The sequence below is a fragment of the Sylvia atricapilla genome, chromosome 2, assembly GCF_009819655.1.
Source record: "Sylvia atricapilla isolate bSylAtr1 chromosome 2, bSylAtr1.pri, whole genome shotgun sequence".
Taxonomy (NCBI): domain Eukaryota; kingdom Metazoa; phylum Chordata; class Aves; order Passeriformes; family Sylviidae; genus Sylvia; species Sylvia atricapilla.
Genome location: NC_089141.1, coordinates 101392854 through 101537032, shown reverse-complemented (window position 1 = coordinate 101537032; position 144179 = coordinate 101392854). Strand labels below are relative to the sequence as shown.

At 40.0% G+C, this 144179-nt stretch overlaps 1 protein-coding gene across 1 annotated transcript; it reads right to left on the bottom strand.

The window, feature by feature from the left end:
* Positions 1 to 35737: 35737 nt before the first annotated feature.
* Positions 35738 to 132615, bottom strand: PHEX (phosphate regulating endopeptidase X-linked). Its single transcript, XM_066313967.1, has 22 exons — positions 132201 to 132615; positions 127968 to 128036; positions 126686 to 126847; positions 110887 to 110973; positions 109616 to 109842; positions 106361 to 106429; positions 105684 to 105800; positions 102611 to 102694; positions 102154 to 102299; positions 95828 to 95921; positions 90742 to 90870; positions 87113 to 87214; positions 71076 to 71153; positions 69379 to 69482; positions 61940 to 61998; positions 50265 to 50319; positions 47106 to 47173; positions 45257 to 45387; positions 42216 to 42281; positions 41998 to 42102; positions 40205 to 40281; positions 35738 to 36996 (listed from the first exon to the last, which is right to left on the bottom strand). The coding sequence occupies exons 1-22, from the start codon at positions 132310 to 132312 to the stop codon at positions 36894 to 36896; spliced, it is 2244 nt and encodes a 747-aa protein (XP_066170064.1). The 5' UTR covers positions 132313 to 132615; the 3' UTR covers positions 35738 to 36893.
* Positions 132616 to 144179: the final 11564 nt, after the last annotated feature.

The window sequence follows — 144179 nt, the reverse complement described above, 5'->3', positions numbered from 1 at the left end:
GGAAAAACTCCCTCCTCTCCACGCTCCTGGAGGGCTGATGCAGGTCACACATGAATGAAGGCAGCTATTTCACACTTGGCTTGCGGAGGGCACAGCGTGAGTGTCTGGGGAGCAGGGAGAGGAGGGAATGGGGGAAGGGGGAGAAGAAAAGAAAACTGGGCAATGGAATTTGAAGCTGTCCTTAAATCATTCACAACACCAGCTGGATGTAAATGCAATTCACTTAAGAGAATTTGTTTTTTAATGTTTGTTTGGTTTTTCTCTTTATAACTTGTCAAAGGAAGCTTTTACTATTCTGTTTTTGGTTTTGTTTTTGTTTTTGTTTTCGGAGTACTTAAGTCCTCTTTTGTCCTCTCTCTTCACCTCAGTGTAGTTAGAGACTGCCCAGTTTATCTCCAAGTCCCAGGAAACCCCAGGGGCTGCCCTCCCAAAGCCTTTTAAAGTTTTGAGTTCACTCACTGGGTACATTGGAAACAAAAACTACATTACTTTAGCGATGACCTCCCAAGGCATACCTGACAGATCAAACCCAGTGTGAATTTTGAAAAGATGCATCTAATTCAGCTCATGCATGTTATCCATGATTCTGCTGTACGGATCTTGATGACAGTAAAAACCTAAAATTTATTCCAAGATCATGTTAGCTAACATGGAAGTGATGGGTATAATTGTTCATTCCTCCTGGAAAGCATGATTACAGGCCATGACACTTCCTTGCATGAAACCAAAGCAAACTGAGTTAGTGAAACCTGCCTGTTAGAGGTGTTCTATTTAGAGACAATTGTGATTCAGGATCTTAAAACATTTCAAGGAGAAACAGAAAAAATATACAAAAATATACAAGTCTTGCTGAGGAAGCAAGTTTTTAACCACATAATCTAAAAATATTTTCAAATTTTTTTTTTTAGTTTTTTGGGGTTTTTTGGGGGGGGTTGTTTTTGTTTTTGTTTTGGGCGGGTTGTTTTTTTTTTTTATAGGAAACATATTTGCAGAGGGCACAGGGAAAATAGCTTGGAGGTGATAAAGTTATTGGCACATATTTGACATGGATGGTACTAGGAAGGCTGACAGGTTTCTTCTTTTCAGGAACCATCTTGCACTCTTGCAGAGCCAAGAATTCCTCTTGGATCCGGCACACCCTGACTGGGATGTGTCTCTGTCTCTGCAATGCTGCACTTACAGATTAATGTATCGAAGCTAGTGCACATTAATTTTAATTCCTATGACTATGCCATGCTGCAAATTGAGGTGATTCATGAATCATTCAGCTGGAGAGGCAGCTTCCAGGAGAGAGGCGAGGCAGATGGTTGTGACAGCTAAACCCCCCCAGCTATCCCAAGTTTAACTTACCCATCTAGGGCAGTATTCTCATTTACTTTCCTACTGAAGTCCTGTGAAGACAAAATACCCCTCCTCTCCTGCAGCTCATTCAGCTTTCCTTCTCCCAGGAGCTACTCAGAGCTGTCACCTCACCCTTATTTGTCTCTAACCAGGTCCAGATAAAATGAGAAAGGAAAGCCACACAACTTCAGCTGTAGCTTGCTGGTAAGAAACTCCTTTTGTGGACTACAAGGGAGCTTGTCCCAGCACCTCAGGCAATAATTCAGAGGAATAGGGGCATGCAAGGGCAGGGCAGGAGAAGCTGAGTTTTCTCTGGTATCAGCAATAAATGATCCTAGAAGCCAGGGAGGAAGGTGTTGTGTCTCTCTTTCTCAGTCAATGAGCAATGTATAGAAGAACTAGAATGCTTCTGGAGGCAGGAGAGAATGGGGGCTGAACATGGGGTGTTGTGTTATCATCATGTTGTGAGGCTCACAGGCTAGCTCCTTATCTCTGCAAAGGAGCAGTCTTGATCTGCCTGGTAAAGATTTTATCATGAAAGAAATGTCCCCTGTGAAGTCACACTTCCTCAATTCTCTGTCTCCAAAATAAAAGGCTCTCCATGTCCCTCTGTATCTGAGAGGAGAGCAACTTCTCCCCAGGCTGTGGTGCGCAATGCATGACAATTCAGGCAGGGCTCTCTGGGAGCTTTCCTATCCCAGGGTAATTTAGCCCTTGCCCATATTCTAATCCCTGAGATGTTAAGAACAGACACCCACACAGCTCCAGCTCTGGGAAATGCTTTCATCATGAGGGATCTGAGAGCTCATCAGTGGTATCAGGGTCCAGCTCTTCGGCAGATCTCTGAAGTTCAGTAGTCTGGAGTTGTCCTTGGGCCCTCCCTGCTCTCCTAAGGTTCAAGCAAATTGTCAGGCATAGATATGGTCCCAAGAAGTGCCCCAAGCCCAGTGCCACAAAAGGATTTCCTACTTCCAAACCAGCACTGCAATATAACTGGAGACTTTAAAACCAGAGAGCTGAAAAGCTGAGGGAAGCCTCAGAATCTGCCTAATTTGCATTGTATCAATTTTGTAAACACCTCAGAAGGGATATAGCCAGAAAACTTGTTTCTACCATCAGATAGCACCTGCTTTGAATAGTAATGGACAAAAAGTGAAGAAAAGGAGAAAACAATGTTCTACAGTTGTATTATGTCTCCTGCAGTTCAATGAAACAGCTCCCTGGTTTGAGCTCATGAACATTTACTGTACGTTCATTTTATGGGCTCTGAGTAACTCTTCTCAGTTAAAGGGCTTTTTTCAGCACATATGGGCTTCCAAATATAGTGAAACCAATTTGCTTTGAAAAGCAATATATCTGCTAAAGGGCAGTTTTATTTTCCTTTAGGTAAAGCAGAACTTTTATGCATAGCAGAATCCCAAAATACAAAGCCCACTAATTGGGGGCAGGGAGAGACAGCACACTAAGACTAGTTAAAAACCTGGTGAAATATTTCAAAATCTCAAAAGATCCTGACCTCAAACTCGTTATAGCAGCTATTCCCAACTACTCAAGCTCCCTCCAGTACTTAAACAGGAATGAGCAATCACTGTTTTACTACCTATGTGTCTATTAAACAACAACAAAAAATTGTTTATACTTTTGAAGCATCATTTGTAGACATAACACTGAGAATACACTCAACAGTGATTAAAGAAAAGCGGGTGTGCCAAGAGACCTGATATGTAAAGCAATGAGACCTTGCTGCCACACCTTGTGCACTTCCCTGTTCATCCCTGCTCTCCCCCACCTCAGGCTCTATTCTCATAGGGAGTTGAAACTTGTTCTTTTTCCTCTTGCTGCTGTAACTCCATAAATCTGCAAACCAAAGCTAAAACCTGGAGTTCAGAGACTTGGAGGGTCTGGGTGATACATTTGCCAGCTGAGGACACCAGGAGCAAAAAACCTACAGTCTGAGAGGGGAATTTCCAAGAGTTTGCCAGTGAGAAACACTGAGACCGTGCTGGCAGGGTGTGACACTTAAGGTTGATCATGGTCTGTGAAGTGCCAAGATGTGAACAATGTGCCCAGACCCTGACTGTAAGCTGTGGGAAGTCAGCTTCCAGTTCAGGTCCTCAGAGTCACGTCCTGGTGCCACTTGAGACACCAAAGGACACCCACACAGGGCTGGCTGTGGTGATGTGGAGCTTAGGGAAGACCTCAGCCTCCTGGCGGGAGAAAGGACAAAACACACAGAATAATGTAATAATAATAATAATAATGTAATATAGTTTGCTGCATTCAAGTACATGAACCTTGACTCTGTCTAGTCAGAAAGAGGGTTCACCTGTAACACATACCAACATTTGGCCTGGTCAAGAGCCCTCCCACGTGAATTAACTATATTGACAGTATGGTTGTATTGAAATTATTAGGAAAAATTTCTACACTGATAGGGTAGACAAGCATTGGAACAGGCTGCCCAAAAAGGTGGTGTAGATGTGGTGTTGGAGACATGGCTTAGTGGTGGACTTGGCAGTGCTGGGTTAATGGTTACAGTCAATGATCTTAAAGATGTTTTCCAACCTAAATGATTGGGTTAATTGCACTCTAACTTGTAGTTTCACACCCGAATTCCTATCTGTCTCTGGAGTATACATGCCTCCATTCACATGGGAATAGAGCTGTTCATTTGGCAGAGAAAGGGGGAACAGTTTGTTTGTGGGTTGCAAATATATATCATCAGTCCCTGTAACTGGGAACAACCTCAGACCATTTTTCTTCTCGAGTGACTGAGTAAATCACAGGACTAGAGAGCTCAGTTCCGCCTTTCCTGCTCTTACCCTGTGTGTTACCCTGCTTTCATCATGTTGCAGCAGAAAAAGAAGTTTCGGGCGTTGCTCCTTACCTGGCCTCTCTGGAGCCTGGTCTCAGGTGTCTCACATTGAAAATTACACAGTGAGGAGGAAAAACTGAGAACTTTGGCTGCATAAGCATCCCTCTTGGAAGAGACTTCCAGGACAGAGAAGGCACATGTTTGCTGGTGAAGGGATTCCCTGACCAAGAAGCCTGAGCAGTGCCCTGCACCACAAGAGGACACAACAGTTGAGATACAGCACAACACACAAACAGGGTCCACAGAGTTATACTACATCAAAATAATATCCTGTGGGGGTGTTATAGTTTTTCGATCATTATATTCTGAGAACCTCTCTGTAGGATCTGGAAAAGCTTCTTCTCCCAACAGAGAGACATTCTGGACCTCAAATGTGCATCAGGTGTTGACAAAATAACACCATCCCCTCTGCAATGGCTCAACAGCTAGGACTTGTACCACCTCCAGTCAGGACATCAGAAAGCTCTTACATTTCAGCAGCAGTTCTTGTCTTCCACAGCAGTTTCACCAATTGTCTTAGTGCGAGGATTATTTTACTATTCAATACCTGTCACAAAAATCAAACTCCATATATTAACAAGAAGCTCAGAGTAAGGTAAATATAAATGGATTAATTAAATATGATGGATAATGATTGCCAGCTAACATAGGCATTTGCAATGTTATTACATGTTTCAATAAACAGTCCTTAAATTAATTTGTGAGGATGGTTCCTATTCTGAATACATTCTTCGTGCCTTGCCTCCCCTGCCCCACTTGTTCAAAGAACATTATCTGCTGCTGTTGTGTGGTGGCAAGCTCCTCTGCATATGGAAGCAGGTGCTCCCCAGTTATCACAGGCTGACATTCAGCACCCTCACTGATATGTAGATAATGTCAGCCTGGAAAGGTGGCAGGCAGCATCTTGTCCAGCCTTCCCTGTAGTATAGAAAGATAAGCATCTCCAGCTGTCAAAATCCTTCTCCTTTCTTCTGTATGCAAAACTTACATCCCATTTGTGGCAGCTGAGGATGAGAGATATGCCCTTGGTTAAACATGCTTTGCAGTTAATCCTCTCCAAGTGTATTTAAAGCCAACAGCAGTAACTCAGTATATTAAGGGATTTGGTCAGTGACCATATTTTAATGGCCATCAGATTGACGGTGCCCCCCTTCATATTGTAATTCTCTTGTGATACTTATGTATGCATTGCATGTACAGGCTAAAGGACATGAGGGAGTTTTATAAATCCTGGGGCCTCAGAGAAATGCAACCCTGGCCAGGAACAAAATGTGTGCCATTTCATCAGGTTTTTTGTATCATTACCTATCTCAATTTGCAGAAACAAGCTGCTTATAATTACAGTGAAGAGGCTGATGCCTGATGGTTAATATTTTAAGCACTTTAAATAGCACTTGAATAAGCTGGAACTATTGTGCTTGCTCTAAGCAGTGGCCTGTGATGACACAATGTGATGATGTGGACTGTTGCAAATCTGACAAAAACCACCTCTAGGCATAGGTGCTAGGCAATAGTAATATAATATGGATAACTGGTACTGTAGCAGCATAAAGAAACTATTTTGATACTACAAGGAAATATTTTTAATCCTGGTTTCTTGATGTTAATGTGGTTGCACTGTGACTGTATTTGAAAACTGTTGAGTCAGTAGCTGATTTCAATCAGCTTTGACAGGGCTTCCAAGGGTATCCTGCTTTTGCCAGCTCTGTGAACATTGGATATCTGAATAGAGTTAAAAGGGACAGATTTAACACCTTGATGAGAGAAGAGGGGGAGATAAGAAAAGAAAGGAAAGATCAAAAAGAGAAAAGGAGACAGAGAAAAGCTCTTGTGTCAGAACATCAGCACATTTGCTGCCAGATGCAGACCTTGGTGTATCCACTTGCCTTGTCCCCACTCCTAGCATCAGGTAACCCAACCTACACACAGCAGCTAAAAAGCAGCACCGGGACTTTACACCCTGCCAAGCACAGTTACAATCAACAGCACAAAGACTCCTGAAATTACTGCTCTGGGGTTCCCTGTGCTCCACTCCAGTGCGTGGACCTCCATGGGGTGGGGGGAAAAAAAAAGTTGGAAAAACAGGAAGCTGGAAGAAAACACATTTGACTTCTTCAGGTAGGAGCTGCTTACTTTTGGCCACTACAACAGCTTGGCCCTGGTGTCTCCTGAGTATTTGAGTGCAATTGGGCTTCAACCAGGAGGACTCTGAGCAGCCCTCAGTCATGCCCCAAGGCTATAAATTTCTGGGAGCAGGGGAAGAGACAGATCCAAATCTCCCACAGCCTGGTGGAGACCTTTAACTGGTGATTTACTGCACAGCAGGACAAGCATCTGGCTATTTTACCGATAGGAAGCTGCACAAATCCAGAGCATGTGTTGCATTCCTCTTGGAGGCAGATATTTGACTGAAAAGCAGACTACCTTTGGTAACTATGCTCTTGGCACGTCAGGTCCCACAGATCCACTCTGTCACACCTTACCTCATCTGTTCACTGAGGAAAGGATCCACAGAGGATCCGCTCTGATGGATTCTTGCAGCAAGCAGTGCCTGGCACCCACTGCCCTGTGCTGACTCCGTTCTGTTCAGCAGGTGTAGAGTCATGGAAAGGCTGGTGTGGGAAAGGGGCCTTAAAGATCAAGGTAGTGATTCTGCAGCTGAGGAACAACCTTCCCAGGCCTGCAGACAAGCTGAGCTGGGAGAACCCTTCTAGACACGGTCAAGTTCAACTCCCATCTGTCCAGGTGTGTCTCACCAGGGCTGAGCCACTTTTCCCAATGCAGCTCAGGGTGCTGTTGTCCTTTTTTACACGTAGGGACATTGCTGGTTCCTGTCAAAGCTGGTGTCCACCAGGACCCCCTCATCCTTCCCTGCAAAGGTGCTTGTGAGTCAGACAGCCTCTGGCATGTTCTCGTGCCTGGAGTTTTTCCTCCCCAGACTTTTTTGGTTAAAATTCACAAGGTTTCTGACAGCCTGTTTCTCCTGCCTGTTGAGGGCCCTTGGGATGTCAGCACGACTTTCTGGTGCACCTGACACTCCTTCCAGTTTTGTGCCAGCTCCAAGCCTTACACTTTTGCACAGTCAGAGCCTACTGTGGAATGAGACCATGCCTTGGTGTGGGCTAATTGCAGCAGTGAGATTATTGCTACAGCAGTTCCAGCCAGGGCTGAGCTTTCTCTTTGGGATGTTGTTGGCAACAAGAGGCCAAGGCAGGAATCTGGCATATTTATTAGTCCAGAGGTAAAATTTCAGTTCTAGAAAACTTACAAATGAACATCCAAGGTCAGATGTGCAAACAGGGAGATCATGCCCGGAGCCTTCTTTGTAAGTCACCTTAAATTGTTAATATCTGCTTTGCAACTATTTGTCTGAAAATGTATTTTGTCTGAACTAACTGCTGTGCAGGACTGAACCAGTGTTTTGTTGTGAGACATGCTAGATACAGCAAAAACCACATTTCTGCCTCCAACACAAATGCTTGACTCCCCCATCCTTATGTTTGCTCAGGTCCAAGAAAAAGTCATGTTTCTCATTGCTTTTTCTACTCATAGCCACTAGAAATCAGTATAAAGAAAAAAGAGGAAAAACTCAGATCTGAAAATTTTAGTGCAGTGCTACTAGAAATATGGGTGGGTTTTTAAGGCTGGTCGATTTCACTAGTTTCATGCAATTGAAAAGGAAGATAAAGGAAAATGTAGGGGGCTTTGGGTTTGGGGTTTTTTATATATTGTGGCACTGTTTTACCTTTCCACAAGTAATCAAAGGTTCTAAAACATTGGTTTGGGTTTGTTTTTTGGTTGGTTTTTGTTTTGTTTTGGTTTGGTGTTTTTTTTTTTTTTTTTTTTTTTTTTTTTTGTTTTTGGGTTTTTTTGTCTGAACAGAGAATTTTACATGTAGTTTTACTGCAGCTGAAGTAAACACAAACAATGGCAATGCAAAATTGCAACTGTGTGTGTGGGAAAGGTAGGGAAGATGACGAATCTATAATCACACCTCTGTCAGCCTGGCTGCTCTCAGCTCAGATGGCAGGATGGTGCTCTCTAGGTATAATGGAGATCTATAAATAGCTGAATCACTATATAACCCAGCAGCAGTCTCATTCCCTTTCTAAATATAGGCTGTGCAGCAAAGGACAGTCTGGTGGTGTGTTGCTCCTGATACCGATTAATAGCATGACTCACACTGCCCAGCTAATAAAAATGAAATGTGGGCCTTGGAAGCACTGCTCTGGAGAGGGTGAATTTACATGAGGAAAAAAATGTATATATATTTGATTTTTGTGACCAGTGAAGGAGAAATCTAAGCAATTTCATAATGCAGGGCAATATTACATTATGTGTCTCTAATTATAATGACTTCAAAAAAATGTGAAGACATCATCAATGAAATGTTTAATGTCTTGTGTTCTGTTCATAAAAAAATAGTTTATTACCTTTGAGTAATTACTGCAAACTCATTTGGGGGGTTATAATAATCACACATTTCCTAGGTCATCATGGCTGTCACACTTGGGATGACATTCAAAGGTGGGCTGTGTTCACCCAGGATTCATGTGCAGAGCTCCCACTATCAACCAGGCTGCACATGCAGAATGGAGGGGAAGTTTTGTGTGAAGTATAAATATGCTTTATGTAAAGAGCTTTGAGATCAATGAAGCAAATTGCATCTAAGGCACACTTTGACCTTCAAACTTTAATTATCATAAATAGCGAGGCATGTACACCCTTGTTCAGTCATACTGCCTGTGCGCTCCCTCACATCCAGGCTGCAATCAATATTGCCATTTCACACACAAGGATTTTGTATCCACCTTTTTGTCTTTACAGTTAGGCTGCTGTCTCTGCTGAAGCCCTTGCTCATGTCTTTATTTAATTACATGGTGAAGGTGAATGTCTAATTCTAAATTGTGGCTTTAACTTTGATGAAAAGTGCTGCAGTGAATTCCCCTTATAGCTCAGGACACTGGTCTTTGATCAGGAAGGAAAAGAGCCTTTTGCAGTGAATTGCAGCATCATTTTGTACCATCTTCACCAATTTGTCCAGACTTTCATGTCTTTCATTAAAAACACTTCAGTGGTCTTTCAGGAGCCTGCTTATGCAGTAAAGCAGTTCTCAGAAGGACTAAAGGTCCCTTGGACAAGTGAGGCAGTTCTTGCTCACCACCGAAACACGTGCTGCTGTGTGAGGCTGAGGTTTCCTGGCTGGGGGGGGCACACACATTGGATCACACAATCTGAAACTTCAGCCTCCACTTCCTTCTCTGTTACATTTTATCCACTGCTTCTTCAAACTCCAGCCCTATAGTTCAACAGTAAATCAACCATTTCCTCACCATACAATAGCCTATGGTGTTTCGCTGAGAAAAACCTTAGGTTAACAAGCGCCAGAGAAGAGGGAATGTTATACAACAACTTCTTTTTTGCACAACCTCTCTGACTTTTCCCAGACTCTTGTTTCAAGCAGTTAGGTGTTCCATTTGCACCTCCAGCAGCCACAGTGTCAGTAATTCTTAATTTAAACGATTTATCTGAGTTTCCCATCAAAACAATATTTTTCCTTCTTTCCCCTCAGGATGTAGAGCTCTGCTCCAGCTGCTTGCCTTTGACAGATTTACGGTAATAAAAAATAAAGTAAGAAAACTGTTATTTTGCTTTCAAACACAAATCTTTTGTGACAGATTAGACATGGAGGGATAACCTACCCGGCTGGAGGAGTCAGGTATTTATCTGCAGGACTGCACAGCTATATTCAACAAAGACATGGCACCAGCAGCTTGATCTTGGTCATGTGAATAACCTTAAAACCTTTTAAAACCCAGGGCAATGCTAGAGAGACACTTAAAGCAAACTTGCACAGAAATGACAATCCTTATCAATCAGGAAGGTTCCTCAGCTCTGCCACACAGCCCTTATGATGGTCCCCACCAGTTCCAAGGGTCCACACTCACCTAAGGCTGAGGAACCAGGTACCAGCAGCCAGCCCACAGCTGCCTCATGTCATGTGGGATAGCTCAAATCCTAAAATACAGCTCTTGGGGGCTTCCAAACCTGACAGCTATCATGAACCCTAAACCCGCTGTGTGGTGAGGAAGAGCCGTACCCAAAGAGGAGAGTTACCATTTTGATGAAAAGTCACATACATAAAGATTTGTGTGTTCCTAGGTGCTTCTATCTGGCTTGAATGGACCTGAAGAAAGGCTGAACATGGACAGTGAGGCAGAAGATGACTTTCCACCAAAGCCCCCTGTAAGTATTGGTCTGTAAGGCATTTTTAGAGCAAATATAAACTGAATGGACACTTTTGTGTTTATGTTAAAGTGCTGCTTGCATTTAAAATGAAATGAGGCAGAGGAACACATTTCAGATACTCTTGTGGATCATGAGCTTCCCAGGGAAAACCAGACTGCTTCTTTGGGAGCCTGCAGATCTCATGGGAAGGCTCTTGCACAGGTGTTCCCCCTGAGTATATCAAACCCCATGCAGCATGGAAATTCAGAGTAATTAGGTGTGCAGGCACATGCAAAAGGTAGTCTGATGGTAACACAATAATTAAGTCCCCAAGCAAGTACTGGGAGAGCAGGGATGCTGTTCTCTGCTCTACTCTCTACCAGAAAGCACTGGCAGGGTCTCTGACACTGGACACATGGTCAGGCTACACCATTGCCCCAGGCAGACAGCCTTGCAGGCAGGATTTTAAATTCATGTGGCTGGCATTTCCCCAGGGGCCAGCGCCTGGAAGCACCCTGCCACAGCTGCCCACTTGATGCTCCTGAAGGCTCTTGGACTAGCCTCGCCCTGTCTGTAAAATTTCCAGCCATCACCATCCATTCCTGCTCAGTGAATACCCTGTGACTCCTTTATAGTTTCTTCCCTGACTGATTAATTTGGAATGAGAGACAAATCATGAAACTCCAGGCATTTTATTGATAATTTGCAAATGGGGAAAATGGTTCAATTCTTGGTATTGATCATTAGTTACATCCACTTCCCCACAATTGTACAAAACATGGCATTTATTGCTTGGATTGTGCAGGTTAAAGCCACATCTAAGGAGGAAAATATGCCTCTCTGCAAAGCATCTTGTCTTCTACAAAACAACTGCAGGAGCAGGAAAGAAAAAGAAGCAATGTGCTACCTTTAAAAACATGCTTGTGGACAGCAGAAAATCTTCATTTATTAGCTGCAAGAAAAAAGTTTTAAGGTCCAGAGGAGCATGGTGATTCAAGCCTTACAAGCATAGACTGGAATTTGTTGAATCTTCCAAGTTAATACACAAGCAGCCATGCCACAGTAAAAAGATTTATAAAGCTTAAAAGCATTTCTGGCTTAATCAAAGCTAGTTAATAAAGTTTGGAACTGAGTATCCATCCTGCCCATCCCTCTGTCTGAAAGAACCACATAGGCTCTGTCTGTGTCCATGCATTTCTCCAGGGCCCCTCCAGGTGTGAAAGCCTCTCCCATCTCCCCCACTGCCTTTGGCATGATGTGCCATGTGCCTGACCCAAAAAATCCCCTGCACCCTCCATGCTTTGCTTATCCAAAATTAATGCAGCAGGAACTATATGCTAAAACATTCTAACCAGACAAGAAAACTTACAAAGGTAAAACTTGAAGATTTTATCCTTTATTAACGCCATCCCAGTTTGTTCAAAAACTGGAATGATTTAAAACCTGACGTATATTAATCCAAAAGTAATTCTAAATGGATGGCTTGCTTAGCAGCTGCTTTCTGTGATGAAGCCCGTGCTAAATGTAAAATAGCCTTTATTTTATTCTAGCAGGAGCAACCAAACCAGATACTTCAGCCTACATTTCATATTTGAAGGTACTACTGAGATAAAAATAATGCCCTGTAGGACGGTCCTACATGGTGCAGTCTATGCCTTGAAGAGACAAGAAAAAAAAAGAATAGCCTGGGAAAGAATTATCACCTTTATTCTATAGCTAAGGAACCAAGGCACTGAGTGATTAGCTGTCTTGCTCATAATACCATTGGAAGGCTATAGCCAGACCTAATAGGGTCTGGTTGTGCCAGACAATATGTTCTCACTACACTGCCATCTTTCTTCACTGATGTAAATGGCTTATTTTAAAAGTAGACTTTCATTGGCATCAGCTTGGTTAAAGACACCCAATTTCTCATGGCTGAATCACACATTAAAGCTGAATAACCCTTATTCTTCTGCTGCAGATGAATGCTGGGGACAGCTGTAGTTATAGGCACTCAAATGCTACCAAAGAAGTAACATTAATTTTAGTAAAAAAAAAAAATCACTAAAATTTCAGGACCTGAAAAGAACATTAAGGAAAGATCTTATTATCCTTAAGTCTGTCTTACACTGTCAAGTGACAGGTGTGTGATTTTGTACAATATTGCTATAAAAAGCCCAAGATTTAAAGCACCAGTAATATCCCTGACATACTCTGGAGGTGTAATAACCTGAGGCACAATGTTCAAAATCCCTCTGATCTCAGGTGACCACAGCCAGAAGCATGCACTGTGTAGGGAGGTTGCTGTATGTTGCATCTATCGGTGTTTCCCTTTGCTGAGGAATTTTTGTTGATGTTGTAATTTCTCTCACTGCATGCTCAATTTGATGGAGCAAAATCCCTATGATAACAAAGTACAACGAGGTAAACCTTCCTCTGGGCCAGCTCCTTTGTTTACACAACATACTAACTTTTGTAGCACTTAAGTGTTTTATAAGAATATGTAATTGTAAGTGTAACACTGGCTGCAGGGACTGCAAATAAAGTGATGCTGTATTAATTACTTTCTTTTTGCCTTAGTTTCACCTGGGCTTCTAAATTTTGATGGAACTATATAGAAAGCAAGACAAGAAAATGTGAGTCACTTGACACTTCTGAGCAGTTGTTAAGGGAAGGAGTGATGACTAAAAATAAAGCAGTGGAAGAGCAGACCTGATGCTCCAGGTGGTCTGTGTTCCTACAAAGCACCATAAAGGGTAAAGCAGCCGTGTCCCTGCAGTCCCTGTTGGAACTGATCTGGAAATACACATAATCAGGCCTGATTGTGGGTTGCAGACTGAGCTTTTCTGCCTGGAGAATGGCTCTCACAGGGATTTCCAACTCTCTAAAGCCCTTCCACACAAGACCATTAATTATTGTTGCTCTCCTGAGGACTCAGAGCCAAACCATTGATGGCACTAAAGATAGTTTCAAGACTCTGCTGCTTTTCCTTGGCACCAAATTTTCCTCCTGTGCTTCTGCTTTTGGCCTCAATGTGCTCACAAGCTGCAGGAACTCTATTTAGGGTTGATGCTTCCCAGTTGACTGGCAGCAGGTGAGCACAGTAATGGTCTCTTCTCTTCCTATTTTTACTCAACCTTAATTTTCTCAGATTTGTGAGCCACTTTTTTTTTTAAATAAAATTAGTGGCCCAGGTGCAATCTATTCCAAGTTTTTTCCCAGACAGCAAATTTTGCCAGCCCCTAGTCTGAATGTCAGGGGTTCTGCTAACCCCTGCTAACTAGAAGTTTTCAGCTTCTAGTCCTCACCAGGAGGACATGAGGCACCCCTGCCTTATAATACAGAGCATATGCTTCCATATTCACTAGAGAGCCCAGACAAGCAAAAAGGCACTTCTTTATCTCAGGGAGAATACATCTGTGGATTCACCAAAAAGACACAAATGGGAGATAAAGCAAATGTGGAGAGGACAAAGACAAGGGAAGATGACAGAAGAATTCATAATTTCTTCCACTTTCCAAGCAGCTTTGAGAGCCAGCTGTGGCCTCTTTGCAGCACTCATCACACGGCAAGCAGTGATGTGTTTTAAAATATTATTCAGGCAAGAAAAGGTGTTCTATTATTGCCCGAACTTCCCCAGCTCAATCTACCTTTTGTAGCAGACATCTATGTTTTCATAAAACTGCCTTTCTTCTTCCTCTCTTACTGGTCATAATTATGAATAAATCTTTATCACAGAAGTTTGCTACTCTAGTGAGACCACTTGCTGCAATTTAAAGAGCTGAGAAACACATTACATTGTTAGTCAAAAGGGCAGGAGATAAAAGGCTTGAGATTTCTAACTTAATTTGAGATATTCTGTGCTTGTGTTGTGCAATAATGTTAAAAGTAAAGTTTGGGTGGACATTGCTTTTATGGTGTCTGAACTTCTCAGGGGCACTTTCCAACATCACTGCAAATAATTCACTTACTATACAAGCTACCGTGCAGAGAATGACATTATGTTCCAAACCCGTGGAAGAAAACCATGACAACTAGTAAGGAAATGTTTTCTTCTGAGTGTCTCAAGGATTGAAGGCCAATTGATTTTTCGGAGGAGTCAAAAGAAAATGTATCTCCTCAGTATCTTGAAATCCAGGTTGTATTATACTTTTTCTTTGTAACTGTGGCAAACAGCCTGCTTTCCTGGTTTCCAGAGCATTATTCTCCTATTGCAAGTCACCTTACTTCATTATTTCTAGTGGGAAAAAATATTTTGTGGGGAGTCAGACAACTGGAGAAAGATCAGAGGGCAGCACTTCTTTAAGTAGGTACAACATAAAAAACAACATAAGTGTTTACATTTACAGAAGGATGGACTTTTAGACTATTATCCACATTTGAAAAGGAACACAGTGATCAGTGATCTTGTAGTAGGACGATACTGCAGCCTCTTACAAGGTAATGAAGTAGAAACAAAAATTTCATACCAAGGTTTCTTTTCTTCAGATTTAATTTGTGTTCCCCGTGGTACTTGGGTCCTTCCTTTTGTGATACTCCATAATACTTGTGCCAAAGCTGTGGTGTCTGGATCTCTGCTGGGATAAAGATAAGGCAGCTTTTCAAGCTAGAGTTTCCTCCATGGGTAGTTTGCCATATGCCTTTGCTGCCTGATGCCATTTCAGATCAGACTAAAAAAAGAGAGTGTGTGTGAATTTTAATTCTAGCTAAAGCAGGAAATCAACTCTTCATTCCTTCAGTGGCCATGTGTGCTGGATGAGTGCACTCTGCATTTCAGTGCCTTCTGAAAGGGTGCAAGTTCAAGGTTATACTTTCTGTCATCCATTTGTTCTTTCAATATTTTCCTCTTTTCCAGCTAGATGGCATGCCAGAGCCCATAAACCTCTTAACATTCTAGCTTCAGCACACAGCTTTTACAAACAAGGTCATAGAGAACAGAAGGAAAACATATAATTAATAATTATCAAGACTTACTGCTGTGTGGGCTTCAAGTCCCTGCTCAGAAATTAGAACCAAATTATTCCAGGCTTTAAAAAAGGCAGTTAAGATATCCAGCATACCTAAATTATCTCCTCTGAGAGACTACACCAGCTCCATTAGCTCCCTGCAGGTATTTTGCTCCATGCTAACACGTGCCACATGCTTTAAATCACAGCAGCTGGTTCCTTCCCATTGCACTTGCCTCACTCCCCACACTCCCTGAAACACTTTTCCAGTTCCCCTTGCCTTGTCTCCTTCACCCCAGCCCCCTGTTAATGCCCGTTGATCTGGAACAGCCACACAGATTATTTAGCAAAGCAGGGAACAAAAGGGAAAACATTTCAAATATTTTTGAAATAGCTGCAAAAGTAAGTAGTGCAATCCTTGTCCCTTTAGGAATCCTCCAGGTTTGTCTCAGCCAGCGAAATGAGAGGGAACTACCAAGGAAGGCAAACCCTTGTCCATGGTATTTCTAAGCAATTTGATTTAAACAGGGTATGGTGGCACTCCTTACCAAAATCTGAAAGTTATCCAGGGAATTATTAAGGATGCAAAGATTTTAAGACAGGGAGGCACAAGTATGTTACCTAACCTGACTACATAATCCTGGATATTGAATTTGCCTCATATTCCCCCAGGTTATCCAGCAGTTTATTACTATGTAAAGAAATATTTTCTAGGCGAAAGTGTTTATATAACAATCTACGACTTGTTCATTTACCAGTGGATTTCCAGAAGGAAATTTATTTTGGGTTTGGAAACTTGAAGAGTTGAGTATACATCCCCATAAGGGACATTTGTAAGGGATGGGCCAACACTCCCCTAGAAAAGCTCTCCCTGAGAAGTCTGTCATCTTCTTGGAAAGTAGCCCCTCTGCTTCAGATTTTATATACTCCCTCATCAAACATTGTGCATGTCCTTTGCCCAGAGAAAAGGTCTGTGGTTTGTGAAACAGTACTTCAAAGGCATCTATTTTCTCTTAGTAAAGTAATAAATTATTGACTCTTAGACTGTGATATAGACATCTTCACCTAGAAAATACTTACTTATGTTCTTCTGACAAATAATAAAAGGAAATCTTATTAAGAGCATTTATTCCATAAATAAAAAGTAAGATTGTATCCAAATATCTATCACCAAACAAAACATTTCTGGAACCCAAATCCATTTGTTAATTGTCTCCTCTCTGCCTGGAATGCAGCTGTTTAAGTAATTTCTGAAGTAGCATCTATGCCATTGACAGACATCTGTGCAGAATCGGTGATGTGCAGAGAATACTCTATTTATAGAGAGGCAATCAGGCCTTTTTCTCCTTCCCTCCCACTCACAGCTCTCTGCAGTCATATCAGGGGAGTCCCAATCATGGTATTAATTTCTTTTCAGCTGAAACGTACCCATAAAGTTTAGTCAAGAACAAATGAGTAAAGGAAAGTGAAGATCATTTTTCTTGTGCTGAAAACTATTTTTAGATACCAACCATAGAGATTTCTTAATATTAGAAAAGGGCAGGACTTGCTGAAATAGAAAGAACATAAAAATAGCATTTTACAAATAGTATAGCATCTATTATTTATCATAGCAGTTTTTGGGTAAAGGCCCAAACCAAAATATTTGACGTTGGAGATGAAACAAAAAGTGGCAGCAACTATCACAAAACCTTTTTTTTTTTCTTTATTATTTTTTTGTTGAAATATAGCCTCTACCTAAAACAATATTGCTGAAGAAAAAGAAAATAAGAGTTTTAGTTCTTTTCAAATGCTCATAGAAGAAAGGAGAAACTTCTTTACAATGTTTCATAGATGAAAAACATTTTACGAAGAGACCATTTCTATTTAATTATCTATGGCTTTCCATGGAGTTAGGAGGCTCCAATTCCACAGCAAGCACACTGCATTATAAACTTATCACAGTAGTTCTCATGTTCCAGCCCCAGAATAACTGAACTTGATTGAATGCTTCTTAGGAAGAGGAACAGGAAGGTTCTTGAGACACTTTGTAGTGAAACACATACTAATTATAGTATTATTTAAGAGTAAAACATTTCAAAAAGTGCTTTATTTTACAATGTGAGGCACTATTCCATTATTAAAGATCATATATTATTCATCTACAAAGAAAATTAGTTGTTACTCTAAAACAGAACACACACAGTGGGGTAGAAAACTCTAACAGAGTTAGAGTTTTCATAAAAACATGACAGAGTTGTGAATGTGGAAGCATTCTAGCTAGAAATTGTTGTTTCCAGTAATCCTGTGCTTGACAGCAGGCTCTATATGGCCATGCACAGTTTAAGTAAAATAAAACCAAGTAAAAACTCCTATGAAATGCCTTCAACACCAAAGAAATGACTACACAGGTGCAATGGGAAGGGAATGTATAGATTTTGTGATTACTTTTGTCTTCAGAATTTTATTTTTACTTATTGTCTTCATTACATAAGAATAAGAAAATTCCATATGCTGGCTTGTGTGTCTGCTCAAAATAGCAAAGGATCTTATGATGACTTGGAGTAAGTCAGGGTAACCTGGGGTTCTCATGGCTTTGCTGAGCCTCAGAAAAGAACATTGCACAAAATTAGCCAATCGTTTCACTATTCAACAGTTCAATTTATGTCAGTGTTGTTATTTGTAATTTTTTCATAGGCACAATCTATACAAACAGCTCCAACTTCTATTAGAAATACTTCTAAATAAAAGGAGATTATTGCAAAGATCAAGAGATAAAACTGTTATTTGTGAATACCTCTTCTGCTACTAAGTATCTTAGTTCAATTCCTGTTAAGGTTAGAATTAGCTGTAGGCATTATAAAGCCTGCTAATTGGAATGAGGGTCTTCCATAATCAGCTGAAAATTTTTCTGCAGCACGTGTGGGGTGATCTCCTGGGTTTTCCTGGCCTAAGAGAGATATCAAAACATATAAAATTACCCCACATTGCCATTCAAGCTCTGCTGAAAGGCAGTACTGCAGCTGCCTGTTCTGTAGACTCATTTCGTGTTATTCATGTCAAATGTTTTCGCATCTCATCTAGTCAGGCTCAGTTCTGCTTCTGACTGAGGCCAGGCTGCAGAGGGCTCTGGGCAGCCTGACCTAGTGGGGCATCCCTGGGGAGGGGGTGTGGGACTAGGTGACCTTGAAGGTCCCTTCCAACCCAAACCAATCTAGGATTCCATGATCAGCAAAACTAGGCTTGCACTGCTAATGCCACCAAGGTCCTGTATAAACCCTCAAAAGGAGAACAATTCATTTTTTCAAACCTGATAAACCATCCAGCAGACTGATCTGTTTTCCTCCAAGCTAAACTATCCATGAGCCCAGTGTGACTTGACTTCTTTGACATGTTACAATCTACATGCTAGGACAAATCTAGGCACAACTTTTGAAAGTCTGAAAAGAGACCCTGGCAAAAATTCACAACTACTGGTGCTTATGGGAGAGAAAACAAGAGTCTGACTAGATATCAGCTTATTTAAAAGCCCACATGGCAGAGCACATCACAGAGACAGTCCTGAGTCCCAAAGCAGCACTGCCCCAGCAGAAAGAATGCCAGGAAAACATTTAGCAGAGAACAGCTTGAGGCTAAACTTTGTGTTAATTTGCTTGCCTACTTCAATCTTTTACTGAAGGCTTTTACAACCACTGCATTTGTCAATGTCAGACACAGATAAAATGCACAGCAGTCAGGACAGAGATTAGCGGAAAACTGGCCAAGGGTTGCTCCCTCCATTCAGTCAAGTCCTTGTGTCTTGGAGTATGACAGCTTAAATTTTTTAAAGCACTTATGTAAAATTGAGACTGCATTTGTGTCCCCTGCAGCAGCAGGTCACTCTGCCCTCTGCCCTGGCCAGGAAGGCTCATCTTCCTGGCAGGGAGCAGAGAGAACATCACTTAAATTAACTCCTTGGCTGCCCATGAAGAACTATTCCACAGCAGGCTGGGAAACTGCCACACCACTTCTGAAGGCAAAACCACCTGCTCATGATGAAGGACAAAATGTCCATTTTAACGCCCTGTCCACATGTGTGGTGCTCCCTGGGATCCATGTCTTTCCTTCTAAATGATGAGGCCACAGGTATACTTGAAAGCCAGAGGGCAGATAGATGAATTTGCTGTCATCCTTCTTTTTTTTTTTAGTTTGTGTCAATTTTACTTTATTTTGCCAACAACCCCAAGAAGGAGTTTACTTGCTGACCTTTCTTAGATGTGTTGTTACATGTCTGAAAATCAATTTCTAGAGTTATCTGTTGTCTTTTTCTTTTTCTCCCTCCCCTGTGGCACTTTGAAATGTGTAGGCTGGGGAGAGATAAGTGATATAGGTTTGCTGGACTGACACAAATGTAACAGGGACACAATTTATGACTCAGCTCATTCATGGTAGATTATATGCTCTTGAGATACTTGATGATTTATAGCTGATGTAAATTGTGATACTTACTGTGCCATTAGCAAAGCCATTATCTTTGTCGTGAAAACTTAGAATCAATATATGTCAGCAGAGACAGAAGCAGTATTGTGAGCTTGCTGATAAAAATGGGTTTGCGAAGAAGCGTTCTAGGATTCCATTTGACATGGGCCTTTCAGAATTCTGAGGATAGCAATTTTACTAATGAAAATCCTGAATTCAGGTAGTTATGTCCTTTGCAATTATTAGGTATGTGGTAATGGCCAGAGTGCATTAGCAGCTCCTCTCAAAAAAGAATTTTGCAAGTCACAACTAGGAAGAATTAGCCGGTAGCATGATGCTGCCAGCCATTTTCCAGATAATAACAAATAATATGTTGAAATATTAGTTTTTATCCTGAAAATGAATTCCCAGAATTAATTATTCTTTTCTGTAATTGAAGAAAATGCATTTTTGGAGAAATGCAGTACTAATTAGAGCCAAAGAAGAGGATCAGCACCATATATTTAGGCCACTGAGAACAGGCTGGGTGTCATACTGGACATACAAGACAAACATTTGAGCTAGAGCTCTAGTGAGCAAGCCACTGACTAAAATCAGTTCACAAAAAATAGTCACACAAACTATTTGTTCAAAGTCAGTTTAAAAATCGTGGTTCTTCAAGTGACAGCTATAAAGATTTACTTCACCAAACAAGCCATCTTTTAAGACTGTTAATTTTGTGGGTTTTTTAAAGGAACTACTATTTGTACAGGAGAACAGCTGTAAGAACCACCTGCCCTTTCTCAAAGATATTGCTGAGGTCTCAGGCTGAGCTGCTTTCAGAGCTCTCAAGCATTGGATGTAGCACTCTAGTCCAGCTCACTCTGGAAACGGTTATCAACCATGAAATGCTGATCTCTCTCACAAAAGGTGCTCACATTTCTCACTTGTAATTTGATATGAACAGCATTTACCATGCAATGACTCAGGATTTTCCATAAGACTCTTAACAGCTTCACAGTCATTATGTTTGGCCTCTGCATCAGTTTCTTCCCCCTGGCTCACCACATCAAACAAATCCCAAAGTGCTCTTGTGTCTACCCTTGCATCTCAAATGTTCTCTACATCCCCATACCTCAACTAGCCAACCAAAACAGTTGCTTTTATCATTGTGTCTAATCCACTATCCTATAGTTTGACGCAGTGTTGCTGTTACAGGATTAACACTGCCAGAGAATTGCAGAGTATTCCAGATTTGAAGTGAACTCTGCCAGCCTCTGGTCACTTCCCACTAAAAGCAGGACCAGCTAAAGCAGGTTGCCTAGGTTGCCTCTGGTTGAATTTGAGTGTTTCCTAGGATGGAGGCTGCACAATTTCCATAGGCATTTGTGCCATTGTTTGACATTCCTCACACAGAAGATAATTTTCCTACTATTTTTTTATGATTTTCCTTATCCCTATTTCTGTCTGTTGTCTCTTTTCACTGCACCCCTATGACCAGAGTTTGGGTCTGTCCTCTCTACACCCTCACATTAAACAGCTGTGGACCGCAATAACCTTTCCCCTTTGCCTTGCCTTCTGCTGAAAGAAACAGGCCCCATGGTCTTTCCTTTACATCCTGTACTCCAGCCCCATGAACATGTTGGGGACTGGAGCCAAACTTGCCCCAGAAGGTTCATATCTTTCTTGTAGAGAGGAGCCCAAACCTGGATGCAGAACTTTCAGCACAACTTCATAAATGCCAAATATACGGGAATAGTAATTTCCTCAGACTCCCCGGGTCTGGTTTTGTTAAAACTGTGCAGGAGGTGATTGGCTGCCTTTGGCACAGGGATTCACTGCTCACTGATATTTAACTTGTAGCACCAAATTGATAGAGCTCTCTTTTTGCAAGGTTGCCTGCTAATCACTTAGTCCTTGGCCCAGATGGTTACAGGGATTCTCCTTTCCCAGGTGCAGGATTTTGCACTTGCCTTTGCTGAACTGCATGAGGGTCCAACCAATGCATTGCTGCAGTGTAGCAAGATCTTCCTCTACACAACTTGGCATCAGCTGTGAATTTTCTCAGTAGTGCACACTGTCCAGGTAATTTAAAGACATAAAACAGTCCTGTACTGAATAAGAATCCCCTGAAGACTACCACAGTGACCATCAACTAGAGGCACATTGTACTATTGATTAAAATCCTTGAAGACACATAGTCCAGGCAATTGTCCATTCATCTTATTGCTTATTTTCTGCTTAGCCAAGCATATCTCACCAATATGGCTATCAAGATACTGTCAAAGACCACACTGAAGGCTTTGCTAAAGCCAAAATATCCAGCACCCACCACTCTCTCCTCACTGTGAGTCGTCTGGCTCATCACAGAAGGCAATTAGTTTCATCAGGCACAGTCTGCTGCTGGTAACTCCGTGCTGGCTGTTTTCAGTCACCCCTTTGATATTCAAGCACGGGACAGGACCTCCAACAGGACTTGCTCCATAAACTTTGTCATGCCCTTGCAAAGCTGCTATAGAGCAGCCACATGGTGATGTTGGCCCACTCCTCTGGTGCTCCTAGAGACATCGCATTGGGACCATCTGGCTTCTATATGCCAAATTTGCTTGAGTGCTCCCTTACTCTGTCATCCTGTCCTCTGGGTATTGCCACAGAGGAGACTGCAACCAGCCTCAAGAGCAGGAGAGTCGGGAGGCAGTCTTGCACAGCAAAAAAAGGCAAAAAGGCACTGACCACCTCCACCTTTTCCATGTCCTTTGTCCCTCAATCTCTAGCTATTCTTAGCAGCAGGCTCACAATTTCTTTAGTTCTCCTTTTTCAATTCTGTTATAGAAGCCCTTCTTCTTGTCCTTCGCTTCCCTTGCTAATTTAAACTCCAGATGCTTTTCTGGTATCTCTCTGTGTTTTATATTACAGTAAATTAAATAAATTCATCCTATTGGTAGTAAGAAAAACTCTGAGGAAGAACTCACTGGAGCCATTCACACAAGGGAAATAGCCAAATGCATCTAAATATTTCAAGACTTGGAAGCAGAAACCAGATGGAAAGAGACAATTTCCAGATGTCAACCCTCCATGGAAGATTTCAAATCCTCAAAGAAAACAGCTCATAGAAAATTCATCTTATAAGAGACATCAGAGAAAGAAAAAATCATTGTTCTCTTCTGTTAGTGTGCAGCTCAAGTGCTTTCCCAAACTCTGACTTTTGCACTATATTTTTAACTCTCAATGTACACTAATTACCAATTTTATTTTAACATTCTGTCAGCACATTATATCTATTTTCACTAAGAAAACTTTTGGGTTTTTTTTCCCATGGGACATTAAGATAAGCATTTAATTAATTAGGCTGCCCAGAATTGAATGCAGATGATTGGGAGCGCTACCACTTCTGTCAAGTATGAAACATCATTGTTTGGAAAAATGTAAGACAGCTCCCAAAGAAAAAAAATTCCATGGTTGAGCACATACTCAAGGGACAAAGCACTGTTTCCTTCAAATCCTCACTCTTTCAGGACTTACTAGGAGAATCTTGACGAAAACAAAAATTTGGAAAACAGTTGGTGTGTCCTCTTAGTCTTCACAATGAAAAACTACAGTATTTTCAATATGCAAAAATAAAACCCTAGAAGAAGTGTGTTTTCAATCTTTTCTTTAAAGATCTTAGTTTGCTGCCAGGTATTAATTTTCATATTCCATGGGAACTACGCTGTTACTCATAGAGGGTTCAACACATTCACTGTCTTTGCTATGAGTAATTTTTGACATTTTCTCATTAATTATATATCTGGTAGGAAAATAGCAGAAAGAGAAAACTATCAGTAACTATTAGAGGAGGACTGACCTCTTGCCTTTTTTTCAAGTAACTTTCCAGACTGAGGTTGTCACTGTAGAGCTAAGAGTAGAGTTCATATCAGTTGTCTTGCCAAAATTATCCCCTCTTCCCTTTGATGGAAAATGTTTTATCTCTTTTTCTTTTGAACTTTTTGCAATGATGCATAAGGAAAGTGTTCCAGTTTCGCTTCATTTTCCACCAAACAAAACACACGCCTAGTCACACTTCTGCTGCTTGGTACATTGATGCCCAGACTGAGCCTGGCTCCTCCTTCAGTCACTGCCTTCAGGCACATTTCTCTTTCCATGGCAAGGATCTGAGGCAGCAGGTCTTCAGCCATGTTACAGCTTAAAATGGGAAATGGTACATTGCCTAGAAGCTGTCCATTTTTACATCCCCTCTTGCACTGCTGCACATTGCCCCCGTGAAATGCTCCTCTGGGATAATGTGACTATTACCTTCTTGATTGCCTACATCATGCATGTTTTCCTAGCTCCTGAAGCTCCTTCCCACATCAGCTTGTGAATCACCTTTCTGTTTCTCATTCCATGTGGTATTTTGGTATTGAATTTCATGAAAAGCCAGGTGCAATTAGCTCTGTGAGGGTTCAATACCTCTGAGGGTGCCCAGCACCTCACAGAAAATGGCTTAAAGAATTAGCATGATGGTAGGTCAAGTATGTCTTGAAACAGCAAAAAGGTTTTAATAAAAGAAGAAAACAATGCAAAAATAGAAGAACAAAGCTGAACACAGCATAGGGACAGGTCCCGACACCTGCTACAGCACCTCAAGAATGCACTGAGAAGTCTCGTGCTCTCCCTCAAGTATTGAACAATTTACATGAGTTTTCTGGCAAACAGCCTGATAGAGAGTAGCTACGTTTCTGAGGAACAGGTAAAGGGTACCTATCAGGTAAAGGGACCTATCAGTGTTTTTGTCTTGGCACTAAGCCAATTACTGCTAGGAGAGCAAAGAAACTTCTAGGGTTCTTCCTTTAAAAGGTCTTGGGGTGAGTCTTAAACCTTTCCCTATATGGAAACACCTGCTTGGGTGTGGGGTGCTTTACTACATTTTGGCTTATCCCCTCTTGCATTAAACATTCAAGAGCTCGCTCACAGTTTCACATCTCTGTTTTATGACACTTGAATCCCACTTCTTATATGTTGTCTGGACACAGCGAGCAGGGCTCTTCCAGTTCCTGCACTACATAATTATAGTTAATTCATTCCTGCAAGAATTATCTGGAAATTATTTTTATATTCATATATACCAAAGCCAGCTCTTTTTGGGAATAAATGTTCCTTCTAAATAGTTGTGTTTGTTGGCGGCATCCACCCTCTGCACCAGAAGAACCAAGGAAGTCTTAGGCAGTCTTCATGTGTCCTTTGAAATCCTTGGAAATTTAACTCTGATGAGGAGACATTCAGTGTTCTTGTTCTTTCTTTTGGAGCCTCCCCCACTGTCCTCTTGACACCAAGGACATTTCACTCAATCACCCCAAGAGAAGGACCTGTCATCTTCAATTCCACCTGATCTGTCTTTGTTTCCTGAGCTGTCACCTAATATAACACAAGCCAAACAACCTGATCTGGAAATGCCTTAAAATGAAACTTTTCCACAGCAGGCATCAAACCCACATCAGCCATTATGGAAACCAATATTTTCATGTGTGAAATCATCTCTCTCCACCTAAAACATCCCTTGGGCACTTCTTTGTCCTGGAAGCTGGTCAGGGCTTTGGTGCTTTGGTGCTGGCACATCTGCTGCTGGTGACCTGGATGTGGTACAGGGCTGGGACAAGGGGAACAGTGTGCCTGTGAACAGTCTCCACACTGATGTAGGTCTTCCCTCACCCAAGTGAAGCATTCCTCTTTTGGACTTCCTTTGCTTTTGGCAATGTAAACACTTGAATAACTTCACAAACACCAGTCAGCTAAAAGTTAGGCTCTGAAAAGTTTTGACAATGAGAGAGGGTTGAAAAAACTAGTTAGGGAATCATTACTATTGACAGAAAAGACAAAGGTAAATTTTGACCTAAATTTGTCAATCTAACACGTAACAGCAAAAATGGTGTGTACAGGGACAGCTCTGGGTTCTGGAGAGAAGGCACCAAATACTCTTTCACCTATAAAAGGAGGCAGAGAGCAAGGCAGCACATGAAGTCTCACATCTTTCAAGGTTTTTGTGGTCATTTCCTCACAGGGGTGTGCCTGAAGGCCCTTTGATCCTCTGGTGACCATGGGGTGTCTGTGTCTGCACCATGGTGAGAGGCCCTGTGGGAGTGGGCTGTGCTGCTGTGTGAGCATGAGGCAGGGTAAGGGCAGACAAGCCTCAGGCCTCCAGGTGGGATATGCAGAATGTGGCTGCTGGGGCAGGGAAAACGTTGCTGGTGCTTTGCTTAAGGGTCCTGATGTACACACCACTGGGAGAGGATGTAGGTAGGAGGAGGTTGCTGGAAAAATCCATCCAAAAGCCTTTAGGAGTGATAAGCAACAAACTCCCTCTACACAGATACAGTTCTCTTTCATGAGGAATGGTGTAGGGTCACCCCCAGTTTTAACCAGACACCAATTGCTTCTAGTGGCACAGAAAGGTGGCATTTGAAGGAGTGCAACTCTACACTCCTTCCCTTGGCTGTGCCTGCACAATTCTAAAGATGGTACTGGAGGGTTGCTTTGCAGCAGTAAGTACAGAAGGAACAATAAAAGAACATCAGACCCTGAAATTTAGGGGAAGACTGCAGCAAAGCAGCTAATCCCACTTGAAAGGATGGGCTCATGTCCAATTACACATTTTTTTTTCAATCCACTGGGAAAGCCATTATACTGATGGCAATGAGATAGGTGCAGCCACTGCAATGTTGAAAGCATTTAGGATATCTTTGATTAAATGATCTAGTGGACAAAGGCTGAAATTGCTTCGCTAGGAAAACCCTGGCATGGATAGTTTTTTAATTAAAATGAGCTAATATGAGATTTTTACTTGTAATATCACATGAAAGGGAGAAAACAAAAGTAAGTGATACAAGAAAGGGAAAACACCCCTTTGTTTTCTCCACTGACTGATTATAACCATACTGTTTTTAAAATCCCTTTGCTTCCCTGTGTAATCATGTTGATGAAAATCCTCTAAAGAAATAAAACAGCTGCACAGACCTCCAAAATCACATTCTTCTCTACTGCCTGTGCATTGTATTCTTTTCAACAGCTTTGTTTCCAAATTATTCCTTTCCCTTCATTGCCTCTGAAAGTCTGTTACTGGGTTTATTAAAAGAAAGCTGAATAAGCATGCTGAATACAGCCACAGTGATTGCCTCAACACATGTTGTTTGTGCAAGGACTTCTGTGCAGGCAGGTTTGAGCTGCCGGCTGTCACTGAACTGAGGCAGAACAAAGGAAAACCCAGCTGAAAGAATTAAATTGTTCACTAAAGGAAGGTTCCATATTTTGCCCTTCTATCATACACTGAAGAGCTGAAATAATTATTAAGCTGAAGTCAGACCATGACATTTTACTTCAACCCAGGCTAGGAGGAGAAATGCTCCCATCTTGTCTCTAAAATGACCTGACACCTTTCCACTGTCTGAGGCTGGGATGAGTTTGTGCTGCCACACAGCTGCTGCTGCAAGCTCTGCCTTCCAGGGAATTAGCTCATCTGGGGTGACTTGGGAAGGGGGCACCCTGCTTGCTTCCCACTCCTGCTTGGTGGGGATTCGCCTGGCTGTGGGAGGGAGCAGGAATAAGGAGAGGCTGGTGTAGAGCACACCTCACACATTCACTCACCACATGTACACACAGCACACACGGGCAAAAGCAAGGGAGGGAGGAGAGGGCATGAACCCTGGCAGGAGCCCTGCAGGAATGCAGGAACCCTGGCAGCTGGGGAGGTGCTTACACAGACCAAGGCGTGCCCAGGGCTTTAACAGACCTCTCTGGGCCAGGTCCCTTCCTCCTCCCCATCCCGTCAGGGTTTTAACAGTAGGCTTCCCTAAGGAGGCAGGAGGTTTAACTGAATGGGGACACTGTAAGAAGGTGCATTGTGCCCACTGCTATAGTGGGAACTGGTGGTGGAGCCCCTGGTGTCTCCCCAGGGAAGGGGTTGAGTCACCACCACTGGAGGTATTTATAAGATATGTGGATGTACCATTTAGGAACATGGTTTAGTGGTGGATGGCAGTGTAGGTTAACCATCTTTTGCAGCCTACAGGATTCCATGATTCCTCTCCGGGCAGCAGTGGGGTGCCCTGTTTCCTTCCAAGCCCTCCTTCTGTGCTGCACTCCCCATAGTGGTGAGTTTTGTTCCTTGCTCAGCCATCCAGCAATTTGAGTCATCTCAAAACAAAGGCAAAGACACTGCAGAAGCTGCAGACAGAGACAGCTCTGCAGGACTGTAACATTGCTGGAGTTTGCACAAGCAAGATGCAAGATGCTTTTATTACTGGCCTCAGTCAGCATGATGGCTCAAGTCTTCCCATCTTTTTGATATGTCCAAGAAATGTACTTTAAATTCTTGGTCAGGATATAGATCTGTTTGTTTTGTCAGGCTGCACCATTTTAATGCAAGTTACACAGACGAGCAGACCTTTTCTTGCTGGGCAGCTTCCAGTGCCCATGGTGAACCACCCACCTCCTCCCCAGCCACCCTGCAGCCCAAAGCACTGACCTTGCCACGGGCACCAACAGCTTCCCCTGTCACTCCAGTGACACAAAACTTTTCTGCCACATCATGGAGACCAAGACATTTAGGAGAGACAAAAAAACCATTTGTGGAGACAAAAATATTTATGATCTCAGTGTCATAAATAAGCCTACACTTAGTTAGATGGAACATATCAAGTTTATTTTAATGATTAATAGAACCATATCTGGAAAGGGCAAGTTGAAAAAGCTACTTTGCAATTCTGAAAAAGTGATAAAGTCACTCTTGCAATGTTTAAAAATATGAAAATTAAGTATCTGCTAAACAAGAGCAAATAGAGTAAGTCCTATGCAAATGACTGAGGACAGGGCAGATTCGGAAAATACCAGAGGCTAGAAATTTCTTTTGGTCTAGAAAAAAATGTGTCCCAAATAGTTTTAAATCAGTAAACTTTATGTGCTATTATCCAGATGGAGTAAAATGCTGGTCCCACAGACATTAATCACTCAATGAACTCACTGAGGTCAGAGTTTTACCCTGAGACTCTATTTTTTAAAAAATAATTCATGTTTCTGACATTTTGACATACACTCACATAGCACAGACTTACAGACTTCCTGCACAGTGCCCACATATATATAAAATCATTTATAGCAGTGATTGTACTAATGCTTTATAGAATCTTTTACTGATTTACAACACTAAAGAGTTTCTAATTTCTCTTTGTCATCCAGACCTTACTCCCATTTTGCTCTCTTCTCTCCAATGCAAACCACCCAAGACCCATTCTAGCAGAATAAGATGAAAGCATATGTTGTCTGATGAAGAGCAGCCCTATTTCACAAAGCACACAGATGGTTTTGAGATGCAGCAGCACTGCATTATTTTGCAGCACAGACCTACAAAAGCACCTCTACTCATTCCAAGTGCCACGATATGGAGAGTGGCTGATTCATATGACGTGTTCCTTGATGACAAGAACAAAAAAGATATATAAAACGATAAATCAGTGGCAGAATTGCAGCCTTTTTGGGTGCTCTAGACACTGAAGAAAAAGCAAATATCCCCTCATGCCCCAAGGCTGATTGGGGTGAACTCTCAGAAGGCACAGCACTGTGACCTCCACCAAAGGACTGAGCTGTAACACACACGTGCCCCAGGAAGTTACAAAGCCAGACAGGTCCTGCACTCAGGTTTTTCTCCCAGCAGAAATAATCTGTCAAGTTGTAAACCATTCCCCTGACTCAGTCTGGCAACTTCCTATTCTACAATAGATTTTATTTCTAATTGCATAGCATGGCATAAACTCAGATGTTTATGTTTCCCTAATTCTTGTATTTGAGAATGTAATTTTTTTTCTTGGTTTTACCTAAATACTCTCTTAGCATGAAGAGGATGTGACACCATATTTTTTTTTATATTTCAATACTTAAATATCTGCTACTCACATTTCAGAAGAGAACTATGCATCCTCCATATAAAACAACCTAATTGGTCATTGCTCACAGCAGCACTGGTATGTTAAATAAATTTCAGTAAATTTTTTGGTAGAAAAAGTTTCAGATCCCTTTTGAAGCCTTTTCCCAAGCTTTGTTTACCAGTTTGGACAGTAGATATGGATGTGATAAAATTTTTAGAGACATGTATTATAATGTGCATCTGAGTTCACAACCACAGTTAATATATGCAGCTGTGTATGTGTCTAACCTCATACATAAAAATGTTCCAACTTTGGTCCTTAGGAATTATTAAAGTTATATCATTATATCTTTTTCTTTGATCACAATTTAGTGTAACACATTATCTTGATTCTCAGGAACTTCTAACTTTGATGTTATATTTAATAAAATATAATACAGTGCTGAAGAATCCCTTGGGTATCTTTAATTTCTTTTCTTTTTTATTAATATATATTACACTGCAAATGGGATTAAATTGTCTGATTAGTGAAGCAGGCTCTTGCTGCAGCAGTTAAACCCTGAATTCATTCCTCAGGGCGTTCTATAGACATTGTTAAAGCATCTTTCCAAGGTGCTGATAAACCCGTGAGAATTAAGTCTAAGATTTCTCTTGGGCTGAGGCTGGTTTCACAGTCTGACTCCAACCCCTGATATTGCTTAATTCATCTTCCTGCACAGGAACCTTTGCTTTTGCCATTAGAAATGTTGTAAGGCTGCACTGTGAAGTAGGAGACAGAACTGATGCAGGTTTTTGAAGACACTCTGCCAAGCCAAACCCAAGAGCTGTGAGGAAAGTGGCCTGCAAGGGGCTGCATCACCACAGAACATCATCCAAAAGATGCAGCAAGACAAACATCACCCATTGCCCCCATGAGCAGAAATTGCTCCTTGATGCTCGCAGGCATGGTGCTGCCTTGAACTGGGCCAGTACCATTGCCTATGGCCACCCAAGCTGTGTGAGGAATCTTGGTCAGGGCATGTTGTGGTGCATTTTGGACTTTACCAAGTTTCTGCATGCTTTTGTTCTTGGTTTTATAATGGTTTGTTCCATGTACCCCATGTTTTTCCCCATTATGGTTTACCCCAGTTATTGTTATTAATCAATCATCATTTATGTGACACCTGAGTCCTGCCTGTCACTTTGAAGCCTCACCCTGATCTCTAGAAAATTCCGGTGAGGATGTCGAGTGGTTGGTGGGGTCCAAGTCCCCCTTTCCTCTTTGTCCCTTGATTTGTCCTGTAAGTTGTCATTTATGTACAGAGTCACTCCCTTCCCATTCTGGATTGGTTCCAAATTGTATCCTCCCCACTCTCCCACCCCATATTTAAGGTAAAAACCTGTGAGTTTGGTTGGCTTCTGTGGGCTGACTCCTGGGTGAAAGGGAATCATGAGAATTGAATAAAACCCAGTTGAAGTCCCCCACCAGAGTTCCGTCCCTTTACTTCTCACATTGTTCACGCTGCTGCTGAGGCAAGAACCTACAGGATGGGAACTGTATTCTAGAATACAGGACCATTCCTGCAATGCTGGTGCCAGAGCTGGCCAGGGAAGAGGCCGAAAGCCCCTAGAGAAGCACCACACCACCACAAGGGCAGAGCCCAGAAAATGGAGCATTTAGCCCAGAAATCCCAGCTGGTGATGGATAAAGCCCCAGCACAGCCCCTGTGCCCAAACAGCCCTTGAACAAGTGCTTGGTCACACTCGTGAAGTGCACTGTGTACTGAGCTGAAATTCAAACTCAGCCATGGCACGAGGACTATCCTATCAAAAACTCCTCTGGAAAATGCTTTAAAGCAGTTGAAAAGCTGAGAGAGGCATGGACTCGGGGAAGAGGGGAAGAGGGGGGCTCACAGGAAGGCAGATCTTTTCTCACTCTCTTTCAGTGGCTTTTGGTTGAGACAGCTCTGCTCTCTGCCCTTCTGCAGCTTTTACAGCAACCAGCCCTCATTCCCAACAGCTCACCAGATGTTAATTTCAATTGCCTTCAGCAGGGTAAGGAAGGCAAGTGGAGCCTATACTCTGGCTGACTGTGCCTACACAGCTCTCTGAGAGAGGAGAGCTCTCACCCCTTCTTAGCCTGTCTAGCAGTAAAAGTAGTCTTGAGAACCTGGGGCCATGTCATTATGCTCTTTATTACATCTCATTAAAACTATGTATTATAGAAGTAATATTGTAGAGTTGGACAGGGCCAAGCCAAGCAGGTTTTGCCATACTGCAAGCATAGGAAAATTATTCATCACTTTGGCTTTATTTGCTAACACAATTGGCTTTAAAACACTCAATCCATGTACTATGCAAGTAGAAAAATTCAAATGTACAATAGACTGACCAGTAAATAAAAATCAGATTAAAAAGATTTAAACACAAACAGCCTTTTAAATCACTATACTTCTGCCTCCTGAGTTGTCAGGCTTTTAACATTTCACTGACAAATACATGTATACTGATATGTGTGTATATATATATATATATATATATATATATATATATATAAATATATAAACATTATGAGATACTTCCAAGTATATATAACTTCCATACTTCCAAGCCTGTAATTGACTAATACTCAATAAAAAGTTATATGCAGACCCACCTGATTATTTTACAAATTATTCAATCAATTAGTGACATGATATTTATCCTGCCTAAAGAATAGTGAAGTGCCCCTGCACAGTGCATGAGGCAGAGTTTTATAACTCAGTGGAGTTTTTTTGGTCCTTCAGTGTCCAGACCCAGCTTGGACATCATTTATTTACCTAAGCAGTTTACACAGGTGAATAGCATAGCTGCCTTTTTAGAGAGCTAAGTCTTCCACAATACAGAAATATTCACAGTGTATAAACTGGTGTTTAGCATTTCAGGCTAAAAAAACCAAAAAAACCCACCACAATCCCTCCCAACAAAAACAAAACCAACAACAAAACCAAACCAAAACAAAAATAAAACAATGACAACAACAAAAAGCCACCTAGATTCATTAGAATAGAACAGGTTTCCATATTTCTAGGACCGGAAGGAGACCCGGGACAGGAGTAGAGGCTGTTTCTTTATCTCTACACAGTAGAAAAGTATTTCCTCAGATTTAGAAAGGAAAAAATGTTTCATTCATAGGTGACCCTTCTCCTCCTGGTCACTGAAAAAGAAGTAGATTACAGAGCCAACAGGAAGAAATATTTCATAATATTACAGAAAATTAAGCAAAACAACAATTTTAAACCTCTGGGAAAAGGATACATATGGTGAAGGATTTGTTTGCATAGATGCAATAAGTGAACCCGAGAGCAATGCAGGAAGGCACAGACCCAGGAGGCACAATACAAAACCAAAGCACAGCCAGGTGGTGTGATAAAACAGAGGCAATGGGCAGAGCCTTCACAAACCATCATTAATATCTTGACTGTCTTTGCTGACAAAATTTTAAAGAATTTTTTTAATTGCCTTCTGTGTTGCTTTCCTAATGGTACCTAAGCAGCTTATCCAAAGTGAACTGTAAATTGCATGATCAACTCTTTGGTTTGAGGTAAAAAAGCAGCAGGTGAGGCAGGCCAATGTCATTGTGTGGACACTGGCAAGACCTAAACCCCAGACATTGAGAACCTGAGTCAACAGCAAGAATTTCCTGAATTAGGATACTACTGATGGACAGTCAGCAGCAAGGATTTCTGGCTTCCTCCTGGCAGAGTATGGGTATCCTCTCAGCTGTCAAAATCAAGGTACAAAATCTGGTCATGCCATCTCTTTCTCTCTCTTAGTGTATTGCCCCCAAAACATCCAGCTCCCTACTCTCCCCCTGCCTGCTGCAGGAGATGCCCCAGCAAGGATGAAAGAGTTTGCAGTGGTTTTAGTGCCATTGGAAATATGCAGAAATCCCTGGTATTAAACATGAAAGACCTGAACCTAACAAGGAGCAGGAAGAGTAACATTTACGGCAATAAACATCAGACATTTTAGAAAAATTCCTGTCCAGTACAGAGAAACAACTTCATAAATCACACAATGACAGAATCTGTCCCACTGGAAAATAACCATGAGAGAGGAATTCTTGCAAATGCATCTCTGATTTGAGAGATAAAATTAGAAAACCCAGAGTTGACTGTTGTGAAATCCTCCTTTTATATTCCAGTAATTTAGAAAATTCAGATAAGTGCCTGAGTTGATGTCCTTATTTTTCTGAGAACAGCAACCGTATTGGTACTACCTTTAATTGGGCCAGCATGTCAACCCTGAACTTTGTGCTGTTGATCCAAAGCAGCCAACATCAAGCCATGTCAGTGCTTGTACGAGCACAGAATTGAAGTCAGTACATACATAATTTGCTAAGGAACTTTCCCATTAGCCAGCAAACAATTTCCCTTTGCTGAAGAACCATACCTGCTTGTTTGAGGAAAAGCTCTATGAAAATACTGTCACCACTATTCATATGAACAACACCTCCAGGAAAAAAGATATAGTAGTGGCAATTTGAATGATAATCTGTAGTCCATGGAACTCAGGAATTGAGCTGGCATGAAGGAAGGGAAAATGCTTTCCTCTTAAGAAAACTTTAACATTTTCAGGGAAAAATTGATAAAAGAATGTTCTAGTCCCAAATGACAATTATTTTGTTTTGTAAAATTGGTAACACAGCCTTGAGGACAGGAATGTCTGCTTCCTGGAAGGTACTTCGAGATCCTGTCATTTTCCATAAATTATGCTTGCATTATGTCCCCCTCCTTTCTAAACACATTCAGGAAAATAACCCAATTTGTTTCACTTAGTAGGCTTCAGTAAACCTTCCTCCACCATGGCTGTTGGACAGTCATAGAGTCAGAATCATAGAATGATTTGGGTTGTAAGGGGCCTTAAGGATCATCAAATTCTAGCCCCCAGCCAGGAGCAAGGACACCTCCTTGCACTTCCACCTGGTGGTTCAGAGCCCCATCCAACATGGCCTTGAACATGCCTCAGCACGCTTACAGTAAAGAACTTCCTCCTAGCATCTCATCCAAAACTACTCTCAGTTTACAGCCATTCCCCCTTGTCCTGTCACTACATGCCCTTGTGAAAAGTCCCTCTCTGTCTTTCTTGTTGACTCCTTTCACATGCTGGAGGCTGAAATTTAGGTCACACCAAAGTCTTCTCTTCTCCGGGCTGACCAATCCAAATCCTCACAACCTTTCCTCATAGGAGGGGTGCTCCATCCCTCGAATCATCTTGGTGGCCTCTTCTCCCTTCCCTTGACCTGCTGTCCTCAGTACTTTGGGTGCAGCCCAGGACACTGTTGTGGTTTTTGGGCTGCAAATGCCTCTTGCTGGGTCATGTCCAGCCTCTCACCCACCAGCACCCCCAAGGCCTTCTAGGCAGGCTACTCTTGACCTGTTCATCCCCAGACTTTGTTGATACAAGGAGTTTCCCAGGCCTGGGTGCAGCCCCTTGCACTTGGTCTTGTTAAACCTCATGGGATTCCCAAGGGCCGGTTCTCATTATCCAAGTCCCCTTGGATGCCATCCCATCCTTCAGGTGAGGCAACCACACGACTCAGCTTGGTGTCATCTTCAAACTTGTGGAGGGTGCACTTGATCTATGTCATTAATGAAGATATTAAACGACACTGGTGCCAGTATGGACCCCTGAGAAGCACCACTTTTCACTGATGTCCATTAGGACTCTGAGCCATTGACCATCACCCTCTGGATGTGACCATCCAACCAAGTCCTTACCCAACAGATTTGACCAATCCTTGTAAAAAAAGTTTATCTTACTAACATTTCTATACTTATAAAATAAAGTTAAAGCATATAAAAATTATATTTTGTATAAATGTATATATACACAGGGACCAATATGGATTTGCATTATTTAAATCAGCCTAAAGAAATTCCTTTTGAAAAAAAATCCACCTTGTAAAAATGAAATAATGCAGAAGATATAAACATATACCACCTATATAGGTACATTTCTGTTAGGAAAAAAAGAGCTGTATGTGTATCCTGCCTCACCTTCCATTCCACCCCTCACAGTAATAGTATGTGTCCAAGTTTTTCTGGTGTAATAAAATATCTTTTCATGAATATTCTTAAAAAACAAACTGAAAACTCCACTTGTCTGTATTTTTACTGTATTTTGAAGTCCTCTGCTCCTAAATTGCTCATTTTGTCCAGACAAGTCAAATGATGCTGGTATTCTGTTTTTCTGTCACATATTCTTACCTTAAAATCACAAGTCATCTGCCTCATCCAGAACATGAGGGCAAACATGCACACTCCTTACAAGACCATGTAAGACCCAGACACTATAAAATCTGTCATTTAAAAGTGATATAGTATTTCTGGCTGAAAAAAATGAATGCCAATGAAGCTATCTTCAGCACAAAGTAAAAACCATCCCCAGGGGAAAAAACTGCCTACAGTGTAATCCGGGGTAAATGCTGCAATATTTATGAGTATTGTGGTGCTGGGAATCCCCTCTGAGAGCCTCTGATTTCCACCATGCATTGATTTTTATCATAAGCTGTTCTAAAATTAGAAAAGGCCACGATCTGACAAGTATCCTTTATGATTTAGTCCTACACATGGATACCATGAGGTACTTTCTCAGCTTGAAACTGTTCCAAAACCAGAGGCACTAATCTGAAATATTAAACTGAACTTATATAAAGTCTTGTGTCTTTACATCATGCAACATCATTTATGGCATGCTGGGTTATGACAGCTGAAGTTATGAAAATGCAGTATCACGCAGCAGATCAGAGCTGGCTTTATAGCAGGTCATGAATTTCTTCATCCAGAAAGAATAAATTTTGTGTGGGAGCATTCTGCATAGAACCCCTGCAGAGCAATAGATTAAAACTGGATTTTAGCATTTACATCTTGCTCAACTATAAATCAGGAATTAGAATTGATAATGGCAGTTATCTATCAACAGCAGTGCAACTGCAGATGAGCCAGAGTAGTTTTATGGTTAAAAGGAGTTAGTTTTTATTATTACACTTAAGAAAAGCTCTTCTATTTGGAATGTTTCTAGGCTCTAAATAGGGACTGATCAGATCGGCACAGACCATCAGCATGGACGAGGAAGATGCATTTGAAGTAATAACACCTCTCCAGATTTCAGACCATCACTCTGAACGTCTGGCAATGAGCAGTTCACATTGCAGCCTGCTGCTTGCAGAAAAGCTGGAAGGGACCAGAAGCTACCAGAGCCGGCAGGACTCTGCCCCGCGGTTCATCGTCGTGTTCGCCCTGCAGTTGAAAGCTTTTCGGAACTCCTCAAAGTTGCTCATGGCCCCAATTACCCTGCAAAGAGAAAAGTGATTGACATGCAGGTTGCCTTTTGTCAAACACCACAGGTCTGCAAGTGTTTCAGTGTTTTCACCTTCAGGCTGAATTTTCAGGCTTTCATATAATTTTTTTCCACAAATAAAACTAAAAGGTCCACGAGAAGGACTCCCAGGAAAAGTTAATATGAAGCAAATATTGTTTCATGCTTTGAGAAACATCTTGCTTTGCTAGAAACTCGATAAAAAAACAAATGCCTTTTGTGATACTGTGTCTTTTAGAACCATTTTCTATGGAAACCCTTGATATAATTCCTGGCAGCAGAGGTAGGAGATCAGCAGTAGCTGTGCAGGATGGGTTCCTTCTTCCAGCCCTGCCAGACAGCAGCAGTGCAGCAGGCAGGAGGGTGTAAGCACACACTGGGGTTGTGCTGGCAGTGGATTCATGTGGCTCCAGATTCTCCTAACAACACTCTCTGCCCACCCACACACACGGGGTGCCTGGGGATTTGCAGGTTCAGAGGGCAATTACAGCCTCTTGTTGGGCAGCTCAGCCTTGCACCTGTGAGTGTCTCAACTCCTCAGGTATTTTGGAAATATATTTTCTGAGCCTTCTGCCCTGACCAGCTCCCAAGGTCTCTTGCTTCTACCACAGGTGGTGTGATACTGAAAGGGCAGCACATCCCTGCCTGACACAAGCTGGACAATGTGTCTGCATTCCTGCCTGGCACCTTCAGGCATAGGGGAAGAGCTTGGTCTTTCCATGCTGTCATCTTTGGCTAGTGCTTCCATGTCTGCATTATTTGATGAAGTCAGAAACCATTATTTTACATTTGCTAGATTGCAGTTGTGTTGTTTGCTGCTTTTTCCTATGTTTTTAACCATCTTGGGATTCACTAACCTGAAACTTGAAATGGTATTAAAGAGTTTTCTGAGTTAAAAGCAGAAAAATATCTACTGTGTAATTGTACACCTTTCCTTTGTTATGCAGTAGGGAGGCATTTTTCTATATTGCAGACAATCAGCTTCTCAGTGTAGCTCAGCATGGTAGAAAATATTCTTATTACATTGATTAGACTTTATGTGAGTAAGAAAATTTGCAGTCATCTGGCACAAAAATGCCTAAAGGTCAGTTTTGTAGGGAAGATTACCAAATTAGGTTATGCTTCAAATAAGATATGCAGCTTTACTGTAAAAAAAATTGCAGATACATATTCAGGGACTGGAACAACAAGAGCTGGTCATGCAGAACTGCTGCTGACGTTGGTAGGAGTTCTGCCTGCCATGCCAGGGATTTCAATCTGAATTGCCATTCAAAAATATCAAAGACACATGCTAATACTGAAAATCTGCCAATTAAAAACAAATAAACCCAGAATTTATCCAGTGGAAAAATCTTTATGTGTGCATGCATGCCACTTTTCTACCCATGGTTTGGTATTGCCACACATTAACTGAAATCAGAATGGAGTGTCTGGATTTCATCCCATTGAATTATAGTAGCGACACCTTTCCTTGAGCAGGTCACGCTGGCCTCCCTTGGTAATCAATAGAAAGATGTACTTGCACAGTCTAAGTAATTTAAATTTATTACCTGCTGAAAGATTATTTTTATATATGTAAACTTCTAAAATACCATTTCCTTTTTGACTGTGAAAAGAAACTGGTGTGAGTAGTTTAGATGCACACACCTGTGTTCAAGACACGTGTTGTTCATTTCTATATTTTTTATTGTTACCTTTTATAATTGCTTTTAGAAGAGCTGTTTGAGATTTTTTGGACAGAAAGAGCTGTCAGTGTTGGAGCTAGCTGTATTACAGTATTACAGTTTATTACTGTACTATTACAGTTATGCTTATAATGGTCTTGGGACATAAATGTAACCAAGTTGGGAGAAATAGATAATTTGTTAGCCCAGCTGATATGATTTGCAAGAGGAGGAAAGCACCAGTGCTTTTTCTTCAGTTCTGAAGCAGAAGCCAGTTCTCAGTATCCCGCACAAAAACTAAGAAAAAGTTTTGTCTTTATTTTCTAGATCTCAAATTAATCTAAACTTCTCCGAAATTTTCTTTCATAGCCTGAAGCCTTCAGGAGTTTTCCTAATAAATTCTTTATCCTTAGAGTTCCGTGTATATCACAGTTTCATGGGAATGTATCTATGTAACAATTCAGAATATAAATACACCTATAGGTAAATAAATCTGAGGACTTTAAAAGACAATAGATGGTTACTTTACCAAAGTCTTAACAAGGGTAGGAATTATGAAAAGAATATCCTGTAGGCTGAAGATCAGCCTGATGCTCCTGTTCTCATTTTCATGGTGTATTTTCAATGTTAAAAGGCATACAGATTTGCATATGAACCACTTTTACCCTCACTAGCTGGTATAACACTCTTTTAGGCAACAGAGAGTGGTAGGATTCTCTAGGAGGCAAATAATCCACCGTATTGTGTGAATTTTGTTGTGGAGTTAACATCCTCTGTCCAAATAAAGAGGTAATGTAGTACCTGACCAAGGGCAAACACAAAATTCTTAGTTAAGTAAATGCAACCAACATGAAGCCCAACAAAACCAATATGTTCTTGGTGAAGAAGCAGAAAAATAAGCCCTGACTTCCTAACTCCTATGTAATCTCTAAAACTTCCCCCCTTCCCATGGCAGGGAGTTCATGGGTGGAGGAGCCTGTGGGAGGCCCTTGGGCAAGGACAGACTCTCTGCTATGGCTGGACAGCCACAGCTCCTTCAAGCCAAATGTCACTTGGAGGCCAAAGGAAGAGTTTGAACTGAACTCACAGGGCCTGTTTTGCTTTACATTGTCAATGTAATTCAAGGTCGAGAATTAGGAGCTTTTAATGAACTCAGACAGGTTAAATCAAGGACCCTACTTATATTTACTGCTTTCTAAACTAGAATTGCTTAGGGAAAGAAAGTGATAGATGAGGCATTTTGGGTACTCAAGCCATGATTACAGGACATCACAGAGATCAGAATGTGTTCTGGTTCAAATGCTTTTGAAGGTAGATGCAAGCTCCTCAATTTTACAAAAGAGCATTTGTAACAGTGAAAGATAAGCTAATAAAACCAGTTCAATTTCCATGTAAACCAAGAGCACAGTCCAATTTTGTGTTTGCTCTTAACCCCCTCTTAAAATGCTATATTTCTGCACTTCTGTTCTGCAGTGATTGATTCTGTGTGTACACTGAGGAAATACCACATTTGCACTACCTGAACTGAGGAGGGCTGTGAGCTCCGGTATATATCTGCTCCCTTGCAGATTCCGGTCTAAAGGAGTTGCATCTTACCTAAAAAATAAAAAAAAAAAATTAAAAACTCCAGAAACAGGCACATTATCTAGGATGACTTTTTATGTAAAGCAAAATGTAATGTCACTGTTCTTAAGATGCCTATTACTTATAGAATGTATAAAATGGAAATACACCATAAATTCCTACTTTGTTTCACCTTTGTCAATCTGCAGTTTTCTCTTGGTATGTTCTTGTTTTTCAAATCCCCTAACAGATCCAGTGTCCACCCACTGTTTTTCTCTACACACTCTTTCCCATCATCTAATCACAGTCAATTTAGTAATTCTTTTTTTTTTTTTTTGAATTCTCTATAATGGTAGCTTGTCTTTCAGCTTGTGCTGCAGCATCTAACACCGTAATAATTATCAAACATCCTTCTTGGTCTCAAAACTATATAATGTGTATAAAAGGTACACATAATGATGCTTATCATCTCTAGAATTGCTGCTCTATTACCTATTTATACCATGTTGGAATAATTCAGTTTCTTTTGAAATTACACATTTTTCACATTTCCATCAGTGGTCCCCAGTTCCCTGTTCCTGATAGATACTTAACCCAATCATAACTGACCAAACAACAGAGTAGATAGAATATTTGCACAACTGAATAATTCTTCTTACGCTGTATCCACTGCATGAAAAATCTTCTTTAAACTGTCCCTACCATACCTAAGTCTCTACATTAAATGTTCCTATCAACAAAATCTTTTAAGCCAGATTTCCCACAGGATTTCAGTGGACTTCAGTGCAATTTTTTTCTGGCTCAACACAGTTCTGACATTTTAAATAAGCCTGTTCAGTGTCTTGAGTTTTGTGGAAATAGACTGAGCTTGAGGCTACCTTGCACACACTGCTTTCACTGTGCATGTATCCTCCCTGTGAGAGACCACTGGACATATCATTCCTGCAGTGATCTTGTAAGACCCCCAGATGTTCGCTATTGTTTCAAAATTTTTTTTGGAGAAAAACTGACATGAGATGAAACTTAATCCAGCATAAAATATGAGAATGGAATATTTTGTTTGTTCAATATGGTCAAACTGAAACAGCCATAGGCCCACAGACTTCTACACTGACTCTCAGCAGAGAAATCATTTTCAGCCAGGACTGATTGCAATGGGTCCTGTTTCTTCAGTTGGGGATGATTCATTCCTTCAGCAGGTGGTGAAGTTTCATAGCCTTTTACCCCTCATTTAGGGAGTTTGCCCCAATTTGTTTACCCAAACAAATAATTTCTGATCCTCTCCCTTGGTCTGTTTTTTCTAAAAAACTCACATCCCATATCAAAGTTTTGTTACAGCATATTTAGCATACAGATGGGAAAAAAATAAATGAAGACTTTCTTCACTGCTGCTTAGTGTCCTTGAACAGAGTACACAGTAACAAATGGTGTTAGTTAAAACTGAAAGAGGCTGAGGAGTCAATACATGCAGGAAGACCCTTTTAGTGCAGGGAAGTCAAAAGAAGAAAGCAAGTTGCTGTGACAACACTGTGCAAAACCAAGAATCATTTCAGCAGGTGTGGCACCATGGGTAGTTGAGGACAAAAAAGGAAAGAGAAAGAAATAATAATTGTGGGAGAAATCTCTGCTTATACTCTCAAAAGTTTGTGTTCAGATGATGCAGGTTGTTGAAACCAAGCAAGCTCATCTCTGCACTGCATATTGTTCAGGTTAATAGATGTGGATATGCAACACATTTGCATTACTCACATGGGCATAACTCAGAAAGAAAAGCTGGTTATGTGTGAAGTCAAGGCCTGGCAGTAAAGGCTCTTCTTCTCCTCCCCTCTTTTCTGTAATCCATTTCCTGTATGCCTGATAAGAAAGAGATACTAAGTGCCTTTCAGCAACATGAAGATAACCACAGCTATTTTTTCTTATATTTTTTTTTAATAATATGATGTCTCAGATATTTTTCATCTACTTACCCTGAAAGCTTCTCGCAAACCTCCATTATCTGCAATGTTTTCTGCCAAAGTTCTCTTCCCTTTCACCTTGGCAGAATGAAAGAACATCAGTCATTTGACCCATTTCTGAACTTCCTACTTGATCAGCTTCGAAAAGGGAGGGGAAATTAAAACAAGGCAAGAACAACCTCAGTGAATTTCAAGCAACTTTTGTTAGGAAAACGGGGTTTCCAAGTGAAAACTGCCACTAAACTATTTTCTGTGATGAGTTATCCTGGCTCTGGTCATAGATCTCTGTAGCACAAAAATATAGTAGATAGAATGCACTTGAGAATTCAGTCCCTGATCTTTGAGCTGAGTGTCAGTAATTTTCCCCAAAGGACTGTTTATATCTGGTGGCATGTGATATCCAGTAGCCTCTTAAACTTTTATCCAAAAGGTTATATTTATTTCTCTACATAAATCTCAATATACTACTGGGATGCTAGAATAACTTCTAAGTCATAACATAAATAAGCAGAATTAAAAATAACTGTCAGAGACAGAATCAAAATTGGTAGTATACTCAGTGCTCTAAAAATATCTGCTAAGGAGATTCCTGTTGCTTCTCCTGTGTATTGATTCCAAGAGCAGGAGCAATAGAAACAAGAATGTATTGTGGGAAACTGCACTATATAAACTTTGTGAGGAAACTGGTCTCCTGGCATTACTAAGTGCAGTATCATTACAAAGAAATCTTAACTTTTGATGGAGTAGCATTATCTCTACTCACCCAGCCTACTGAGGTCCTTGTGTTACCAACTGTATTTGTAATTAAGCAGTTTTCCTCTCTCCTGTGCCTCAAATAAGCAAGATAATTGAGCACAGTTTTGAGCAGGGCTCTGAAGGTCAAAGCTGGCTGCAGCCATCAGCTCTCCCATGCCACAGAGATCAGTACAGTGGGGCTGGCAACAAGACTCAGTTTCAGGATGGCAAAAGAGGGAAAAATGCAGAAGAAGAGGTAAAAACACCAAGGGAATGGCCAGGTACTTGTGCACAGCCCCACACTCAGGGCAGAGGAGCACCCGGATTGGACTCAGGACATCTTTCTTGATGCCTTGGGTGCAATGTTATGGGAAAAATGGGAGCCACAGAGGAAAGTGCAACCCTTTCCTGCCAGCTCTTGCCTGGCCTCAGGAGGATGGAGATGGAGGTGAGAGAGAAGCTTTTAGGACAAAAGGGGCTGGGGACACCAGGGAACAGGCATGCACACCAGCTGCCTTTTTCGCTGGCCTTCCTGCTCACACGATTTACTTGCACTGGGCTTGTGAAGGAGACTGACTTAGAGCATAAGATCAGAGTAACCAAACAGTGGCACAGAGCCATGGGTCATCTAAAAAGTGGAAGAATTCTTTCTGCTGATCTCAGGCAGCTCTGGATCAGGTATTTGAGACTACTCTGCACAGAGAGTTTGTGGCAGGGATCAGGGACCATGATAAGCCCTGTATTTGATGAGATGACTTTATGTGATTATTGCACTCTGAAGCAATTTCTGTATCCATTTTTTCTTTCATTAGGCTTCTTTTCTGAAGACATTTTTATTGTATACCAGATGAGAAAGAAGAATAATAAATAGGTTTCTTGATCCATGAAAAATATTCATACAAGAGTAAAAAACTTGCAGAGTATTGATGTAAATGACAGGCCAAAATTATAATAAAAAAGGTCTTTGCTTGCATAGCTCTTCATACAAAAGCTATAAAATATGGCAGAAAATTGGAAAAATCTTCTACTATCTAAAAAGTGCTTTTGGTTATTCTGTGGATTTAGAAGAAATGGGAGGACAAGGCTGTGGGTAACAGGATCTCTCTAGTAAGCCCATCCATGGACTTCAAAGGGAGTATCCACACTGGGAGGAAATTCAGACCTAACTCATCTCAAGAGACAGTGCAAAAGGTAAAGAGGATGACCAAGCCAGTGGCAGAGGCATGGGAAGGGCTCAGCCACATCCTTGGGGAAGGTTTTAATTACCTTCTCTGAGTGGCATTTTTGTAATGACAGTTTTTGTCCTACAAATGTACACGAATAAACCTGAGAAATTTTATTTGTAAATTAGCTTATTATGAAGTATTTCAAGTCTGAGTTTCTGGACTTCAGCTTGGAACACAATATGGCTTTTTTGTCTCTGAGATCAGCACAAAACAAGCCCAGGAAAAGTGCTAGAATTGTTGATAAGCATTTCATGGGGCCTCACTTAAAAGGCAAAGATGTACTAGTATTTCCAAAATGTAAGTAGGGGTGATAGAATTGAGTGAGGACTGCAGTATGTGTTTTATCCTGGAAAATAAGATTAAAATCATGTCCCAGACAACATTACTGGAATTTCAGCTATTTATTTCTGAAGGTCTGGGATTTATCCTGTTTATCCTCATTTTGGACACATATATGAACATACACATTTTCAGAGAAGCCCATGCCTCTGATAGACAATGAAACAGAAACAATTCCCTTGCACTTTCTTTCTCAATCCTTTTCTAGGAGCTACTGCTGTCATATTCCCTTGATTAAACATACAAATGGGATCTGTGTGCCCACATGGAAGAAATAGCAAGAGCTGAATCTGAAATACAGTAGGGCTTATGCATCCATTTTATAGCTGCAATAAATAACAGGCAGAATTGTTAAAGGAATCTTTACATGCTATTATATTCTTTCTAAAAGAGTGACTGCTCAGTTTTCATTACAGACCTCATCTTTAGAAGACATTTAACATGCTCACAATAATTAGACCAGCCCTGCTGAGTGGTTTCATCGTCTTCCTCTGATTCCAAAACAATGTGATGGAGAGAAATGGTTTAACCCTGTCACCAGATTGTGGGTAGTGCAATTTGATTGGACTAATCAAACCTGACAGACAATTTTTAACACAATTATTCACCTCAAAAAATCATTTGTTGTGAGAAATGAAGTTGGTAGCCTAATATCCCAATACGTTGGGATTTATAAAAAGAGAACCTATAAAGAAAGCACAAAACCCAAACTCCTCATGCACCACTGTTTTCAGTCACTGGTGGTTTACATACATGTAAGCCAGCTTCCTTCCAGTAGTAATTGTTGTATTGATTAATCATGCATTTTGTTTTCTCTTTAAATCTTTCTTCAGAGTCAGTTGTCCACCAAGGGTCTAAATTTCCATTTTTGTCATATTTCCGACCTCAAAAAGGAAAGAAAGAAAACAAATGTTTTTGCAGAGGAGAAAAGCTTTACAGTTTAGGAATCTATCACCTTCACAGAAATGAGAGGCGAATGAAGAGTGTGTACAAAATAGATAGCATCAGTGAGCAAAATCTTGACCCCACTCAAATCAGCAGCAAAAAGCTGGCATTCTATCTATTGTCATAATTTCCATTTGCAAAAAAAGATAGTAATGACTAATGAGTTCTATAGTACATTTTATAATTACATAGTGTAAGAGGTACTTAGCTTTCTTGCAAGTATTTTTCATTCTCAAACCATGTATCTTTAATTCTGAAAATGTGATTATAACTAATTTATTATTAATTCTTCACTTGATCAGGAAACAAATCCATTTCATGCAAACTTCTGAAGTTTCTATTTTTGATTTTGGAGCAAAACCAAAACATTTAAACCCTACTCATGGCTTGTTTCAGCCTGAGGCCCCTGCTCCCTATCATTTGTAGGAGAATATTTCATCTCCGTTATGACCCCAGCCAGTCAGGCACAGAACATTTTTGGACTTTTCTGGGAGTGTGTTTAGCTGCCCATGTGGATGCACCCTTGCTCTGTCATTTCATTCCTCTTTCCAACTGCAGGAAGGAGAGGTAAGGAGCAACACAGATGTAGTGCCAAGTACTGAAGATGTTTTGTTTCATCTATTTTTTTTTTCCTCTGTGTACTGTCTTGTGGAAAGTGACAAATTCCTTAGAGATGTATTTATTTCTCTATTTGGAAGGTAAGACCCTGGCAAGAAGGAGGGGTCTGCTGAGGGAATCAAACCTTAGGTTCCTTTCTGACTGGCAGGAGACAAGGTGGAGATTCGGTGCTCACCTACACAAGGTGGGAGTTTATGAAGAAAAATGTCTCCATTCTGGAGTGTCTGCAGACACAAAGTGTTGTAGAGCAGCCAACAGGATACCAGGATACAATGGTTTGTTTGTTTGGTTGGTTGGTTGTTTTTTGGTTTTGGTTTTTTGGGGGGATTTTTTGGGTTTTTTTGTAGATATTTAATATTACAGAACATAACCAAACTCAAAATTAACCCCTAGCGAAGGAGGTTCAAGTTTCTTTCTCTCTGCACCTTCCTCCTCTCCCCTCTCCCCTCATTTTCTTCCAGGAGCCAAATTTTTAACAGCACTTTGCTGAGATAGCCAGACCTAGGCAGTGGAAATGCCCCACTCCATCCATTTTTTCAGGACAATTGGATTCACATTTTCTGACCATTTTCCCCCTCTCTCTCTTTTTTGAATTCAATTTTAATATTTTGCAGCACCTTTTGTGTACCACTCTTGTTCCAGTACTGTATTTTAAAATATTCGCAATTATCTTTTGAAAAATGTCAAACCTGGAATGAAAAGTTTTCTTGGAAGTAATTTTTATCAGTCAGAAATTATCCCTTTGTCCTTCCCACTGCACCTGTTAAGACTTTCAGAATCTGTTGCTGATTTAGTTTTCATTCAAGACAAACAGAAAAAAATGAAACTTGTGGTATTTCTTACCAAACAAAATCCAATTCAGACAAGCAAGGTTCCATGTCAATCAATCTAATAAATACAAGTTTATCTTTTTTTTCGCACAACTCAGCGCCATTGAAAAAAACCAAAACAAGAAAAAAGCTACAGCATGTACAAGTCAGCTTTCTAATCTGTCAACTCTGTAAATAAAAAAGTTATCAAAATGCAGTCAAATACTCACCATTGCTATCAAATCCGTGAGTAAACTCATGGCCAACAATCACTCCTATGGCACCATAACTCAATGACCTGTAACATGAAGCAGCAGTTTTCTCAGAAAGTGTTCACAGTTATGAACATCAAAGGACAAATGACCTCAGGAAAGATCACTATTGATTTAAAAAGAAGGTGAGGAGGTGGAGGGTATGGGTCTAAAAATCAGACCTACACAATTTTGACTTAAAGATGTTGAAAGTCTTAACACTGAACTCTTGTTTAAAAGTAGCATTTAATCTAAAACTTTGGAAGCACTGTCATAGTTCACTCTTCCAACCAAATCCCTTCTCAGCACCACATGAGCTCCAAAATATCTCCTTTGGCTGACTGCATTCTGTATATCCTCACTGGGAACAAAGTTACAGCTGTAACTACTCTGAAACAAAGACTATATTTTGTAAAGCCTTAACAGGTCTCCATTCAGTTTTAAAAAGAAAGGTCTTATAATTCCCTTGCACCTGCCCTTGAATAGGACATGATAATGCAGTCAGATCTAATGCACCCAGGAAATAGAGTAAAAAGAAATACTTTGTATTTCTGATTGACAATTAATTATATATTCCTTATTATATCCCAATAAAACTGCTTTTAGGAGAAATAGGGATGAAAGAGAGAAAAGCTCAGGGCTTTTTTACACCAAATACAGTGGATATCATGGGGTTAGGTGATTTAGTCAATGCATTTTTCATATATTGAGCTGCTTTTTGTGATTTTAATTATTTCAGTTATTGAGATGTTATACTTCAAAGTAGCTTATAGTATTTCTAACACATCTTATTGAAATAGAAGAAAGGCAGAGGGTTTTGAAATAATGTATGATTGGACCTAATGATCCATAGTGCACTAATTGCTCATCTCAGTCATGCCCAAAAAGTATTATATCATTTAATTCCCTCTTCTTCCATAAAATCCTTAATTTTGTTTTTTTTTTCTTTCCTGAATACTTTCCTGGTACTTTGCATGTGTTAAAATCTTCCCTACTGCTTTTTAGTCCAAGCTACAAACCATCTCCAAAAAATGCAGATTAAAATTATACGTTTCAGCAATGGAAATATCATCCTTTTGTGTGACAAATTTGTAATCTTGTGTAGCACACAGTGATAATTACCCCTAATAAATGTACTATATAAGACTTGTTTTCCATATCTGAAGTAAAAGGGTTATACAGTATCTTTTGCAGCTGAAGAAGTATAAAAATAATGGCACAAAACATGTAAAGAGATCGAGAAGAAACAAGCCCTATTACTAAATATATCTTATTTTTCCTCTAAGGATCTTTGTCACCATGAGTGACAGGAGAAAGAGCAGGCTAGTCTTCTGGCACTCCTGCAGCTTTCCTTAGCTCTAAAAGATGGTGATAAGGTTGCAGTGAATTTTGGCCTTTGAACCTGTGAACTCCAGCATTTTGTCCAGCTCGGCAACATTTTTTCCAGAAATTTTTCCATCTCTGTTCATGCTTCTCCCTTCTGGGCACAGTTGGACAGAGGTGGAAGGGACAGGTGCAGCCCAGTAGATACAGTATTAAAGGGGAACTTTCTGGGACTGGGGAGGCTCAGAGAACTGTAAGGAAGCCATGAGGTCAGGTAGTTTGAAGTCTCTGCTTCAACATACCTGGCACTGAAGAATCACAACTGTGAATGATTTGAGCATTAATTATTTTTATCTCGTGTATTGAGATGTAAAAGTGACAGCTAAGCTTCGCTTTATGCAAATAGATGTAACAGTTTTTTGGTGGCTGTTCTGGAACTGGACACTAAAATGCCACCAAATGTTAAATATTTGCTAAATCAGTTTTTCAGCAAGCACTGGTGACTTTTGGATGGTTTATCTGTTCTACTGCCATGTACTGTTTCTTCTAAGCAGATGGAAAACACCCAGAATATTTCAAGGACAAAAGCAATGTATTGTCTGATATAAACCAGCTACATTTGTTTACTAAATTTCATTTTGATACCTACTCAAGCAAAACCAATTTAAGCTAAGGTAACCTTTAAAGAAGAGAAATGAGCAAAGTATAATACTTTGAAAGAAACACAATTTTATCTCTATGGCAGGAGGTCAGAATACAGAGAAATCTCTTCAGAAAGCAAAGATGGAAACAGGTCTGCAATAACTGTAACAGAAAATAAGTTCACCTTAACAAAAAAGGACTTTCTTCTATCCCCAATTACCACTTACAAAGTCAGCTGCCCCACAAGAATTCTCTTGGAATACAAATTAATTTGTTCCTAAATTGAACGTGTCTTTCTACATGTATTGCCAATTTTCCTGTTTACAAGGACACAATCCAGATTGGACGATGCCAAACACAAAATGATCAAAAAGTTTGATTTTCTTTTTAACAAAGATTTATTAAGGATATGTTTCACCAGTAACTGGTTTTATATAACTGCAAAATAACTTTCAGAAACTGCCATCAGAAACTTTTCATGGTCTTGTCCTGCCCTAAAATAGAAACCTATTGAACTGCACAAATGTAGTGATTTTTCAAAATTTAATGTATGTGACCTATAATTACCCTTCCTCAGCTACATGGGCACATGGGCCTGCTCAGGCAATCTCAGACAATCACTTATGCTCATGAAGATATTCTCATGCACCTCGACAGGCACAGACAAGGGCCCACTGCTAATCTTAGATATTAGCAGAAAGTGAACAATAAACTGATAATAATTGGCTTCTAAGGGTATTCACTTCTGTTCAGGAAGCATTAGTTACCTGATTTACAATTCCTTTTAATACCTGCCATGTGCATACTGCTGCATCTGCATGCTGTAGCATTGAAACACTTTCACTTGGGTGCACTTAATTAGCAATTCCTGTGAGAAATCAGTCATCAGTTTAAGACAACAGCAACACATACAGCTCTCAAGGGTAAGAAAAAGTATTGCACAAAGCAGCACTTCTCAAAGTCAGCTCTTCCAGTGGCAAAAGCAGGAAACAGCAGGAGAGAAGAAAAAACCCAAGGGCCAAATTTGGCCTACAGAAGGGCAGTTTTCCCAGGTTGCCTTTAGTACCACAGCCTTCTTCTCCATGCCCTTTTCTTTGTCTGCATGTGTTTGCAATACCTTTACTTGGCATTCCTCAGTTCTAGGTGGATGAAGTTCTCTGGTGCAGTACTTACCTAGGATATTCTGTTCCCCAAAAGAAAGGCTTTTGAAGTTCTCCTGCTGGGAATCCTGCAACAACAAAAAGAAAAAAAAAAAAAAAAAAAAAAAAAAAAAAAAAAAGAAAAAAAAAAAAAAAAAGTGAGGTCAATTGAATGCAACTGGATACCTGTCACAGTGCCCAAGGGTTTAGATTTTATATCCTCATTTGTTTTGTTTCAGAAGGTTTTTCGAGGGGAGCTTTCCCTCGGGTGGTTGAATGCAACAGAGAGGATTGTGGAGAGGCAGCAGAGATCCTGCCACACACACGTCTGAGTGAATGCCTGTGTTCCTGTGAAAAACACACCTCATATTTCCTATGAAGAGTACTGACTACCCTCAGATGTGCTGACTGATCAATAGACAATAGATAGGTAAAGTGCAATAAGAATTAAAATACCGTTAGATTAATGAGGCTTCAGTGAAAGAAATATGAAAATGATAAAATGTAAGCCTGGTTCTACTTACTCTGTGAAAAACAGGGTAAATGGTAACATTTTGTAAGGGAAAACACAGAGGAATCAAAACTGTTCCTCAAATTCAAAGGCACAGATTAATTTTTAATTCCAGGGGGATATTTTAGTGCCAGGATACTAAAGACAGTGGAGCTGCACATGGTAAAAGTTTAACAACTCAAAGAATTACTAAATAAAATATGCACCCATGGTCAAAGTTCTTACGTGATGGTGAAAAGTGTCACCATTCCAGCCCCAAATGTGGAATTCACTGTCTTGTGTCACAAACTGCCATCTATAGAGCACAGGCACACACCTACTTAGAAGGTTTACCCACATGGTCATCACCATGTAGAGGAAGAACATTTCCTCAAGTGGTTCACTTGTTTTCCCAGGAGCAGCTGCTTCACCCTATGGATATCTCTTCAAGAAATCACCTGAACACCCAGAACAATACAAAAACCATTTTATTCTAACTCTATTCAGTTTTTTGTTGATAGTTTGGTCATGGATTTCTTTATATCTGACAGAAGTTGTCAGGCAATATATTTGTCTTTTCCTTACAAAGTCTTTAAAAATTTACTTTTAAATGAAAAAAAAAAAAAAAAAAAACCAAAACAAAACAAAAAAACACCCCAGCATGCTGAATATAATTCATGCCAAGTGATGTGGCACAAGGTATGTCCTTCTGGTTTGCCCAGCTGCTTATTTCTGTTGCTCCTCCATGGATGCCATCATTCCCTATCTGCAATTAGCTTATAAAAAGTGTGGGCTTCAAACGTATTTTCTGAGTGTTGTCTGGGGTTTTTTTTCTTACTTCTCCAGATGTTGTTCTATTGTTTCAAGCACAGTATCATTTTCTTTTCCAGCACTACAAACCACAATTTTACCAATGTCAAAGTTCTACTGATCCTTGCCTCCCAGTATGCAGAGAAGATTATTTATTGCACGTTTTAATCATTTTAAGCAGCAATGGTACACTCATACAACCTGATGAAAATTGCTTATTAAGCCTTAAGAGCCATGTTCAGACCTCAAAATCTAGCCTGAACTGGTTCCCTCCAAACACTGAAATTCAGAAAATATTTTGGAATGCTTAGTCTGCTAACTCTAAATGATCCCATCCCCACAGCAATGGATGATAGGAGCTGTGGCCAAAATGAACAAATGAGCCCATACTGAAGGCGGTAGGAACCAAGGTAGTACAGTCACCCCACAAATTATGTTTAATGATCACACAATCCTGGGTGCCTGTCACTGCACCAAGAGGCTATCAAGATCATTTAAGGAGCTGCAATTATTTTTTCCAGGTATAAACTTGTAGTGAATTTCCACTTGTCTGCAGTAGAGGCAATATACATTATTTACAGCAAATTAGGTGCAAATCTTCACTCAGGCTTATCCAGCTACACTGAATGTGTCTTCATAGAACGCTGCTGAAACAGTCAGCTGTGAGATAAGCCATGAGATAGTTTTCACTGAACAAGTCAATGCAAATGAATGGATGGAAGCTCCAGTGCTGAATCTGTACAACAGGTTAGTAATTATTTTACTCAGAGTCAGGATCCATTTTAGGTTAGAGCAAAGTGCTGGTTGAAGGAGTGGTTTCTGCTTCTGGACATGTGTGAAAACACCTCTGTAGTTTGCACTAAAGGAAGCTCAGGAAGTATTTTCAGGCCGAAGCAGAATCAGAGGCCAGTAGAATGTAATACACATTTCAGAAAAACTCAGGAAACTGGAATACATTACCACCAGTAGGAGTTGCTTTGTTTTGTTTTGTTTTGTTTGAGAGGTGCATGTTTTTGTGGTTTTGTTGGTTTGGTTTGTTTGTTTTTAGTAAAAAAAATATATCTAGGTTTGAAAGTGATTCTTGGTGAGCCAGTAAAGCAAGTGGGTCCCATTCCCCAGAGGTCAGCAGCATTGAGGGTGTTTGTCCACTATTCTAGCTCTAGAAGGAACACATTAAGATCTGGGAACACTTTTTATGCAACGTCTCCTTCAGGCAAGCAACAACTACATCATTCTTGGGGGGAGCAGCGATAACAATGTCTTATACCCAGAATGTCCTTGAAATTGTAGCATGAGATTGATCACCAGACAGTTTCTTATTTTGTGCTAATTTGGGTCCCTCGATTTAGGCAATTCCCTTGTGAAGCCCGTTTCTTTTTTTGCTTGGCATATTGCGCCTAAAAGAATTAATGACAAAACTCAGAGAGCTCATAGTAGGCTGCAGATGCAATAAACACTAATGGGATTATTTATATGCCACTGGATTTCAAGCAGGCGAAGGACAGATCTGAAGGAGTAAGACAGACAGACTTCAGGGATTTTCACATCTTAAGGAATAGATACAGGCACTGGGAATGTATTTTGAGCTCACATTTGACCACAAATTTAACCTGTTTTGTGCATCCTTTAAAGCTTTCTCCCTCTACACAGCCCCAGAAGAGAGGTGCAGGCTGACAGTCTCTCTGTTTATACACTAGATTGCAAATGCAGGCCCAGTGCCCACACTCAAGGCCATTACTCACCAGCACACAGAAAGAATATTGTGCTATCTTACCACAGACCCCACACAAATCCGTCTGCCATCAACACCTGGACTTGCAGAATGTGCTTTCACTACCTTCTTACAAGGAGGTAATTCTTAAATTTGGAGCAATGCCACTGGGCTGCAGCATCATGCTGAGATGGCCACTGGTGTCACATGCCACAAGAGCACTGCTCTGTGGACAGCTGAGTTCAGGCTGTCACAGGACAGCACTGGTACCCAACGTGCATCTTACTGGTGGCAAGGGGGGACGGCCAGGCTAGATCATCCTCAAGACACACTTTGTGCCACTCATCCCAACAGGCTAGAGACCATGTTCTGTGCTGAACCAGAGACCACAGCCCTTTAAGCCCAGCAGTTCAAGGAGTTTCCAGCATACCTGACTGTAGCAGTGCATTTCCACACCCAAACATGTTTCCAAACAAGGAAAAGGGGGTTCAGTTACTCCTGACTTTTCAGCAGAAGCACCAGAACTTTTTGTTCTTCCATCATCCTGGTTGGCCCAGTGCCAGCACAGAGGCACTGGTTGGGCTTTGGAAATGTTTCTCCAAACCTGTAGCTGTTTCTATTTGCAGTAAGCCAAATCAGCCCTACTAAAACATTAAGAATTTTAGAAGGAACACCGAGGTGCTCAAGTGTTTCTTAGTGTGTCGTAGTCAGGTATTAAGATACTTCTCTGGCACTGTGCACAGGCTTTATTCTTCTGTTCTTTTCTTTATGTATTGTTTGGGGGTTTCTATTTTATTAAAACCTTTGCTTTACAACAAATAAGGAGCCATCTCACGATATTATTAAGCCACTCTGGGAGGCTGCAGGTCAATCCTCAGACTTGATACATCTTCATGGGCTCATTACACCCTGGCCAGGTGTAAGACTGTATCACCCGACCATCCACTGGAGTAGCTGATTCTTCAGCAGTTTGTATTTGAGCATGTTAGGGGAGACAGTGCTGAAATATTTTCAGAAGAATAAATCATATTCACATCTTTCTCCTCTACTGAGCTAGTAATCTCAATGTAGAAATCTGGTCAGAAAAACTGTTTCCAGGATTTACTTTATCATGTTCACAGGGACTGTTGTGAGCCTGGCTAGCTTGTAATTCCCTAGATCTTCCTTCTTGAAGGTAGGAGTGACATTTGCTTTCTTCCAGTCCTCAGGAACCTCCCCCAGTCACCATAACCTTTCAAAGATTATGAGTGGCCTCATAATGGTGTTGTGAGTTGTAGGTGCACCCTGTCAAAGCCCATGGGCTTGTGTTTGCCCAGGCTGCTTAAACATTTCCTAACCTACTCCTCCGCGAAGGGTAAATCTCTGTGGTTACCAGATCCCCTGCCCTCATTCAGCGCTACATTTTCCCTCAACTCCCTGCTGCTACAGCTACACTTGCAGAAACCTTTCTTCACATCCCTTGACAGGTTGATCTCCGAGGAGGCTTTTGGCCTTCCAAACCCCTGTGTCTTGGACAGTGACTGTTCAGCTTTCCTCTTAGTCACCTTACTGCTCTGGAATGCAGGAGCACTTCAAGCAGTGGAGTACACCTGGCTTACTTCAAATATTTCACTCTGAATTTATGCTCATCTTGAAACTCTGATAGAACTTCGCCTGCACAGGACTACTATTAATGTAATTTAAGGTTTCTATCTTCATTTTATCCATGATATCATTTTCAGCATCTCTCTCCAGCAAGGTGCTGTAAAGCTTGTCAGAATGCATTGAAATTTGAAGGTGTTTTCTTTTTCTCCAATTTTTCAGGGGCTTTACTTCCATTAATAAATCCATTTACTTGCTGATACCTTCATGGCATTATTATACACACGTTGCAGATGAATACCCTTACCTCAGTATAATATTGCTAGTTTACCAAGAAGACACAAATAACTATATTTGATCTGATAATTCCCTGAAAAAAAGCAGAGCAATAATGGATAAACTATACAAAAAAACACATGAGAAGACTCACCAAATCATAAGGAAATTTGGAGTTCAAATCTAAATACGAATTCAAATTTTATAGTTCAATTGCATTATTCACTTATATTGTGTGATGTTTTTAACTGACCAAGGCAAAGCCTTATTCCAAGTTAGTGCATTTACGGCCTCAAATAATGAGGTTGGTTTGTTTAAAGCAACTTCTGATAGGCTAGTGAATCCCATACATCAGTAACAGATAGGGGAGACAGCTATGCTAAACTGTGTGATGTACAGGGTACTCTGGTGCCAGTTGGTGCAGCTCTCAGATATGCTCAAAAGCTCTGACTTGCTTTTTCAAGTGTCATTGAATGAATTCAGATGTGGAGTTTTAAAGTGAGAAGATATAAATAGAAGACTAACTGCTGGTCAGTAATCAAAGAATATTGAATTTACATAAGGAATTATATGTGAAGACAGCTGGAGTGTTGGTTAGTTGACTTAAAACAGCTTAAAAAGCAGGATACATTTGTTTAAAGTGCTCCACAGACTTCTATTCGGACAATTGAATCTCATCCCTGTGATGGTTTTGATGTCCCTCTTTGGGGTCTAGCTGCCAGTTTCAAGGGCAAGGTGCTCCTGCAAGTTTTGTCTTGGATAAAACACATGAGAAAACCTTTCAGACACTGTGGAGCACCACAGACAGCTTTGAGCATCCATATCTTGGTGACAGAGACCAAAGTGTCTGTCATTACACGGATCTGAATCATACATCTTATTTCTAAGGTTATCCTGTGGACAAAGAGCACAGAAAACAAAAATTGGGTTAGGATAGAAAATGTCAACTGTGTAAGGCACAGTAACTCTTTCATGCAATGAATGAATACAAAGCTTAATTTTATGAAGAAGTCAGTGAATAAATTCATTAAAGACATACAGGGAAGTAATGATCCTAAGGCAGAGGATTCTGCAGACTCTGCTTCAATTCTTGGCTCAGTTTCTGCTTCACCTGACAAAGAGGCTCTTTTCTACTCATGAAAAAGAGAGAAGCTGGTGTTTACCAACCACAATGGGGCAACATGAGGAGGAACATGACGTGGTTTGAGAGGTGCTAAAGGAATACTGTCTGCTAAGGGAGTAGGAAACGTGAAAACATCTGTTTTACAAGAAACTTTAATCTTTATTTTATGAGGAAAAAGCCTCAGTGGATTTTCCAGGGTGAGGGAATGGTGGGTAGGGGGAGAAGAACAAAGAACAAGTTCTTCTGTTTTATACATTCATAGATAAGAATTTTAGAAAGAAAAAAAAAAAAGAATGGAGGTAAGGATCATGGACCATGATTAAATAAAAGAGAATAGTGGTCTTTAGTAAACACAGAAAATTGAAAATGAGAGCTCACTTAAGACACTTAAAGCTTACTTAATAACAGGGCTCAGAAAGCATTCAGTCCAAATCTGTTATGTTCATTAACTGCCAGGAAACTAATGGTACACTTGGAACCACTTCATCCATAACTTTCCAAACAGTCCAGTTCTTAACAGAAGAGAAAATGCCCCTATGCACATTCCCCTCATCCTGCCCTGGCCACGGCACCAGGTGCTGTTTGCCAGCACTTCCCTGGCTCCTGGCAAGATAAGAGTTCTCCCCTGCAACTCACAGCATCAGTGAGCTGCCAGCGTCAATACCTGCCTGATGCTTCCTGTAAAGATGATACTCATGGCTAATATGAGCTCTCATCGGGGGTTTTCTCCATTGATGCTAATGTGAATGCAATTTTTAAATTCTGTTGTAGATTATATCTGCTTCCTGTAATATGTATTGAGGCCGCTCTCTAAAGAGGCCTCTTGACTTTCACTAGAGAACAGCAGTAACAGCACAAATGACTTAGAAGGAGCATGGATATAAACTTACAGAGATAATATCAACATTAATTATCCAGTACATCTATTCAAGCTAACACATCATGAGTGGATTGCTTATATTTGCCTCAGTTCACTGTAAATCTCCCTTTCATTACTGTTCACAACCCACAAATGTGACTATTTTTATATATTCTAGAGGCATACATATTTACACTTTAAAAAAAAACTTAAACACACCAAATGTCTGATGAACAGTTCTCTTTTATCCTTAACGTATTCAAAGGTCAATATTTTAGTGCTGTAATGAAATAAAACATTTCCTTGAACAGAAGTATGCTAGCACACTTTGCTCATCACTTGTGTCTATTTTCATCACATATTTGTTGACTGCTCTAGAGTGCATTAAAATGAACCAATCCTTTGGGAATGTGTTTTTGGTGTTCCAATTATGATAATTAAAAAGATAGTATTCATGCTGCTCAGATGATATGAAGTGTACTTAGATACACATTTTGAGACTCTAAATGCGATGACACATACCTGTTGTCCTTGTTAAGTGCCTATAATTAAAGGGGAAATTGACAAGCAAATGCACAGAAAATTGAAAAATTATCCAAACTAGGATTAAAAAAAGATTAACAACCAATATAAACATGCATAGTGGTTCATCTAAGACACTTTGAATTATGGAAAAAGAAGAAATAAATAAATAGAATTCACATACAGAGAACATCAGGGAGTAAACTTGTATAATATTAACATAAATTATATGTAACATATCTTTTAACTCTGCTCTTTGCAGCACACCTCACCTTGTTGCAGCTATTTTTTCTCCTTTGGAGATATTAATGGAATCATTGGTCATTCAAGCTATCAATAGTATCAATAGTAATGAAAATGAAACAAAGCAACAGTGAATACAAAAGTGCACTAGAAGACAGCAACATTTGTACATGTGCATATGCAAGATTTACTATATTCTCCCAAATCTAATAATTTTTAAAGTCATCTAGTTTCTACTCTCTATTAATTTTCTCTTTTAGAGAAACAAGACTTTTTCTTCCAAATAACTGAGTAGTCAAGTTGAAAACACTAACAGCCTGCCTGTATATGAAGATCACATAGACTTGCATGGATATTCCAGTATTCATGTCAGTGATACAAATTATATATAGAGAGGAATTTGTGATCCTTTCATCAGGAGTGTCAGGGACCTCCCTGTGCTCTGAACACAGAAAGCAAAAGCAGCTGCCTAAAGCTCAGACGAGATCAAGATGTCCAGATTCCTCTTTCCTTGTGCTTGATGATTAGTCTTTTTCAGAATCCATGGGTCAAGGCACTGATGGTTTTTGTTTTTGTTTTTGTTTTCTCTAAACCTTTTCAAAAAGCCTCCAGTGACTAATCAAGTTTGGAGTGGCTGTGGTTTTGTTGATATCATCACACAGTAAATTTCCATTTCCAAACTAATGGTCCTAATTTTTAAAATCAAATTTTAGAACAGGAGATTTTCCAATTCATGTAGAAACTACTTTCCATAATCAAATTCTATTATGCATTTTAAAGTTCTTATTTCTCAAATTCTTCTTAGTGAACTCACTTACAAAGAGCAAAAAATAGATGGGCCTTGAAGACACTGAAGTCCAGTTTGCTCACTGAAGAGCAGAGGCACTCAAGCAGAGGAACAGAATATCTGGTCCATTCACTGATTTACAGGAGTGATCAGTAGTAGATGTGAAGGGAAGGTGTCAGGCAACAACCTGTGAAGTAATTCTTCTGGTAGCACATATTCCTACCTTCCAGCAGCCAGCAGCAGAGGCAATTGTCCTCCTGGACTGGGTTTATATCCCTTAATGCTTTTGTACACAACAGAAACCCTCTTTTCAATTCATCTGCTAATGCAGTGAGCAGCACAGGTCCTCACAACACAAGCCTCCAACTATTTGCCAACAAGTAATTGGTTCCTACCTCTTTTTCTTATGTCTAATGAGTTATTAATTTATGAAAGGGCTGTCTTTCTTGTCCCATGACAACTTTCTATTATTAGCAGTGGGAAAGAACCTCATCAAAAGTGTTCTATGGAAAAAAACATATCATTGTATCAAGCATACTTGCTTGCTTTCTGAATTTAAAAAAAAAAAAAAACAAAAAAACAAAAAAAAAAAAAAAAAAAAAAAACCCACAAAAAAAAAAAACTCTAGTAAATTAAGAAAGAATGATTTTTTTCTGAAAGGAAAAGCAAAAAAAAATCTCACATTCCCATGTTCACTCTTCATTATATCATATGCTTATTCATTCTCTCTGTTCAATCATGTTGTGTTCTCAACCAGATTCCTTCATATAAAGTCTAAAATGACTTGTTATGTAGTTCCCTCTGAAATGCCATTTGAAAAATAGGATTTGACACTTGCCACACCTATTCTTCCCGTGCTGAGGCCACTATAAGTCATAGGCTATACATCAAAGCTGGTTGTTTGGAAATTTTTGTCAGGTATTTCCTTTGAAATACCTGAGAGAATATTACCTGGTCCTTGTATTTGTCACAGTTCACTGTACGAATTTCTTCTAAAATCCCTTCTATTGACACTAAATTTTAAACAATTTCTGGGACTAACCTCTCACAAGAAAAAGCTCCAGAATTAGAACTTCCCAAACTCTTCCAATGCAAAGAATTATCTTATTTTTATGCCTTAGAGACTCTATTCTCTCATTGAATTTGACAAAAAGGCTTTTTTATTAGTTCTTATGCTCCTAGAAATTTGATCATTGACATCTTTCTGGGCTTGCTGTATCACAGTTTTACATTTAACTTGCTAGAGTATAAACTTAATTGTTATTCTCAAATGACTCTGGTTTCTAGAACTCTTTTTCTGTTGTTTAACTAGGTCTTTTAAAATGCCACAGTTCTTGTGGCCGAGCAGCCCCCAGAACTTTGTACAGATTATCACTGAAATCACAGCTGCAAAGCAGTAAGTTAGCAGTTCTTCCCCCAGCTTTATTGGGAAGTCAGTAGGGATGTGTCAAATGTTTATCAGTAACTTCTACCAGACAATGTTCCTCCCGCATCACACAGGGCCTCTTGCCCCATAAAAACACACCAACCAGCAGTGGAAGACAGTACTGTGCCTTCCTCTGAATCTTCCCTCCTGTTGCACATAATTTTTAGGACATGATTACATTTGTACCTCTCTCTCAAGTATGAGAGGGTTTTGCTCAGGAAGAGCCACATAAACCTCTCTCCTCTTTGTAACAATCCTAAAAGGACTGAGAGTGAGTGGCGCTGCCCAAACTCCCAGGTTACTTGCCAGCAGAACAAGGTGGTCAGCAGTTATGACAGAAAATACAATTACCCCTACACCCATGACTGATGGGTTATGTTTGACAACTCTCTGCCTCCTAACCCTTTCAGACACAGCGAGTGTGAAGCTTTCAGTACCTCCAGCCTCTCGTCAGAGTTTTCTCTAACGTGCCATGGCAGAGAGGCTGGGACAGCTGAGCACTGCTCAAATTTGAAAGAACCCAATATTAAATAAGGTATAACGGTGATGGCTCTCATTTTTCTCTGAGCAGGCTTCCTCTCTACTCGCACAAAACCTTTCTAGCAGCAGTGGTGGTTGGAGGAAGAGCAGCTGTAATGCTTCACAGGTACCTCAGAGTTGTGACCACCTCAGCCAAGTGCTCCCTCAGATGATCAACAAAAATGTGACTGCCTAATGATGGCAGTCCTCTAATTAAGGCAGAGCTATCTAAATCTAGCACTGATTTTAATCAAAAGAACTGCCTAATTAATATACATGCTTTAAAAATGAGATCACTCAGACAAGAAAGAATTGCAGTGAGTGGTTTGATGGCAAAGCTGTTTACAGAAATTGGTAGAAGCAAATACCAGCAGACTCAAAGTGCCAGTCCTTTGCCATACCTTCTTCAGTGTGATATGTTAACTTTGTGCTCTTCTCTCTGTGACCAAAAGAGATTCAGGAGAAAATGGGGGAATCATTCAACAATTTTTGAGGTCCTGTCTTTGGGGACTGAGACCACAGAACTGGTGGCAGCCACCTTGCAGACCTCAACAGCATAGAAAAAGAAGGCTGATTTAACATGCAAAGATAATAAGAGCAAAGAGAATTGCCAGGGTAAAGTCAACACTGTTTTACACAGAAAGACTGGTATAGAATTTTAAAACCTGTTAGAAAATTTCAAATCAAAGCCCCATTAAAGCAAACAGCAATGAACATCCAAACTAATAACACATCTTTGAAAAACTCGGCTCTTTTACCTTGCTTGTTTCCATACTAGAATATATGCTATCTAAAAACAACCAGTAATACAAATTAGAATAAGACAGGTAGTACTGCACGTACAGGTAAGAATTTTCAGTTAACTACAGATATCAGTCCTTGTCCCTGAAGGTATTGAACAAATCCACTGGATACACCTTATGCTTTCTGGTCTATATCACAGTCTTTTCTAGTCACATTTATTGTTACATATCTGTCAATTCTAGAGGACAGAACTGCTATCACTGTGTATTTATGGAGATGTGTGTGCAAATGTTCTTGCTACAGAAAACAGAAGATAGGAACATTAGGCTTTAATAAAAGTGATTTAAGCTGTCATTCACAATGGTCAGACTACAAGCACACACTCACACACAGAGTCACTGCACCTCATCTGAGACAGGGTAACTCAGCAGTAGTTCCAATCAGTGAGAGCTCTGGGTTTTCCAGAATGATTCTCTCAAGTTTCACAGCAGAATTACCAGGTTTGAACTTCTAATTTTCGGTCACAAACAGCACAATATGTACACCTGTTTTCTGAAGCTTGATACATACATTCCCAAACAGGCCCTTTATAAGGAGGCTCAGAAGGCAGATACTCACTGATCTGGTTGGTAGACGCACTATAAAAAGCATTTACAGTAGTTGGGCTTGTAAACCACCTGTAGTAAGAACAAAAGAAATTGTCTATCAGTACATTGACATTCACTTTTATGAATCAAAGAAGCAAAGACAAAAATTGAACTTAGTAGAAGGAAGTAAAAACATTAACGACTTAAGACACATTAAAGTTTAAGTATTTCTCCATTTCAGTACATGCTACCTACACTTTCTAGGACATTGAAATCTATTGTTTAATGACCTAAATTGCATACAGGCAGTGAATGCCCAACAGCAGCGATTCTTAGTATTCCTATCATGTGATCTGTTTAATTTTTAAGTGACCACTGTGCTTGTGAGGCCAACCATGCTGATGAAACAAAATTCACCCAGCAGAGGCTGCAACTTTGACAGCAGCTGTAAAAACTCTCTTGGGTTTCTTTCAAACACGTGTGGAGGAACTCTCTGTTGAAATTAGAGGAGAGCATTTTGAAACAATTAAAGTGGCTTTAGAGGCTTTGCTGAACAACTAGTTGAAAAATTAGGATTATGCCAGCAGCATAAACAGGTAGTTTTTGGGAATGTAAATTCAAAATAAACAGCTTCATATTTTGTACCCTACACAGTGAACATGACCATCTTAAACAAACAGACCTCCTGTCAGGCATTTCTTCTCATAGTTTCTTTTCTCATAGGTACTAGAAGAAACACTAAATTTGAATAGGACTTGGACTTTGGTGATCCTCTTGAGTCCCTTCCAACTTGGGATATTCTATGATTCTACGAATAGCAAATGAATCTCCTTAGCCTAAGCTCATCTACATTGACAGTGGCTTCAACCATATGAATGGAAAATCTTGACTGACGTCAGCAAGATCCAAATCCCCTCAGACGAAACCCTGAGTTCAGTGAGCCCAAGATTTCACTTTATGATTTTATAAGGGAGAAGTGAGATAAAAGAAATAAAGATGATGATAATTAGTGGTTAGTTCATAATAACTTAGAAGTAGCTCCAGTAAATGTCCAAACAGGAAGATCCTGATGTCATTAGCAAAATATTACTCAAAAGTTTTATAAAGCCATGTGAATGCAATGTAAATTGCTTTGGAAATTTTCTTTTAAAGGGAAGATAAAGGAGCTGCAAAACAATGAGTAAGACAAAGGAAGATCTATCAAAATATGGAAAATATGTGATATTAGTGACAATGTATAAACAATTCATGCTTTAAAATAGCCCCATTAATAAAAGAGTAATCGGGAGACCCCGACTGTTTTTCTAAAAACTAACATCCTCACTTAAACTATGTAACAAAGGGGAGTTTTAAAATGGCAGCATTTTGTCTCTTATCAATAAATTCAACTGCTTGTTTTATTCTCCAAGCTGAGCAGCTTATTCTGCAATGCATCAACTAGAAAAACTAATCAATGAAGGCTGAAAGAGTGATGTCATGTATATATTTTAACCATGAACCACATTACAGGCTCTAATTGTCAGAGACAACTCTCCCTATTTTGTTTATTAGGAGATTGTGAAGGGGAGGAGCAGGGGGAGGTTGTTTTCTGGTCTGTTTTCTGCTTTCTTCATAATAAGGAGATTAAATGTTAGAGGTAATGTAGTGAGATAATGGAAAATAGAAGAAAGAATGTATATGGTGAGGGGATAATAAAAAAAAAATTAGGGGCTTAATTAACTACACTTCAATTTCATGTTTGTTCTCAGCAGCAATCAGCTGAACTGTTTTGAAGGATGCAAGCCTGCCATTTATGCCTTGGGACCTGCACTTCAGGCTTAGCTGTAAATCTGGAGGACTGTCCCTTTTTGACAAGGGGAAAACCCATCTGAAAAGGACCCATCTGAAACAGTCAACACTTCAATTTATATTTTACTCTACGTTTGAGCAAAGACACAGTGTGTTGTGACTTGCACCTCACCCTCTTGGCTTGTTCTGCTTACAACAGCCTTTCTGTTCTCAAACAGCCATTTTTAAGCATGAAAAAGGCTTCTGGGACAGAAAATGCTCCTTTTTTGCAAATTCCTTTTAGCCTTTTATTTCCAGTCAGAGGATCAAGGGCCTGAGATGTATAACAGATACTTCAAAACAGATTAATGTGCTGTGGTTCTTCTCTCCATCCTCTGGGGGGGTTTACCACGGCTAGCTGCAGAGAGAAGCCACAACAAGCAGCAGCAAAGAGCTCTTCACTGACTAGAGACAGCTCTCCAATAGCTCAAGTTTGCACTTGTTTTCACTGAGTGAGGAGCTGGTGATGCAGGTACTTGTGCCCACAGGAGCGCCTCACTCTGCCCAAGAACAGCAGCAAATGCTGACAACATTTGGTCCACATTTACTGAGGGAGGACATTACACCATCCTCTGGCCATACTTTCACACCTATGAACTCAGAGACTTGTAGCTTGCAGGCTAAGACCTATCACAGCATCCCTGTCCTGAGACTGCTGCTTTTCTCATGATCTACCACCACCACAGCAGAGCCCAGCCTGTTTGCTGAGCTTAGCATGAGGCAGAGACTGAGAGCAGCCCTGATTTTCCCACTGTAGAACTGAACTCCGTTCTTTCCAAATTGCTCTTTCATAATGAGACCTCAAGAATGACCCTGTGTGAAATTTGTTATGCTTTAAAGCAGTGAAGAAGTTGACACTTAGCAGCCATACTGAGGAGTCAGGAAGAATGAGAATTCTCTAGTAACAAGGAGAGTATTTCATATTTGACTTTTTGGCAAGAAACATATTTTTATCCCAGCATTTTGTGGTACCATTATGAGCCCTCTCAAAAAGATTTAGGAAGTATTTTCCACAAAAGAGTCGAAACAACCAAGACTGCTTCCATCCAGACTAGCAGAACAACTTCACTTCCCATCTGCCATGCTCTTTCAATGAGCTCTTTGAAATGACTGAACCTTCAGGGACAGTCCTTAACCAATAACACACCAAATTACAACATGAAGGTGTGTAATAAATAGCTGTTGCTGTTAAATTTTAAGGTGAAGCAAATTTAGAAATAACTCTCCCATTCTTGTTTGAAGTCAGATTCCCTGAGCATTTGCTCTAGGTCAGGTTACAATTTCTGTGAACTTTATCTACTAACAGAAGGATACAAAAAAGGAGAGGCATTACATACTCCAAGCTCTTATTAATTACAAAGTAAATAAATGAAAATTCTAGAACTGTTTACACTGTTTTCATTTGCTATTAGTTTGTGAAAAAGGGACAGCTATGAACGATGTCCTGTAGCATTACCTATCTACTACTGCAGCAGTCAAAATCTAATTCTGCAGAGTTGACACTAGTAAGGTTGAGATTTCCCTTGTAGAAATAAAATGTGAAGCATACACTGAGATAGCAAGTGGGGCTGAAACTCTCTTAGTCTATGCTCTTGAGGCTGCAGTTTTCTCTGTGATATTTTCTTTCTGTGTTAAGAGTGTAGTGTGCTACAGTGCTATTCATGAACAGGGGCAGCTGGGAACATTTAAAAAATAGCAAAAAGCTTAATAGTTTATTTAATTCTCTGTAAAGCACAAAAAGAATTTGCAAATTGATCCTCAGTTTTCTGAGTTGGAAGAAATCATTTGGTTTGCTGTTCAACGTTCAAAGTAAGAGATTAAAAATAAATAATCATATAAACAAGGAAAATGAACTTGTGAATGTAAAAAGAATTAAGCTGGTTAAATGTGAAAAACTGTACGAAGTTTCTGGAAGCTGGAAAATGTCTTCCAAAGAAAACACTATAAAGAAAAACTTCTAAGTGGGTTCCAACCTTCAAGGTGACTTTCAAAATCGTATTTCCTCTTCCCATTGTTAGTGTCTTTTATATATTTTCCTGTGTACAAACAGATTATTATCCTAGGCCAGGCTGCCACCTGACTCCCTCAAGAATGGGCAAGCAACTAGGATAGTAAGGCTGAACCCTGCCTTCAGTGACACATCACTGCTTAAAATGAGGTTCAAAGATCAGGAAAAAGCTCCAGGAGGCTCCTTTCCAGCCTCTCCTCTCCAGGACAGGTCCCAGCCACATGATTTTCAGCAGCATCTCTCCAAGACACAACAGCCTGCCCAGTGTTTTTGATGGATGCTTTTTCCTTTTTGCAGAAGGAGCTTTTACACTGTCCTTAGTGGTATCCAACCCAGAACCTCTCAGAGCTGTCCTCTCTTGTGGCAAACCAAGAGCCAGGGCTTACACAATAGTGTGTGGTCAAGAAAACCAGAGATAGGTCCTGGAGGAGACCCCAGAATCCTCTCATAGCCTACTTCCTTTGTATCCTCTTATCAGGATACCAGATGTCTACATCCCCTGCACTGAAAGTCTAGTGTAAAATGGAGAAAGTTTTGGCCAGGTCTAAAAATCTTATATTATATACTGGCTTCAAAGAAGAAGGATGAATAATTATGAATTGGTGTGCTCAAGAAGTCCTCTGATGTTTTGTTATTTGCAAGTATGAGATCAGAGTTAAGAAGGACAGATTCTATCACTGATAAAAAGGTACAGGTATACGTTTGTATACACACACACACCTGTATTTTTATGTATGAATGTGTATGAGTCCATGGATGGATAGACAAATGTAACTAAAACCCTGACTCTCCTTAACTTTTCCCTTCCACATCACCATCACTTCCCCCTGCACTTCCTTTCACTTTCCTCTGCTCCAGCTGTATCTCACCTGGGCTGTAATGACTGCCTTCACACCTGGTGCCCACCTCCCCACACTGCCCCTTCCAGACTCTCCACTGAGCCCTCTCAGCCTAACCTGTGCTGGTTTGTGCACCATATTCCTCAGCTCCTGCACAAATCCCTTTCATTTTTCTCTCTGCTGATACCTGAGCACTTTTTTTCATGTTTGATAGAGGCAGCTGTGAAGCTGACAGTCATCTCCCCAGCCAGCTGTGAGGATGGCAGCTGGCATCTAAAGCTGGTGTTGAGCACAAGTAGTACCTGCCAGAGCTGTGGTGCCCTCAGGGGAGCCTGGCCCCAGGACTGGCAGAACAGGCAACTGCAGCACCCCAATGCCTTGGCACAGCTTTCTGTGCCAGCAGGGACACGTATGTCCCACTACCCATGCCTTCAGCAATGCCTCATCTGAGCTCCTCCATGCTCCCTTCTCCTGTCAGGCGATAAATGCCAGGGATGGAGGGAACAGAAGGGAGAATAAAGCTTTTTAATAATTACTCCTGCTTTAGTTGGTTTGGGTTTTTTTTTCCTTTTTTTATTAGATTAAAAACTGTCAAATTTCCGAAACAATTCTTTCCCAGTGTGTTATCCACATTCCCCTTTGTTTTATCCAACTGCTTTGTCTTGTACCTGCCATCTCCTCTGTCCATCCCCTGATGGTCATTCCCTGGTGCTTTGATTGAACTATCCTTTTAATTTCACATTTAGCTGAGGAAAGTGATTCCTCATTCTCAACATTATTGAGAAACATGGACTGCTAGCTAAAAGAATATAGCGTTTTTCCTTTTGGATGTAATATTACTTTAGCAATTTCTATTTTATTTCCTTAAACACTCATTTTCTTATTTATCTTTTTCAGTCCACAACTTTGATGATCTTATAATATCTATCTCAAAATATAAATGTTATGCTAAAAGCTACTAAACTAGGGAAAAGAAGAAATGAAGCAAATAGAAACAAAAGCCCAAGGGTAATTAGCTATTAACATAGCACCAAGCTTCATCAAAAATTCTGTGGAGTTCTATGAAATGTAAAAGTTTAACAAGCAAAAAGAGAAAAATGAGAGAAAAGAAAAGAGAGGTGAAAGCATCAGAAAGCAGTGGAGTATCATAATTTAAAATTGGGAAGTGGCTAAAAAGTGGCTGATATTTTTGAGGCTAGGTTTGACATGCCTCAGACTGGGAGTTACTGGTTTATTTTAATATATTTTTTAAAAATTACTGCAGGCAGCAATGACTCTTTGTGCCTTGGTGTCCCTCAGCAGGCAGAGCGACACCACTTTCAGAGCCCTTTTCTATCACTGAACAGTTGCAGAGACAGAATAATGCCCCAGCAGGAGCCCTAATTATCCCTCCCTGCCAGGGCTCAGGTGAAGATTACCTCCAGCCCTGCAGAAGGCAGAGCAAATAGCTGTGCTAACAAAGGGAAGGGAGCAGAAATCAAACTGGCATCCCACAGGCCGGAATGCACTCTGAGGGTTGACAGGAAAAGAGCTACGAAGTTGATAAGGGACTGGCTTCAGGTAGTCCTGGGAATAAAGTGGTAAAGGCTGGCATGAGAAGGTGTTCAATCTTGTTGTGGGCAATTGGATAACAATTTCATTTTTTAAGCATATCCATGTGAGAGCTCCCAGACTAAAGTCCTTGAGTCAGGGGCTGCCTACCAATTGATGTCCTTACAGGGGACCTGTCCCATTGTGCCAAGAACCTACAGCTTCTGTATCTGTGCTGCCCCAAGGCTGACCACTGCTATAGAGAGGTCAGTGTTGTTTCACTGCTCTCTCAGAACTGTGACCCTGAAGAGAATACATCATCATGGTCCAGTCCTGACTTCCAGGAAAATCCCTAAAATCATCCCCTGGGGTGGACCAGTGCAATGTCAGAGAAAGCTGTGATGAGAAGGTAAAATTCACAAATAAGTCAAAGCTATAAATAACGCCTTGAACTTGCAGAGCCAAATTAAAACACTCTAACCATGAACAGGCTTTGTTTGTCCCCCTGCCTCATGGACTGCACAGAGCCACCCCTGGAACAAGGTATGGTTCAGTTCAGGGTTCCTGGAGTCCCGAGGAAATGCCACCACTGGGGCTAAGCACTGGTTCTGATTTCAAAGTCTGTGTGTGGAAGGAGTAATTTTTAAGTAGCATGATTAGACTAATTAAGTTCTGCTTAGGTTTTAATTTGCATTTTAAGGATTTGATTACCCACCAGTAAGAAAAGAGAGTGATTCTCTCACGTATTTTATGACAATTTGGGGCACAATCTGCACTCTCATGTTTACAAATAAATTAAAAAACATACATAGATTAAATTTTGTTTCATTCTGTATCATTGCTATCAACAGCAGGTAACTCACAATGCTGATTTGTCTTACTAATAATAACATTATCTCTTACTATGATTTCATTCCTACAAATTTTATTTCATAAATCCCTGCTGTACCATTTCAAACTCTAACTGTGACCAAGAGACATAATCCATTTTTAATTGTGATTCAATTACTCCTTTTTTCATTAAATTAAGCTTCAAGCATGTGACTACTCTGCATATGAACAGAGATACCTAGAACCCACCAAAAAGAAATCCACAGGCATTTCTGAATAATGGGAGTTTGCCCATAGGCTTTTTGTTGCATAACAAATTACTGTTCAGATAATTCTATTAAAACTTAATATATAACAGTATTTAATATATAAATTAAATAATGTAAGTTAAAATATTATTAGAAAATTATGTAAATCTGCCTTTTGTCTACTCACTCTGTTTTTGGAACTTCTTTTCTAAGCCAGTAGAAATCAGATTGGGCTGCATATTTGCGAGCTTGCAACACATTGCCAAAATAATCACTTTCTGTAAACTTCAGCTGCATTGAGAAAGCACAGACATTTTTAAACCATATCCAAAGAAACAAAAGCTGACATAAAACAAGCAGAATTTTATTTTATGTGAGATAATCACCTAATTTTTTAGCGATTATCAAAGCATGTAAAATTTTCACACTTAGGGTAGGAAGAATAAATATTTTATGAGCTTAGTTAAAAAACCAATGGCTGAACAGATCTGCACAAGGGTCTGGAACACTGGGAAGGCTCTTCATTGTGCAGACGGCTGCTGAAGGAATCATAAGCACCCAACAATGGATTGGAGACTACACATTTCTATGGCGATTATTAAGAGAGCCTCTTTTCCAGGAGGAAGTAGGCTTACTTTAATTTTTAAAAGGGCATTTTAAAACCACTTGCAACAATGTAACAAAGTCCTCATTTTCAGTTTGCTTTACATTTTATAAAAAATACTTCATATTCTGTGCCTTCTGAGAGTTCTGTCACATTAAATATTTACAGCTATAGGGTTCCATGCTTCCATAAGTTTCAAAGTCTAATAGCATTCACACACACAAAACTAAACAAGGAAGGAAAAGGGAAGTTAATAGGTTATAAATCCCTGTCATCAGTTTAAAACAACTCTACGATTTGTGAGGAAGCTTCTCTTCAGATGTAAACCATGGTTTTGCAAGCATGATTAACAAGTATTTTTCACCAGACATTGCCACTTATCTGCCAAATAATTCCATACACTGAGTGACAGAGTTGGTCACATGCTCCATCTCATTACACTGTTTTCACTGCACCATCTCACCCTACAGTTTCCCTGGACAAGGACTAGGCTGGTAGATTTGGTTCTCTCAATGTATGATACCTCTGTCTAGTGTTTGTTCATGTGCTCTGGTAAAAATTATGATTGCTTTTGTATTTTACTGGTTCTGGACTGAACTTGCATTTCTAGTTTGCCTGTAACTTCCAGCAATATAATTCATCAAATGCATGCCAGAACTGGGAAATAGTAAAATATATTATCATTATTAGTATTAATCATTTGCCTTCCTACCTGAGTTAGGCTGAACAGGTACTGGGGCAGGAAGGAGTCCCCCCACAGTACCCTTGTCCAGCAGGCAGCACAATAGACCTATATATTGGTTAGGACCAATATTGGCATGTATATAAGCATCAATTGTAAACTAAATTCATAGCCTGGAGAGATGAGAAGAACAGGGCATCTTAATAGGGCATCTTAAATTGTGATATTCTGAGGTAAAATGCATTAGTCTTTTTGAAAATCATTATTTGGAGAAGAAATGCCTTTGGTTGGTTCCATTTTTACAAGAAAATGCAAAATTACAATGTGTGCTTAACCTTTAAAATGCTTAATAGCAGGAAGGTTCTTTGCAGGCAGATTTTACTCCCAGCAATTCTCATGATCTCACTTACATACAACAGCATTGACTATTTAGACACAATTTAGAGCTAACACACTTCAAAAATAAAATAAAATTAACCAGGCAAGCACAAGTCCAGGTGCATGCCAAACAAAAGACTAGCTTTGACTTTAGACAGTAGCAAAACAGAGCAAAGCATGGCTGCAATGAATGAATAAAGACTGCAAGCCTGACACTTACTGTTTTGATGTCTTCGTTAATATATGTGTCATTCATTATAAACTGAGGGTAACCAACTTTCGAGATAACTGCTTTTGCCTTTGAAAAAGAAAAAGAGAAAAAAAGTTTTGACTGACAGAAACACGTCTCATCATACAGCTTTTTCTCTTTCTTGCCCAGTTTCCACTATGTATTATTATGCTTCCCTAGAGCCACCCTAATTTAACTTCAAAACAACTTGCCTACAAGGTAAACTTGGTGCCACAGATGAGCTCGGCATCACAACGCAGAGGGTCCAGATTCCACTGTCAGATTATCACAGTGGGTCTCTCACTGCCTGCAGAGCTTTTGCGTACTTACAGCAACATGCCTGAGTGCAAAATCTTAACAGCTGATTTTCCCTACAGGGTTTTGTGTTAATCAGATGGTCAAATGCCTGTTTGCACAATGTTTTCCAAAGGACAACAGGAAACGGCCTGTTTCACTATGGCACAGGAGCTGGTACTCATCCAACTGCTAAAAGAGATTTGATGCACAGATGTGAATCTACCTTGGACCCAGCAAGTGCAGACTTTGTTCCCACTGAGGGCCACTTCGACTTGCACCTGAGGACGGGTCCTTTTCTGAAGAACACTGTACTTTCTGAAAACCACAAGACTGATCCGTGTTTAGTTCTCCAGTTTCCCTCCTTTACTTTGCAGTCTTTGCCCTTTCCCTAATGCCAGGAGAGGTGTTAAAATAAGACACTTCACTTTTCATTAATCCTCTTTCAGTTGTGACTTGGTCCCAGCATTTATACACAACCTGAGTAAAAAAGTCCAGTGTGAACTAGCTGTAGATGAGTATTCCCACTTTGTAAATCCTGTGTGAGTGTATAAACAGCCTTGATAATGTCCTCACAAAAACACCAGCAGGCCACTCGGACACCCAGAATCTGCGGAAACAGGTTTCCAGAAGAAAAGTAGAAGTATACAAAAAGATAAAATGACATACCAAGAAGTGAAATGTGACAAGTCCATAGGATAAATTGCAGCTATGATGGACTAGGATAGCACAAAACTTTCGTTTTGTATGTTTTCAGGATGCTGAATAAGTTTTTGGAATTCCCTCCACCCCTCAAAAAATGCTCCTCCGTGATCTTCAAATTCCAATGTCAAAACTCAAATGAATATTGCAAGATATAAAAAGCAATAAATATTTGCCCCTTTAACCAAGAACAACCTTACTAACTCTGCATTCTGCTGTCTGTGAGCAGAGCCTGGACCTCTCTAGGGTCCAACAGCTTTTATTTCCTTCTTGCTGAAGGGACTGACTGCTCAAGGGAAGAGTCCCCTTCCCCCACTTCGCAGTAGCTCAATACAGCAGGGCCTCCTATACAGCAAGACATAAAACCAACTGTTCCACAACTCTAAGAGAAGAGGTGATGGAGAATTGCCTCCATTTAACCAAAGTCATTCTGTCTTCTCTTTTATTTATTCAAGAAGAAAGGCTTCTTTTCTTCTTCAAACTCCTTCAATTTCTCAATCTCACTTCCAACCCAAAGTCATAATGCTCCATTTGTGACATCACAATTAATTGTGGTTGAGATAATTAAGATGTCACAAACAGAAGGTAACAACTTCAGGTAGGAAATTAGCAGCAGGAACAGCCAATCTCTTAAGCAAGATCTCATTGTCATGCAAATTTCTCTAGTAATAAAAAAAGCAATGGAAAAAAATGCTGAATGGAAAATATGAAATGAGCCAAATTAACTCTGAACAGAATGTTTCCTCACTTTGCCAGAAGGTTCAGTAGTCTTTCATGATATTTTAAGTGCTGTGGTGAGGAGGGAGAATAAAAAGCCAGGAAGGGAGCACGATTCATCTGCACACTTGTATGTAATCAAGACTGTCTGCATTTCTCCTGATGGTGTCTTCAGGTCTAACTTACCAAACTTTGCAAGGAATCAGAAAATTTCCTTTACCATTTCCCATGTTTCAATGCTAGTTAAAACTAGCTTTGGAAAGAGCAAAACGCATCAGTTTTAATTTCTGCTAAGTCAGCTGCTGAAACAAATCTGGTCAATCTCAAAAGTTCTGCATGAGTTCATCACTTGCTTTGTGACTTCCACATTTGATGTCATGAGATTGAGATTTCTAAGCAAGAGAATAAAATAGCTGGACACTATGGAGATTTTTTTAATAGAGGCTATATAAAATGCCAGTAAATAACAGTGTGTCTCTAGATTTTTGAAAGCAAACTCAAAAGGCAATGCTTCTTTTAATACTTGGATGCTTTGTCAATGTCTAAAGCTGTCTGTATTTTGTGAGATATATATATATAGAGAGAGAGAGAGAGAGATGGGAAATCTTATATTATTGCATTTATTACTTAAAAAGCATTACCACAATATGTGTGGTTTAGAGATCTGAGCAAATAAGACAGACAAATCTGATGCTTACAATGAAATATGTTTGGCTCTTGGTCAGGGAAACTTTTCTACAGCCAAAGTAAAACTCATGAGAGAACATAAGCCTTCTAAAGCCCTTGGGAATCCCTGTGACTGGGATCACTCCTAGAGGATTTACATCAGGTGCAAACCTTTTCAGCTAAGCCCAGCACATGGCCCAATTTATTTACACAACTTACAAGTTAGAAAGTATCATATTGAGGGCCGGTTTCTAAATTTGAATGTTGGAAGTCTTGTTTCTGTGCCTATTTTTCTGTTCATTTGTGTAATATTTAACAGCAGTTGGGAGATTCCTTATTTATACAGCACAAGGAAGTGGAAAACTCTTCTACAGCTTGACTACTCTTTGATAATGATGTCATTATTTTCCCCTTGATAGGATTAAAAGTATGTGTGAGTCCAGCCTTCCAGGAGGCAAGCACAGGGAGTCAAATGAAATGTGACAAATGCGCAGGAACCAGCCATGTGGCAGTTGCACACAAATCCTCCATAAATCCACCATGCACAACTTTTTTATGGTTTAAAGGCTCATTTCACTCCTTTTTCTAATTTGCATATTAAACAGCCATGTGTACAGGAAGAAAAGAGACGATGGGGTACTTCCCCCAGGCGTGATTAAGCACTCAGCCTGCATTGGGCTGTTGGGTAAATTAAGGAAACTCATCACTGCAGGGCTCTCTCCCACCATCACAAGCAAGAGGCTCTCACAGGGTGCTTTAGGGAAGTGGTGATGACTCTTTTCTATCCCAGCAGCCAGAGAGAGCAGACTCTGAGGCAGAGGAGCCAGAGTGGGACTACTTCCACCACTCCTTTAGCATGGAAGTTTCCCCACTGACTTCAACACAGCCAGGATTTTACCATCAGTGTCTTTCTGCCACAGTGAGAGCATTGCAAGTCAGTTTAGTACATAGACAAAATAATAAACGAGCTTTCACTCTCTGCTTAACAACCTGCCAACATGGGGATGCACATGTGTTTCAGGGCTCCAAAGCAGCCCAGTTTCCAGCCTATTCACATTCCCACCTGACAATCAAGTGTGTGAGCATTCTGAGAGCCTTTTTGCCTCTCAGAGCACGACTTGGATATTTTATACAACACTAAGCACTGACATATTTTACTTACTGTAAAGAGAAAACAAAACAAAACATATATCTCATTACAAAGTTTTATGAGTCTGACAGAGATCTTCTGTATATTAACTTGACTCAATAACTTTGTGAAGATCATTTTTAAGCTTCTAAACATATAAAAATTAATACAATTATAGTTCACAGAAAAATTAGCATGAAATACATTGTGAAAGCTAAAATCATTCATGGCAACGTAATGTTCCATTTAATTACAAAGATTAATTCAGCCTTTATATATGTGCCCAGTCTTTTCATTTTTCATTAAGAACAGATGATACAAGAGCCAAAATTACTGCATTAATGTGACTGCATCTATCTAGGGTTTACATATGGAAAAAACTAGGAAAATAGAGTGATGGATCTTGGCAAAACACAGGAAAATTCCATCACAGGGCTAAAGCCCAGTCTTACGGACATCAAGACATGACTTGAGTGAGGGATGGATTGAGTTCACCCTAAATGATGCACAGCATCTCCTTTGTGGGAAAATGAAATATCAGGGATTTTCACATTGTCAGCTACAATGGAAACTGAAGTGGCAACTCAAACATGAACACTTGGCCTGAAATTACAATTTTTAACAGTACTTGATCTGCAGTGAACTGTCTAATCCATATTCAAGAATAGAGATTATCATTATTTATTTTTAAAACTTGGCTTAACTGTCCTCTTTTTGTTGCATGTCACAATAATAGAAGCTGTGTAGACTTTTCAAGAGCTGGTGTTTCATTTAATAATAATTCATATACCACCACTTCACACTGCACCATAACCATCCCCTCTGTATTACAATAATTGTTTTGAATGCTCTAAAATAATTGCTAAAATAATGAAGACAGAAAATACAGCTATCATTCCATCCTTGTAATAGCTTGAGGCCAAGGTTAAAGAAAAAGCAAAATAAATAATCAAGTGACTTATGTGAATAATGACACCCATGTACACAGAAAATTGCTTTCAGTTAAATACACATTATGGTTGCGAAAGTAGCTGAGTCCATTTAACTACTTTGTGCTGCCAAATGAAAATAAAAATGTCCTAGTCCTTGTTCTTCTTCCTTGCTCCTCTCAGCTCTGTCCATAGTTCTTGTCATGCTGCCTCAGCTCCTCGACACATCTTCCTGTTGGACCACTTAACATATCAATAACACAGCAGCAATTTAACCATGCTTTTCCCTAGCTAATTTTCTGCCAGATCACTGAGCTGAAACACTCTTTCACTACATGGAGAGACCCAACAAGTCCTGGAACTTCTAAAAGACAAGGTCGGGGAACACATGATATGACAAATTGGAGAAGGGTTATGCAATCCAGTAATTGCCTCCTCTTCCTCTGAATGATCTTTTGAAACCAAAGCCTCACTCAGAGTAAACTTACTGACAAGACAATACTACTTAGTACACTTAAAAATACCATGCCACACCTTATAATCCTAGGAAACAGAGAGGAAAAGGGAGACAGCAATTCCTAAGACAGGTGTTCATTGAGATTATATGCTCACTCAACATCTACTATTCAGTAAGATGATATTATTATTACTTAGAATAAAGTTTAAAGCATTTAAAAGTTTAGTAGGACTACTGTGGACAAAAGAGTCAGAAAAAGCAACAATGTACATCTGTGCCACTTTTTCCTGTCTTAAATCCCTTCTGGCTCTCTGGAATACAAAGATTCAGTAATTGGTTCAAGCACTGTGATGAAAGTTTCACTGGAATTAACTTTTCACTTTAAACTAATCCCACATGAAATTATTAAATTTTTTAGCAATAGAACTGGACTAAATCAGAGAAAGTGTGAAATTAGCATCCTTATTTCAGTCTTACTTATATAAACATACTAATTAACTGTGATATTTTCATAAGCACAGCTCCTCAGTTCAATGTAGTGCTACAATTAATAGACCTATTCATATTTTCTCTTTCCACCAGAAACTCATTCTGCTGCCAGCTTTGCTTTCATTTTGCTAAGAAAAAAAATTCTTTGTCCATTTTATTTTAATTCCATTTTCCATTTGCAACCTCTGTATGACAACTAGCATGATTCCATTATGTTATTCACACAATATTATATGTGTGAGATATATATTTTGTCTTTCACAAACAGAATGTCAGATCTGCAATACCTGTCTTCGTGGCACACAGAAAATATTTTCATCTTTGAAAATGTAAGTGCACTTATACTGCAGACCAGCATGACCAAGTTCCTGGCACAGGATGTGCTTAACTGCTAACTATTCCTGTCCAAAGCACCTGGGTGAATGTTAAGGGTCTTTGGATTCTCAGTGGAGCTGGAATGATGCCCATGGACCAGAAGAAAGGATGATGCCCAGATATGCAAAATGACTCAGTTATGGCACCCCACCAGCCGTGCCAGATCAGCTCCAGCGTGGGGGTTTCTGAACTGGATTCCCCTCTGCACACCTGTGGATCACTTTGGAGCATGACTGCACCAGAGTGTGTGGAGAGTTGGGAGCTCCTCCAGCTGCACTTCAAAAAAGACAGAAAATAATGTGTTGTGGTCTGAAGACACAGACCATCATTAGAATAATGATATAGATACAGACACAGGCCCCACGGTATGTTCTGCTAAGCTGCCTTTGATAGGACTCATGCCAAGCTAGGCTTGGACTCTTACTTAGCACTGTAAAAAGCCATACTCCTCCTGCATTTATTTTCAGACAATACCTTGTTTTCCAATACTCAGAAAACAGAACAACCAAACACACTCCCCCCAACTCAAAATTCTCTTTGTGTTTTGAAATTACCTTAGATGTCTTTACTGATAAAGTTTGGCATCAGGATCCTAAGGATTTGCAATAGGGAAAAAAAAAAAAAAAAAAAAAAAAAAAAAAAAAAAAAAGCCACTTTGGCTGGTCTTTCTCACATTGGTGAGCTGCAAAAATTATTATATTCAGTTTTCTAGAGAAACTCCTTCCTGGGCCCATTTTACTGCTCACCCCCAGAACACCTCATCAGTTGATCCATACCTCTGTGTTCATGCTACCTTTTGCTAGAAACACAACCACCTTGATCCAAAAATCTTTTCTGCTGTTTTGTTTTAGCTCTGGGCAAGCAGCAGCCTTAAGAAAACCCACACTGCAAAATAAAAATCCCCAGGGACCCAAAAATCCTCAGTGTGTTGAGATCTGTAGCACTGGACACAGAGAGAGGCTGGCTCAGAGATCAGGAAAGGTTGAGGAAGCTTTCTGCCCATCATAACTGCATGGGATACAATTTACCACTGTGTTTCTTTTCCAGTTTTATGCAAAACTCTGAATAATCTGTTCCAGAAAGGGACAACTTCTGACCTTAGCCTCTGCTTGCATCAGTTTACATTCATTTAGCGTTTTCAAGGTTAAGCAAAGGTTGCTGAGCACTTTTTTTTAAAGAAAGAATGGCATGTGAAAAATTCCCTTTTCATTTCTCATTTCACAAGTGAGCTTCAGCCGCAGTCTTGATGCAACTGAAACCAGACACTCCAAGGCAGAGACTCCTTTTAATAGTACTCAAAATGAAATAGTGACTGAGAACTTAAACACAAGTATTACTCATGACTTGCATGCTTTATCTCCGAGGAGGAATTCCTTTTGCTTGAACAGGAACCCTGACCAGCACTGTACCAGTAAGCATGTCACTAGTTATCCATGCCTTGTAATATATGGGGGTAAAGCAGATGAATACATAATCAAAACCATAGGCTGCAGAATACAGAAAATGTATATTCAGAAAATACTCTGTTCTCTACTCAAGATCAAATTCCTCCTTATTCCAAACCTTTACATATTTTTATTTTAAAATAAATTATATCTAGGTATTTTCATATTGATTAAGCTCATCCCATATGGAGAAAACTGAGCACAAGACACTTCACAGCTCCCTCCCAAAAGAGGGCAGCTTAGGAAGCCTTTATTTTTAGTCACAGCATCCTGGCCTCCAAAAGGCCACTAAAGCAACAAATTCCTGAGTCTGATGAGCTGCTTGTGGTAAAGCTCCTTTACAAGTAAACTTCAGCAATACCAGTACCAGAAGCCATTTAAAACCTCACAGCTTTGCTCCAGACCCCAGTGATTGGTGCACTACCTGAGCAAACTGAAGTGCTGCTGGTTCACACTCCTGGTTGTGGATGGCTCAGTGCCAAGGCTGAGGGCTCATGGTGGGTCCCAGCCCATGGCCCTGCCCTGCTGAGCTCCTCACCCACTCCCAGGCAGCTCTCCTCTCAGTGGGCATCTACAGCACATGGAGATCCCCACAGCCAGGAAATGCACTTTCATTGCAAAGACACGGGGAATGCCTGAGCATGCCCTTGTAGACTCCTCCACACAGAGAATGGCTCTGCTGCACCTCCATATGTGCTACTGCTGAGCTGGGGGACTACACTATCTTTGTAACTGTACCTCTACAGGAGACAGGTTTACTTCTTAAAGCAACAAAAATAGGGAAAGTTAAAGCTGAAACTGTCCAAGACTTTCAAGGGTGGTGGAGGATCTCTTGCTCTTTGGAAGAACTACTCTATCATTTAGTGTAACAATGCTTTCATGTTCCATTTCTGCCCTAAAACCTTCAGATTCACCCTGATCCCTGAACATCTGCAGGTGTCTGTCCATCTGTCTCCTCCCTATTTCAAGCATGAGATTTGTCACAAGTGTTTTGATGTCACACACCCATTTTGGCCTTATGTAGTTGTGGCAGAGTCTGAAAAATGACAGCTGTGAGATCAGGGTTAAACACAATTTCCTCTCCCTTCACCTGTTTTCCTCTATCTGTTTGCACGATGCTCAGGTTATTAATGGAACTGACATCCCTGCACAACTGAGTGAGCAGTAGCAGCAGCCAGATAACAAGGGAGAAGCTGACAGCAGCAATCTAACCCCAGAGATAAGAGATAAGCAAACATGCCATGGCTATTAGTTTCAACTCTGGCCAATGGAGAAGATCATCTCCTGTGCTTTCTGATCAGGAAAGCCCAGTTTTCCTGAGAAGGTTAAATTAAATTCAGGATGTGATAGAGTATTCTTAGAGTTCAAAAATTAAAGTTTGTGATGAGAAATAAATATTTGATGTAAAATGAAAAAGAAAGAAAAGGGGATGTTAATATGATAGAAGATGAAGATCTATTTTTGTTCTGAGAAAAGCATGGAACACTTCTACTCTAGAAGGAAAGTAACATTATCTGTTTCTCCCAGGTGAAAAAAAGTTCCTCTAAAAATTTGCACTTTCCAAACAGCTGTCTCAGGAATGATGCAGGAGTAGCAGCCTCAAAATCCTGACCAAATTCCAAACTAAGTAAGTAGTGCAAACTTTTCAAATCCCTTACATCATTTCTGAGCAGCACCTACTTTCCTTCCAGATTCCTGCTGAGTTGTCCCCTTATTGTCATATGTCCATGCACACGGCAGAAGAAGGATTGGGCTGTTCAGCCTCAAAAGGTGATGACTGACAAGGAACCTCATCAATAAATATCTGAACGGAGAGCGTCAGAGGATGGAGCCTTTTGGAGGCTCCTCTCAATGATGTCGAGCAGCAGGACAAGAGGCAGAAACTGATGCACAGGAAGTTCCACCTGAACTTGAGGAAGAATTTCTTCCCTGTTGAAGTGGCCAAACACAGGAACAGATTCCCTGGAGAAGGAGTGGAGTCTCCCTCACTGCAGATGTTTGAGAACCATCTGGGCACAATTCTGTGCCATGTGCTCTGGGATGACCCTCCTTGAGCAGGGAGATTGGACCAGATGATCCACTATGGGCCCTTCCTACCTGAGCCATTCTGTGATTCTGTGAAAGATTAGTTAAACCAGGAAGATAAACCCCTAGTAATATATTTAATTCACAAGGGAATTGCAGATATGTTGGAAAAGAGTTAAAATGTGTCTCTGCCTTTTCCAAAATCCAACACATTTCAACCTTATGAGGAGATTTGCTCATTGCTCCTTGCAATGCAACTACTACAATACAACCAGGCTCTAGAATTTTTTGATCCAGAGACCCCCCTAATTCCAGACTGCTCACTTCCACAAAGGAATAGTGTGGCTCAGGTTTAATTGGTACTCAACAAAAGTACACTTTTCAATTTAGAAATGGCAAGGTTGTTTCAAGAATATTTGAATCAAACTTCCCAGTAAAACCAGTAAATTAGGAAGTCAGCAGTCACCCCTATAAGCTTTTGAAGAGGAATGAAGTGTCTAACTGCAATTAGATCCTTTGGAAATTCCTCCTGCTTTTCTTAGCTCTTCTGAAGTATGTCTAGCAGTTTCTATGAATGCTCTGAAGCAGTCGTAACCTTTGTCAATTTCTCTGACATCCTTGAAGAAAATACATAAAATTATCTTAAAGGAATGTGTAAAAGGTGTCTTGCAAGCTTTAGTTTTGAAACTCCATCCCTCTCTTTTACCAAGTGTTGTTCTGTCAGCTTTGTGCTGGCTTTCATTCTAGAAATAGCCATTGAAATCAGAGGCACCGAGTCTCAGTGCTCTTTTCTCTGCCATATTTTTGCATTAGTTTTCATAGGACGGGTCCACAGACCCCACAAGACTCAAAAGACATTTTAAATGTTTACTGAGTACCTAGTGACCACTTTCAAGAGTGGATAATTTGACATCTTTGTGCAACACTAGCTTGGCATTAAGCAAGATTAATTTCAGCTCCTGAAGTTCTGGTGCCTGGTCTTTTTGCCTGGGTTTGCCTCAGATCTCAATGAAATGTTATTTTTCAGAACTGTATCTATTGCATGCCTTGGACAGGCTGTGTGAAGAAAAGCAGGAGGCTCCATTCTCCCAGGATGTACTGCTGTGCCAAGAATTTACAGAAGCAAGAGTGAGCACAAAAAGAGAACAGGCAATGATGATTCTCTGGTTTCTGCACTACCACAACATAGGAGAAGGTAACATGTTTCAGACAAGGAAAAAGACATTCTTTTTACCCACAGAGCAGTGAGGCACTGGGACTCATTTCCTTGGGAAGTGGTGGATGATGAAAATCGTTGTGAGTTCAAGAAGTCATTATGCAAACCCACAGCAGGAAAATATAAATAAATACAAAGACACCACTTCTGGCTCAGGAGGCAAGTGAACTGCAGTTTGTCAGAGGCCAGGAAAGGACAGTGGGAATGTATCCCTTTATGCTTGCCCTGTCCTCACATTCATCTCTAAACATCTGCTACTGCTTGACCGCTGTCCCAAACAGACACTGGACTTTGCTCTGAGTAGTATAACTGTCATGGTCATGGTGAAATCACCCAAATGTGAAGAGAGAGAGACCACAGAGAACTGAGAAAGGGAGGTTGGGGCTCAGATAATTGACTGCAGGGCTGCATAGGGCCAATAATTCCAGCTGGGAAATGAATGGCTTCAGTGGGATGACCCATGGACACCTACCTCCTTTAAAGTACCTATACTTTGTAAAATCAGGGCTTGTACAGATGGGTCTTGGTTTCCTAAGGGCTGTTGGCCCAAATTACACTGTTTTGTCTAGGGAGATTTGCTGTAGTTCTCTGAAGCAGCAGAACAAGTCCTGTAGGCTAAACAAAAGTACCAAACACTGCCCAAGAGAGCCACCTATAGCTAGGCACGGTCCTGATATTTTCCTGTGCTCCTCTTGACTCAGTCTTCAGACTCAGAGATGTGGAGAAAACAAATGTTGCATATACAACTTCCTTAGAAATAAAGAAAAGCAGCAGGCAAGTTCAGGAGCCAAATGACTGCACAGTGACCTTGGGATTTGTGCTCCATGACTTAAGGAGGTTAATAATGCTACAGAAAAATCTTACTAGAGGATAAACAAGCTCTTTTTTGGCTTATCATCCATGTTTTAAAAATAGTACTGCAAAGCAAAAAACCCTAACTTCCAAATAGGAAGTTATTCCTGTGCCATACTCTAACAGGATACTTTACAAAAGAATAGCAGAATTTAAGAAAAACGTCTTTTTTCAAGATCCAGTTAAGCCCAAGAACAAAGGGCATTTTAGGAAGGAAAAATAATGATTAATAAAATAATGGTTCCTGCCCAGGAGTGGGAATAATTTAACATGTCAGTGATTATATTCCATTGAATTATCCTTTGAAGAGCAGAAGCAATAAATCACCATTTTAAAGAAGTGAGCCCTCATCACACAAGTTACATCAATGGAGTTTCAGTTGTGGGTTCCCCCTTTCCCCTTTCACCATGCCAAAACACAGCTGTCAATACCATTTAGCCACCACAGCTGCCTGCATTCTGCACCTTCATGTGAGGGAAACAAAAGGGTGTCCCTTCTCTCCCCCATCCCTGCAGTCCTGCTCAGAGGCTGTGACATGGCCATAGGGAACTCACAGAACATACACTGAAGGCTGTTGTCAGACACACCCTTGGAGCTGCTCTCAGTTGAATCATTTCTCTGTTCTGCAAATGAGGGCAAAATGTAATGACCTTTACAAAAGGGAGGCTAAAAGGGCAAGAACAGAAACCTGTTCGGGGTGTTTCTTTGTTTGTTTATCAGAGCATTCCATTGAAAATTCGAGGGGTTCACAGACATACTGGAAGCAAATTTGAGATGGTAGTCAAGCACGGTACAACAAAGAAGGGCTCGAATAAAGCAGAGAAGTAAGGACAGGAGAGAAAACAGCATCGCAGCACAGAGCCGAGCGCTCCTCTCGGACTCAGAGCTCCTTTGGAAGCAGCGTGAGCTCCATCCAGAGAGCCAGGTGAGAACTGCACCTGCCGGCACAGTCACCTAACCCTGTTAGGATCCTTCTCTGTAAGATTGGCTTTTAGATCGTCTGGTTTAAATTTATCTTTCAATCACCGAAAGAAAGGAATGGAGAGAGAAGAGAGGTAAATTATTAGATGTTATCCCATTATATTGTTTTGTTACAAAAGGAATGTCAAACCTTAACTCCAAACTATACAAGGGCTAAAGAGATTATTCTCAGATATCTGGCTGCAAGACAATTGTTCCCTGTGTCACATGGAGTAGTAGATTTGATGCTTTTAACATCAAATTAGTAGTGTCCCCTCTGAGTAACATAAAACAACAGGACAGACACAAAGGGTCACAGATGGAGTGATTAGATAGATCTGACAAGCTGCCTAAAGCAAAATTCAAGAATAGTTTCTACCAGAGGGTCTTTTCTAAGTCCTTTGGAGGTCGACGGTTCCTTTGATTTCAAAGCATCAGGCTGACAGCAAGGTATACAAATTTGGCCTCAGCCAAGCACAAAAGAAAGGTGGGCATCAGTCAGAAAATAGGAAGCAGAAAACACACAAAGCAGTGAGTATCTGAATTACAGAGAGGATTTGCAATTAATTCTATTTCAAAACTGCCATGTCCTTTACATTACAATGTTGTCATCTAAAGGTACAACCACCACAAGGCTCTCTATGCTTGTCATCCAGACACCCAGATCCCACACTGACCTTCTTCTTTCAGGAAATGAGTAAAAAAAATTGTTAATTACCCAAATATGCCTGGAATTAAAGAAAAACTAAAGGCAAATTAAATAGATCATATGGAGCAGGCACAGTAAACAAAACCACCATTAGGTTTCTGCAGTTAATTTCAATTTCAGAGCATTTGAACCTTTCATGAATGCAATGAGATTAAAAATACAGAGGATGAGCAAAATATCTGAATTAGTCAATTACGTGCAGGGTACAGTTCTGCCATGGAACTTTGGGCAGAAGCTCCAATCTGCACTACTACAAGGGACAATGTGACAGTTAAAAATGTGATGAAAATGTGATGAAAACATAAAAGACCAAAACATCCTTTATCTAACTAATAGCTCCCTTTCTTTACTTAATTGTTAGAATAGCATTAGAACATTTTGGCTGGAAGGAAGAACATCTTGTCTACCTTAGGATGGACACCCCCAGCCTGACCACCTTAGGGTGACCAAAAGTTAAAGCACATGTTCAAGGGCATTGTCCAAATGCCTCTTAAACACAGGCTCGGGCCATCAACCACCTCTCCAGGAAGCCTGTTCTGGTGTTTGACCACCCACTTGGTAAAGAAAAGCTTCCTAATGTCCAATCCAGCCTCTCCTGATGAGGTAGCTTTGAACTGTTCCCACACATGCTGTCACTGGACCCCAGGGAGATGAGATCAGCATCTCCCTCTCCACTTCCCCACTTCAGGAAGATGTAGAGGTGCTCGGTCCCTCAGTCTCCTTTTCTCCAAACCAGACAGCCCTCAAGCCCCTAGCTGTTGCCCTGCATCCTCTCTCTCCCAATAAATAATCGATGCCTGGTGCTTCTTCATCCTGGGTGCAGAGCCCAGCCATGTGGATGACATTTATTGACAGAGAAATGTAACTTTTGCAGATCTCTACAATAAAGTAATTAAAATAATACTGGAGTTTTTTTAACCAACCAATCTCCCTCATAAAATTCATGCTTGTCTGTGCTGCTTTATTAAAGCCTAAGTATTGAAAAAGCAACAGCAGAAAGTGCTAGGCTCATGAGATTTAATTAGAACAGTGTAACAGATTTTGAATGTTCTGTTGTATTATAAAACTTAGATTTCCTCTGTGAATTATCTGACCCTACACATAATGAATCTATTTCTTGAATTAAAAACATGCTCATCCAAGAATTCCAGGACAAATAGAAGATCTATCATTAACAATAAATAATATTTAATAAACATGCACACGTTCCATGTCTGGAAATCTACCAAACGTCTCTCTAGGCTCTTTCCTTCCAGCCAAGTAAGCTATTTCTGTGAATCTGAACTTAAACTTGTAGATATAAGTTGTATCACATAATTGTTACTGCAGTATCTAAGGCATTACATAACACTCCAGTCTTACAAGTTTGACCTGGTTCCTATGTCAGCAAACTATGAAACAGTTTTTCAGTTCAGTGAGAATGATTTCAAACCACTGGCTATTCATTTGATAGTACTACGTCTTGTACTATTATTTTTGTTGTACTTATGGAATTTAGTTTGTCATGCATTGTTCAGCCCAGACTCACCCCACTAACTTCTGAACCTTCAGTGACATTCTAAATTGGGAGCAAGGTGCCATGAGCTTCCAAAATGTGTCAAAAGAGGGAAACAGCCATCTCTGTCCACCAAAGATCTAGCCTACCTTCTGATGAAAACCCTCCTAAAAAAGGGAAAGGGAGAGCTTTTTTTAGGAGTTCATTTTTGGCAATGTTTGTATTGTTTCCCTGCTGAAAGGCAGGTAACAAATTTTGAACAAAATCATAAGCAGGTTGTTATATATAAATATCTTTATTAAGGAAATAATTAGAAAATCTTCCTGCTCTTATTTTGCATCAACTTTAACAAATATCTAAATTACAGATCATTATATTTGTAATGGTATTTCTAGTTTAAAAAAAAGCATAACAGCCAGTAAGAAGGAATAACTGCAGCCCATTTACCACTAGATTAGCAGGAAATAAATGTCATTTTACTATTGTTCTCTTGCTATAGAGTTTATTGGTGCGTTTATGCAGCTCTATTTCATTTGCACATATATGAAGAGCACAGCTGTATAAAATGTAAATGGACTGCATATGGAATTTAAATCTTTCCAATGATAAAATGGCTCAACAGCCTTTTCATTAGAATTAATAAAAAACTTTGAAGGCCATGTTTGCTTTTAAATCAAAACACTGCTATTTTTATTCAAGCATAGAGAGCAGGAGCAGTTCAGCTGCATTTGCCTGTCAGTTTATTCAAAGAGGATGCTTACTAATTCACTGATATCCCATTGCCTCAACAAATAAGGACACAGACCTACACAACGCCCTCCACTTCTCTTTTTATATGTCCCCTCCAGTTTCTGCTCTGAGGGCAGAGCTCTGCATCTGGACAATCTTCCTTGCCACTCATCACATGCGGCAAATGTGGCAATAGAATGAAAAAGAGGTTTTGAGTACATCCTCCTGCCTTCACCTTTGTCTCCTGCATTTTATTGTGGCTTTATCCGAAAGCAATCAAGACCAGCAATGCCATCCTTGATTAGAACACTTCATAACTGGCATTATTCTGTTAGGGAATGGATGTTCAGCTGAGATCACCACTACACTCTCAAAAGACAGCTCTCAAGTTAGGCCTCCCACCACTACACCAGAAAAATTATGAAACCTGAATTATTCTCATATCCCCTTCTATGCTGGATCCTTCATCTTCACAGAAAATACCCTCAGCTGTTTTAGACACTGTTTTCTGTCTGTAGATTGCTGTGTTCTTGGGATCCCAGTCAAGGTGAAGACTGTCAAGAAAAGCCAAATCTGAAATAAGCTCATAGTCTACATTAGGCAGAGCCAAATAGGGAAAGGTAGACACAAGGGGAGAAGAACAAGGTGACAAAAATAACTTCTGCAGAGAAGCAGGAGATCAGATGGCTCAGCATCCAGAAAAACAAATGTGTCCCTTTACAAACAAAATGATCAGTAAGTAACTGGAACTGCAATTACTGTCCATGACATACTGTTATCACTCAAATGAAATGTCTATCATGACAGGACTTTACTTATTCAACATTTATATTTATTACCTTCTCATGAGCTTTTCTTTTTGTTTCAGAGTCCATCCAGTCGTTTTCCTTTTCTAACATGTCAATAAAAGCCCAGCGAATTCCTTCAGTCAATTCCTCCATCTGAAAAATATTTAGTAAATCCCTCCCCAGTAAAATATATCATGGCTGAATCACTGTAAGTAAAGGTTTGGTGTATGAAGGAGCGACAGACTTGGTCAGACCACAAATGATTTCAGATTAGATGGTATCTGCTGTCCTTTCTTGAAGGCTAATTTCTGCTTTCTCCAGTATTGAGACACTTCTTCTGAAGGTAAGTTTTTTTCCATCTCCTTTCCCTTCTGCTATCACACATCTTGTTCATCACTGATCATTTCATGTCACATTTGTGAGAATACCCATCTTTTTAAGATTTTATGAAATCATAAAAAAACACCAAGAGATTTGCAGTCTTTTGGGGAGATTTCTGGCCCTAAGGCTCTAGATTGCTGGCCCATGCAGAAGGAGCCAGCTGAAAGGCATAAACCCTTTCCTGCAGAGAGAATGTCTCTGGACTGGTTTGGTTTATGTGAGACTGAGACATGCCTTGTTAATATTGGCTAAGAACTGATTTTGGGCTGACAGCATCAAATACAAAGCAGTATCCAAATATGTAGCCTGCATTTGTGAAGCATTGCTACCTTTTACTTACAGGGAGCCCCTAGCTCACACCACTGAGAAGCCTCAACTGCTTCTGTGGTATTGGACCACCAGTGACAGCTTGGATCTATGCAAAACTGGGAAAGCCCACAACCACTCCATCTGAGCTGCTTCTTTAGACACCTCTGCAAAGCCAAGACCACATCTCAAGCAAGTAAAAAATAACAATAATAAGACTGTTTGGTGAGTATGCACTGTAAGAAAACCCTGAAACGACAGAAAAGAAGAAATAGAATGGCTAAGATATGTGTTATATGAGTCTAAAGAACCCTCATTCCTATGGATCTGTCTGGCAGCCCAGAAAAGTGTAAGCAACCAGCTGCCTCTATTTACATCAGCAGATGAACCTCATGAGAGATAGCCATGGGGAATTCTGTGAGAGTGAGGCAATGAGAGGGATCCAGCCATTGCCTCAGTCCTTTAGCACAAACCAGGGTTCAGACAGCACAAGACATGACAGATACCCATTAAATGAAAACCTATTGGAGCTTTGTGTTATCAGTTATGTTACATTTAAAAATAATGAAAATGTCAAGCAGCAGAGATTTGTATCATCTTATTCTATAAATCTAGTAGATCTGAAATGTCATTAAAAGCAGGGACTGAACCCTCAAAAGTAACATTATTTTTTAGCTAAATTGTCATTAATGTATCAGATGAATATTTTAATCTAGGACTGTCCATTATTTGTGGTGCAGTCAGAAAAAAAATGTAGCAAAGTTCCATGGATTATTCATTTTTTCCCTACCCTTTTCAAATAACATTTTCTTATTTTTAGAGGCAATATGGGTCAACTGGAGCAGGTCTAGCATTAAATATGACTAAAGAGTGAACATTCACAGTAAACTGCATCCCAGGAACTAGGGTAACTTTAAGATATTGATGACAGAGCACCGACTCAATTAACTTCCTTCACTAATGAGGTGAACTCCCTGCATTTGGAGGCTACAAGTTCAAACTCAAGCTCTGCAGATGGGCTCTGGTGTATACTTAGGTTTAAGCAGCAGCTGTAGCTGCAGGGGGCAGGGGCAGAAACCTATTCCTGCTATCCAAGTTATTACTGAAACTGCTCAGGCGTATCTGTAAAAAACACTGCAGGCACTCTGAGTTAGAAGCAGTGCTATATTTAGACACAAATAACGTCTTTCTTGATAAAAAAAAAAAAAAAGAGAAGTATCTAAGGTATGAAACATTAATCACAAAACTTGGGGGGGCGGGAAAGAATCCATATAATCCGTAACTCAGGATTTGCTTATCATAGACAGATATATGCTGTAAGGTAGAAAAGAAAAAGAAAAAAAAAAAAGGGGGAATAAAAAAACCCTGTATGAATACGAGTGCTTTATTCACTTGCTTTCTTACTGCTTAAGAAAGAGAAATAGAACTGAGAACCAGTGAAATGAAAATGATAGCACCACAAATTATTAACTAGAAAAGCATACTTCTATATGAAACCAAATGAATTTCACCTGTATGCAATTTTATCTTCATGTGTTGCTCATTTTAAGACTGAATGTTGTGACCTACACTGAATTTTATATGCATTTCTCACTATGGCAGCTACTGTGAATTCAGACTTTATTATTTTCCAAAGCTTTGGTCTAAAAGGAATGTGCACACTAAGAAACATTCCAATTAACTCATATTTCAAGAGCAACCAGTCTCTGCTCTATCTGCTTCTCATAATTTCCCCTCACATATGCAAATATGAAAAAGTGTCCATCCCCTCCATCCTACTCTTCCCACTTATCTGTGCAGGATAACACACTGCATATGTCTGGCATATTTTTGCACAAAATGGCCAAGTAGCACATTACAAACTGGATCGAGAAAAAGTGGATTGAAAAGCTGAATTTCAGAGAGAAAACTCTAGGTGAAGGCAAATATGAAAAGAAATGCAGGAACTGAGAGGGAAACAGATGACAAATATTTGGGCAAGTCAAATAAGTGTGTGCTTTCTAAAATAGTATTTCCTTCCCTGAGAAAGTAGTCTAAGTAGATAAAATCAAACAGGCAAACTCAGGCTACTGAGCCAGGGCAGTGCAGGGCTTTCACAGAGCTGTTGCTCCCAGGGTGCCATCTCATGCCATTTCCTAAATGGTTGTCTCTCTCCTGCATGGAAAGCTAAGTTCGATGACTGAAGGAGTTGATTTAAAACTGATTACTGCTGGAAAATCAGTGGCTGTAAAAACAGATATTGGAAAGCCTTAGAAGAAAAACATGAACTGAAAATAAGACATACATTATTGTGAAGGGTAATTAATTATTTGAATTTATTATTCAATGATAAGTTGAATTAATTATTATTCAATAATTTATTATTCAATGAAAGAAGTGATAACATAGCTATTGTTGAAATTTTAGAATGAGGATGAACATCTCTCTAGACTCAAACATATGAAAGAATATTTCCTTCCACTGTTCAGTAGGAAATAATTGAATCACAAATATAAACTCTCACTATGTGGCTGTCAGCTTCCCTTAATTTGGGCCAGCCATCAGTCACATGTTTCTTGCTCAGATTACAGGTGTAGTAATACAGCTTTCAAAGGATAGTCCTAAAGAAGAGAAATCTCAACCAGTTTTTTGATTAGTCAGTAAAAACTTTACTATAATAAATTATATTAGCTATACTAAACCATCCCTCACTCTGTTCCTGCACAGCCTGGCTTTCATTATTTACATAAATTAAGAGCATCCAACCTGTTTTTGAACTGGCTGCTTATTTGTCTGAAGGACTGCAGATGGAAAGAAGGGGCAGTGCCCAGATGCACAGAAAGGAAACACTTCTTCAAATTTGTTCAGTTTTCTCCTCAAGTTTTGGTTTTTTTAATTCAATTAAAACATTTTTAAGCATCTTATCTCTTTCTAAACTTTGTTCTAACATAAGCAATTTGTGAAGGTGAAACCACTAATTGAAAATTTCCAGACAGACATTGCAGAGGACTTACCATCTCTTTCTTGTCTTCTTGAAAATGGGCTTTCACAAACATCTTACCCACAACGTAGGGAAGGGCATTTTCTACAAGGTCCACACATTTATCCCACTGAGGCAGCAAAGTTGTAGTCCCATGGATCACCTGTTGACAGGAGCATACTCTTTAAGAACTTACACGTGGTAAAGGCCAAAGCATATTTGTCAAAAAGCCACCAAAAGGAAACAATGATACTCTACAGTTATTTCTATTTTCATCCAGTGCGATGACAAATATTTTGAACACCACAAAAAACCTGCAATGTTTTAAACTTAAGAACAGGACAAAGGTAGCAGTGACTTAGAGAGACTAGACTTAGAGAATTAGTGCTAACTTTGGACTAATCTTGATATTGTTTCTATGTTAAGTAGAGAGAAAATTTCCTCTAGGAAAACTCTGCTGTGAAGTATCTCCTGAAAAACATTTGTCTCTCCTCTGACAGGCTGAGAAGCCTAGGGAGATTGTCCTCATAAACATTGGGTTAGTCCTTATGAAACACCTCCTGCAGAGCCCTCTATTGCCATGAACTAATGACATCTAACACAGATGAGTACATGTCCACACCTTTTTGTTGTTTACCTGTCCAACTACTTTTATGGCAGTTTGTGTAAAAGTTTCTTTCAGCTCCTTTCCCAAACAAAGATTTTCAGGAGAAAAGAGGTTTGAATCATCAAGAACACTGAATATGTTTGTCTCCCTCAAAAAAATAATAATAAAAAGAAAAAAAAACCAAAACACTCTATGTTGCAGTAGAAAGATATTGGTAGGACAACTTGCATATTTTACTAAAGGAATGGTATTATGTACACACTTTCAGACTCTCATGATGTCACCATAAATGAGCCTCAAAAGAAACAGTCAAGAATGGTCAACACAACAAGGAACAGGCCAAAACAGAACTCAAGAGCATTTGCTATATAAGCAGTGCTGATTTAAGAAAATTTTGTTATTTTCAAGGTTTGAAGTGTTCCTTTTCCACTTAAGGAACTTTTTAAGCCTTTCCACAGAGAAAAGCCCAATCCCAGTCCAGCAGTTAACACCTGACAGCTGTGTAAAGGCAGAGTATAGTCAGCATCAGACCAGAGCAGGTAGGATAGGGATTTTGGTCTCTCACAGATTATAAAAGCCTCTTAAGCACCAATTTTGCAGTTTCTGAGCCCTTTCTTTTTCCCATTATTCTCCTCCTTTGAGCACAAGATTAGATGTCCAGCAAAACTGAAAGGTTTGGATTTGCCTTTTTCCAGTAGGAAAAGATTTCATTGGAAAATTCCAGGGCAGCTTAACCCTCAGCTATTGAAGGTGAGATATTTTGGTAGTTCAAAGATTGATTTTTCCCTATCATATTGTCTGTAATTAAGCATAATCAATGACTCACACTTAAATACACCAGTGAATTGCATTTCCAAATGCTTTATATTAATACTGTGTATGCAGTAATAGATTTTCGATGGCAAAGAGTACATTGCTTCTAAAAGGAAACCCTATTAGTCAAACCAATACATAATAAGGTGATATTTTTTCTAAACAGAGCCAAATTTGACAATCAACTCCTTTTCCAAATTCTTCAACCTTTATACACAGCACAACAAAACACTCCAAGAAAAGTAAGAACAAAAGAGAAGAAAATATCTCTCTGGGGTGAGAATAAACCTGCAATGGAGTTTTTCCTGATACAGGGGGAAGAAGGGGAGTTACAGCATTAGTCATCAGAGCTTGAAATTCCTTCCAAAAGCTGTGAGTATGCATCAGCCATAGAAATAGTCAGGAGACAGAGCTGGCTTTTAGACTGTGACATACTATTATTACAACATAATAATTATCATTATTTTGAGGGAGGCTTGACTGTAAGGAGGACATAAAGGCAGCACAGGCTGTGAGACCAATAAAAATAGAGCTGAGAGAAATAGATTATATCTCACAGCTGGTTTATTGATATTTATGTTACAAGAGCCAACAGGAACTCCCTCAAATGGTCCTCCTAATATTAATGTACCACTCTAAAACACAGTACTTCAGGTAGTAACAGTGGCTATAAATAGCAGCTCTCAAGCCCTCCCAGTCAATTCAGAGCTTCACGACACAATTAACCGACCTCTTCCCCAGGTGCCACTGCACATTTACAAGGTCTCAAAGTGCCACTGCAGAGGAACTGAGAGCTGATCAGCTGATAGTTGCTGATGTGGTACTCAAAGCACTTTCTCTAGAGTCAGCAAGTTTGTCCTATTTCTAAACCTGAAGTTCTTTTAAAGTCTCATCATGTATTTTTCCTTCTCCTTGCAAAGATTTTAAGGCCCTGGTGCCAAGGTTTCTACATACAAGGTATAAAAGCTGCCAATAGAAAATGAGAACCTGGTGAAAAAAAATAGTCTGCTTGTGATGGTTGAGGCTGACTGAATTAATGAAACAATGAATGTAATAAAATACATCCTTTCCTTTAAGGGTCACTGACTTATCTCACGGTCATATCTTTTTAGTAGTAATTCAAAGTTTTATTCACTTACCTGGCAAGGGGTTGGTAGGTCCTTTTTATGATCCTAAAGTGTCCCTAGTTCTCCGTCCTCTGACTAGACATATCTATTCAACAACAGACCAATCCAATGCCGTGGATTACTTGAAATTCCTTTCTATTGACCTGTGAAGTCTGTTCCACTGAGTTGTTTACTCCAATTAACTTTAGCTATTGACTATTAGCTACTGCTGTTTACTTCACTCAACTAACTCTCCATCTCCAGGTCCCAGGGGCAGATAACAGGAACAAGCTGCTGATTCACTTCTTTTTCTGTGCTGTAACTTTTCACAGCTACTTACACGGCCAGTATTGTTTAACTCATTCATCAGTGACTTGGAGGAAGGGGCAGAGGCCCCCTCAGGGAGTTCACTGATGGCACAGAGCTGGCAGGAGTGGCTGACACCCCCAGAGCTGTGCAGCCCTTCAGAAGGGCCTTGCCAGGCTGCAGAGATGGGCACAGGAATGGTCTGAAATTCAGCAAAGGCAAATGCAGGGTCCTGCACTGGGCAGGGACAGCCCCAGGCACCAGCACAGGCTGGAGCAGCTCTGCAGAGAAGGGCTGGGGCTGCTGGTGGACAATGAGCTGTCCCTGAGCCAGCAGTGCCCTGGGGGCCAACAGGGCAATGGGATCCCGGGGTGCAGCAGGGAGAGCATGGCCAGCAGGTCAGGGAGGTGATCTGCCCCTCCACTCAGCCCAGGGAGGCGGGTCTGGAGTGCTGTGTGCAGTTCTGGGCTCCTCATGCCAGGACAGACACAGAGTTCCTGGAGCAGATCTAGTGAAGGACTGGAATATCTCTCTTATGAGGAAAGTCTGAGGGAGCTGGGCCTGTTCAGCCTTGAGAAGAGAGAAATGAGAGAGAAGCCCATCACTGTTTGAAAGTATCTGAAGTGCAGGTGCCAAAAGGATGGAGGCATTTTGGAGACTGTTTTCTGTGATGCTGAGCAATAGGACCAGAGGCAGAAACTGATGCACAAGAAGTTCCAGCTGAACATGAGGAAGAATTTCTTCCCTGTGCAGTGAATGAGCACTGGCACAGATTGCCCAGAGAGGTTGTGGAATCTCCTTCACTGGAGATGTTCAAAAACATCTGGGCAAAATCCTGTGCCATGTGCCCTGGGATGGCCCTGCTTGAGCAGGGAGGGAGGCTGGACCAGATGACCCCACTGTGGTTCCTTCCAATCTGACTCATTCCATAATTCAATGACAGCCTTGATGAGATTATTAATAAGCAATGAATCACATTAAATTAGATTTCTCCCTAAGCTTCTGTGTCCCAAAGATATGACAGCAGCTAGTTACCATATTAAAATGCACAGTATACAAAGTTTAATGATCCCTTTCAAGATTTCTTCTGGCCATTACATAACTCAATGTAACTCAGTATTATGCTAAACACTGGCTGATAGCCAGCATCAATCTATTTTACCTGACTAGCAAGAAATGTCCCAGGAGGGGACGTCTACAAACTTGTCACTGTGGTTCTGACAGCCAGTTTCTCATATTTTACATGAAGAAAATAGCATCTTTAACAAGACTACTTTATTTATCTCAGAAGTACAAGAGGCTGTCTCTCCTGTGTGGTTTTCCATCAAGCTATTGGAGTTTATTTTTATATGATCAACGTAGAACTATTCCAGTATTACTTAAGGAAAACCAGTATTGGTTCTGTAATTAGTCACCTGCATGCCTCACCAGGGAGGCCAGAACACCCACACCTGCACCATGCCAGCCTCCTGTTGTCAGCCCATTTTCATAATGGCAAACAAAGCTCACCGTCCAAAGTTGCTTAGACACAAGACAAAGTACCATTCATTTTCAGCTTTATCTTTGGTTTACTTTTGGGGCCCTCACACTGCCCACACAATTACCAAGGTGGCTTTCTATTCAGAGTTCACTTAATCAAATGTATGTGTTTAACATAAATGCCCATATTACTGAACAGATAATTAGTTCTGCTTTCACAGCTTGGGGCAGTTTTCTGGTTCTTCCGCAACCCCAAGCTGGAAGGCACCTGATCATCTTCTCTGTGGAAGTGGCTGAGTATCCTTGTGCTAGACCTCATGTAATGCTGGCATTAGAGCATTGGAGAGCTTTGAGCAAGCTTTAAAGAAGTGAAATCTTAGTCTTCTTTTACAGAAACTTGAATTAGGTTATGTGGGCTGTGACATTTAGGCCAAACCCTTTTGACCAAAATCTAAGCTTTTTGAAAATAATTGTTTGCCTTTGTGTGAATACAGCTCTAGTAAAACAAGTCTAAGTTTTTTAAAGGGAAAGTTTCAAAATCTCTTGAACATAATGGAAAAGACTTTTTTTGTCTTAGTGTCACATTAGCATCATATAAATGTCTTAGTGTCATACACAAAAATATGTATGTCGATTGTTTAGAGGCTGTCTTAAAAAAAAAAAAAAAAAAGTTAATTGGAGAAATTTATCCAGCATGGAAAATATTTTGTGTTTTTCAAAGGCATGAGCTGAAACTGATACGTAACTATAAGAGAAACCAACAGTGTCACCACTAGGACCCTTGTAAATGCAATGAAAGCACAACTTACCCGAGAAAATTCCAGCCACCGATACTGAAAACGTCTACTCAGATTAAATAACCTTGAATAAACCATCCTCCACACCAGGTAATTGGCAAGAGTCCTGTCAAATCAGGCAGATTTTTATCAGACATGTAAACACATATAAGGTACCACAAAGCACTCACAGAAACAGCTCTACAAACATTTTACCTGAATGATGGAATTTTCACCTAAAACATTAATGAGTGATGGCCAAATTGATAAATCCCAATTACACAGGAGAATCTGTATGATTGAAGCCATTTAATATATAATTGCCCCATGATAACCATCTTTGAGGGATTTTTTATAACAGGTTCATCACCTAGTACATAATTTTTAGGTAATGTTTTTTTCCAAAAGGCAGCTCTCATTTTCCTTAGAAGTGCCAAGAACTGCATTATGATAATAGTGGAATCAAAGTTCTATCCAGAGATTAACTGTTTTTTTCTTTTGTAGATCAAAGTGAATGTTATCTCCCCTCATTAGTAGGGCACATAAATGGTAACAGAACAGATAACAGTCCATCCCATATATACTCTCATTATCTCATATTTGTATCTTTCATTAGAAGTTATCAATATGCTTTGAAAACTTCTACTATTCACAAAGTTATTAAAGTATTACCATTCTTATTTTGTCAGATGGATAACTGAAATACCAAAAAAAAAGAAATGTCAGTAACAAAAGTCTTATAAGAATTGAGGCTGAGAGATGAAGGAAGAGCTTGTTGAAAATTCCGGGGAGATGTGTCTTTCATGCCTCTTTTCTAAAACTTTGGGCACCTGACTGAAGGATTTATCCAGAAGACTGATCTCTCTCCATGTTCATCAGTGGCTGTATGAGCTAAGGGTGCATTCTGAAATATGCAATTCAAACAGTCTCAAAACAAGTCCAACAGTGGCCCTACACTTCTTATTCTCATCTTCTTTTATACATGGCGTATTTTTCAAGGATAGTCATTGCCTCATAGCTGGGATAGTCAAAGCTTATTTGTTCCCCACTGGGATATACATAAGATTTTTGACAGACTATAGACTTCTCCATAGGTAGGAAAATGGCTTCAATGAAACCAAGATGCTGTTATGGACTATCTGAACAACTCCCCCATCTCTAAAACTCCCATTTCTGCAGTCTCCCACTGCCATAAATGCGGGGCAATGCAGCTGTTGCTGCAGTGTCACTCCATTAGCTTCACTCAGAGACACATCCCAAGCAGTTCCCTCTTCTGAATCATAACAGCTTGGAAGCACACTTTGTGGGCATGCTGTCTTGACAGCAGCATTTGCTTGAGACATAACTTCAGTTTTGCCTCTAACTAAGCTCCAGTCCACCCACACAAAGCCTTAGCTCAAGATGTGTTGTGGCACCTCTCATACTGGGCATACTCCTTCTTTTAGTACACAGATAGACTCTATAGTGCACCTAAAAAGCCCACAATAATTGTAAAACATATCTGAAAAATATTTTTAGCATGGATAATGTACATTTATAAGACAGTACATGTCACAAAAGTCAAAATAGTTAGCTCTGTATAGATTATCACACCATTTGAAGAAAATAGTCAGGATCATTAAAAATTAATTTCAACCTAAGAAATGCCACAAAGCTCAGATTTTTCCTTAACAAGTTTCTGATGATGTGGAATTTTCTCACTCAATGACAAGTGAAGCACCCTAAAAGCACTCAGCTCTCATTGTTTTGGTAAATGACATGAACTCCAGAAAGCTCACAACAATCTGCTTCAGATATTTCAGCAGAGCTGAAGAATATCCAGCTGTAGCAACTTCTCCAGCATTTACACAAATCTCACAGATTAAAAGGTTAAAGATTTGCTTCCAATCAAAAGCCTTATGTAAAATCCTTAGCTAAATAAATCACTATAACGCACCAATTTATGTTTTGATTACACCAATTACAATTTGATACTTCATCATCACCAAAACCAAAATCAATTCTCTCTTCTGTGTACTTATTTTCACACAGCAGTGCTTGTCCTTCCATTTGAGTTAGGGAACCTTTCACAAACTGGTAGTGACTGAAAGACTGAAACTCATAAAGGCTAGATCTCAAAAAGATGACTTATTGAAAGTCAGCGATATCAACAAGAATTCAGAAAAGTTTTTGTCAGGTATAAGTAATGAAGATGGATGACAGTTGAAGGAAATATAATTAATTAGGGATTGTTTTAATTTAGGAAGGAAAAGGCTGACACATGATAGAACCAAGCTGTCTGATAAGACAGTAATAATTCCAGATTGTAACCACAATGAATCTATGATGCAAAAAACAACAGGGAGGTTCCACTTGAGTGCTTATTAATGGGGAGTGGGCAACAGGAGGAAAGGTTGAGGGGGTTTGTTGTTTATTGTCACGTGTTTGAAGTGCAGTGTGCTTTAGTTTGTTTCTCAAAACAAACTAAAATAGTCATTTATCCAAATTTGTTTACCTATTTGGGAAATTATTATTTTACATTTTGGGCTAACTATGCAAACTTTAAATCATTTGGTTATCCTCACTTGGCTTAAAAACTGACACTTTTTGCTGATAAAATTACTACAGTGCAGATCTTGGGGTGATTTTCATCTCAGTTTCACAAATAAGTTCACTGAGGCTCAGAGAAGTTAATCTCTACAACAGAGAGCAAAATCCAGTACACAAATAAAACATAAAAATCCTCTCTGCTGTTTCAATGAGACCAGAGGATTAGTTGTTGTAACCTTTCAGAAGAGTAGATTCTATTTTAACTTCCTAACGCCTGTTGCAGAAAGTGTAGGCTGACTTTTAAGCAGTATGACCCTTATTGTGACACACACTCCCAAAGGAAGTGGTAGAGATTGTTTGCTTGGACAGTTAAAATTAAACCAGTACTTATGAATATTTACTAAAGTACTTTCTGTCCTGTCTAAGAATAAAGTAGGTTGCTCATGTAAAATTCTTTGAGTTTGCAATATTTTAATCAACAGACATGGTAGCAATTAAAGAGGACAGATTTTATATGAGATAGGTAGAAAAATTAATTGACATTTTAAGAAAAAGACCTCTTTCACAAATTTTAGATCTGTTTGAAAAATGTATTCAGAATTGAGTCACGAATCAAATTATAAGTACTGAAAAACTTTTGCCTCTATTGCTAGAGGCACTAATTCAAGACGAATTATTGTAACTTGTCTAATTTTTCACATGGATACTAAGACCAGAAAAGAGATCTAGTGCCTCCATCCATCTCTGAAGAAAATTCCTGATATGCTATATGAATCAGAGTTTTTCTCAATTAATAATCCCACACTACAAAGATATGGGAAGGTAAGACAAAGGAAAAGGAGCCTACAAAAAAGCTGGAGAGGGACATTTTACAAGCACAAGTAGCGATAAGACAAGGGGGACTGGCTTTACACTGAAAAAGGATAGGTTTAGCAGCTATTAGGAGGAAATTCTTTACTGTGAGGGAGCTGAGGCACAGAACATGTTGTCCAGCGAAGCTGCAGATGGCCCATCCCTGGAAGTTCAAGGCCAGGCTGCTCTTGCCCTTCAGGGTGGGTCATCACAGTGGGGCTCTGAGCAACCCAGCCAGTGCAAGGTGTCCCTGCCTGTGGCAAGGGTGTTGAAACAATGCAGTCTATAGGATCCCTTCCAATCCAAACCATTCTACAATTCTTTGAAACTAATTATGTATTCTGAGATCTATGAAAATAATAAAGCTGCTTCTTTCAACAGCTGCAAGCATCAAAGGATGCAATTTAGAGTATCCTATTTATGGCTCACATAAAGCACCAGCACACAGGTAACAGGGAAGGGATATAAGCTCCTAATTAGTGCCAGCACAGTTCTATCTCCTCCCTCCCATGGCGCAGCTGTACTGGAGCTCTGCCATTGCTCATTTACATCACAGCAACATACACACCTCTCTTCTTCCTGTAATAGAGATAAACCCCATTAAAAATGAATTAGTACACCAAAAAGCTGAAGGAATCCCTGAAGACCTCTTACAAAGGTGTGACTTACTTCAGCACCTGACATGACTATGGCTAGCTAACCCCAAGCTGATGGAAACCCCTGCAGGTTGCTTGCTGAGCTTCTTGGGCAGCTCACTCCCGGGCTGGAGTCACAGCAGTGCCCTGGGGACTGGGGACTTCAGACCAACCTATGACCAAGCTGCTGCACCAATTTCAAGCTCCACACAGTGACTTGATTATATGCAGTTAAGTAAAACTTTGCTAAATTCATGCTACACCATCTCCGTGAGCTCTCTGCTAGTAATATTGACCTGTGAATGATTTCACAATTGAAGATTGCCCAGCAGGTTCTCTGAGGGAGAAATTTTTAATACAAGGATTGTGAGTCCATAAAACTTGCCACTTCCACACAAACTGCTTCTGTAACCAGACTTAATTTTCACTCTTTCCTCCACCTGAAACAAACTTCATGAAATATTTTACCAGATCACTGGGTAAAATACAGGGGCATGAGCCATTTTTTTGCGATAATTTAAATAGTACCCAGGCTAGCAGGGTGCTCATTCAGGAAGAGGACACACAAGGCACTAGAACAAAAGCATAATTTAGGGATAGCCTTGTAACTGAAAAGAATATGGACTTGGTGAAAGTATCTTCTTTTCCTAATGACACTCCATCTCCTGAAATGATGAGAAGATAATTCCCATTACAAACACTGTAGCAAATCTAAAATTTTGAAATGCTTCTCTAGGAATTTCAGGTAGATATTTACAAAATTGATTAACAAATCAAATTCATGTTGTTTACATTAAATAAATCTTTAAAATGTCATATGGAGAATGACAAATGATATTACCTAAAAAAAATATCCTTGTTAACATTTCAGGGTTCACCCTACAGGGAAATGTTGAGACCTCATTGTTAGGAGTTCACATTGAGATGATTTCCTAATTTTCTCAGGCCGGATAGCAAGGTTACCTCTGGAGCAAACTCTGACATTTTAAGTAATGAACATTATCATCTAATAGATAAACATAAACTTGGTTATCATGCCTGGGCTGTTGAGATACATTTTACACACAAGAATTTAAAGCCTGTTTGGGTTCAGTTTAGCACTATTTGCCATTTCTAACATTTTATAATGCAAATTTCTTAGGATAAAACTGGGTAGAAAATGCCTAAGCTATTAAAACCTATAACATATGCAGTGTGAATACCCCAAGACTGTTTTTGCTCACCCTCACCCCCTGATCTGTGAGGTCAGAAACCTGGTCTTGAGCTTTGCTAGACAGGCATTGCAATTATTTTTGGTCATTACTCCAGCCTCCTTCTGCCATGACATACAGGCTGGCTTAAATTCTCTTGAATACTCAGATTTTCCCTGAATAAGAAACTAATGGAAAAACCTCCAGGTATTTACTCTGTAGTTATAGAATGTATTTGCATGTAAGTCTATTTTTATGCAGGGAAGAACTAATTCCCTGTCATCTTGCTAGATATGCATCCTCTAAATCACACATTTATACCCACCAATGTAACAAACTTTGAGTTAGAAAGCAGAGACAGCCCAAATAATTTTAAAAATTTTCTTCAACAGATTAATATTGGTGGCAGTAATGCTGCTTATCTGAATTTTTAAGGAAGAATATTTGATGATTTGTAGGCAAATCAGTAATTTTTATTTTTCTAATTGATTTGTGTGCTATTTTTACAGGTACTATGAATTAATGTAAGCATTCCATCACTAGAGACACAGAGTGACAATAAAATAATAATCTTTGTATTTTTTTTCCTGAAGTACATTTGGTTGGTGACCATACTGTAGAATCATCAAAGATTGACATTTGGAGACAACATCTTAACAAAATTTATTTTAAAGTTCTGTAACGTGCCTCAGAGAACAAACTATCACAGAAATCCCTTAGATGTTGTCAATAAGGATGTTTCAAATGGGATCTCATTTTTTCATCACTGCCCAAAGTTGTCTTGCTTCCCTGTGCAAAGCACATCTACTATGTTTAAATCTGAGCTACCTGCATTTTTCCACCATGTTCTACAGGTGTAAAGGATTTCACAAGATACAAGACCCTGTACAAGTAAGAGATGCTGAATGCATCTGGAAAGGGCAGCTTTAGTGCAACCTGTGTTAACCATAGAAGAAATGTGTTGAAATGAAAAATTCTCCTGCTATGCACAAGGTAATATCTAAACCCTCATTCAGGCAAAATCAAACAGACTGTTTGCCTAGAGTCTTGATTCCAAGAATAGCTAAAACTCATGAAATAAAAAAAAAATAGAAAAAGCCCAGCATTTGATGTCCCCTTACAAGTGTGGGTAAAACCATCATAGGATCCTTACTTTTTCCTTTCGTTTTCTAGTATCCTGAATAAATCTTTGAAGTACTGGGGAACACGGACAATCACATTTTCTGAAGGACCTATATCTTTAAGCTCAGGGTAGAGTTTGGTGTCAATCACCTTCTTGATGTATCCCAGCCAGTCAAACTGCAATGACAAAGAGAAGGCTGGTTAAAGCAGATTATGAAGAGAGACGATTCATTAACTAAAGTTACACCTTTAAAACGAATGGTTTCAATACTTCAATTATTAAAACCTTAGAAACTATTGCACTTATTCATTACATATGTTTTCAATCCTCATTAAAGTTGGAACTGTATTTAAAAGAACATATACTGTAAATGAGCACACACATTCCTAATGATACTTCTTTGATATGCTGCTCTGAACAGTAAAGACAGTTTCAATTATACAGATCAGATATTAAAAGAATAATTTTTCAATTATCCCCAACCAACCTGTGGAATCATGGCACTAAGTTCCGATATGTTCATTTTATTGTACATCACCTCACTTGTTCGATTTTCATATGGAATCATGATCTGGTGAAGAGAAAAAAATGCACAAAACCATCAAAACAAGGTTTATCTTGCAGGGGCTCTGACGTCGTTACCATCCTTCATAGTCCCAGAGCAGAGATATCTCACCACCTGTTTTCCAAGCATTTATGGCATTAACCTCCATTTCTGAGGATTACATTTAACTAGAAGAAATGGATAATAGCTCCATTTATGTTTAACCCATCACTGGGAAATTTAATGAGCTGCATGTCTTCTTTGGACTTACTAGACTGATTTAGCTCTGATTATGCTAAGGAAAGACACGTTAATACATAAGAGATAAAAGTACACCTTGACTGCTAATACTTATTCATTCCTTCCTATCAAGTAGAAGCCAACTTCAGACTTAATTAGTCAAATCTGAGATAGGTACATCTTCATAACTGGAGGTGCATCTCATGTCTTGGATTTGAGTATCTTCTTGCTAGGGCTTTACTCCTGGGGGAACAGCCAGATACACACAAGTTTCTCCTCATTTCACCCCATTATCCTGATTTCCATAGCAGGAAACCTGAGTATATAGGCCAGATATGAATAAAGCATTCCCCAGCCAAGCCTCTCATCTGGGTGACCAGAAGAGCCATATCTCAAGTTCTTCTGCAGTGTCCAAGGATACAGCAAAAGAAATCCTAAATATGAAGCATTTGGTTTTATAACTGACAAGAAGGACATGCATACTCTGAGACAGCCCTGTGGTTCATAATAGTAAAACAAAGTAGGAGATATAGCTCAAAATTTTCTCAGTGTTCATAAGAAACAAAAATTTCCGATGGCAATTCCAGCCCTGCTGTAAGGGAAATCCTATACAACAGGCTGTATGCTGGGCAGTCTAAAGATCAGAGATTGATGCCAGACTAACCAGACAGCTGGCACTTCTCCAATCAAAATTCTCCAGTAAGTGTTTATGGTTTTAGCATTGCTCAAGCCACAGAGGAAAAAATTTACTTTCTTTTCCCTTTCTGCAAATTTCGTCTATCTGAAAAATCTTTAAACACTTCTTGAAGCCATTTACTCCCTTCCTCTCAAAACTTTCCCTGTTGCTCCAGTGATTCAAACTTCATAAAAATATTTGTACACAACAAAATCTCTCCAAGCATGCTACTCCTTCCTATATGTAGAGTATTCTTGCTGCTTCTTTCTGAGCCTAGAAATTCTCCATTACTTAAGTTTACTTGAAAAAAATGCAGAGGAACACAGGATACAGTAAAATCTCCAGTGACAAACAGGACTACTTCCATCACAGTAAGATGCTTATATAATCATTATGTTTATTAGTGTTTATGCAACAATCCATGTCCATTGACTCATGCCTAATATCTGGACAGATATTAGGAGGATTATTCTTACTAAAAGAACCTGTAAGCAAGCATGGCATGTTGCATAACTACATGCATTACTGATGCTGAGGGTTGTCACATGATCCATACCCTTTTACATAGCAGCTTCACTTACATACTTTGTAGATTAATACTCTGTAAAACACTTGTTAAGCAAAGCATTAGAGCTACCAGAGCTAAGGATACATCTTCTTAAGCCATCACTGATAAACAGAAGAAATATTTACTGTTTATGAAGTGTGCTGGGTCACAAGGAAGTATTTGTGCATTCATCCATCCATGCTAAGTAACTGAAAGAATATTTGGCTTGGCTTAGACTTTTGAAAAAATTTCATCCCTTTCAAGAGAGATGGAAACATTGATTGCCCACTGTTGTGGGCGGCCCTCGCTTGTGTACAAACACACCATTAAGAAGCATCCTGTAGACTGCAATAGCAGAATCCAGATAAAAGACATCTGCTGCATCACCTGTCCCGTGCAACAGGGTTCTCTGCTAACAGGAGACCACCATTTCACAGGGATAGCTTCCTTCCTTGCCAATAGGAAAGAATACTCAGCCCAGCTGGCAATTCTGCAAACCAGCATCAAGTCTGTACCCTTACTTTTGGTGGTTTCCCAACACTGAGGCCAACCCTTCTCTCTAGTTTTAGTAGAGGTTGAAATGATAATGAACTTGTGCTCCCATGAGTGGGATTCCTGTAGTAGACACACTGAAACAGAGATATAGAGGTTGACTCCTTCAACCTGCAAAAATCCTGTGGAATAAATTAAACTCCACGAGGGAGCAAAAATTTAGCCAAGTAAATGTCAGAACCAAGTACCAGATTTAAACATGCTTAGCTTCACTAAATTCAGCTGATCCCCTAAATTAAAACTCCGGAGTTTTTCATCCACTTTCCAAGACTACTCCATCAGAACACTCAAGAGCTAAGGGTGGTACTGCTGCAAACACCACTCTCTCACCACCAAGATTCAATATCCCACCTAAATCATGCACTGCCTTTAGACTGTTCCACAGAGAACCTGCCCAGTCTGCTTTTTAAACAACAGAGTAATATATTCTCAACACAGGTGCACAGCACGAGCTCGGATTCTACACAGCTTCAAAACTATAAAATCACTTAGGTTGGAAAAGACATGTAAGGTCTTGAGTTATGTCATATTTTCCCAGCTGCCCAGTGGGCACCAGTGAATTAGTGTAGATGCACTTCAGCTGGGATATTGATCTTGTCACCTAATCGATATGGGACCATCCTCAGGCACTTCCACAGTTTCTAACACATCAACAACCCCTGTATCTCTGTTACCATATGGATCTCCATCTCCCACCTCCACTGAGGTGGCACACCAAAGGACCTTGCTGATACACCACCCCTCAAACATTGCCATGCCAACCCCAGGCTTGCCTCTGGTCAGCCTGGCTGACATTATGTTTTAAAACACCAAAGGTATTTCGCTAAGGTTTTTCCTCTGGGACTAAAATTTACAGTTTAACAATTAGCCAAGAGAGAAATATTATTCATCCTTTCTTCATCAGGATCTGCTCCTTTCCTTCTGCTTCTAAAATACCTGTTGCTAACAGTGTTGCTATAATGGCTTTTTGTTTCAATAAAGGATTATATTAGATTACCAACCTCTGCTATTTTAACTTCCAGTTTCAGAACTGATTTCATATCAGATTCTGCTCGGGAGGCGTTTGCACCCAGAAGCACTGCTGTATCAACCATGAACTGCAAAAAGGCATCTCGGTACTGTAAAGAAAAAGAAAGACTGAAATGACAACAGTATTTGCTCTTGAGTAGAGTTGTAGCAGCAGAACAGAAATGCCCAGCTATAGGAAGGAGTATAATACTTCCAAGCCTTAAGAAGCAAGGTTGTGCTTTCCTTACCTTGAATGCCAAGCAAGTTAAAAAGTAGAAATGACACTGTAAAAATACCATGCATGACAGAGATAACTACAGTGGTTCAGGGAGTACAAATCTCAGGAAATGCAAATGACAGTTCTGGATTAGGCTGACAACTTTCAGCTCTTTAAAATGATTAGACAATATGTAAAAATGTACACCAGTATTTTAGGCCAACTAATACAGTAGCCACCATGGGACAGAAGTACTTGTATAAAATTGCAAGCTTCACTTAGGAAACTTTTCAAGAGTGTTTTGATAGAAGTGGTGTTTTCTGCTACCCTGCAAACCCCAAATCCAAACAAAGCACAACCCTTTCTCAGTTTGGAACTCAGTGAAACAAAACCAACAATGAAAAAAGATGAGGGGGAAAATGGTGGCTCTATTTTCCAGCCAACAATACTTACAGATTTGGCTTCTGTGGTATTTTCTAGGTAATCCTCTCGAGATGACAGAGAGAGGCTTGCTTGATCAAGCTGTTAAAAACAACACAAAGTAACATTTAACAGCTAAATTCATCATATTCAAAGATAAACTGATAAGAAACTTTGGAAGGGTTCATATTTTTATGGCAATTACAGTAGTTGTGTGCAAATATTTGCCACTGCACCAGTCTGAGTTTGATGGGATTTCAAAACAAGGAAATGCTATGCTGTGCTGACAGGTATTAACTAAATCACGTTCCTGTGATCAGGGGAGCCTCAGATGACCCCTGCAATAGCTAAGTCACCTAAAGAAAAGAATCACAGGTGTGATTTGGGTGTTTAAAACAGCTACATCAGTTAGTAGGAAATGCAGAAGGACTGAGCCTACAGGATAAAACCATTGGTGCTGATAACCATGCATGCATTCATCCTACACCTATTTCAGGGGTGCAAGAGTCAGCTTGGGACCACACCAGTCTAGTGTGTGCACCAAATTCCCCTGAGGTGCTTGAGCATGTGAGCTGCTGTCTATCTGAGAGATATCACTGGGGGTTTTTGACTGAAACTGAGGTTACACTTTTGAGCTTCACCCTAGACCAGCACTCAGTCTTTTGAGCAGATGAACTGAAACTGAAGTGGCTACCAGCCAGGATTGCATGCACAGGATATTGTTACATTCCCAGTACTTTAACTAAAGGTGTCTGGTTGTCCAGACGGAACTTTGACCTTCATTTATCTTTTCCATCTAAACATAGATCAGATTTTCTGGTCTACATTCACCCTAATATTGGAATTAGGCATGAAAGTTTGAGATCTGCATTTAGTGTTTGGAGTGAAACATCTACATGGAATATTTGCATACTGCTTCAAATTCCTAACCAGGATAAAAATCAGTGCACAACATATATTTTACAATAATTACTGGGAACTGAGATTTCCCAGAACTTTTCAACGTGATCAAGATGGGTTAGGGTATGGAAGCCAAAGCTGGAAACTTCAATTAACCAGCTTCCAAACTCTGAATAAAATACTGATTGGAGCAGAAACAACTGCTTTGATGAGCAGAAACAACTGCTTTGATGTCCTAAACATTTTTGGTTTGATGCCACAATTTTTTTTAAAAGATAAGACTAGTGACCATAGATTGTATCTATTCATATAATTAATATAAGTCTTTTAAATCTAAGTACTTTAGGTTATATTTGACATTTTCTACATGTAACAAATAAATAAAACTTAGAATTTAAAGTGAATAAATAAATGCAGTCTTTTCTTCTAGTAGCTGATATTCACAACCTTTAAAATATACCAAAAACAAATAAAACAAACCACCCTCAAAAAGGAGTAATTGTGACACTCAGTGTAACTCTCATTCCTTGTAAAACAGCATCACTTTCTCTTCTCAACACAATAATGCAAAAAATATATACTCTTATGCTTTTCATACATGTGTCTTTGCAATAGTTAACTTCATGTTTTTTGGATAATTTCAATTATATGACTGTTACATTAAATGCTTATTCAAATTCCCTGGTCTTAAGAATTAGATTTGACAGCACATTAAATCAAGGGAGCACAAATATGAGAAATAAACAAAAGAAGTCAGCCAACTGCTTCAGCACTCATTAAAAAAAAGAAAAAAAAAAGAAAAATAATATTGAATGCTGAATAAAGATTTATTTGGAGTTTCCACTTTTTTTATAACCCATTGTTGATTTTGCAATGCTGAACAAAAAGAATTTTGCAATAAAGCCATTTTCACAAGCAGATTGAAATACTCTATGGTATATCTACACCCCAAGGGATTTGTTAAAACATGGACAAAGTAGAGCACTGGCTGATGCATTCTGCAGATCAAGGTCCTAATCAAATTAACATCAGAATACCCTACAGAATGATACGTTATTCATGGCATGTAGTGCTCCAATTAGATATTTAATTCCTAGGGGGCCCTAAGCATAGCGAGTAGAAGGTACTGCTGGTTATGAATCATTTTCAAGAGACCAGCAGTGAGGGTGTCCCTGCCCAGCCATTTACAGACAGGTGACTTGAACTCTAATATTATGACAGGAGATACCCAAATAAACATCTCCCTGATTTTTCTGCTTCAGTTCCTTTGAGTGAGTCTCCAGCTGAAAAAAAACCTCACAGGATCTCAACAGCATCGTAGCAGAATGACATCTTTAATACAGCAAACTGTTGATCTGCCATTGGCTATCCAGGAAAATGTCCTAGAGATGGGGAAAAGTTACTCTTCAACTTTATGCCAGTTAAATGCCTCAGTCAAAAGACATGTGGAAGAACTGACTTACAACTGATATCCACTCCAGTACCACCGCAGTCCGTAAATACAATGTATTCTTGGCTACATTCCCACAGCTGGCCAAGATGCTAACAAAATAAGGATCATATCTTGTTATTTTTGGTATTTTGCTGTGATGAATGCCATCATAACTTTCTTATTTCCTTATGTAATTTCTCTCCTGCCTTCATGAAGTATTTTCTTGTAGCTATGGTGAGAGGGTCTGCTCTAGCTACTCATCCAAACTCATTCTTAAGCAACAATGCATTTGTTGTTTAAGTCTCAGTCTTGCCACAGTTATACAATTTTATCTGGAGTTTTGGCAGACTACAGAGAGGCAACATTTACTGAGTCTTTTTCTTACTAAACTGTTGTGTAATGCCATGCACTGTCAATAAATTGGTAATGTTTTGGTCTAAAAGCAATAGCATTTCAGGAAAATGGTAAATTCTCTTATTTCATGTTTAAAAGTACTTGGGATAAATCTGCATGGTAAGGTGCTGTATAAGCACCAGATTAAGTGTTTCCATCTCAAGAAAAACAGCTCAAGTTCAAAATATCTCCTACTGATGGATCATTTTTCATCCTCACAGACAAAAAGCATTCTTCATGCAACCAAAGAGTCGTAAGCAGCATCAATAAAGAATTAGATATTGACTTCTTATTCTCATGCACATAGACCCTGGCTATTGGTCTACCGGACATTTTTTATGGTTTTTTTCTGTTTGAAAGAAGAAAACCTGTACAGAAATGCTTTCAATAGCATATGGTTGCTAGTGGCATCTACATTCCCATAAACTGGCACCTATCTACATCTGTATGCAAGTAGATAATAACAACCACAATCAAATGGAAACATTTGGTATGTAAACGTGCTTTTTAAGAAGAGACCATAAGATACCCTGCAAAGTAACCTGTTAAATGCTGTACTGTACCTTCAGGATGTAGCGATTGGAGATTTTGTCATCAGCAGCCACATACAAACGGATGAAGACAGAGCTGCTGTACTGGCCACGAAGAGTTGCCAAGGCTTGGACTAAGCTGAACCTCCTTTCTGACCACAGCCCTTCAGGTCCAATATTGGATTCCAGCACAGGCCAGCGGAAAGGTGAATGCTTCAGTATGCTTAACAGGGGTTTCACATCTGCTTTTTCAATTTTATCTGAAATGTCAAAGTGTGACAACAATTACATTCCAGACAATTCAAGTGCAACAGCAGCCACACAAGACAAAGATTTATTGGCATCGATTGATTTCCAGGTAAGGCAATCACAATAGCTGAAACTCAAAGCCTCTTCTCTGCCTGAGAGCACAGCAGCATAAAAGTTCAACCCTGTTTATCTGTATCAAGAATAAGAGAAGCAAGTCAGTGCCTTTCAAAAAAGGCCAAGGCTGGCATTAAGTAAATTTAAAAAAACACTCCTTGCTTAGGAATTAGCATAGAAACTTCACTGGTTTTGGGGAGGGAGGTTACTGATCATAATCAATGCTAGAGGGGCAGCATCTGGGCACCAAGGCTTTAGAGCAGGCTGTCTCACTTGCTGGCAGTCAAACGGGCCATGCTGGAAGAAAACTGTGCTGGAAATAAATCCTGAAAGAGTCAGAAGGACAACAGGGACTTCCAAGTGTTCTTTCACCTGTGCAGCTACCTAAGAGTAGTCACGTGTCCTGAATTAGGGTACATTACCTTACAGCAGCATTTACAAGCCAAGGAAAAGCACTCTGCAAACGTAGCTAACTTGCTTGACATGCAGGTACCAGAGTTAAAGAGTCCAGGACTGTCTCTACCCAGCCTTGGGGTAGTGTTTTGATTAAACAGATCTAGAGAAATCCAGAAGGTGATGAGCAACAGGCTCTTGAAAATATCAGTACTAGAATTTCATCAAAGGATTCCTCTGATTTACTAACCCCAGGCACTAACCCCACAACTCTGGGGCACAGTTTAGCATCCTTTTGCACAGATAAATATCTCTTCACAGTTCAGACAGGCAGAGGTTTATCTAACACTGACTTCCTGTGTCTGAGTGTACCTCAGTCTCAACAGCCAGCTTCAGATTTGTAAATGACCCTCTGCATTCAGTTGAATCCATACCAGCAAAATCCATGCATCTGCACAGAGCTTCACAGAGCTCTGCAGAGAGTGAAAAGGTCTCCCTTTATAAATGCAGGGAATGCATCTATGTCCTCCTCAAATCAATCCACTTACTCTCATTCATGCAGGATGCATAAAGGATCTTGGCCTTCTGTACAGCTTCACTGTCTCGTCTTTTGCTGATGGGTTTCTCTAGCAATGCTGAAAAACAAATAATTTTTTTCAATACTTTGGAAAACATAGACACTGTTTGCCTGTTTCAGCATTTGGTTTAATCATAGCATTTGTTTAATTAAGTATGAGGCTCCATGTATACTTCAGCAGTAGCACAGACATAATTGCACCTTTTTCAACCCCTAACAAAGAAGGATTTTTTTTTTTAATTTACTTTAAAGAGAACTGATATAAAGCCAAATGACAGATCCAGCTTGTTACTCATCCTCACATCCAGCTACCCTCAGCAAACTGAGGTCACAGGCAGTCGTGGGGTAAGGGTGGCAACCAACACACAGAGCAGGGAGTCAGGAATTTTAAGTAGCTCAGCTTCTGGTGCTGGCACATTTTGAAATCAGGCCTTAACGAGAATGTTACAGGATCCTAGATGAAAGCTGTAAATCAGCCACAATGCAGCTGCAGATAAAAAGTACTGTGTCTAAATGCAGAGACAGAGGAGCTTCAGAGAGATCTGCCAGCTCAGGTGCTGCACAGCACAAGCACTTCCATGGCCGAGAGAAGCAGGTAACTCTGGAGCACAGCAGAGGAACAGGGCTGGCAAACTCTGTTAGACTGTCTGTTTTGCAAGACCCAAGCAGGTCCTACACAGCCTTACCTTATTGTTACAGGGACCACTGGAAGGAGTGGCTTTGCTGGTATCAAGTTCCTTTTCTTGTGTGCTCAGCCAGAGCTAAAAAGCCTGGAAAAATTCAAGACTCCCTACCCTGTGCCAAAGTACCACCCAGGCCTCTGGGTTTCAAATGAGCAGAGGCAGCACAGTGCAAATGTGCCTAGAAACTCCATGCAAAAGGGAGAACAAAGTGCAACACCAGAGTCCCAGAGGTTGTGAATGCAGAGGAGCACTGAGACTCTGTAACACCAGCCATGGCAAGACCAAACAGCTCCCACATGGAGCCGGATCGAGATCAATGCAATTCCTCTGCCACGGCTGGGGACATGCAGAGTACTGAGGAGGTGGTGGTACTGCCATCCAAAAGCAGCATCCCCCTGCAAACAGTGGCAGCTGCTCACTCTCCAGCCCTGCTCTTCAGCAGCTTGCCAGAGTCCACCCCACAGTGCCTTCTGTCCTGGGAAGCGAAAGGTGGGTGTGACTGCTGGGTTCTACAGCTGAGAACAGCCTGGGTTTGCACAGCTTGTCTCAGTATTAGGAGCTCACTGCTTGAGGCAGGATTTTAAGGCATTTATTTCCCAAAATTTCCGTAGCACTCTGAGGAACCAGCCATGCTGCACCTCTTAGATATTCCCCACCTGAGCTCATGTGAGCACTCAGGGGACCATAATGCAGACCTCAAACTGTTTATTACTTTGTTACTCAAGGAATACCATACTGATGAGCAAATGACACTCGTTCTCTCCCTCCAATCCTTTTTCTCCCTAAACAAACAAACAAACACCCCATTGCCCAATTCTTTTGCTTAGACCCTTAAGAAATTTAATGAGATTATTCTCTTTTAGTAATGAATAAGATTTTTCCATAAAAATACTTGTGAAGAGGATAGCTCTGGTTTCAAATCCTCTAATATTTCCCAATTTGTTAAACATAATATAATGCAAATCATCTATATATATGTTCAGTATGCACAATTCTGAGCAGCATAATCAGACTCATTCATATTTTTTAAATGCATTTTAAAAGAAATTATAAATGAATCCTCCATAACATTAAGGATGAAAAACTACCCTCCCATTAAATCCATTACAATAATTTCTGTCTTTGCCAGTGAGCTGTACAACCATGAAACTTTGAAGCTAATAAAATCCAATGGCTAAAGCTCAAGAGAGAAGATGATAAGAGCCAATAAAATCAACTCTAGAGATATAACTGTGTTATCAAATTGTGTTAAAATCAGACCTGGTGTTTTCCCATTAAGCCATGTCATTAATGTGACATCTACCCCACCTCACTACTGCAGAGAGTGAGGTGGGGTAGATGCTGCCAGCTTGCTCAGAATTCTTTTTTGAAGACAATTCTCAGTTCAGATAACATAATATCCAGGGATCTAACATGACAGACTTAATAAGATGCTTGAATCCTGTGGACACTGAAATAGGGGGTGTAATCCATGGATAGTCTTTAGGCTATGGAGATTTCCCAGCCTTAACCTCAAGTCTTCAGAAAGATTTAGAGGCTCAGACCTGGAGCACTGCTCATGTCCACGTGATTTCTACATTAGCTAGTATAAAATCCAAATACGAGATTTAGAAATTTGCTTCTTATTTAGCTCACAAATATATATGGATTTTATATGTCCTTGAGTACTTAAATTCTTGAAGATGAATAGCAAGAAAAGGCAAGAGCACAGCATACTGATCAAAGATATATGTAATCAATTAGTCTAGAGGTTGTTTATTCATGGAAAGAAAGTCACTACTGTGATTGAAATCAATGTAGGCCCATCAGGCTCTCTTTAAATTAGCAATATTGGGTCCTGTGAGTAGCCTGGCTGCAGCTGCAGGCTCTGACAAACCCACTCCATACAGAGCATTTCTGTTTGTGTGGGTCAATGCACACTGGTCTCAAAGGACAGCCTTTGGGGGAGGCAGCAGCTCAGTCTGTGCTCTCCCAGGACTCTGCAAGCTGAACAAACCTGCCCCAGGGCCATCCCACACTCTCTGAGCAGTGCTTCACCTCCTGACACACGGCATGGATTTCGGGCTCTCATCTACAGTAAGGGAAATGCCAGCCAGTGACACACAGAGAGCAAATTGAACCTCGCTCAAAAAGTTCACCTGAACCATAGCTGTCTGGGAGAATAGCCTTTCCACTTTGAAAAACTGTAATACCTTCAGAAATTTTCTGTCTTGCCCCCAAACTGTAAGCAAAACCTTTGTTGTCTTTCAAAGGAAAGGAAGAGAAAGACCACCAAAGACCAGTCAATGCTGTGCCTCATAAGATACCACAGATTTGCTGTTTAGTTTTTAACTTTGTCTTTCCAAGCTCCAACTCTCACAGCTCACTAAGGAACTGTGTGTACCCGTATAAATCCACTGAGAAGGTCTGATAGGCTTTCCTTACGCACAGTTTCCTTAAACTATGACCTAGTTAGAGAGATCAGGACTACCAACATTTTGACTAGAATGGCTCACTTAGCACTGAGAAGGACACTGAGCTTGTTCTTGGAGCTGTGTTGCTTGCTTGCTTTCTTGTTTCAAACTAAAAGTTCAAATTCCTTAAAGCAATCTTACATTTTAGGACACCAAAATTGTACCTCTAAAGAATTGTAAGTCTGATCAATAGTTTTGATCAGATTAGGAAATACACATCACTCCAACAGTATTGAAAAGACACCCTTAAAATAATAGCTCATTTGTCAGTTCTCAATTGAATGATACAGCACTAGACACAGAATAGCAATCTGCCTGCAGAGGTTAAAAAGAAACCACGACCTAAGCTGATGTCCAGGCATCTGAAAAAGCACAGAATTGTTATTACCATCAACCAAAATCTAACAATTTATTGCTGCTATTGAGTTATACCACTGCCCTGCCTACAAAGTGGAATATCATAACCAAAAATCACCAGGACAAACAAAGTGAACCAGCATTGCTTAAGCCAGGTGAATATACAGTTTGGATCCCATTTCCTTAGCCAAATATCAAGAATATATTTGAATGGGTTTTTTAGCAAAAGAGCTCTTTTTCAATTACATCTTTCACTTTATTCACTTTTAAATTATTTCCAAAGTCATTCTCTTTGGGCTAAAAAAAGATCTTGGTCTCTATCACTGACTTCAGCACCTCATTGTTATGTTTCCACATGCACAGGATGCCCAAATACAAGATTTATGCTTCCCTTCACATAAAACTTAGTTATGGCAAGCATCAACACCTATTGTCAATTGCACTCCATAGTTCTGTAATAACATAACTCATCTCATTAAGCAGCTACCACTTGCACAGTCAGAAACTGGCTAAAGGTGTTCACAATATCCTAAATTTTCTGAGGCTGCAAGTGGCTTTATCATTCACTTTCTTGTACCAAGGCGTTGGGGGTGCAAAATTTCTTATTGCAGTCAAGGTTCCTGAACTTCTCTCACCTCAGGTCAGGCGTGTTTTGCATCATTGCACTCCCTGATTCTCATATAAAGCACAAAGTCTCAGCATCACCAGCAAAATACCACTCCATAGCTGGGAGTGATCTCCACTTGTCTGAACTGGAGATGCTCAGATATACAGTCAAGGAAAAAAGGCACAGCTGGGGGTTGGGTGCTGCAACAGGAAAGAAGAGAGTTTATATTGAATTGCCTTCACATAGTTCTTTTTCAGGGCAAGAGGGCTAAAAAAGGCCAGCTTCCTGTGGTTCACTACCCTTGAGTAAATAGCAATCATCTGCTGTTAAAAGTGAGAGCAAGGCACATTACAAAGTAAGCTTTGCATATGTGTTTATTTAACTGCATACTATTCTAAAGCTGCTAAGGATAGTCTTGTGGCTAAATTCTACCTTTAATCTTACTTTCCATTTCCAACCCTTGTTGATTTTCCAGCCCACTGTCTTGCACAGCTTCACTTTGGTTTTAAACCACCATATTTTATTTATGGTACCAAGAAATCCCGTACCTTTCCTTCTTCTGGCTTGGACAGCATGAAAAGGATTGTAAAGCCAGATTTGCAGAGAAAAGAAACACGCACTCCATCTATTCAGATTAGAAATATTGATTCAATTTATCAGTGTCCTGATCAGATTGCATATATACTGTACCCTATCAGACAGTTTTCTACATATATAGTTGAAATCCTGAGAGATACTATGTTATTCATGAGGATATTTCCTATTCTAGTGAGAAAAATAAAAGTTTTCTCTGCATTTTGCAACCTTGGATATAGAGAAATCATTGTTAGCAAAGACAGTAGCATTTTCTCCAGTAGTTTTTGTCCTTATCCTTTTACAAACATTTGCTCTGTGTGGAAAATGCAAGCTCAAGTGTTTGCACAGTGATATCTGACAATGATCTGAAATATTTTTTATGCTTTGTATCTTGAAGAGCAACAACTCAATGTGCAAACATCCCCCAGGGAATATGCTTCGACTGTAAACAAACAAAAATTATAAAAAAACCCCAAGGGACATCCCATTTCCTGGAAAGTTGTAACCCTGGAGGAGTGAAAGGCTAGAAGCAGACAAATAATTCAGCATGAACTCCCAGGGCAATGTTAGAACAGACAGGAGTCTTGGACTGCAAAACCAGAGAAATATCAAAGTGGGGAGATGATCTTTGTGTGTACACAGACTGCAGAGACAGACTGAAGCCCAGCCTGCCCTTTGGCTGTCTGAATTGTAAAAACAATGTTAGACAGTTGGACAGAGGGCAGAAAAATATCAAAACAATTGAGTTGTTTCTTTGGAGGGTGTGGCTTGAGAAATAGAAGGGAGGGACAAAAAAGCATGCAATGAAAGAACATGATTTTTCTCACAAGAAATGTGAAAGGGTGATGGGATCACAGTATCAAAACACCTTTAGAAAATGCTTGGTGCATTTTCAGAGAGATCTTTAGTCTATCGAAAAAAAAGGCACAAAGAAAGCCAACTGTTGAACAATGAAGACAAATTCAGCAGTGACAATGATTGACCACTGGAACCAGCAACCAGAGGAGATAGTGGCTTCTCTGCCCCTTAATATTTTCAAGACTTCATGCTTTTTGGGGAAATAAACTTTACCCCAAAGTCAATTATGTTTTATCCCAGTGCAAGTTAGTGAGCTACATTACATGGGTAATGTAGTTGCCTGTGACACAAAAAAGGTCATAGGAAATAATCCAGTGGTTACTCCTGCCATTGCACTCTGTACATTTAGGATACAGATCTCAAAGCACTCTTAGACATGACAGACTGAGGAGACACAGCCATTATCCATTGTTGCAGATAAAGAAAGTGAGCCACAGATTGCTCCCTACCTAACTCATGTCAGAGCCCTAGTGATTGGAATAGTGCTCCTTTATGAGCAGAAAGCTTGCTGAACTTGATCCACACACTCAAAGAGCTTCATCCTTTTGAGACAGTGAATGCCCCTCAGTCCCTTTAATTTCAGAGACAGTGGGAGTTGCTTGGCATTTCCCAGATGATCCTCAGCACTAAAGTAAAAGCAGCTTGTAATGCATTCTTTTTGGGATCAGACTCAGAAAGCAGCTCAAGGGCCTACACATTCAGCAGGTTTATTTGCAAATACCCAGTGACAGAGAATTTCTCTTTCAACACTTGAGCAATGAAGTCTCTGCAAGTCACCCTCCCTCACTGTGCTCTACAGCTATAAGAACTGAGTTTCTTAACTGATGAGAAGAATAATTTAAAGAGCTGTTCCTATCTCCAGCTATCAGTGACAACCTTTGTTTCCTCCCTAAGTTAGCACTGTTATGTACTACTTATGTGAAAATAAAAACCCAGGTAATCTTTTGGACAATTGCAGATGATCCTCTGATGTCAGAAGCAGGTTCTCTTAAAGGTATTTTGTGAGGAGTTACCTCTTAAATGTAGAGAAAAACCTTCTCAAACCTTGGTTGGAGTTTAGCAATTAAACCAAACACACAATATGTGCGCAGAATGTAATTCCCTGATGTCCCTGAACTATGAGATAATTATGATTAATCTAGTCCTCCTTAAGAATGTCTAACCCTTAATTACCGTATTTCCTTCACACTTAAGAGGTATGGCAAAAGAGTTCCTGAAAAGTAACCTCTAAACACAAGTATCCAACTGCATTTGTGCCACTGGGGTTGTTTAGCACAAAGGCATCGCCCTCTCTTCGAACTCTCAGTGCACTGGGTTTCAGAAGCCAAGGTCAGTGTGGTTCACAAAGCAAAGATTTAGCCAGGATGCCAAAGGGCACACAAAAATCCTTAAAACCACACTGCTGTTAAAGACATCACAGCTAGACAAATGTACAGTCTGAAGCAACATGAGCTTACACATTGCAAGAGTGATCGTTTCAGAATGGTTTGGGGCCAGCTGACATTCATTTAGAGTATCTGGTTTCCAGTTCCTCCTTTTCAGAGTCCAAAAGGAAAGAGAGGTGGCAGTGATAAGTTTCATTGTGCCTACGAGTGGCACAATGATCTAGCCCAAAATAAAAGCACTGGCCACAGCTTATAAAATTATACACAGAACTGCTTATCTCATTCAACCAATGGTAACATTCCTGTCTTGATACATGAAAATAAGAATTTAATTAGAATGCAACATTCCAACTTACAAAATAGCCAAGGAAGAAATCTGATACATATGTTTTATTCTCATCAGTTTGGAAAAGGGACTGATAGCTGGAAGGGGGTCTAGAGGGAAGAGTGAAGAATATTACATGTATATATGTATGTACATATGTATGTGTGTATGTTCTAAAAGGAAGTGACAGACTTGATTGGTATTTCAAGCTGAACGTGTTTCTTGGGATCAAGACAAGAATCATCAAACCAAGATTATTTTTAGACTTAAATCTGTTCCCTCAGAGCACTCTTCTGAAAAAGACATGGACATCTGCTGTATGACACAAATTTAATGTTTCAGCACAATTTTACCCCTCTGAGCAGTTTAATAGCACAGGTCAAACTCCCACACAAATGCACCTGCCCAGCTTCCATTTCAGAATTGTTTTGCATCTGAAAGCCTTGGAAGAAGAACAAAGCAAGATCTTGCCTGCCTGGAAAATACCACAGAGACAAATCTCAGTGGATGTGCAGATGCCTGCTCATCAGTTCTTGTCTGATATCAGTGTAATCCAAGCTCAAATACATAATTTCAAGGCCTCATTAAATTCCTTTATGCCTTTGAAACACAAGTTCTGCTGAGAATATCTCCTGATAGGCAACTTAAGTGTGGAAAACCACTTCCTTCCTCTAGTAGTAGTTGATAGCAATATTTGGTTTCTGAGGTTTCCCTAAAATATGAGCTAACCTAAATTTATTTCTTTTTTTGTGAACTACTACTTCTGCTAATTGCTCTGCAGTGCTTCTTGCTAGTTCAGGTATCTTATGCACAGTCTGACACGTGCAGTCTGGAGTCTTCTTCCCCACCAGACACTTTCTTAGAAATGAACTGCAAATGATTGGTTTTCAAACAAAAATTTGTTTCCAAAAGTCCAAAATAAGAAAATACACCCTCTAAAGATAAAATATTTACTCTCTCACAAATAAACAAAGCAATGAAAAATTTTCTTGCCACCATAAATAAATTGAATACTTGCTAAATTGTTACTGACATTAAGACTCTTCTTCCTTTTCTTTGTGCATTGGTGGCTGTAAACAATTCTCAGTTTCAGAGCACAGGAAGGGAAGCAGTCCAAGCCTAATGCAGTACAAAATATATTTTATAGCATTTTATAAACACCTATTTTGAGTTTCTGATGAATTATAGTCCAGATTTCTCCACGGTTTCCTAAATATATATATGGGAGAACAAACTAGCACAAAAGGATTGCAAAAAATCTTTCACCATATGCTTAAAACTATCCTTGCCTAATTAAAGCTTTTTTGCTTTGAGTGTCTAAAGTAAAATAAAATAGCAAACACCTTTCTGGCTCTTATAATGCAGTTTTTAAATATTTCCAAAACATACTTAATTTCCACTTTCATGTTTTTTACATTCCCTTCTTAACCAACCTTCTATTACTTTATTACCTTTTCCCCCCTCATTTCCCTATTGCTAATAATCAGGTCATCAGAATCACCTTACTGGAGCACATAAGTGCTTGAAATAATCACTCAAAGGAAATTTCATAATGGCAAACCCCTTGTTCACACAGGAATATAAAATAATGCAGAGCACTGGACTCTTCTCAAGTTGCCCTACAACTGCTGTATTGTATATTTGCACTTCTTTGGAAGGCCTTGTGTTGGCTTATATAGCCTCAGATATGCCTTAGATATTAAATATTAAAATTTCCATATTTTCAAGCCAGTAACTAGTTTGTTTTGTTATTTGTTCTTTAATAAAAGTGCCAGTGTATTCTGCAGCTCCATGAATTCATTCCTCAGAATGGTCCTTGTAGAGCTGGTGCCTTAATCTAAGTCTGCCTTGTTTTGATAAACTGTTTCTCCCTCCTCCCCTTGTTTTATTTTGTGAGCTGAGAGGAGAGGATGGGTTGGTGATTGGTTGGTGGGGGAAAATTGGGTTTTTTGCTCTTTTGTTTTTTCATTGTTTTGGTTGGGGGGGGTTGGGGGGGTTTTGCTTGTTTTGGGGGTTTTGTTTTGATTTGGTTGTGTTTTTACAGATGCATTTAATCATGATCAAGACACCAGTTATCGATTCAGGAAACTATCTTTTGTATTTGATACAGATACTGTCCATCAGCCAATATCTTGATGGCAGCATTCATCTCACCATGGATGGAGCAGTGACTCTTGAAAGTAACAGCCTCTGATTATTAATTCTTCTGATATTCCAATGAAACATTTAAACCATTATGAATTAATTTTGCACTCATGAGGATATGATTAATACAAAATATGTATTTCCACAGGAATTCATGAAAAATCTAGCAATGAATGAATTCATACAGGTTCTAGTTCCCAAGGAATATAAACCAAGTGAAACAAACATATATTCCCAAATACCAGTTTCATTAAAGGATTCTGTATTTAGACAAATAAACCCAACTAATGTACTGACATTCTAGTGTTTCCCCTTATCCCTTAAAAAGAAAATCCTCAGTTCTTTCCTTGAATATCCATTTTAAGCATATGGAAGTTCTCATGGAAATAGCATTCACACAGCTGTGCTTACATAAATGCCTCCTAATGCTGTCCAGTGCCCTAATACACAGCACATTTCTGAAACGGAAATGTTGTTTGTTTACAGTTTCAGATTTTGTAAATTCTCTGAGTTTGTATATCAAAAGATAAGCCCATCATGTGAGTTCCTCCAAAAGTCAACATAACTCAACACAAGCTGTGACCAAACCAAAAATAGTTTTATAAGGAGGTGAGAGCCTCTGTTCATAAATTTAATTTCAATAATAAATCTTACTCTTTTGAGTAGAATTGTCCTCTTCCCTGCCCTGCCCCTCTGGCCTCCCAGTATTATGCTTTAGGAGATAACACATGTCATTATAGTTCTTTGGCAAAAGATTTTAAACCGCATTTACACCAGAAGATTGTAAATTTCCCAATTGTTACAATCTAGGTGGAGCTCCATACTAAATGGAAGCATTATATTTACTTCATTACAATAATACTTTCAACATGTACTTGTGGAAATTTTTTTTGTCAAAAATGGGAATCAGATGTCATGGGTTGCTGCACCTCCCAAAGTATCAATCCTCATTCTGTAAAATTACCCACCCAAACACAGCCATCAAAAATTTTGAAATTCAGTATCTGCAAGTATGAATGATATATATCATACAAACCCCAGGCTCACTGTAAATTTAGGGGAAATATGTGCCTCATGAGGAACAGGAGTGAGCAGGATGCCCCACTTTGGTTCTAGCTGAGGCCTCAGAGGAGGATGCCATTCCAGTCTCCCAACCAGGGAGATGCTGTGGGAATCCTGCGGCTCAGTAACTGTGCTGCCTTTAAACCTCATTTAGGAACCAAAATTGTCTCCTCTCTGTACTCATGGTTTTCCAAAATCACCCATTACAAACACAGTTTTCATTATGAGCAGCCACAAAGCCTGGAAAAAGTCTTGGCTCCTCCACTTTTGACTTCAGTATTTCATTTTACCAAAAAGCTACTAACTTCTTGCCTGGAGAGATTTACCTGACTTGTGCCACTTAGGTTTTTTCTTACATTCAGATAAATAAGCCACTAGAGGAAAGATCTGGACCACTGAAAAAAACTGTCTGTAGCACTGAAGAGAGATCAATTTATTGCAGAAAACACCAAACAAACAGCATGAAGTGCTATTGCTTTTTTCTCCTTTCTATTTATTCAAGAGCAGCTACCCAGCAATATATTGGAGGCAAAACCCTAAATATTCTCTTTTAATTTAATTACTGCTGATATTCTTCCTCATACTTGGGACAGTTCTCAAAAAGCTCAAATAACTTTGAAAGAAACAAATCACGAGACATGTCAGCTAATACAGAGACCTGGGGATGAGTGTCAGCAGCTGCATTTCAGATTTCATGAGACACCTCCAAACTATCCCAGTGACCCCAGGTGGGCACCAGTTGAGTGGTGGGAGAAAAAAAACAGCCCTAAAAGGGCCCTGTGGCACAAGGTCCTTTGTGCAGGACAGCAACCACTCAACAGCAACAGCTCAACACCAATACCTGGGATCAGTCTGAAAGGATATCCTACAGTAAACCCGCATAAATTTCCAAAGAGATATTTTTACTTACTGGTTTTACTTATAAAGAATTTATTTTCCAAAGGAAATAATTGCAGATTATCTTGGGAAAAGTTGCCTACACTGCCAAGATATTTTGTTTGCTGTCTGTCTCATGTTCTTCAGAAATCCACACACCATATCCTCCTCAAAGGCCTCCATTTCATTCTGTTTACCACATTGGAAATTCTTCATTTTAAACTGACTGACATTCAGAAAACAGCCACTCTACAAAGCTTAGCACAGCACATCAGCCTTAAGTAGGTGTCTCACTGGACCAAGAACAGTATGGAGACTTAATTTGTAAACTGGTTTCCACAGTCATAAAGTAAATTTAAAAGGTCTGGAAGACATGTTCAGAAATTATTCACATAATTAAAATCAGTTCCTTTGCAGTTCTGAGATTTAGGAATGTTTGTGGAGTTTTTTTGGTTTTGTTTTTGTTTTTAATTTATTGCTTCCTGCATGGTCACTCAAGAAAGAAATAAATAAGCCAGCTGTATAGCATTGTCCTTCAGACTTCAGAGAAAGGAAAAGAAGCTTCTGGGTTCACAACCAACATTAAACAGTGAATTACATGCCTCAGAGTTCCAGCTCTGAACTCTTCACAAAAAGCCACTTGCTTTTCAGTGGCAAGACAAAAGCACTCTTAAAACCTTAATGGAGGTCAATGAATCAAAATGGAAAAATTCATCAGGAACACAAATAGCTTTGCAGGAAATTTATAGCGAGTGGAAAAACATTAAGTAACTCATAGAGTTACTGCAGCCTTGGCCTGACACAAGGCTGAAGCTGTTGCAGTTTGAGATCACTTCTGTTCATACAACACAGGCCACGACCAAATTATTCTTTCCATTTTGAAGCACTCCAAGGGACTCCAACAGAACTCCTCATCAGAGGCCTGTTGGGCACTAGGAGTGTTCGCTCTTAATCAGGGTGAGGTACTTTTTCATGTGCCTGTGGTGTGGCTGAAAAGGAAAGGCTGGCTTCACATCAGGGACAATCTGTTCCAGCCAGGAATGGTTAAGGGGAGGTAGTTGTACCTCAGTCCTCGACAGGAAAGTTCTATAAGGAACAGATCTATAAGAAATTTTAACCTAAATACTACATGACCCTTACCTAGATTTGGGTTGTAACCCAAACCACAAGCCTCTGCTTTTGAGATATTTTTGGCTCTCTACAGTTATCTTCTTTACATTCCTCCACGACGCCTGAAATCCTGCTGAAGGTCACATCCAAGGAAAGACCTACCACTACTTTCTCCAGGCTAGAACTTTATTTATTTTGTATAGCCAGGAGATCAAAGTGAGCTACACATGTGGTTTGTGGGTTCCTCTGAGCACAGAAAAATAAACCCAAATGACCCTCCAACAATGTATGGAAAATAAATTAAAGGGGAAATAATGATAGGATTTTAGCTTGAATGCATCTTAAGACAGCTAGGGAAACACATGGGAGCATTATATATATATTCCTACCTCATTATAAACCCAAATCTTTTAAAAAATGGTATTTTTAACTATCACATTACATTTTGCAGTTTTTGAAGAGCCCCAAAATTAATGGTTCTAATCCTGAACCATTGTTGGGAAAATGCAGACAAAAATTCCACCACCCAGTAGCTCTTAGCTATTTTCCATTGACCTACTACTATTTCCTCTCTTTGGAATTCCCTACTAAGGCACCAAAAACCTTCACTGACACAGAAAATGTTCTGCCCTTTTCTGAAGCTGTAACATTGTCTGCTCTTGTGAGTCTCAAAAAACCTCCAAAAACACACCAAGGAAAAAACCCACAAGAAAAGAAAACTAAACAAAACCCCAAAACACAAAACCAAAAAGAAACAAACAAAACAACAACCAAAGAAACTGCAAACAAACCAAAACACCAAACACAAAAGAAATAAAACAAAATACTTTGTTCTCAAACCCACTAACACCTAATGCAGTACATTACGTTAAATGGCTACAATTACATTTTTTGGTAAGGCCATATTAATTCCTACACTTGCTACACATTATCTTCTTCTGTAGAAATTCTGTAGATCTTTTTCTGTAGAAATTGCTCCTGAACAAGAAAATTATTAAGCTTCCAGAATTTTGAAGATACACTTGTGCAACCTGTGTGACAGGTCTTTGCCCAAAATCACTTTCTCAGGAACAGGAGCAGGCTCAGGAACATTCAGGGACCAGAAAACAGATTAGATGTCCAAAAAGTTTATTTAAGTAACATGATTTTTTAATATATAGCCTGAATAAATGTTTCCATCAATATCATGCCATCAAAGAAAATCAAATATGAAAAATGTGTCTTTCTGGCCAAGCATGTTATCACTTTAAGATTAATAGTTTTCTTTAATTTGAAAAGTATTCCAGAGCATAGAGCTTGCATAATAACCAGGTCTTTAAAGACTGACACTTTTTTAATCTACCAAATATCAAACAGGAATATTTACCATGTGGTTCAAAGTTCTACTAAGAGTTCTTGAGAAAGGAGAGATTAAATTTGTGTCCAAGGTCTCTTCAGCCCTATAACTGTTTCTCTATGCAGGAGTTCTTCCTCTTGATTAAACTTCTGCTAGCAAGGTTGTGATCATACACAAATTAATAACTCAGTGTTGAGCTAATATATTGAAATAACTCAAGAGTAAACAGAAATATAGCTAGAGGGTGAAGTTATGCTTGTTATTTCAGCTACCAACACTTTCCTTTTTCTTTATTTATTTTTTTTTTAATTACAAAGAATATATTTTAGACAGTTCATGAAGAAAAAGTTAAGGAGGAGATGGCCAATGTTACATTAAAAACACTCCTGAACCAACCAGCATTTCACATCTTTGTCCCTGTCTGTGCCAAGGCCCTCCTATTAAATAATTTTGTATAAACTCCCTTTATCTGATATGGAGTTTCCATTAAGCAAATACTTCCCACTTGGATGTTTCTTTCTTTGTCTCACATTTTTTTCTAGCTATGTATCAGCAACTTCTAAAGGGACTGCAGAAAGAAAACCTAATAAAAATCTGGCTTAGCATGATGTCCTTGATTAGGACCTGTACAAAGAGGAAATTAAGGATGACAGTGACAGCTTGCTACTCTATATTCAATTAAGACTGGCCTCTTTGTGGCTATGGTTCATGCAGGATGTGCTGTTATCTAATACAGCCCAATTCTGGCAGCAGAACAATTAGAATGAAAAGCATAACTTAAAACAGGCTCTGGCAATATTTTTTTTCCTTTCCTTGTGACATCTTCAGCAGACTTTAAATGCAAATCTTGAGACCATATAATATGCTGAAAACCAAAATTCATATTCTGAGCCCAAATGCAGCTTTTAAAACACTTAATGATGTGAAAAGTGAATACAATAAGACTGAAGAAAGCAACTGGAGAAGGGCTTTGTCGCCTACACAAAATCCAAAGAAAAATAAGTCTTATATTTAAGCATTAAATCCTAAAACTGACCTCTGTCCTGTGGTGAGCTCAAGCCAGGTTCTTATGTCAAATAATATGTCAGTTATGTACTTAAGGTGGGCAAAGCCCAAGCACACTACCAAAAATATTAAATCTGGCATTTTTTTGAATGATTCACTTCTAGCCAAGACTGTAAGAATCTGGCAAGATTTTCCTACCTAACAATAATCATCACCCTTTCTCCCCAGTTGGTCTGCAAGGCTTCCTGGTGAGGTAGCCACGCTGCAGAGTATAGCCCAAAGCTAAGTCACATGCAGATTAAAATACCTTTCCTTCCTACACATTTCCACCCTGGGGCTATTTTTTCCTCCAGAAACATTCTTAAGCAACTTTCTGTTTCACTGATGATAGCTCAGGTACTTCAGTGGCAGCCTGAATGGCAGTGGGAAGGAAACCCAGCACCCAAACAGTCTCCATCTCCGGAAGCCTGAAAATTGCCTCTGCCAAGGGCTAGGTGAGTGTACTGGAAAATATCACTCCGGTTTGACCTGATTATGTTTTTCTCCTGCTGGCCACTGTTAGAGACAGCCTGCTGCCCTGGACTGATGATTGATTTTGGGACATTCTTACATGTGTGTGCTCAGCTCCTGCACTCTGGTCTAACCATCTGCTGCAAGGGGGAAAGAGTTAAATCCCGTCGTCTTTTCCTTTCAGTATAATCAGCATCATTTCATCCCTTCATTCTTAACTGGCAGAATTCCCAGAATTCCCAGCAGTTCTATACTTCCTCCCAAATTCTGTTTATGTTAAATTCAGTATCTCTCAACGTGATTTTCAATTAAAAAAAAAAAAAAAAAAAAAAAAACCCACACCTTAAAAGAGAACATTAAGTCAGGCTGTTGGATGTTATCCAGTGCTGAAAACTGTGGAGATTTTTGGCCATCTCAAACCCAGCCCATTACCAAGCTACAGAGACAAACCAACCAAATACTTTTAGAAATTATCTATTTACCCTTTAGTTTGAGGTCCACATTGTGTCGCAGCCAGGGATAAACACCATAGTTGGACATATCTTCAGGAATGGGGTTATTATATATCCAGCCATCACATGCAAATCGATAGAAGTTCTCACATGGATCTACAGATTGATTTATCTTGCTCAGGATGCCAGCAGCTGTAAAAAGACACTACATTGATCTTTGTGGAACACTTTTTCTTAAACAGAGAATTACACAAGGCTACAGTCCAGAAATGATGATTAATGAGAAACAAACAAACAAACAAAAAAGACAAAATATCTGCAATGAATCTTCTTGAGTGTCATACAGCAACGACGACTGAACTTAGCACTACATGAACATGAGCTGCTGGAGCCAGACACCTGAAGACAGGCTCTCCATTGTTGCCATGATAGAATTAATTGCCTGAGGAATTTAGTAGTGATACATTTTAAGTGGATTGTGATTAGCATTTCAGTAAGTATGCAGTGTTTACCTCTAGTTGAATACTTCACTAGAAAACAAATCAAATTCTGATCTACCATATATTGGAGAATGTAATTGCATTTTCAGCTCCATTTTGTGACTGCTTTCTTACCAGTTACTATTGTCTGTGAAAGAGAGAGATCAGTCTTACAAGCTCAAGACTCAGTAGCTTTTCAGTACCTAGTCATAAAATCAGAATTGTTTGGGTTGGAAGGAACCCTTAAAGGTCACCCAGTCCAACCTTCTGCAAAAAGCAGGGACATCATCCACAGGTTGCTCAGTCCCATCTAACCTGCCTTTTAACACCTCCAGAATGGGGCATCCACAGCTTCTCGGGGTGACTTGTGCCAGGGTGTCACCACCCTCACCATCAAAATTTTCTGCCATTATAACTAGTCTGAATCTACCCTCTTTTAATTTAAAATCCCTAGATTTGGTACAAAAGCATCTCTGTGGTTAACAATTCACTTGCTACTTTTCTAACTAGAAAGGAAGCAAAAAAATATACCTGAAGGCTAACATTTCGTTTCCTATTAAAAAAAAGAAAAATAACCCCTATGGGAAACTTTGAGTCAACCTAATTAGACTAGTATTAGACCAAATTAAAACATGAATTTTAATTGTACAAAATAAACAAAACTGAAGCAACTTGAACAGTGACTTTTTAAAAACTTTGGGGTTGTCATTCTTTCTCCCTCATTAATTAAGCTTTCTGAGTAAAATGTATAATGGGAAAAAATTAAATGGTATAAATATCTCATTAACATACTATAATCATGATATAATTGAGAGGATAAAATTGCTGCTTACCAGCTTCAATGCATTCTGCAGTCAAACAGTACTGTTGCTTCGGATGAAACTTTATAAGACCTTGACTAACTGCAAAATGGAAAATCATAATGAGATCACTTGCAATGAATTTTGACAACTGCAGCCAAATGTTGTGTACTCAATCATTCCAATATCACTGCAGCCTCCGGTCCCAGTGCTTCTCTGGCTGCATTTATTTAGAGCAAATAGAATGTATATTAAGTAAATATTTAGAATGTACATTATGTAAATACTGCAGCTTGCACAAATAATTTCCCCCTCCTTGTCCCACTTTTTCCTTGCCCCTCTTTGTTCACAGGCAGCACAGAGCAAGGGCTGTCTCTGCACAGTGCCTGGAGTAGCATCACTTCAGCCCTACTCACTGACAGTGAGCACCACCACGACACAAACAATTCAGCATTGTTATCATCCTCCAGAACTCAGAAACACAGGAAAATAGAATGGCTTGGGTTGGAAAGGACCTCAAAGATCCTCTAATTCCAATGCTCTGCCATGGGCAGGGACCTTCCACTAGACCAGGTTGCACCTTCCATGGTTGGAAATGTGACACAGAGCGCTCTCACCACCCTCTGCAGGGTTTCCACAGCTCCCCTGAGCCGTGGGGCTCACGCTGCCCTGCAGCAGCACTGCACTGCCCACACCAACTGGACACCCTCCCAGGGTCTCTTATTCCAGCCTGGAAAAAGCAGATTGCAATGGGCACAAGGATAGCTGCGCTTTGTAAGGCACAACCCAGTTTCTGTCTGAACTGTCTCCCAAAAGTATTGTAATTGCATTTGCTTCCAAAAGCCTTGCTGAGAAGAACTATGAAATTGTCAGTTAATTTTGCTCATCTTTTAAAAACATGTATTACAACAGCCACTGAAATTTAAGCACAGGAATTGCTAATTTCAGACACTGCTCTCAGGCAGAAAATATGCAGATAATTGATACTTGGGATTAGGAAGGGAGAATCCCAGGGGATAGGTGAAATAGCACTCACTAGATGTGCTCACTAGGCATAAAGAAATGTCTCATTATATCCATTATCTTAATAACAGTCCACAGCACAAATGAAAAAGGCAAATAACACTGAACAAAAAAACCCCAACAATGGAATATATCATGGTACCATAGCTTTAACAGTGCTGATAGTTATAAAGAAATTTCTGCTGTAGTTATATGTTGTTCAAAAGTGATAAAAATGTGAAACATCATTTCAGCCCAGGGATTTTTTTTTTTTTTTTTTTTTTTTTTTTTTTTTTTACAAAAGGTCCTAAAGCTAGAATTGAATATAAAGCTGTTTCATCTCTTCCAGTCTCACAGTTTTAATGGCAATTAATGATAGAAATAGTTGGATTTCAATCCAAGTGTCCCGAAAAACTGGAATGTAAAACTATTTCTGGGCAGCTTTTCCAAAGCTTGCATTGGTTTAGTGAAACACAATATCTCAAACACCTTTATAAATTAACCAAGAAATACACAAGATTTTGAGGCATACAAAAACTGTAATTGGAATATTGGAGAGAAGGAGAAAATAGAGAAGTGGAGATCTCCAGGTCATGATTTTGAGCCACTACTATGATGAGCTACAAATAATGGATAATGTCCCTTTTAATTGTGTTGCACTCCTCCCAACAGACCTTTTTTCCTTCATTATAGGGATGATTAGAATTTAGGCCTTTAGAATCCATCCAGGTCTTGAACGTTTCTAGACTTTTTTCTTAACAAAGCAGAGAAAGGAGGGAAAAGCCAAGACATAATTTCATTCTTAATTTGAAGCAGCCCTTGTGTTTTTGATATATTATAAACAAAAGAAAAATGCCCTTTCAACCGGGAAACTTAACATTTTATCATTAGAATCAAATTTTGGCGGTAACATCTCCATTTTAAGTAACAGCTAATTTTGACAGAAAAACTTTGCAGTTTTGTTCTCTTGCCTTTTTATTGTTAACTAATTATGATGTTATTACTTAGAGTCATGGTTATAACCCTCAGCATCCTATCTTCTTCCTTCATAAGCCTGTTTCCAGATTTTTAAACAAATACACACAACAATTGAGTTTTTTAAAAAATAAATCTATAAGGGAAACAGTATACAAATGTACAGAAGCAAATAATGTGAACGTTCCTGTGATGAGAGAAGCCTAAAGGACTACCAAGTCAGGCGCAGAGGCTCTCAAATTGAGATTCAAAGCTGCCTGACTTCTCACCCAAGAGAACTGGAGAACAATCTGCTTTTTCCAAGGAGGAGGTGGCTCCTGCCCTGTCACAGCCCCCACTCCCACCAGAGTGTCACAGGCAGGAGCCCAGCGATGCTCTGCCCTGGGAGCTCCCACTGAAGTCACAAGGTCACAGCCAGTAGGAGCAAGGAACACTGAATAACAAAACCTGGTTCTCCCACATCCACCTTAGACTTGCAGCAACTAGGAGAAGAAGAAAGCAGGAGAAAGCTACATTTCACTCCTAAGGCTGGAAAACTGTTTCACGTCTACCAGAAACAGCAAGTTTTGCAGAATAAATGAAAACTGAAGAAAAAAAGAACATCTTGAGGTGCCCAAAATGTTTCATATGGACAGAAAAAAAAGTCAATTTCTACTGTTAAATATAACTAAAAAACTATTAAGCTCAAACTTAACAAACAAAACCATGTCACAACGAAGCATGGAAACATCTAAATGAAAAAATGTTAAACCAAAACAATCTAACTTTTTCCCTTGGTTCTTTAGGTTTAAAATTTCAGGCAATTTCCAAACAAATCTTTAAAGCATTTTGGTTGACCCAAGGCCAGCATTTTCTTTTTCTTAGCAGTTATGCCAATGAAAATTTTGACACTGAATCACTGCCTGCAGAATATGCCACGGGCACACTTGGAAAACTGTCCACAAGAATTAATATATTTGCTTGAATTTTCACACCTGGGCTATGGATAAAGTAGTTCTATTTTTGAGAAGCTGTGATGCTAAATGTCTATTGCTTTTATTGCTCTAAGCAAAATCTAACAAATCTATTGCAGACAAAAAGAAATAACATCTTTCCATTATTACTCTCTGGTGTTTATACTGCATTCTTTAAGTGAAAACCTTTTTTTTTAAATCTAGAAATTTGGAGATTCAAACTTGCTCATAGTTATAAAAAGTTTTGTTGACTTGAATGGGATCACTAACACAGAAGTTACTTGCCTGCAAATGTTGCAGAAATTGCTCCAGAGCAGAAAAACTCTAACCAAGAAAGAGCCTGGTGCTATAAGTATTCTATAGAAAACCTGACATTGTTTTCTATGTTGTGACTATAAACAAAGCAGACCTTTCAAACAAGATCACAATATCATAAAGGACTGGAGGAAAGCAAAAGATATGCTTAGAGGCAAGGCTTCCACCAATCTAGGGAAATTTGTGTTGGTCTAAAGAAACAAAAACTTGGGCTGAATTTTTCCAAAAGAGGATCCAACTCTGCAAAGTTCTTACACAACACAGCATAGCTTCCTCTTTGGTTGGAGTTTCTGGACATATTTATACTTCTACATATAATTTCAGAAGTGTAGGCATATGCTTTCAAGTGTTTTTCTAACAAAACCAATCTACAGGCAATTGAAAATCTGGGAGAGGAAAAAACTAATTCTTTCTCTGTTGCATCTAGTTACAGTTTATATATCTGGTGAAAATATTTCAATTTCATCCTAGATGCACTCTTTATGACTTTTGTACAGGCGACTTTGCAATCCATCTTAGAAGAACAGAAGGACCTAAAAAATGTGCACGCATATGCACTATTGAGGCTTTCTACAGGAATTTTAGTCAAGCCCTAAATGAAAACCAAATGAAGGAAAATCCAAAAGATTCCATAAAATGTGTGCACTACACAGATTGATTTTCAGGAAACAGAGATTATTACTCCACATCGGTCACAACCGGTGAATCCGTAATCAGCATAATCTCACCTGTTTCTCTCCGTCCTGTGAAACAACCCAATTCTGCTCAGAACACATTCAACTGATTATCCAAATTTAAATTCAGCATTCAAAAGTTTACACGAGTTCACATTGCATCTCCCAGCTCTAGGATTCCCACAACAAGAACTCCTTTACTGATTCATATCCCTTTCAGGATAAACATAAAAAGGAGGGAAAGAAAAAGAGATTCAGATTTTCACCAGAAGATATCACGAGGCAGAAGAAACACGGGCACCCAGCAGACAGGTGGTGTTCAGGTTAGCATCAATGCTTTCACTTACCCAAGAAAAGAGCAGCGCCAAGCACAACAGTGGCACTCACAAAGACACCGAGGGCGATCCGAGTGGCTTTGCTGGCTGCTCCTCTGGCCTCGGGGGCTGTCTCTCCTTCCATCAGGATGGCTTGGGATGTGCTTGCTCTCGCAGAAGTCTGGTTTTCCCCTGCTGCTGTTGTGTCAGTGTTTCAACTGTTCACAAACTGTGCCCATGAGCTCTCCTCCTCCTCTCTCCTATTTAAAACTCCAGGTTTCTGTCATGAACCATTTCCTAGGCACTTCCTGCTCTCTCCCTCTCAAAGCAAAATCACACGTAAAATAGTAGCTGTCTCTGTTTTGCTCTGCCCAGGAGGAGGAAAGGCAAAAGCGGTGGCCACAGTTTGTGCAGCCCTTGCTGCCTGTGGAGCCTCTATGAGCCAAGAGCTCAGCAGTCCCCCTTATCAGGGGTTCCGAACACGAGCATTTCACAACGTCGCTGAACAGATGTTTTAACTATTCAAAGAGCTGTACACCCTCTCCAATCAAAGCAGGATTGCTGACAACTTCTACAAACATGCGTCTGATGGAAAGTTCTCTTTTTTTTCTTCTTGTACTTACTTAAAAAGACTAATTATCTGCTGACTAAAGTTTTCTTCTTTTAAACCATTGCTGCTGCATCATTTGGCTTCACCAGAAGAGGTACCCACTCAGCAGACAAATCCCTTTTTAAAGCTTCATAAGAACTCTTAGAATATCATGTAGCATTTTATTTCGGGAATTTGGTATGTGACGTTGTGTGCCAAAAATCACAGTCAAGCAGCACAAAGCAATAATCAGCACAACCTACAGAAGAGTCCTGCTCTAAAAGCTAGATCTGTTTTTTTCCAGGCAAGATATTTCAGTCCCTGCTGGTACACAACACATTTTAGGAGATGATCCTATGCTTCCAAGTCAATTACTACTATGAGCTTAGTGGAAAAGTATCTATTTGGCACATCAAGATGGTGGGGGATTAAAAAAAAAATCTTATTTATATGGATTTCTCAGTGGAGTAGACTTGATAGTCCTCTTTCCATGTAGCAAACTTTCTCCATTCATCAAGTAAAAAATTAGCCATTTCAGGGTGAATTCCCTGAGCTGAATGTGACACTCTGCCCTCTGAAGAGCTCTTGCTTTCTCAAGAACTGGACTATCATACAAAACATAAGGATGCAGGGAGAGGCAGCACCATGCTCATGCTCTCAGCAGCAGTTTTTATGCCTGAGTTACTTGCTTTTATAGGGTCTTAAAAACCCTCATCTCGGCCCCCAACCATCCTGATAAAAAGTTGCACAAGAGAGAAGAAAGACATAAATGTGTCACAAAATGTGTGTGATGGCAGTTATCAGTTTGGAGACTGAAACCTTTTTCCATGTGAGCACCTGCACACAAGTTATCCTGGACGTCACATGGATATAAAGGGAAAGCCCACTCTATCTAGAAGAAAACTTAGAGTTTGAAGGTCCTGAAATCCTCACTTCTCAACCCCCTTTACTGCCTAACTGGGGTCCTGCAAACAAAACGCCCTCAGTTCTTATTCCTGACCCTCTTCACCAGGAAGCTCCAAGAGGGCATTCTCATCTCTGCTTGGTGCAGAAGAGGAAAAAAACCATTTGCTCCTTTTCACCTGCCTACTGTCCCACATATAACCCATTATTTTGACATCCACTAGCTGAGGCAGGAGAGGGAAATGGTGCTGCAGGACCAGGAGGACCATACACCTTCCAGTACAAAAATTCCCACTCCTGCATGAATAACTCCATGAGTGTGAGAAGATATCTGGTTATAACAAATGCTCAGCACAAGACCATTACCAGCACAGGTTTGGGAAGGTATGTGTGTGACATTGGTGCAAATGTGTACTCTTATCAGAAATCACTATGATCTCAAAGGGGCTGCCAAAAGGGCATGGACACAGTGTGATCTCAACACTTAATCCACTGTGTCCATGCCCCGACCACTGAGTAAACCAGAAGGACTTTTTGACAAGTATTTGCTGGTGACCTGATGGTTTTCCCACTGAACCCCAACACTACAAATGCTGAGCTATTAGACCTATTCATACTGTCAGCTTTTTGTCCCCCCAACCAACACTGAATTATCATATGCTTACTCTATTCCTGCATAACTTCTAATTTTCTGGTTCTTCCCCCTTGAGAAGTACTAACATGTACTGAACATCATGCTCTATCAGTGTTCTACTAGCAGGATTTTGCTTTCATTGATTGTTGCATGTAGGCAAAGCCTTATATAATAAGAGCCTTGTTACCCTTGTAAAATCATGGCTCAGGCCTGGTACTTAGGCCAAGCAGGAGGGAACTATGGAAGAGTGAGTCAGCTGGAACAGGGGTGGAGAGACGTGTGAGACATGCTGTGTGACTGCCTCATGTCCACATCTTGGTGTATGGTGGGTGGCTGACTTGGGCTTGTTGTGCCTTAAAAATGTGTAAACTGATAACCAGATAACTGCTCAAAAAGGCTTGGGTTTTGCAATAAAGCAGCTCTCCTTTGCACTGCCCGGGGAATCTGCATGGCTCTGCATCGTCACAATTGATCTCTTTCTAGGACAACATCAAGCCAGAAACCAAGAACAGCTTTCAACAGACAAAGCAACAACCAGTTATTTCTCTTTGGAAATCTGTGTCAGGGGAAGAGGGAAAGGAAAGATAGGGAAGGAGCAGGGAGAAGCTGGACAATTCATTCCCTCTCCCAAACACCAGAAGGCAAGGACTATGGGAACATGGAGCTACCCCAATAAAACCCAGCAAGCTCCAACTACAGGAGTCCTCTGGCAAGTCAGCTCAAGCAGCACCTAATCCTTGTGGCAAGAAAAATCACAAATCAGCTGTCAGCAGCAGAATGACTTTTCCATGTTTGGGTTTGTGGGATTATTTACTCTGTGGCATAGTATAAAGTGTCTTTCCCTCCGTCCTGAGAGTCTGCTGTAGTCAATAACCCATCTTGGTTTTTCCAGCATTTACAGAATTATGAAATTACAGCTAAACCATAAACAGCTGCAGGCAACAGCTGCAGAGGTCCATTTCTGGCAGTGTTTGAAAAGGTGCACAGAGCACATGTAAATTCCTGATATTGATGATCTGTGACAGAAGCCTGTGGAATTTAATTTGCATTTTTGATGAGTGTTCTAGGATTTGGTTGCCTTGCTCATCCCAAGTCCAGCAGCTCTTTGGCAGGTACAGGATACATGGCCACACTTCCTGCTGGAACTGCTAACAGCACTCCTGGCCATTGCAGCCCAATAAGGCACTTAATGAGGCTGTGCAAAGACTGCTAAACATTCATAAAACATTGAACAGACATAAGGGGCAAAAAAGTAATAACTAAATGCTACATGCTCCAAACCACGCTTCATTGACTCAGAATTCCACCTGACCAAGGTCCCACTCAAACAATGGGATCATTTGGGCACTTATAACAAATCCAGGGTAGTGCACAAAAAATTCTATCCACGGTCAGAGCTGGCAAACCCTCTGGAACATGCTCTGGGTTGAACTACAGCAAGTGTCCCAGCCTCTCTTCACTGTCTGTGAATATAATTGTGTATGTGTGTATGCATATGAATGTACACTCACAAACACACACGAGGGTGTGTTATCCTGTTCTTCCACAAGCAGCCACAATTCTCACTTCCAGCCATTATGTGAGTCAGAGAAGAGCACTTATCAGAGCTAAAATCAATAGGATCACGTCAGCTTCTCCTCATAGAGCTTGGCCCAAGGAAGTGAGGTTTGATTATTCAATTGACCAACAAAATCACACATATAGCCCAGTTTTCACTGAACCAGTCAAAACCAGTTGCATAGGTGTTGGTGAATGTCTGGAACAGCAAAACAGCCTGAGGTCAGCACATGGTCAGCCCAAGCTTGCCTGAAGAACCTGCATGCAATGAGCCTGAGTATTTAATCTTTCTGGCACTTAGATAACTTCAGAACATAATAAAACAATCACTGATGTACTTTTTATATAAAGAGAAAAAAGATCCCACTTCAGTTCTAGATGTAAACCCCAATGTAACACAGGTAAAACAGGTTGCACCAACACATGAGTTAGAGACATTGCCCCAGAGGACACTTTCCTCATGGTGCACATTAAAGTCTTGCCCTATCTGGGAGGTGTCCAGTGCATGTTAGTGCAAGTACAGCTTAACAGAAGCAGTCCACAATCACAGCTTTGGTCATGTACTATCGAGCATTTTTAGCTCATGGTAAAAGGAAAACACAGCCACCATCACACTGATGGAAGCAGACACACCAGATACAGCTTGAGTGGCTTCCTTATAGAAACAGAGGTATATGTTTGCTTCATTGAAAGAGCAGAGGGCAGAGTGTGGGCTACCTGTATTTCATCCCATTTCAAGGGTTTCACCCTTGAACTGTTTTTTTGAACTACACAGCTACTGTAGTCAGAACTGGGCTTTACATACACAAAGAGTGCTCAAGAAAAGCCCAACATGTTGCATTTGAAGACAACTTGACCAGTTGTCATCAGATCTCTGAATTTTATAAATTACACTCCCTTGGTTACAAAAGCAGCCAAATTTCCATGCAGCAGCTAACAGAAACCACACTCTGGCACTACTTCATGTCCTTTATTCATGGGACAGATACAGCTGGAAATAAATGACTCTATTGTTTTCCACTGGTACAGCCACATCATAGAAGGCCTCCGTGCATCTGTGAGAATGTGGGTCATTAATTAGGAGTCAATTGTGAGCCAACAGGATTTGCAGGGCTCCAAACACTGCTGGTGGCAAGCTTTTCCACTAACTGTAACTGCAACTGCAAGAACACCCTACAAAGCAGAAAACTTTGTTCTCCAACACTTAATACCCCAAATCAATTTTTTTTCTTTTTCAATTCCAAGTGGACTAGGCTATTCTCACTATCCAAGTAAAAATTTTCCCTGCTGCAGGAAACATTGAAGTCTCTGACCAAAAGGTGCTTATATCTAACCCAAACAGCAACTGACTATGAAACCCAACATCTGGGATGATTAAAATAACGCCACTCAAGTTTACAAGGTTTTTATTTGCTGCTTTTGAAAAAGCACTTCAATGAAGCAATGCATATGTTCTCGAGCAGAAGGAACTGCTTTAGGTCTTCCGGTAATTTTTCGTCAAGAAGCACATTAAATTCTAGCTAAACCAAACACCACTTCTCCTAAGGACCACATTCGCACTACAACCAGAGAGTGTTTAGACAGAGCCATCACACGAGCATCCTTCCCATATGTCACGCTGCTGTATTGATTAAACAAAGGTGCATGCTGACATGGGCTGTAGAAAGGCATTTCAGTCAGGGATTAAGAAATATACAGTGTACCCTGGCATAACTCAGAGCAAATTTTTGCTTTTTTTAATATAATCTAACTACGTGCATAGGCTGTAAAATCACTGTAAAAGACATTGCTGGGAAATGTCACTTTTCCAGTGATCACAGCTGTAGGTGCAGGGAAACAGAACACAAATAAGTATCTGCTGTTTCCTTAAAATATTGCATCATTCCACCAGATCTTTACCCACTTATTTTGCTTTGTCCAGATGTTTGCTCACAGCTGTCAAAGTCTATTTATATGAGTGGAAGCAAGAAGATTGGTTGCCAAGGAGTATGTGTCCCATGGCTGATTTTCCAGGCGTGCAATGAGGCACGCGTTCACTGGCATTTTAAATTAAAAGAGGAAAGCCACCACTCCTGCATGTGACTGCTTTCAGCATCTGCCAAAGAGATCCCTCCACTGTGACCTCCTGTCTCTCGGAGAAGCACGACTGCCTCTGCAGGAGCAATGATTCCTGCCTGCTCTCCCACTTGGATCTCCAGCAGCAGGAATCTGTCTTCGGCAGCAACGCAGCTCAGAGACAGCTGCAGCAGGAGCAGAGCAAGAGGTGGCACTCTGCTCCACAGAGGTGCCACTGAACAGGTAACAGGCACTCTGTCACTGCTATCTACTCAGAGCTTGCTTGTGCTAACTTTTGTAGGAAACCAAAAAAAGGAAGCAAAAAGCTCCTCCAAGTGCTTTAACCCCAAGCTTTAACCCCATGACCTTCTCACACAGGTGCTCTTGGGTCACATCCCTCTGCACAGCAAATGCACCTAAGCAGGGCTTGTAGCAGAAACAAGACACCTTTTCATCCAGGCAAAATTTTGTCAGAATTAATATCTTTGAACCCAAATCCCCTCTGTCAAATTTGACTGAAGTTGGCTGGCAAGGTCCAGCATTACTTAGCAAGGCTGGGTGGAGGAGAGGGGACACAGAGACAGGAAAGCACAACTCTGTTTTCAGAAGAAATCAGCCTGACAAAAAACCCCCAAAACACAAGAAAACCCTCAACAAAAAAAAAAAAAAAAAAAAAAAAAAAAAAAAAAAAAAAAAAAAAAAAAAAAAAAAAAAAAAAAAAAAAACAACAACAAACCTGAAAAACTAAATCCTCTCTTCCAGGATGTTGCTACAACCAGCTCAGGGTCTTTGTGAAGTTAGTTTTATTTCAAAGCATTTTATTCCACTGAGTTCTTTTTCTTCTTCTTCATCTCAAAATGAGATTAAAATTCACTTCTCACACAGCTAAAAGCCAGAAAAATCACACATTAAATATGATGTCCTAAATAAAAAGCCCCTTGACAATGTGAGATTTTATGTGTATTAATTCAGTGGAGGTATTTCTAGATATTGTCTGTTCTTGTCCTCATCTTGGTGCAACTCCAGTAACTATGTACATATCTAATAACGCTAAGCAGCAGCCCCTCAGCGAAGTTTAAATGCATTTAACCAGCAAGTTCTCAGTAAAGGAAAGACCAGAGTCAGATCAGGTAGAAACCACAGCATGAGGCCCTATGGGACAAGATCATCAAGACCAAACATTTGCTTTCCTGAAGCAGCAGAAACCTTCAAAAATCAGTTAGGCACCAACTATAATCATCTTTACAAGTCAAATTACTACGTCTCTGACAGCCCTTCCCTTAAGTTTCCAACATCTCTAGTTCAGATAAAGCTTTGCTGTCTTCTTTACTATTAACACAAGCTTTTAGAACAGAATAAGGATCTCTGTACTGTCAAACATACCCAAACTACTTGTTATAGATCAAAAGCTGGATCATTAAATGCTATTGCTCCCTATAAATTTTCACTAACCTAAGAACAAGTAGCTGGATTAAGGAAACTGATGAAAGAGCCTCAGTATGGCTCTAACTAGCTACTCTTAGACATTTAAATAACCATGCAAAGAAATTAGCAATATACTGTTAGTAAAGTTAATAACAATGTCAAAAATAGTCATGACCAAGCTTGCTTAAAGAGGAGGAAAATTATGCTGACCAAAGCTAAATCCTGCTTACACTTGTAGAAAGGATCACGCTCTTCTGAAAAAGTTTCCTTTGCTTCTTCAGTATGCACTTCCCAAGAAATGACAGAATCTTAGTCCACTAAAAGACAGTGATAAATTCATAGGTCTGTAATAATTTAATGGTGTTTCTGTTGCTAGTTCTTTGAAATTGCTGAAACATAATCAGCCTCTTCCTTGGCTGAACTGGTTGACTGAAATGGGACATTCATTATTCATTTTTAAAAAAATACTCAAGCAAAACTTCCATGAAGATTGTGCTTTTAATAAAAAAATGATAGATAAGTGATAAGTGTCCTGCAATTTGGACTACTAACAGAATTCAGATTGGCCAGAACACACAGCATCTGCTTTACCTAAGCAAAAGTCTGCAGGCTGTCAGTAAGTTTCTAAAAACAAACTAGGAGTATCATGGCTTTTGAAGCAGCAATTAATGAGAGAACATACCAGCCTGGAGAGGCATATTCCATCTCCCCAAAACAGAGAGAAAGCACTCACAGCCAGACTATATTTGGACTAAGACACACAAAAGGGTTTCCTACTGGCTTCCTAAACCTGACTTTACTCCACATCTGGGTACAGCCTCCACCATGTTCAGGGCAGCTCAGGACAGAGGAATGCTGATAAGACCTTGATGAGAATTTCTACATGCCAGGGGCATCAGAGAGATAAGGATCAGGATCCCAGGCTGTGCTGTAGCCAGAATGTGGTCCCATAGCCCAGGATATCAACTGTTTTAAGTGAAAGCCCTCCATTTCCTCACAGGCCTTTCTTACACTTTCTAGAGGCTGAGACCTGCTCCTCTTACACAAGCCTTTGCTAACTTTTTTTGGTTCTAAGTCTTTCCTTGGAAAAGCAGTCTGAAAAAATGCAAGTGCCATGTTCCTGCTTTTCACCAAGGTGCTGACCATTGCTGAAATGAATTCATTCCCTTTGCTGTCACTACTCACACTTTTCAGAGCTCCAGAACACATTACCAGAAATGATGCAAATGCAGTTCATTTCTCTCTGGGTCAATCAGATAAACTCACACTCCTGTCTCGGCTTTCATAGTGTGATGCCATTACTACATTTTCTTGGGGCGTTGCAGCCCTTTGCCTTTGGAAAACATGCTCTAAAGAAGTATGGGATGTTTTCAACCTCATTTCATAAAAACATTTATGGCTTACTGCTTTTATTTTAATCACATATTTTTCTTCCCTATATCTGTGCATAAATCAGCAACTGTAAAACATAATTTTAAGCTAAATAAAATACCGAATGAAACTCATCCATTGAGTTTCATTGAGCATGAATCATGCTCATTCCATTGAGCATGAATCTGGATGCACTATAAAATATTTAAAGCTATTTAAATGTATTTTGATCAGCATGACATAAAATGTATTTTAGTGTGTTTGAAGTTCAGATGTATTTGAGTATCATTTGTTCACAATTAAATGCTTAAAAACGGTAAAATTTCTGTTTGCTGGAAAAACTATTCACTCACTGCCACCAGAAAGCCAAGTAGTGCTGGAAAGCAAAGTCACAAGCATGATCCAGACCTAGACCATGTTGTTCTGCTCTCCCAAATAACACATGTTCAGTACAGAAAAACACTTCTACTGGATGAAGGAACTCACCATGGCCCACACAGGTACCCTGACACTGTATGTCACTGAGTAGGGACTTGCCTTTGTGATAGCATATAGCAGCACTTCTCCTGCAAAGGTATCTAAAACCACATTGCTGATTTTGCTTGTAAAAATGAAATTAAATAATGGGCCTCACAAGTCTTTCTTTTTGAAGAACAGAGCAAAGAAAGTCAAGAGACAGGAAGCTCATGTTGCACAAAATGGGTGCTGTCCCCATATTCTTTAAAACTAAATCCTTGTGAGAAAATGTATCTAAAACCAGAGTAAAATATCATATTTTTAATCTAACCTCAGAAGAACAGAAGAAAATCAGTCCATGTAACCAAAATCAACTGGGACAGCCAAATTGGTGACATAAAATTTTATTTAAAAGTTTTGAAGGTATGAATGGCAACAAGTAACTGAAAAACAACCCACACACCTACAAAGCTACACCACCAGCAGACTACTGACACAGAGAAAGCTTTTAATTCCCACTAGATCAAAGCTACTAGCTCACCTTTTACGTGCTCACAAGAGCTCAAATGATTTGAAACTTTCAGATGACTGAAATCATACCTCCATAGAATATCTTTGGGTTGGAAGGGACCCATAAGCAATTCAGTAAATGGGGTCAGAGAAAGACAAAAACAAGGGGTAGCCCCCTTAACAACTCCTCTCCATATTTCTACAGCAAGTAAAAACCATGATGCCCTGCAGCCCTTATTTTAAAAATTTATCCCATATCCTACACCTGGCATAACCTGCTCCTCAATCCCACCACCAGTTCCCATTCCTGCTCACCACTGAGGTCTGCCAGCACGTGAGGAACCAGACAGGTCTGTTTGAAACACAGTTTTTCATCCATTCATTTCAGCAGTGTAGCTGAGCAACATCAGTTTTCCATTTCCCTTTAAAGTCTCTGCCTGCCTGTTTCTAACCCACTTGGATGGCCACATGGCCATGGGAGAGCTCCCTGAAACTCTCGTGGCAGAGGGGACAACAAAAGGTGAGGCCAAAGCAATGAGAGTGCAGAGATAGCTGGGACCATTGACATGGCACAGCTACTGGAATAAATGACTCCACAGCAACCCTCTTCCATAACCTGTAGCATTGGAGGGACTGGGTTAAACAGACCTTAGAAAACACTCCAGTCAAGAAAGTCAGAAATATTTATCTTTGGGAAGTTACAGCTAATTAAATGTCTATAAATCTCATAAGCATTTGCAGCACTTCTAGAAACAGAAGTTTAGAGAGACAGTGAACAAGAGAGACTCTACTTTCTAGCCTCAGCAAACCTAAGGATTAGGTCCGTATTGGGAGCAAGCTCTTAAAATATTCTAGCACAACCCCTAGGCTGAAAACACACACTGCAATAGAAAGGCTTTGGCAGTAGTTTGGCTCTTTAGATTTAGCTCAAGATAGCAACCACTTTCATTGTTCCAGAAGTTCCAAAAGTTGTTAATATTTTTATGCCTGCAGGCTAAGCAGTCAGCAACTTGAAAATGATTTGGGCTCCTCAGTTTTAATGAGGCTGTCTTTTGCCCTACTTACCTAGAAGAGCACTAAATTTCTCTCTTGTTTTCTCACTCACACCTAATGTATCACCTTTTTTTTTAGAGGTTGAAGGTGTTCCAGGGAGACCTAAGAAAAATGTCTACAGGCCTCCTGGAGAGGTGGTGAATGCCTCAAGCCTGTCAGCATCTAAAAGGCATTTGGGCAATGCCCTTTAACAACATGCTCCAACTTTTCATCACTTTGAGGTGGTCAGGAAGTTGTACTAGATATTTCTTTTTGCTCTCCTTCCAGCTGACCCTCCATTCTATTCATCATTTTACCAGTTAGCAAATTCAATGTGATACCAGTTAAAAATGCAGGGAAGTGAGCAACAAAGATTAAACACTTCTCACATCCCCAGTCTTTTTTCTTGGGGTCAGATTCACTCCTGCCCCACTCCCCAGAAAGGTGCTAGGCACTGAGCTGGGCTCAGCCACTACCACCAACTCTACCCTGCTGCTACATCTTCCACACACTCTTCCCTTGCTCCAGAGTGGGATCCCAGCCAAGGGCCACAGTCGCTCAGGACAACCTGCTGCCAGAGGGCAGGTCTGTGCCCCAGGGCAGGTCCTGCAGAGAGCAGTGTGGATCCCTACCTGGCCTAGCTCCCTCCAAGGGCTGCAGGAAATCCATGCTCCATTGGAGTCCTGCCCAGGGCAGCAGGGGAATGCCCCCTCTGATGCCTGCAGTACTTTCTCCCCTCCTCACAGGGCTGTTTCCAACTCGCTGTGCAGCATTTTGTCACTTCCCACCCCGGGCAGTCCTGCAGCTTCCCTGCCACGGGCGCAGACACCCATGTACCTGCACCATGAGCCACCTCCGCAGCTGCCCATGAGACACCGGCAACCCGCCTGCTCTGGAGCAGGGCACAGAGAGAAGCAAACAGAAGTCTCTGCACACAAGGCCATCTCCCAGAAGCCATTGAACTGCACCCAGAGGTGGGTGAGGCTCCGGCAGGGACCGAAGATCTGACACTCAGGAACAGAGTGACTCGGGCTCTACAGGCCTCTGGGGGACCCTAGAGCACAAACCTTAGGAGGAGCAGCTAAGGCAAGAGCGCTTCTCTTGCCTTGAAAAAAGACTGGGGAGACATTATTGCTTTCTTTAACTACCTGAAAGGAGAGAGGAGGGGGTCACTCTTTTTCTCCCAAATAATAAATAGTAGGACAAAAGCCAATGGCCTCACTTAGTGCCACAGGCAGTTTACACTGGCCATTAAGAAAAATTTTCTCCACTGAAAGCATTTGTGAAGCATTGGAACAGGCTCTGCAGGGAAGCAGATACAGCACTAGGGACATAGGTTAGTGCTGGCAGTGTTAGGTTAATGGTTGATTATCTTCACACTTCTATTAAGTGTATATTGACTATAACTTTAACGATGTAACTGTCTGCAAATCAGCTCCAGAAAATGCCAGCAGATAACTTCCCCCTCCTTAGTATTTAA

Coding starts and splice junctions, on each gene's coding strand:
- PHEX (XM_066313967.1), bottom strand. CDS start 132,312: ATGGAAGGAGAGACAGCCCCCGAGGCCAGAGGAGCAGCCAGCAAAGCC. Junction 128,037..132,200: donor TGGCGCTGCTCTTTTCTTGG/GTAAGTGAAAGC, acceptor TCCATTTTGCAG/TTAGTCAAGGTCTTATAAAG. Junction 50,320..61,939: donor TGCGTCTACCAACCAGATCA/GTGAGTATCTGC, acceptor TTGTTGTTGCAG/GATTCCCAGCAGGAGAACTT.